At 43.6% G+C, this 110387-nt stretch overlaps 2 protein-coding genes, 1 long non-coding RNA gene and 4 other non-coding genes across 9 annotated transcripts; 3 read left to right on the top strand and 4 right to left on the bottom strand.

The window, feature by feature from the left end:
* Positions 1–30634: 30634 nt before the first annotated feature.
* Positions 30635–31991, bottom strand: LOC123075956 (uncharacterized). Its single transcript, XM_044498445.1, has 2 exons — positions 31660–31991; positions 30635–30828 (listed from the first exon to the last, which is right to left on the bottom strand). Exon 1 carries the CDS (start codon positions 31844–31846, stop codon positions 31679–31681), a length of 168 nt encoding a protein of 55 aa, XP_044354380.1. The 5' UTR covers positions 31847–31991; the 3' UTR covers positions 30635–30828; positions 31660–31678.
* A 1612-nt stretch (positions 31992–33603) lies between these two features.
* On the top strand, positions 33604–45434 carry LOC123081022 (uncharacterized). Its single transcript, XM_044503987.1, has 18 exons — positions 33604–34014; positions 35705–35784; positions 36110–36160; positions 36252–36779; positions 36985–37236; positions 37572–37637; positions 38262–38438; positions 39090–39141; positions 39214–39501; positions 39699–39809; positions 40839–41027; positions 41800–42075; positions 42624–43232; positions 43565–44073; positions 44173–44233; positions 44312–44380; positions 44634–44833; positions 44943–45434. The coding sequence occupies exons 1-17, from the start codon at positions 33778–33780 to the stop codon at positions 44715–44717; spliced, it is 3639 nt and encodes a 1212-aa protein (XP_044359922.1). The 5' UTR covers positions 33604–33777; the 3' UTR covers positions 44718–44833; positions 44943–45434.
* Positions 45435–46780: 1346 nt separating this feature from the next.
* Positions 46781–46854, top strand: TRNAI-AAU (transfer RNA isoleucine (anticodon AAU)). Its single transcript has one exon. It is a non-coding gene; the product is annotated as a tRNA-Ile (tRNA).
* Positions 46855–46918: 64 nt separating this feature from the next.
* Positions 46919–46992, bottom strand: TRNAV-AAC (transfer RNA valine (anticodon AAC)). Its single transcript has one exon. It is a non-coding gene; the product is annotated as a tRNA-Val (tRNA).
* Positions 46993–49610: 2618 nt separating this feature from the next.
* LOC123075955 (uncharacterized) lies at positions 49611–52188 on the bottom strand. Of its 3 annotated transcripts, XR_006436242.1 has the most exons (4): positions 52159–52188; positions 51986–52062; positions 51375–51663; positions 49611–49980 (listed from the first exon to the last, which is right to left on the bottom strand). It is a non-coding gene; the product is annotated as an uncharacterized lncRNA (long non-coding RNA). The 3 variants fall into 3 exon arrangements; XR_006436241.1 differs by having other exon boundaries at positions 49611–49983; positions 51986–52182; XR_006436240.1 differs by having other exon boundaries at positions 51986–52182.
* Positions 52189–53443: 1255 nt separating this feature from the next.
* On the top strand, positions 53444–53517 carry TRNAI-AAU (transfer RNA isoleucine (anticodon AAU)). Its single transcript has one exon. It is a non-coding gene; the product is annotated as a tRNA-Ile (tRNA).
* A 67-nt stretch (positions 53518–53584) lies between these two features.
* TRNAV-AAC (transfer RNA valine (anticodon AAC)) lies at positions 53585–53658 on the bottom strand. Its single transcript has one exon. It is a non-coding gene; the product is annotated as a tRNA-Val (tRNA).
* Positions 53659–110387: the final 56729 nt, after the last annotated feature.

Raw genomic sequence — 110387 nt, 5'->3', positions numbered from 1 at the left:
CGACAACGCTTGACATCATCTGCACATTTTTTTCGAACTTCCACTTTGATTCATGTGTTCGCCTCTTGTTATTACCTAAATATAGATTGCCAGCTCTGCAGAATGTGAAGTTAGTTGCGCAGTTTTGTTACTTAAGTTTGGATCCTAGACCTTCTCAGAAATTCATGAAAAAAACCGGCAGCAACACGCGGGGCATCATCTATTTAGACAAAAGAATGATGGCATCCAGTAAAGAGAGAGAAAAATAAATTTTTAAGATCACACTAACCATACATTGTAACAACGCTAGTAATTAGACAACACGCTCCGGGGGAAAGAGCCAAGTTGACTCTCTGAAATACAGATTCCTCTGTGGCTGGCTTATGATCTTGGATCTCATGTTAAGCACTTCACCAGTGTCGACAAAATAGACCGCGTCTTTGTCCACCTCTCCACATGCATGAACGGACTTGCAGCAGTATCTACTAATGAAGAGTGCTTGGCCATGTAGTCCATCCTTTACCTGGCACCCATGCCCCCAGGGCTATGTCAGCCTCGAACACGTCCGCGCTAAGGGTGTAGTTGCCACCACGCTCAAGCCAATGCAATTTCCGTCTCACCATGAGCAACTTCCCAAGAGACTCGACGATCTGCCAGGTAGTGATGAAGAGGCCATGAGATATTTCATAGTGGATGCCTTCCCCAATCCCGAGGTCGCCGATGTTCTTCATTATTTCGCATTGTGCATGGCCATTGTCACGCTCTTCGTTTAGAGTCTCGAGGTCATGCTCGCCCTTGCCCTTGGCATCATATTTGTGGTATTTCTCGTCAACATCGCTCCACAAGTCATAACCATCGTCACACTTTTTGGCGCGGAACAAATCGATGTTGCTCCATACGTCCGAACAGTCACTGGCCTTCGGTGGATGCCTTATGATGCGCTGGGCTATAGTAACGGTGGGCTTGTCATCGACACCGAAAGCAATATCGAAAGAGATGAGGTCCTCCGCCTTGGTGATCCCGTACAACCTATCTCCAATAAAGGTGATGTCGATGATGTAGATGAAGGGAGCCGACCGTGGCCTGGGCAGCCACACACCCTTCCCTGGCCGGACTAGGATGATAGGGTAATTGTTTTTGTTGGTCATAAGAGCGACAACATCACGTGGAGATGAGCGCATGAGCACCTTGCGGACCTCGAAAAGCACGGACATATTATTGCCGATAAGAGCGTCTAGCTCGGGGAGCGGTACAGTCGCGTTGGTGAAAGGATTATGCAAGAGGTAGCTATGCGATTTGCAGGCATTGGCATCATTGCCAACGATGCAACAGAGGGCGACCCAGTCGTCGGCGGAACCAATGCACGTCGTGTTCTTGGGCAAGTAGGGGAGACGGCGACGCCAGGTGTCCGAGCTTGTCATGAAATACCCGCACTCTAGGATCCATGGAAGGCGTCGGGGTGGACAGGGGAGGTGCTCGCGCGCGGCGACACGCCAGGAGTGACACACCGCTTCGACCGTGCGGTGGGCATGGCACGTCGTCCGGAAGCGGGCGCGGTCGACGGAGTCCGCGGTGCACCAGGAACGATACGCCGCATGGAAGTGAGCGTGATCAACTGAGTCCGCCGTGTGGTGGCGGGAACGACACGCCGCCCGGAAGCGACCCAGGCTGCCGAGGAGCGCCTGTAGCAGCCAAGAGCACGCCGAGCAGATGAGCAGCCATGACCATGCCGCCGGCCAGAAGAGCAGCCGTGACGACGACGCCGACCAGCGGCGGTGGCGGCGGCCAGAGGCAGACGGCAGGCGGACGATGTTGGAGCCGAGAGCTCCGGCGAGGCCTAGATCGCTATCACCGCAGAGGAAGAGAGGTAAACAAAGACGCCAGAGGTTTTTTGTGCTGCGCACCGTTTAGCAGCTTTTCTCATTAATCTTCAGCTTATTTGTACATCAACTAGGAAAGCGAAAAACCCTCCACGCCGCCGAGCCTACCGGATGTGCCATCCCACATCGCCCGTCGTGCGTGAGGTGGGTGCAGGCCGAGTCCTACGTTGCATGCCATCCCATGAGCTCACAACGGCCGCACTAATCTAGCTAGCTACTAACTGAAAACGAAAACAACTTCTGCGTGTACATGCACACGAGTCAGAGCCGGTTATTCAGCTAACTGAAAAAAAAAACAAAAAAAACTATCCTAACAGGCAAAGGATTACAGGCTCAACAGTCGATGACGAGGCCTACGATGTCACGTGGGAGGTCAGACCACGGCGGACTCGACGACGCCATGGATCGGTCGAGCTACCTACTCGACGATGGATGGTACGTACCGGATTGGGCTATATATACGCTATCTCGAAACAAACAAAAAATTCTTTGATCTTCCGACAGCCATGTTGATGATTGGGCTATATATACGTTTCGTTTTTATTTGTTTGCTGATAACCGCTTCCAAGAAGAATGCCATGTTGTTAGCAAAAAAGAGGAAAAAAAGAAGGATCTCCTTGGAAATTATTCTTGATCTTTTTTATTTGTTTCCCACAAATGAATGTTTCTAGTGACATGAACGTATTTTCCGTGTGATTAAGCATTTCTGTGACAAATAGAAACATGTTTACACCGCTGAGCTTTAAGTGCTTCGAATATAATTCTTTAGTACTACTAGTATAATAGAACAAAGTTTTGTCCTCGCTACGATTTCCGTCTTGTGTTTTTTATTTCTGGCACCGATTTCGGCCATCTCGGCCTGGGGTGAAATCTATCTTTGGGATGAAATTGGTCAAATTTGAGCCAAATTTTGGCCGAAATTTTTGAAAATGTCTGAATTTCGGCCATCTCAGCCTGGGCCGAAAAACAATATCAAACTGAGAATCAAAACGCAGTTTCCGTCTCATTAGATTATTATTAAACCCTGTGTTATGTGAAAGTGTTTGCTACTGAATTTATATTTGGTTGCTATGTAGTACGAATGAAACTCTTATCAGAAGTCTGATAGGAAACTTCCATCAGACCGGTCCAGCGCCATTGGTTCTTCTTTAATATCACATTTTCTAGTTTACAGGAGTGAGTCTATATGAAAAAAATCTATATGCATACCTAATAATAAAGGAGTTATTGCTTCTTGCGGCATGTCACCGAAATTAAAACAAAAATTGCAAAATATTACCCATCAATGTCACCTATAAATGATAAAAAAAGGTTACACCCAGGGGGATCCCCGCCTGGGCCGGCCCATGCAGAAGGGACCTCCTATGCACGCTCAGAAAAGACGCAGCCTGATTTTAAATTTCATTTTTTTATTTTCCTTTTTCCGTTTTCGTTGTTTTCTACTTTAAATAGTTTGTGACTTCATTAAAGTTTTGAAAATTTAAAAAATGAAAATTTTGAAATAAAATGTTTGTGGATTCAAAAAATGTTCGTGATTTTACAGAAAAATCTTTGCTTATTAAAAATGTTTAAATTCTGAAAACAAATATTTGGAAAATTAAAAAATGTTAATGATTTTTTCCAAATTTTCGTGTGGAAAATGTTCTTCAAATTGAATAAAATTTTGCCAATTCACAATATGTTCATGAATCTAAAAATGTCGTAAAAATTCAGAAATAATTTGTGACTTACAAAATAGTTTATTCATTCATAAATATTCGTTGATTCAAAAAAGATCATGCATTTCAAAAAAGTTCGTTAAATCTAAAAGATGTTCGTGAATTTCCAAAATTGTTCCGCCAATTTCCAAAACAAGGTTCGTCCATTCTAGAAATGTTCGCCGAGCAAGAAAATTGTTTAAAAAATGTTCACAAATAAATCCTCGATAATCTTGTCGTACTAACACTCAGCAGATCGTTATTACATGAACGGAACTCATTTGTTCAATGACCGATAGCGAAACCGTGGATGTCCATATCGATCCCTATGATTACAGGAATGATATTTGAGTGAACCTCCGGTTATCATGTGATGTTCCTTTTGCTTCGCGATACTTTACAAAACCTGAGATGCATCGGTATCCTCTCGAGTCACCCGTATGCTCCCTATACCGTTGTCCTCGTTGCCGGTTTTGTTCTTCTTTCTCGTTGAAGTGTTCTGGCATCCCCGTCACCCCGTGACATAGTCTCCTGTGTCTGGCTAGACGATGATGGATGCCGTTGCACCTAGAGGGCTCTAAGAATATCTCCCCATCGTCAAAGGAGCAAATCCCACTCTCGAGCTATCTAGTCTCTTATCAAACTTTCCAATGAACCTGCAAGTTGTCGTTATGATCACCATGTTACAGATGTCGTTTGAGCAACCCCAAAGTCTATCGTATGGTACGAAGTGACTACGATACTCTCATGGTCTAAGGAACTAAAAAACACATGCTAACACTCCATGTTTTAACAATTAATTTTACACGATATTATCGCAATGTATAATAAACAAGTTTGGGTCGACTCAATATGATCGTTCTTCTAACGTCATACTATCAATGTTGTTTTAGGACTGTTGTTACACTTAACGATATTATAAGATCTGGAAAACATGATCACCAACAACACTTGAGCCAGTCTTAGAGGCAAGACTAGGAACTTGTTCTTTACCGTTTATCGCTTCACATGTGCATATGAGTTTTCCACTAAATCGCATATTCCAGAATCATATCAGTTATAGCATGAAATATAAACTCTTAATTATTAACACAGAAATATAATACTACCTTCATTTTTATATACAAGGCCACAAACTCGGATTACAAATACCAATGTAAAATTTAATCCTGGTTTGCAAGTCAACTTTTTATCATTTATTGGGATCATTAATACGCCGCATGCTTGTAAGGAAACTGAGTGGAGGAAGTATCTGTTTGTCATTATGACTGCACGCATGCAAATATTAAACATGTTGCTAGTATGAGAAAATATCATTAATTTTGTCTTGATTACTATTGGTGGCCTTGTATAGATGTAAAATGTATATTTCATAGTGACCTTGTATAAATAAATGGAGGGAGTAATACAATATTATTGCCTCTATGTCATATCTCCAACATTAGGATGCCCTTGAAGAGAGCCAACATCGCTTGGAATCTGAATCCACCTGCGGCCAGCCGGAGGAATCTAGTGAGATCCCCTTCCCTAAGGGAGGGAAGATTAAGAGAACGATGTCAGAAGACGTCGAAGAGCTGGCTCCTCCTCAGACCTTCAAGCATATGAGGAAGGCGCACGCTGCTCCCACGGGTCAGCCTTCGGTGTCCGTGAAGCCAGTCAGTTCGGCTCATCCAAAGACTCTCATCGTCCTCGTGAGCATCCGGATGCTGAAAGGTAAGTGATTTAACACACACATCCTTGATCAATGAAGCGACTCAAGTCTTGAGCCTCACATCTTATTGTTCTTATCTTTTACAAGGAGTAACGCGATTTGCCAGGCGAGGACGATTTTGACGAGGGTGTTCCCTAGGCTTCGCTTGTCGCTGAGTTCTTTCGGGATGGCACATCATATATATTCTCCTCCTCCAGCATCCAGTGCGAGGGCAGGGATCGATACCTCCACGCACGAGGTTCAGGACTCGACCATGGAGAAGACTGCCAAGGATCAAGGGGGGAAACTTCCCTCAGGTCCCGGAGACCTGGTGCTTAGCCGCCCGGTTTCCCCAATCCACGTGGTTCGAGAGCCACATGATTCCTAGAGGGGGGCTCCATCCATCATGAACCGTGGATGGGGAGTTGAAGACCATGCCTCCAGTGTTCGACCTTGAAGGGGTCGAGCTGTCGGAGCGCCTGTGGATGGTGGAGGAGCTTCTCCATCCTTCCAGATCAATGTGCCATCCTCGACACAGCTTTCACCCAGTATCAGTCCACCAAGGCTGGGATTGTGGAGGCATCCTCGACCCAGCTAAAGGCTTTGAGGTAACATTCTTTCTGTTTGTTCAACTACTTTTATTGTTACTTAGGTGGTTTGAATAACACACTAAGTATAACATGTAGCCCTCAAGGAGGACGCCGAGGCATCGTTTGAAGATACCTTGAAACTGCTAAGAATTTCGAATACTTAGCATTTTTAGCTCTAAAGCGCTTATACAGTAGCCCCCGAGCCTTAAGTCAGTTTACCAAACTAGCTTGAGGGTCGATGAATGCCTTAACCATTGTAACTGTATAGAAGCGTGAATATGCAATAGCCCCCGAGACTCTTGTTGGCTCTGAAAGAGCCACCTAGAGGATCATATCTTGATTGTAATCGGGGTTCTTATCCACCTTTGCTTATAATTTTTGTAGGCTTCCTCTTCCTACACTACCTCCAACTTTTCAGAGTTTGAGGAATTGAAGCGCCGTTTGGCACAATACGAGGAGGAGGCTCTTCGTCTTGAGAAAGACGCGGAGAAAGTGCAGGGTAATGAAGAATACACACTTTATCAAAAAAAATTAACCAAGAAAGATTTATGCCTAATAGCATGTATTTAAATTTGAGCGGCCGAGGAAGATCTGGCCAACCTACGGGCTGAGCTTGAAAAGGCTCAGGCTCAGGCTGAGCAGCAAAAGGTTGCGGCACAAAAGAGTGTTGAAGCGCTTGCAGAGGAATAGAGGACTCGGCAAGCTTCCCAACACTAGTGCAGAACCGGGCTTTAGCGCCGGTTCGTAAGGGCCTTTAGTGCCGGTTCTGCAACCGGCACTAAAGATTGGAGACTAAAGCCCCCCCCCCCTTAGTACCGGTTCGGCACGAATCGGCGCTAACGTGCCACCACGTGGCACGAGCCAGGCCCGGGTGCGTGTAGGACAGTAGTACCGGTTGATAACACCAACCGGTACTAAATGTTTGGGTGTGTTTTGGTTTTAATTTTTATTTTTCTTTTAGTTTTGTGTTTTTAATTTAATTTAGTGATTGTTTTACATTATAATGAGTTGTTAAATCATTAGGTGAAAGTACCGCAGATTAGTTTTGACTGGATGCATGTGGATCCTAGCTAAGTGATCAAGTATATGACATATCCATATTACTTGATCACTGGCATATACTTGATAACTTAGCATATACTTGATCACTTAGCTAGGATCCATCCAGTTGAAACTAATATGCGGTTTCTCTCATAAATGATATAATAACTCCTCATCATCATCATCATCATATTAATATAAAAACTCTTGCATCATATCATCACCAACAACAGTATATACTAGCTAGCAAAGATATCATCGAGTTCAACATGGTCATGATATTATAAGCGTTCATAACACCACAAAAGCAAATCACTCTTTGAGATTAAGTTCAGGACGAAGAACACGGACACGCATGAGAGGACAACAAGTACTAAGAGCATGATAACTAGCTAAATCACTCCTGCCGTTCTCTCTCAGGTAAAATAGTATAGAACATGTATAGCTCTCCTGATTCATCATATTGGAGCATGCAGATGAACCTGTCTCCTAATCGTGGGCTGCGCTTCTGATTGCTGCCCCCTAGTACTTCTCTGCGATCGTTAACAATTTTGCTCCAATCTTTCACTATTAAGCATTCATCGCTTTCAGAAATCCTGAATGCACTCATGTGCACTGTAGGATATCTTGGCCGTAAGCTAACAATTGACATGCGACCTTTAGTCTCGATCCACTGAGGCACAACTGTCATCGGGAGTCCCTGTTGAAGAACATCGTATAGTAATTAATATACTTAGCAATGAAAGTTTAGCTTGAAAAATAATGTATGCAAAAGATGCACTGAGGACTAATAGTAAAAATCTTACCATCTTTCCTAAATACATGTGACCGTAGTTCAATACGATCACTATTGGTCGCACGTTTTGAGTACTAAGATTTTCAAATTCAGGAAAATGATTTCTCTTAACAGCATCAAGATCCTCAAGCCATGAAACATAATGACTTATCTCCTCGCAGTTTAGTTCAGCTCCGGGACAGTAGTAGGTCCTGTCTACCAAGCGCCGGACATGTTTGCTTGAATGGAAATAAGCTGTCAATAGAAATTAGTTGTCAACTATTTTTGAATAAACAATATCAAAGACATAAATATGGTTGAGAAACTCACATAATGGTAGAACTGGAGGCGTCTGCACATCGACCCAGATGTCTCTATTACCTTCAATATCATCTTCCGGACGAATATCAAAGGTGATAACCATATCAGGCTCAAATGCATAAGCCTTGCATAGTGCTTGCCAAGTTTTGCATTCAAAATAGGTGTACGTGTCTGCATTGTATAATTTGACGTTGAAAGTATAACCATGCTCGGTCTTCAGGTAAACTCTCTTTACCTCCATAGTTTCCATAGCACTGAAACCTATCTTATCCAAGACAAAAATTCTTGCATGGCAGGGGATGCGCTAGTAGAATAGTGAAAATTTAAAATTATAAGTTGAAGCAAATGAAGCATATATAAGTCATGCTTAATTACGAAAAAAGACTTGTCGTTGTGACTTACTGTATCCACTTCGAAGGTCTCATCCAGCTTGATGCTGAAGCGCCTATCATCAACAAGGAAATTTCTGTCGCACAGGCCGCGCTGGTCTTCACAGAATTCGCACTTAATGAAATCTTTTTCGTCGTCAGACGACATTTCCTATGTTCATATAGGTGAAACATTAAACACTTACTAGTTCTATTAATTCAACTAATTCAACTACTTCTATTAGTTCAACTAGTTCTATTATTCAACTAATTCAACTAAGCATTTAATAAAAATAAACTTGTTCTATTAATTTTCTTACTAAAATAAAGTAGCTAGTTCTATATAGTAATATTTTAATTAGATCATCAAATCTCAGATATCTAAATTTTCTTACTAAAAATAAACTAGTTCTATTAATTCAACTAATTCAACTAAGAATTTACTAAAAATAAACTAGTTCTATTAATTTTCTTACTAAAATATATAAAGTAGCTATATATATAGTAATATTTTAATTAGATCATCAAATCTCATATACCTAAATTTTCTTACTAAAAATAAACTAGTTCTACTAATTCAACTAGTTCAACTAAGCATTTACTAAAAATAAACTAGTTATATTAATTCAACTAGTTCAAATAATCTCATATACCTAAATTTTCTTACTAAAAATAAACTTGTTCTATTAATTTTCATACTAAAAATAAACTAGTTATATTAATTCAACTAGTTCAAATCTCATATATATACCTAATTAATATCTAGCTAATTCATCTAAAATTGACATTAATATTTAACATCTTTTCCATATAATTCATCTAACATTAACATTCTAACATTCTTATCTACGTAATTTATCTAACATTAATCTAAACAACAGAAAACAGAAAATAAGTAAAAACAATGTGTGTGTGTGTGTATGTGTGTGTATGTGTGTGTGTACGAGCGGGGGGCGGCGGCGTACGGGCGGCGGCGCGAGACGGCGATGCGACGGGGACGGCGCGACGACGAGCGGCGGGCCGGGGGCGACGGCGCGATCGAGACGGCGACGTAGTACGGGGCGGCGGCGACGGGCGGCGGGGGCGACGGCGGTGACGGCACGACGGGCGGCGGGGGCACGGCGACGAGGGGCGGCGGGGCCTGCGAGGGCGGCGCGCGATGGGCGACGGCGCGGCGGCGGCGGCAGCGATGTCGAGCGAAGTAGTTGGAGAAGAAGTGGTGGTCGATGAAACTGAATTTTTCGTAAGTGCCATATATATAGGAGGGGCCTTTAGTACCGGTTGGAGCCACCAACCGGTACTAAAGGCCAATTTTCGCCAGGCCAAGGGGCGGGAAACTGCCCCTTTAGTACCGGTTCGTGGCTCCAACCGGTACTAAAGGCCCCCCCTTTAGTACCGGTTGGAGCCACGACCCGGTACTAAAGGGGTGCGCTGGCGCAGGAGCGGTGCGGGCAAGTTTAGTCCCCCCTCGCTAGCCGAGGGGCGCCCGCACCAGTTTAAAAGCCCCGGCGCGGCTGCTGTCTCGAACTCCTCTCTATAGCAGGCTTCTGGGCCTAACTTCGGCGCGCTGCCCTGTGAGCCTGCTGGCCCTTCTGGACCTGTATTTGCAAACCCTAGGTCTGGCAGGCCCACTGGACAGCGCCCCAACAATTTTTTATATAATTTTCTTCTATTTATTTCTGAGTAGTTTTTTTGCTGTATTTAGTTTCTTTGTGAATATAAAAAAATTATATATTTTTTTCTGCATTATTTATTTTTGTGTAATTTTTTATATAGTTTTTGTCTTTTTTGTTTTATTTATTTTCTGTTTTGTCTTTTGCACATCATATGTGGGTGAAATGATGATACCATGCCAAGTTTCGACATTTTCAGAGTTCATTTTGTAGTGATTTTCAATTTCACGGTCATTTAGCTCTCTAAACAAATCGGTAAATGACCAAAAAATAGCAAATGATGTCAGAAAGTTTTGAAAATTGATGACGTCGCTTTGAATGGTGTGTACGGAACGCAAAAAAGTCTGAAATTGTTATAAGTTTAAACAAATGAAGTGCCCATGTAACAGATGAGTTCTCGTCAGAAACCCTGATACTTCGAAAGAGATTGTCCAGTTTGTACATGAAGTGCGTCCAGTTTTTGCCGTAACCCTCTCTACTCTTTTGCACATCATATGTGGGTGAAATGATGATACCATGCCAAGTTTCGACATTTTCAGAGTTCATTTTGTAGTGATTTTCAATTTCACGGTCATTTAGCTCTCTAAACAAATCGGTAAATGACTGAAAAATAGCAAATGATATCAGAAAGTGTTGAAAATTGATGACGTTGCTTTGAATGGTGCGTACGGAACGCAAAAAAAGTGTGGAGTTATAATAAGTTTAAGAAAATGAAGTGCCAGTGTAACAGATGAGTTCTCGTCCGAAACCCTGATACTCCGAAAGAGATTGTCCAGCTTGTACACGAAGTGCGTCCAGTGTTTGCCGTAACCCTCTCTACTCTTTTGCACATCATATGTGGGTGAAATGATGATACCATGCCAAGTTTCGACATTTTCAGAGTTCATTTTGTAGTGATTTTCAATTTCACGGTCATTTAGCTCTCTAAACAAATCGGTAAATGACTAAAAAATAGCAAATGATGTCAGAAAGTTTTGAAAATTGATGACGTTGCTTTGAATGGTGTGTACGGAACGCAAAAAAGTCTGGAGTTGTAATAAGTTTAAACAAATGAAGTGCCCATGTAACAGATGAGTTCTCGTCAGAAACCTTGATACTTCGAAAGAGATTGTCCAGTTTGTACACGAAGTGCGTCCAGTTTTTGCCGTAACCCTCTCTACTCTTTTGCACTTGCTATGTGGGTGAAATAATGATACCATGCCAAGTTTTGACATTTTCAGAGTTTATTTTGTAGTGATTTTCAATTTCACGGTCATTTAGCTCTCTAAACAAATCGGTAAATGACTGAAAAATAGCAAATGATATCAAAAAGTGTTGAAAATTGATGACGTCATTTTAAATGGTGCGTACGGAACACAAAAAAAGTCTGGAGTTGTAATAAGTTAAAAAAAATGAAGTGTCAGTGTAACAGATGAGTTCTCGTCCGAAACCCTGATACTCCGAAAGAGATTGTCCAGTTTGTACACGAAGTGCGTCCAGTTTTTGCCGTAACCCTCTCTACTCCTTTGCACATGCTATGTGGGTGAAATGATGATATCATGCCAAGTTTCGACATTTTCAGAGTTCATTTTGTAGTGATTTTCAATTTCACGGTCATTTAGCTCTCTAGACAAATCGGTAAATGACTAAAAAATAGCAAATGATGTCAGAAAGTTTTGAAAATTGATGATGTCGCTTTGAATGGTGTGTACGGAACACAAAAAAGTTTCGAGTTGTAATAAGTTTAAAAAAAATGAAGTGTCCATATAACAGATGAGTTCTCGTCAGAAACCCTGATACTTCGAAAGAGATTGTTCAGTTTGTACACGAAGTGCGTCCAGTTTTTGCCGTAACACAAGAAGTCCGGAGTTGTAATAAGTTATTAAAGATAAAAAAGAGGCACAATACTCGTTAATTAGCTTCAAGCCTTTCGGAATAGTGCAAACTGCACTGCACATAGCTCCGTGCAGTCTACACTATTCCTCAAGGCTTAAAGCTAAGCAACGTGCAGATGAGCATTGCGCCTCTCCTTCATCGTCTCTGCACTCAGGGCTTATAAACCGCTCCCAGTGCCTCTCTCTTCGCGAGGTGGGACTAAAAAACATCTTACTAAGAAACTATAGTGCCGGTTCATGTCACGAACCGGTACTAAAGGTGCCCGTGGGGCCCCAGCCTGACCACAGCCTAACGCAGCCTCATTAGTACCTGTTCATGACACGAACCGGTACTAAAGGTTGCTCACGAACCGGTACTAATGATCTCTACCCGCCTAGCCGTTGAAACCAGCACTAATGGACACATTAGTGCCGGCTCAAAATCAAACCGGCACTAATGTGCTTCACATTTAACCCTTTTTCTACTAGTGCAATCTCGGATTTCCGATGTTGAGAAGGATCTTAAGAGCATTGAAACTGAACGTGGCGCCGCTGAGCTCAAAAAGCTTGAGGCCGACCGCAAAGAAGCCGCTTCCCGGGTGAATGCTACGAGGAAGAACTGGGCGGGCGATTGAGATAGCCGCCAGTAAGCCATACTTAATGCAGTGTATCTTCGGCCATCAGGGTTTCTCTGAGCTGACACAAGTTTGGCGACTGTCAGGCGCCTTCTAGGAACTCCCACATAGCATGGAGGATGCGTGCCAATACTTCGGCTCGCACGCAGATGAGGCTGAGCAGAAGGCTTTCTGGCTGCAATTCAAGGAGTTAGCGGGTGTTCCCATCCGGCGACCAACCGAAATAGTTGGCGGAGCTTCAACGAGCACCAAACCAGCCACAAAGGACCTCTAGAAGGCCTTATGGCCCAACAATCCTCTGCCGAGCAACTTCTTCGGGTTGGTGCACCGCTTTCAAGGAGCCGGCACCCAAATTGATTTATCGAAGCTCTTGTCATGTCTTGAAGGTGCACGACAAGCTTTTGCTGCCGTACAGGCGCACTACCGAAAGCTCGATCTGGAGCCCCTAGCCGCGGAGGGTCCTGAGAAGCGCAATAGGAGGGTGTTTAGGAGGAATTATTTGACCAGGTTATGCCTCTTACTTGGATATCTGTGAGGAAATGTCGTCGAGAGTCAATTATAGTGAATCTCGATTAGACTCCGCATTTTATGGCCTCGGTATGCCGAGCTGTAATTGTAAAAGACAAGTCCTCCTTTACTTATGATCAAATGTTTTTGCCACTTTATGCTTTTATTCTTTTATTTTGACTCGACCATGACCGTGAAATTGTGCAGTTGGTCAGTCATCGACTTCTGCCCAGTAGTAGAAACGACTTATGGTGTTTTTCTTCTCTGGTTACAATCCTCAGCCGATGTCTCGGTGCCCTGGCGCGATTATATTAATGAAGAACAAGGCAATCAGAACTTTAGGGCTAAAACGCACACTTAGTCGTAGGAGTTTCCTAGGTGGGTGGCAACTTAATAGCCCCTGGTATATGTCGAATCCTCGGGTGTGCTGAGGTCGAGATACCCTTCGGCTTTTTTGAAAAAGAAAGCCATTCGTTTATACGGTTAGCCGCTATCAGCTACTTTAGTTGAACACCACCTAAGGTTCGCGGACCTATTTACACATGTTGTGACAGTCAACTTTTGGCTTCTCCATCTGAGGTATTTCAACGATTAAACCAGAAACAGCAAACGCAGTGGTGCTCCATTTAAACCCTTAACCGAACGAAGCGGAAACGTAGTGGTAACTCATGAGCCAGGAAACCCAACTATTGACGAAAGACACAAGTCAAAATTGATGTATATAAACTAGAAACCCCGATGACATTTAGCCGAGAACTCCATGTAGCACCTTGGCTGTTGGTGGGTTCAGCTCTAGTTGCAGTCCCCCGTTTATGGAAAAGGCCTCGGCTCTGTATAATAAAAGGTATGTTCAAAATTATTTAAAAGACACAAAGATGCACATAGCGTTGAGGATCGATGGCGGGGTGACGCATTCGTCCCCCGCATTTTTGCATGCGATAGAGGTGGGGTGGCGAATTGTCAATGTAACAAGTAAGTGGTGTAATATAATCAAAATTCTCTACTTATATTGACCTTTTTTACATCATGATAATTCATCTTGATGTTAAAGATATATGTTGTTCCTATTGATATTAATTATTGGACATAACAGCAAAAATATTATTATATATAATAATAAGAATGAACAATTTAGAAATCCACGTGTATGTTAAGTACATATCTTTCATTACCTTCCAATATTTATTAATGGGTAAACATTCTCTTGCACTAAAAATAAATTATAAAAAAATCTATTTTCCACAAAAAATTGGTTTTCATTTTGTTTCGAATGTTTAAGATATATACTACTATGTTGTTACAATGGATTGCATTGTAAATCTCAGCAAGTCAATATATAATATGTATGTTTGTAGGGTTACTAGATGTCTACAAAACTTGTTAGTTCTGTATGCATCTTATTATAGATAAATATCTAGAGGGTTATGAGAGTACATGATTATCAAAATAGGCATGAATAAATAGATAATTCTAAACCGTATGAAAGGACGACTACTAGTAGTATATTCTCGAATCCCATCCCGAATCTTGCTTGGTGAGTTCGGACAATAGTTTGCCACAACCGCATCGTAATCTCTATTACCTCCATCTTCATTTATTGGTTCCCTTGGTATTTTGTGTCAAACTTTGATCATAGATTTAACTAAAAAAATAACAATGCATGTCACTAAAAAGTATACCCTTGAATTCGTATTTGAACATAGTTTTCAATAATATTATTTTTGGTTACATGCATTAACATTTTGTTAGTTAAATCTAAAGACAACATTTTGTACAAAATGCGAAGGGGGGCAATAAATCAGGACGGAGGTACTAGTTTATAAATCCCATGCCATACAGTTTTCTTGACAAGGGGAAGGGACAAAGAGGTCCAATAATTACACTGGCTTTTATAAAACCAAAAGTGATACAACGCTTCCTGCCGGGCTATAAAGTAAATTCAAAGTACAAACAGGTCTTTGCAATTTGCAAAGAAGTCCTGAAAAGAAATAACAAAAAGTAACTGACCCCTGAAGCGATCGTGTGGTGGCTGGTGTTGGCCACGCTGCCGCAGATCCTCTGGAGCTTCCTCCAGGTGCAGTGTTGTTCACCATCGCGTATATATCTTTGATCCTCTGTTTCCTCTGTTTTCTTCTTGGCTCTGCAGACCAGGACACACATTCTTGTGAGCTCCTTGGTCATCAGCTGGTCCATCACCCAGGTATGTGTCTACCACTGACTTCACTGAGATGTACTGTAGTACAGTATGTAGCATCACTCCTTAGGCAGGGATCACAATTCTTCAGATTAACTGTTTTGTCGAGTCACGAGATGCCACTGTTACTGGTAGCTGACTGAAAATGTGCTCCTGAAATAATGTAAGGATGATTACATAGTTGAATTTCAGGATACTTGTAATAGGAAATTGACACAGAACTTTCTCAGCTTAATTAACTATACTAATATCATAACCTCTTTATGATTAATTGCGAACGAGACAGATCAGGCAATAATGCCCATGTTATGTCAACAGAAGACTAGCAGCCTGTAAGGAAAGAATCACTTTAAATCAGGAGGAAACAAGGAAATTATGCTGCATATGAAGTCCTATAGCTATATGTTGCCAAAGTCATGGCATAGGCACATTCTTTGTTCGCAATTAATCATAAAGAGGTTATGATATTAGTATAGTTATGACCCGATCACTTCATTGATAGAAAAATGGTAAATTCTGAATCTTTCAGACGCCTAGTTAATTATTCAAGTGTTGGGTGTTGCAATGTAGGTACTCCTTCTTTGGCATGAAAGAGCTGTTCGGATCTACCCCGTCGTCGCTTCTATGACTTAGGTGAGGCTGCTACCAGGCTTAACTCTGCATAAGACTGCATTGCAGATCGTAAGCCAACATGGCATCATCTATGTATGAATTGGATCTTTACATGGAATTGAACCTGGATGTGTGCAGGTATAGCTCATTCCTAGTCATGTACCCAGCCGGCACAACAGCGAGGTTGGCTCGATATACATTGCCTTGCAGTTCATCAAGGTATTTTCTTTCCTAATTAAATCCATTAGAGCAATTGGTCAACACACTGATAAACTGTACAAATGTTGCTAATTTTCATGTATTCACATTTTAATTGATAATGGCAGGCATCAGAGATGTACTGCATCAGAATGCCCAACAAATCGAACTATTCATTTGATTACTTCTACGAATCAATCCTGGTACTCCTAGTCTACGTTCCAGGTACCTTTTCTTGTCCTCGCCGTCCATTCATGGCTCATTCATTTGTGCCTAGTGTGTGTATGCAGTACACTTACCGTGCATAAATTAATTTCCGATACAGGAAGCCCACATATGTACACCTACATGCTTGGGCAGCGCAAGAAGGCGCTTGCAAAATCAAAGATCGCGTAAACCTTATTGATACCTCTTACAAGATTCGGTGACATATCATTGTGTTATCGTTTGCATCAGAAAATCAAGAGTATATTCTTGTCGGGCACTAGCTACAATAGATGATCAATAAACTCTGTGCCATGTGAATGCGGTTGTTGCTGAATATGCATTTGGTTGCTAGATACAATGTCAAACAGTAAGGACCGGCATTTTATTTGTCCTAAACCTTGGTGGATACAAGCTTTACCTACTAGATGTCCACACGATGTTCTGAACATTATTTTTCAGGTGCAGAAGGAATACCACAAACATACCATTACTCAAATTCTCATGAATAATATTGCTAGCAATAACACATTTATGGAATTGCTGGCAATAACTGGTATCTTTAGTATTATTAAGCATCCAAGAGAATGACGCCTGCATTCCGCTAGAGAGAAGCAATTAAAATTTCTAAGTTCATATCCAATCCTGTATTGTAACACTAGTAATCAGACAACTGTGGCTCCGGGGGAAAGAGCCATGTTGAGTACTTCGCCAGTGTCAGCAAAACGTCCCTCTGTGGCTTGCTTATAATCCTGGATCTCATGTTGAGCACTTCGCCAGTGTCAGCAAAATAGACAGCATCCTTCTCTATCTCTCCAGAAGCATGAATTGACTTGCTGTAGTATCTACTGATGAAGAGTGCCTGGCCATGTAGTCCATCCTTTACTGGCACCCATGTCCCAGTGGTGATGTTGGCCTCGAACACGTCTGCGCTGCTAGTGTAGTCGTCACAATGCGGAGGACGATGCAATTTCCGTCTCAACATGAGCAACTTCCCGCGAGACTCGACGATTTGTCAGGTAGTGATGAACAGTCCAACAAGTTTTTCGTAGTTGATGCCTTCCCAAATCGTGTTGTTGCCGGTGTTCTTTACCATCTTATATTGCGCACGGTCTTCATCATGCCCTCCGTTTAGAGTCTCACCATCTTGCCCGTCCTTGTCCTTGGCAACATATTTGTGGTACTTCTCATCAACGTCACTCCACAAGTCATAACCATCGTCAAGCTTATATGGATATGACCAGACACGGAAGAGATCAGTGTTGCTCCACACTTTAGAATGATCGCCGACCTTGAACGGGTGCCTTATGACACGCTTGGCTCTAGTAATGGTGGGCGTGCCGACGTCATCAAACCAATATCGAGGCATAAGAGGTCCTCCCCATTGGTGATTCCATAGAGCGTATCTCCAATGAAAGCAATGTCAATGATGTAAATGAAGGGCGCCGCTCGTGGCCTCGGCAGCCACATGCCCTTCCCTGGCCGGACCAGGATGATCGGGTAATTGTAGTTGTTGGTCATAATAGCGACCACGTCGTGAGGGGTTGATCGCATGAGCACCTTGCGGATCTCGAAAAGCACAGAGACATTATTACCAATAAGAGCGTCTAGCTCAGGGATTGGCATGGTTGTCTCAGAGAAAGGATTGTGCAAGAGGTAGCTATGCGTTTTGTGCGCATTGTCGCCGAAGACACAACAGACGGCGATCCAGTCGTCAGTGCAACCAATGCACATCGCATTCTCGGGCAAGGAGGGGAGTCTGCGGCCCCAAGTGTCAGAGCTTTTCACGTAATAGTAGTGGCCCTCTAGGATCCACGGCAGGCGTCGGGGTGGGCAGGGGAGGTGCTCAAGAACAACGGCGCACCAGGACCGGCATACCGCCTTGACAATGTGGTGGGCACGGTTTGCCACCCGGAAGCGGGCGCAGTTGACAGAATCCATTTTGCACCAGGAACGGTACGCCGCACGGAAGCGAGCCCAGTCGGTGGAGTCCGTGGTGTGGTCGACAGAATCCGCCATGTGGTGGTGAGAAGGGCACGCCAAGCTGCTAGCCAGGGAGGAAGCAGATGCGGTCGATGACGAGGCCAAGGATATCAGGTGGGAGCTCGGACCACATCGGCCAAACTCGACGATGGCATGGATCGGCTGGCCCCATGAGCACTTTGAGGACCTTGAGAATCCTCGAGGTATCGCCAGTAAGAGCGCCCAGCTCGGCCATGTCAGAGAAATGATTGTGCAAGAGGTAGCTATGCACATCACCAACGACAACACGGTGGAGGGTGATCCAGTCGTTGGTGGAACCAATCCGCGCCGTATTCTTCCACAAGCACGAGCTGCTGTCGCCGGAGCTCCTTATGAAATAAGGGTAGGAGAGAACAATCCACGGCCGGCGTCGGGGCAGGCAGGGGATGTGCTCATTCGCGGCGGCGGGCCACAAACGGCACACCGCCTCAACCATGCAGTGGGCACGGTACGCCGCCCGGAAGCGAGCGCGGTTGACGGAGTCCGCCATGCGCCAGGAACGGTACATCGCACCGAAGGTCGCCGTGTGATCGACGGGGTCCGCCGTGTGGTGGTGGAAAGAGCACGCCGCCCGGAAGCGAGCCAGGCTGCCTAGGAGCGCCCGTAGCAGCCAATAGCACGCAGACCAGAAGAGCAGCCAAGAGCAGGCCGCCGACCAGAAGTCGCAGCGGCGACCGGCGGCGGATTGGAGGCGGTCGATGCTGAGGTCTGGGATGTCATGCGGGAGCTCGGACCATCGACACCATGGCGGACTCGACGACGCCATTGATCGACTGGTCCAGCTGCTCGGTGATCGATCGGACCGGATTAATCTATAGATGCTCTCGCCAATATCCTTCTCATGGTCTTCTTCTAGGTATAAACCTAAAAGATAAGGTGATCTACCAGATTCGTTTTTCTCTCCTTGGTTGTTGGCTTTGATTTGTTTCCCAATATCTCACGTCCGATCCCATGTTTCTTGGAAATAGTTTTGCATTTTTGTTGGATTTGTTAGGAACAAATACGTGTAGAAATGTTTTCTTGTCCAGTTTGGTTTTTTCGTGTTGGTAACTTTTCTTTGTGCCACGGAAACATTCTAGGTTTGTTTGGATAAACGAAATTAACGCCTAGTTTTAACAAAACACGTTTTAGCTAGTAGGACTTTTTGGAAAATTAGTTTTTTCTAATAATTCGGTTAGGAATAAGCATGCACAAAACCTTGTTTGGATGGTAAAACATGTTTAAGCACGGGCGACTGGCGGACTGCACCGTCGCCGCCGCGTCCACACATAGGCATAAGAGATGGTCGTGTCCAGCAAACGTGACTCTTAGGCCTTATACAATGCCAGGTGCTTAGGGAGGTGCTTAGACAAATAAACCGGCTTTTTCTGAAGCACCGGTGCCTATTTCTACATGAGAGATGCTTAATTAAGCATCTGTCATGTACAAATAAGCATTGGTGCTTAAGGAAAGCATGGTTTATTTCTTCAAGCACCTCTCCTAGGCATCTTGCATTGTATAAGGCCTTAGGAGAAGAAATAACACTCGTGTGACAGACATGCGAATGACCAATCTTTGAAGAACAAGAATTAGCATACAAGGAATCTGCTGCGGCTGCACAACTAAGATCAAATTGTTGAGACAAGCATTTAGGACTCGGAACCAAGCCCTGAAGACGTTGGTGATGTAGTGGCGCCCTGCTCGGGAAGGACCAGTGGTTGACTGTGATGCGACGGCCACCGCGGGATGAGTGCTCGCCTGGGAAGGATCAATGGTCAACAGTGATGACGACGGCCCGGCGATGGCAACGGCCATGAGCGCTGCGAGATGAATTGTCGATGGGAAGGAGAAGAACAGTTGTCGCTGGGGGAGGAGAAGACCAGTGGTCGACGTGGCGACGGCGCGGGAGGGCTGGTTACGGTGATGGCCATGGGCGATGCGAGATGAGTTGTTGCTGGAGGAGGAGAAACATGCATGCCAGCTGCGCCATACGCCTGATCGTGGCGGCAGATGAAGAACTGGTTTATAGAAAAAAAAAAACGTCAAATAGTCGTTTTTCTATGAACCCAGTTTTTCAGTTTTACTAAAACTAAGATCTCCTTATCGAGGGATTTGTTGCGTTAACCAAATAGAGTTTTAGTTTGTTATAACCGAAAACATGTGTAGGCCAAACTGGTTTAGTAAAATCCCAGTATCCAAACAACCCCTAAGGGACGAATAGAGGCACCATTTTCAACTGCAACGAGCATATTTTTCATAAACTGATTAATTTTTACTAATATAAAATTTTTTACTGTCCTCAGCTTTTTGCTTGCGAAAATACTTTTTCTGAACACAGTGCAAACGTAGATGATCACATACATGCACATACACCATGAACACACGCATGCATACGCTATAATTGCGAGCACCTTCGAGCCGACATCGCCAAAATTTTAAAAAATGCGAGCACCAGTGCCATGTCTAGGACTTGAAACTTGGTGGGTTGATTGCAACACAAAAAATAACCTAACCATCTGAAAATAGATCTCGCCGAAGCGCCTAAGAGGTAAAAATCATTGTAACATTTTTCGACAAGGGGGATATATTAATATCGCAAGAATACTAGATACAGATTTGCTAAATCACATCTAGATGAGAAATAAGTATGTCACATCTAAGTTTAAAACCATAGGATATGTCCTTCCAAGATTCGTGCTTTTTATTACTGCGGGCTCACGAAACGTGATTGTGCTGACCCTCTTGCACCGGGCGTGTGCACCGGACATATGCGCATGTCTGTGCGCCTGTGCCTTTTTTTCTTAAAGTTTTCCATTTTTCTTTTCTATTTTATTAGGGTACTTTTCTATTATCGAGAAACAAGGAAGATGGGAGAGCCCAGGCCTCCTCAAAGTTCAGGCTATTTTGGCCGTTAGATTCGTTTGCTTGATGCGATTCTGACCGTTGGATCAAGCTCCCGAACGATCTCAGTCGCCGGATCAAAAACTTTCACTATATCAATGAATAGTGCCCGTCCACCGCGGTTTTTCCTCACTGCGCGCTTTTGACCGTGTCTCGCTGACGTGTGGGGCCCCTCGTGGGTGGGTCGCGTTTGTCAATCACTGTGTCTGGGGAGGCGCCCGGTGATGTCTGATGCGATCAAAATATCGTGCCACCGCCTGTAGTTTTCACACCCCGCCAGGGCATTTGCAGGAATTCACGTGTGTGGCCGTGCGTGGCGTCTTGTGGGTGGTGGCATTTCACGTATGGGTGAGGAGGGTGCCCAATTGGTGAGAACCCTAGCTGATTCTCCCTGCCGTGCCCTCCCATTCTCTACTGTAGCCGCCGTCGTGATGCAGCCCACTTCTTCGCTCCACCGCCACCGCCGCGCTCATGTTCCCCTCCTCCCGGTTCATCTCCCGTCACCGAGCGGGTTGCCGCTGCGCTGCTCTCCCCATCTAGCTCACCCCTCGTCACCTGGAGGGGCAACAGGCAGCGGTGGAAGAGGAGATCCACGACCACCCGCCGCCGCCGGTCCACCTACTTTGCCATCAACAGGAGGAGCACCAGAGTCGTTCGTGCTCCTCTAGGAAGAGGACAAACCGAGGTGAGTTGCCTCTGATCCGTCGCGTCCCACCGCCCTCTCCTTCCCTTTTTCTCCCGTCTCCGGGCCCACCGGCGCCGCTGCTCTCCCCGTCGGGCTTGGCCCTTGCCATCGCCGGGAAGACTGCAGGCCCCTGCTCGCATCGCTGCTCCGCAAAGACGAGCACGCGGTGCGTTCCTCTTCTGGTGGGTTTCTGACGATTTGACTCTTTGATGCAGGCAAGTGTGGGAACGAGGAGATGAGTCTCGTGGAGACGGTGAGCGGAACGGAGACAAGGATGGCGACTTGATGCTCCTCGGAGATGCCCTCTGGAGGTGATTTTTCTGGGCCTTTTGTTTACTACTTCACAGAGTTGGATCTGCATGTAGCTGCTACTCTTGTTGTTCTTCAGCTATGTCCTATTGTTTAGGTTCATATATACACTACTTAATTAGGTTCATGAGATGGTTCGCTGTTGGACTGGGTGCCATGGGATCTCAGGGTGCCTTTGTTTGCAAAGTATTTTCGTGGTTTTTTTGAAATACCATGGTTTCTGAAAAAACTTTGGTGTTAAATACTTTGAGATGTTTTGATGAAGCAAAAATATAGGTTTTGTAAACTACAGTATTCCAAAAACTATGGTCTTTTTGTTGTTTCTGAAAAAGAGGTCCGGACCTTTTTTTTCCTAAACGGAACGGGGAGAAATCATCCAAGAGACGGGTTGATGTCTACATCAGATAGGGTCAGATGCATGCGGTTGATTTAATGAACATAAGTTGTGACACTATCTTGATCAATCGTGTGCCTTCTGGTTAAACTAATCGAGCCATTTAAGGCCGGCTGTTAGATCTGTTAATAGTTGCAAGATTAGGTGATGTTCAGGAGGCACCGAGGTAGGGATAGACAGGCACGATAAGTCAGTCTGCTACAGATCCTATCATTTAGGTGAGGATTGGTAGGCGCTAATTAGTCCTGCCGTGTAGCTGAGTTAGTTTCAGCTTTCATCCAGCGTAACTATGTCAAAACTATCGTAAAATTACACCGGCCAAACACAGGGACAGTTTTCGTAAAACTGAGAAAAAACATGGTTTTAAGAAACTGCACTATTCCTTGCCCACACATCAGAATACTATGGTTTTCAATTACCACGATTTTTTGAAAACTGTGTGTCCAAACTATTCTGGAATTTGGGGTGTTTTTGTGGTCTGATGCTTTTAGTTTCAGCTTAACCATGTTCGATCTATGCCAGCCAACCTCGTCTTCGATTCGTCCAAGAATCTGCAGGTCGGCCCTTTTTCTTCCACTCCTCTCTCCTCCCCTTCCTTTACAGACCTAGGCTTGTGTTCGTAGGGCGTTGTGTTTTCCTCATCTTGCATCCGGAGCTGCTGTTAGATTTAGTCTATCTGTGCTCGATAATGTCATGCATCAATATCAATTATCCTTCCTGGTAATTCAAGTCTGAGCTCGCTCTCATTTACACTCGGCGAACAGTAAATTCAAAATAAATAATAACAAAATTTTAAAAATTATGATTTTTTCTGTATCAAAGATGCTTGAGTGCGCAAGGAGCGTGCAAAATTTCGTGGTGTTTGGACATTCGCAGAGCTCTAGGCAAAAAAAATACAAAATGAGCCCCAAACAGTGTACTTTTTCAAAGTTTCTTTCACTATCAATTCTTCTTTTGCCACGACCACCTCAAATGACCAAACACTTCGAACTTTTGTGATCACACATTCAAGCATCTTGGATGCCAAAAAGAAAACATATTTTAAATTTTGTTTTGCTATTTTAAATGAATTTACTGTTCTGCACCTGGGCACCGAATCGCCGCACTCTTGTCCTTCCATTCATCAGCGCTACTGCATCTTAATGTGGATAAAGTGTTTTTCACCACTGGTACCTTTGGGCAGCACAAGAAGGCGCTTGCAAATGCAAAGACCGTGTAAATCTTATTTGATACATCTCTTTAAAGATTCCATGACATATTGCGGTGTTTGTGCCAAATCTTATTTGATCATCAAACACCGCAATATGTTATTAGGTACATTAATCTGTGGATTGTGGTCGTTGCTGAATCTGCCTTCGTCTGTTGACGGGCGGCAATTTCTTCTGTTGTCATGTGATGAGTTGCGGTCGTTGCTGAATCTGCATTTCGTCTTTTGTTAGGTACAGTGTCCAACCTGCAAGCGTCTGCACAGACGTACCTGCAGTATTTTGTTTGTGTTGAAGACCTTGTTGAACGCGTGTCTACCAGATGTCTTGAAACCTTTTAGAGACGGTTGCTGACTAGCGGTACACAATTTGCTCTTGGATGAACAGTCTGAAACTACAAACTCCTGCTGTTTATGTACATGGCTCCTTCATGAAAGACAGCACACACACACCAGATGCAGCACGCACACAATATTGTTGATCCAGTAGCCAGTAACCAGTGCCCAACAACAAGAAGTACAACACGGAAACAACAGTACAAGGCTTTATCGGCTGCGCATGGAAAACAAAACGGGACGCCAGTGTCAGAACGCCAGCAGCAAAACAAGATTCAAGCTGCAGCAAACAACATGGCAGTCGCATGGCTGATACGGTACCAATAGTTCCATTTATCCCGTTGTGCAAAAATAAACAACTGCACCCAGCCCCTGCTCGAGATACATAAGACAACAAATCAGATGCCAGATGCACGCGCCACTTCCAATGACACATAGGATCCAATCCAAAAGTAATAAACATGAAAACAACAGTAAAAAGCTTTCGATGCGATTTACGTGCCGTGCAGCAGATAATAGAACAGGATGCAGTACAGAGGGTGAATCAGGCAATCAGCTAAACAAAGCAAAACTGGTTGTATAGATAAACCGATCACCAGTCACAGACCTTATGAATGTTATCCCCACCGCCAATATAACCGCATAAGAACCAAGATACCTCATCTTGAGAAGCTGGAATTAAATTTATAAGCATTTAGAAACCTCTTATTACAAAAAAGACAATAGAAACTTGGGTATACTATGGCTTGCACTCAGCGAGTTCATTCGACTAATAACGTACTCCCTCCGTCCCAAAATAAGTGTCTCAACTTTGTACTAACTGAAGTACAAAGTTGAGACACTTATTTTGTGACGGAGAGAGTAAAAGAGAAAAAAGATCTGCCAACCACGTTGATGGGATTAATTCAGTGAGAATTGCAGGAGCCATTCCATCGTCCCAGCCTGGAGGAAAACAAAATAATAAACACATCAGGGCTTGATTACAGCATATGGACTATTATATACTGTATTATGGTGGCATAAACTCATAGTTAGCTCAATAACCAGCCAAAACAAAGATCTATCAAAAGATGCAGTGTTAATAGCGATATCACACAGGAACAGTGATGACAACAAAACAGATTTCTGGAGCGTCTTGGTAATGTTATATATTGGAAAGAAAAGCTCAACACTACAGCCACTGGAACATGGGGTTACTAGTAATTTATCTGACCGAGAACAACTGGACAATTAGGAAAGTAAACCCTGGCCATGGCCAGATACAAAGAGCCAAAACAAAGATATCTTATTCATGGCAATATCAATACAGGATTGTTGATGAAAACGAAACAGATCGTATTGATAATGGTAAAGAGCTCAACACCATTGCCGCTGTTGATAGCATAAAATGATTCAAGTCTTGCCTCGTAAACACCGATCAAGCGATTGAATCATTGAATGGTCTAAAAAGGACGGCCATTTCTACAGTAGCAACCCATGATTCGGAGGTACCGTTACATATCCAGGCAAGCAACCACTGTAAACCGAGCATGCTTGGCGTGTACCAAGAACCGGATGAAATGGTGTCAATGGCAAGAGGTGCATATGTAAATCTGTTTCATTGGCGGTTCCTCGACGGAGCCTGGGCGGTGGAGGGTCAGGATGTGGCTCCGTCGCCACACAACAACAAGGTTTTTCTTCCACCAAAAGCCCGAGTAGAAAATCAGCTGGAAACTAAGAAATAGAAGATGGTATCCAGTTTTTTCCTATATATGCTAGGAAAAAAAGTCATTTCATTCATCTATTGAATTAGAAAATGAATTAGCGGGCAAAGATAATGGGAAAAATGAATTAGCGGGGAGTAACCAACTAAAAATGGGAAAATAGCGAAAATCCAATTTGGCTCCCGGGTGCACGTGCTCCCGCGTGCGGAAATTATTTTTGAAATGTCGAAAAATCCCACCAAAAATTATATGTGTTGATTGTCATCCAAGCTAATAAATCACCTTTAGTTTTGGCATTTGATTAGTACCATTACAGTGTAAGGATATAGTACCACACTAGCTCATTATATGAAAATTGCAGATGGGGCATCATGCCAGATATGTTTTTTGGGCTCTCTAGATCCAAGATGTTATTTCCCTAGTAATTCTGCAAAATAAATGAGCAATGGCATTGTTTTATTGCAGCTACATTCCATGTGTGGATGATTGCTTCGATGCGGTGAGTTTGTGAATCATTACATTTTTTAGTAACCATATGACTTTGCATCTTAAGGTACTACAAATAAAGTTGTTCATCGCATGGCCTCGTTGATACTTTCAAAAGCAAAGGTAGAGCCTAAAACACCATATGCTTTATAAGGAGTATAGTTCATAAGGAGAAATTTGTTTCTTGCTTTGAGTTGTGCAACTGTTAGCACATATGCCTTCTTTACTGAAAAATCAAATATTTCTCTATTACTCTCTGATGTGGGAATTCTTGCAATGCAAATATTAATCAACTTGTGTCATTGAGATAACAAAGTGTATCTACTCTTTGGTTGGTAAAACAAGATAATAGATTGATGTTTTAAAACTGTGCAAATTAATTAGCTTCAATGTACTAAAGAGTTCTTCTTGTGTTGTATAGGTCTTTGAGGGTGGCCTTAACAACCTGAATTGTAGGAGATCGTTGCAGAAATTTTAAAAAAATTCTACGCATCACCAAGAACAATCTATGGAGTCTTCTAGCAACGAGAGAAAAAGAGTGCATCTACATACCCTTGTAGATCGCGAGCGGAAGCGTTCAAGTGAACGGGGTTGATGGAGTCGTACTCGTCGTGATCCAAATCACCGATGACCGAGCGCCGAACGGACGGCACCTCCGCGTTCAACACACGTACGGTTGGGGAAGACGTCTCCTCCTTCTTGATCCAGCAAGGGGGAGGGAGAGGTTGATGGAGATCCAGCAGCACGACGGCGTGGTGGTGGAAGCAGCGGGGATCTCGGCAGGGCTTCGCCAAGCTCAGCGAGAGGGAGAGGTGTCACGGGAGGGAGAGGGAGGCGCCAGGGGCTTGGGTGTGGCTGCCCTCCCTCCCCCCTCTTTATATAGGGCCCCTGGGGGGGCGCCGGCCCTAGGAGATCCAATCTCCAAGGGGGGCGGCGGCCAAGGGGGTGGCTTGCCCCCAAGCCAAGTGGGGCGCCCCCCACCCCTAGGGTTTCCAACCCTAGGCGCAGGGGGAGGCCCAAGGGGGGCGCACCAGCCCACCAGGGGCTGGTTCCCTTCCCACTTCAGCCCATGGGGCCCTCCGGGATAGGTGGCCCCACCCGGTGGACCCCCCGGGACCCTTCCGGTGGTCCCGGTACAATACCGGTGACCCCCGAAACTTTCCCGGTGGCCGAAACTGGACTTCCTATATACAATTCTTCACCTCCGGACCATTCCGGAACTCCTCGTGACGTCCGGGATCTCATCCGGGACTCCGAACAAATTTCGGATTTCCGCATACTAATCTCTCTACAACCCTAGCGTCACCGAACCTTAAGTGTGTAGACCCTACGGGTTCGGGAGACATGCAGACATGACCGAGACGACTCTCCGGTCAATAACCAACAGCGGGATCTGGATACCCATGTTGGCTCTCACATGTTCCACGATGATCTCATCGGATGAACCACGATGTCGAGGATTCAATCAATCCTGTATACGATTCCCTTTGTCAATCGGTACGTTACTTGCCCGAGATTCGACCGTCGGTATCCCAATACCTTGTTCAATCTCGTTACCGGCAAGTCACTTTACTCGTACCGTAATGCATGATCCCATGACCAAACACTTGGTCACATTGAGCTCATTATGATGATGCATTACCGAGTGGGCCCAGAGATACCTCTCCGTCATACGGAATGACAAATCCCAGTCTCGATTCGTGCCAACCCAACAGACACTTTCGGAGATACCCGTAGTGCACCTTTATAGCCACCCAGTTACGTTGCGACGTTTGGCACACCCAAAGCACTCCTATGGTATCCGGGAGTTGCACAATCTCATGGTCTAAGGAAATGATACTTGACATTTGGAAAAGCTCTAGCAAACGAACTACACGATCTTGTGCTATGCTTAGGATTGGGTCTTGTCCATCACATCATTCTCCTAATGATGTGATCCCGTTATCAATGACATCAAATGTCCACAGTCAGGAAACCATGACTATCTGTTGATCAACGAGCTAGTCAACTAGAGGCTCACTAGGGACATGTTGTGGTCTATGTATTCACACATGTATTACGATTTCCGGATAACACAATTATAGCATGAACAATAGACAATTATCATGAACAAGGAAATAATAATAACCATTTTATTATTGCCTCTAGGGCATATTTCCAACATGAATAACATTTTATTGATGCACGAGGAGTTTAATTTGGGTAACAGTGTGGGCAATTTACATGTTCAGAAGCGGCCATCAAGTGTCCGGCCAGGATATCGTTTGAGCACAAACTGTGGATCGAACTACTGACCAACCACACCAGAGACATATTGAGGGGATGGACAATGGATGAAAGCAACCTTGTTTTATGTTGTAGTTTGTCAAGTTTGTTGACTATGCCGGTTATTTCAACTTTGATATCATCTGGCTATTCTCAGTATACAAGTTATAACCAATATTTCCATGTCCATACATATTGACGATGTATTGGCTTTCTCGTGTTGCTTTGGAGCTAGTAAGTGTTCTTATTATCAGGTATCCCATGTCCACTTAAAATTTCATATATGGAAAAACTAAGAATCTAAACGCCAAGAGAAAAACGGCGCAGCAAAGCGTGCGACCGCTTCTAGTTAGTTTTCTAAGATGATGGAACTGCGAGTTCCGCAAAAAAGGAAATGGCCCGGCTACAAAGATGCAAACTTATTTCTCCCTTCGATCCAAAATAAGCGTTGCAATTTTGAACTAAACTTAATCGGATGGAGTAATTTATTGTCTTATTCGTCCATCTTTCCAATTCGGTACAAGAATATAATTTTATGGTAGTACAGAGGAGGAAGAGGGGGGAGGATGGCAAGCAGGCCCGCATTCAGCAAACGACTTGTAGCAAGTCCAATTGTATAAACAACAATAGCATTTATTTTTATTAGGATTGCAGGGTGGAAAAGTGCTACTCCTGTAGCACCCAGGATGATCCTTCTCCATGCCTAAGCGTCCACCTATAGATATATTCATACATATTGCACAATTAATATTCAAGACAAATCGACAAAGTGAGGAAACGCACATGAAGAACCAAAGGAAGGACACGAGAAGAACAATGTGTTGCATCCCGTAGAGTCACTTACACTCCCCATGAATAGCAAAGCATAGGAGAAGAACAAGAAGCAACAGCGTGTGGACGCGCTTCGTGGACTCCCCCATTTCGATTGCAAGTTGTATACTTTTATGGGTGCTTTGCTGCATGTCCATATATATAGAGGGAGAAGTGATCACGTCCAAGCTAATTATGGACTTCCTTCCAATGTTGCACGTATATTTATGTTTACAATTAATAATATCCTTTTTAAGGGACTAATAATATCCTTCTTTGTAATGTATACAGATCAAAACATACTAGTATTTATAGCATGCCTATAATTAAGTCAGAGTATCTGGGCTTCAACAGGTGCCTATGTCGCGATATATGGGCCATATGTTTACCCTGGTCTTCTAGTCGCACTACAGCACTCCCGCAAATGGGCTGGCCCGGCTATTGATCTCAAAAAATAAAGCTACCGATTATTTTCTTTGTGCACGCCCGCCTAGTGCTAAAATAGCCCGGTTTTCTGGGTTTTTTCGTGTGGGACTTCCTGCGATCTCTACCAGACCAGCAGGCGGGTTTTACCTTTTTCTTTATTTCTTTTTTGCCTTTCTTTCTTATTTGTTTATTTTGCTCTGATCTTATGCCTAGAGACTCTGACATACCACGGTGTTGGTGGCAAATCTGCTGTTTTATTGATTGATGAATTACCTACCAGATCTCTTAAACTCTTTACACAGAGAGAGACGGTAGCCGACTGGCGGTACACAGTTTGCTCTTGGACGAACAGTATGAAACTACAAAGTCCTGCCGTTTATGTACATGGATCCTTCATGAAAAATTGAGTGCCAGGTGAACCGGACTGTGTAGCAAAGTGAACCGGGCAAAGGCGGGTTCGCCACACTATCCTGCCAGAGCCAAAGCCAGAGCAACACGCAGGCACTCGCCAGCTCGTCCACCACCGGCATCGAAACTGCGGCCAACAAATCAACCCGGTCCACCATCAGCCTTCAGTTCCTCTGATCCCCTCAACCATTTCTTCGCTCTTTCAATGATGACAAACGTTGTTGAATCAAACAAATACACCAACATCTGTTCCAGATATACCTCAAAACAGAAGTAATAAACATGAAAACAACAGCAACAAGCTTTCATTGTGATTTACAGGGCGTGCAGCAAATAATAGAACAGGATGCAGTACAGAGGGTGAATCAGGCAATCAGCAAAACAAAACAAAACAAAACTGGTTGTATAGATAAATCGATCACCAGCCACACCGCCTTATGAATGTTATCCCCACCGCCAATATAACCGCATAAGAACCAAGATACCTCATCTTGAGAAGCTGGAATTTAATTTCTTGGTTTAGGCATTTAGAAACCTCTTATTACAAAAAATTACAACAGAAACTTGGGTATGCTATGGCTTGCATTCAGCGAGTTCATTCGAATGACATACAAAAAAAGCTGTCAAACACGTCGATGGGACTAATTCAGTGAAAATTGCGGGAGCCATTCCTTCGTCCCAGCCTGGAGGAAACAAAATGATCAACACGTCAGGGTTTTATTACAGCATATGGACTAAATTATGTTGGCATAAACTCGTAGTTAGCTCAGCAATCAGCCATAACAAAGATCGCCGCAAAAGATGTAGTGTTCACAGAAGTATCGCACATGATTACTGCTGACAACAAAACAGATTTCTGAAGCATCTTGGTAATGCTATATAGTACTCCCTCTGTAAACTAATATAAGAGCATTTAGAACACTAAAGTAGTGATCTAAACACTCTTAATTATATTAGTTTACAGAGGGAGTATATTGGAAAGAAAAGCTCAACACCACAACCGCTGCTTGTAGTAACAACATAGGGTTACTAGTAATTTATCTGAAGGAAAACAGCTAGGCCAATCAGGAAAGCAAACCCTGTCCATGACCAGTTACAAAAAGCCAAAACAAATAGCTATGCGCAGAGGGGAAGGCGAAAACAACCGCTGAACCCGAGCACACATGCGCAGAGGGGGAGGCGAAATGGCATGTAGCATGTGACTACGATGAAGGGAAATGGAATGATTCGGCCGTCCATGATGATTTTCTTTCCCATGTTAAAATGCACGGCATTTCAATGACACGAGCTGCAGGTCCACCGAATTGCTATGCGCATCCACGCGAGGACGCAGGCATCTAAATCCGCACGGTAAATTCGACGCAGGCGCAGGCATCTAAATTCACACAGCCTTGCCGGGCAGGGCTGAATCCGATCCAATCCAATCCAATGGGATGAACGAACGCGCAGACCTACTAGACGCCGAATCAGGGCTGATCATACGATGAGACGGGGAGGGGTGGGGGTGACGTGACCTGAGCTGAGGTGAGGGGCTCAGCGCCTGTGCGCCTGGACGAACTTGGAGGCCCTGAGGTCCTCCTCGGTGAACCCAGCGGTGAGCTTGGTGACGAGGGCGCCGGTGACGGCGAAGCCCGCCAGGAAGGGCCAGGTGCGGGCCCACTCCCTCCGGAAGAACACCGGCCACGGGTCGAACCGCGCCATATCCGACTGCTCCTCCGCCGCTCGTCGGGGTCGTCGATCCGGTCGAGGTCGCTGCTCCGGTGGCTGCGGCGAGGCGGAGAGAATGAGAGTGTTCGGTCGTTGTGGCGAGGGTAGGGGGCTGCTCACCTATTCTTCTGTCGTCTGCTCGGGCCCGGTTCTCTCGCGGAAAAATGGAGGGTTTCTGGTTAAACACTTCTTTTCTTCCCAAAAAAAGCTTCAGGAAGGAGATGTTTTTGAATTGCACATGAAGATTTTTATTTTTATACTCCCTCCGTTCCTAAATATAAGTCTTTTTAGGCATTTCAAATGGACTACAATGTATGTAGACATATTTTAGAGTGTAGATTCACTCATTTTGCTCCGTATGTAGTCACTTGTTGAAATCTCTACAAAGACTTATATTTGGGAACAGAGGGAGTACAATATATAAACACCGAGGAAGAGGGGGGGAGAGAGAGAGAAGGAGTCCTCGCTCAAGCTTGTTTCAAATTGCTTACCATATATGTCTAGGCGTATGCATATGCCGCATGAGAGGAGTCACCATGATTTTGCATCGCAAACCGTACGTCGTTTTTCATGATTCCTTTTCATTATGCGAGCAGATGGATGTCTCTTGTATTTATTTTATTTTCTCTTTCTTCTCGATTGTCTCTTGGCCGATCAATCGGTATGAAGGGAAGATATCCCCTTTGGCCAAAGACATATAACCACGGCTAGTTTGACGTTCAAACCAAGTTTTTTTTTGTGACCGATGCGTCTCGTGTGACCAGGATCCCAAAGATCTTCAACACTTACTTGCCGACTGCTCTTTCTCTCAGCAAGTTTGCCATGAGATGCTATCTTGGTGTCGATCCATGACATCGTTATCAGGCTCGCGGCGTTGCGCTTCTCCGATTAGTGGGCGGATTCATGCTCCAGTGCCCCCAACATCCATCGACGGGCCCTCCTCCACAATTTATGCTCACAACATGGTCCTTCTTGTGCCACCACAACGCTTTGCATTTTTCGATGGTAAGCCACCATCCATCTTGTGGTTGCTGCAGGAAATCCAAGACGAAGCGCGTTGTGGGCCAAAGCAGCGCCAGAGGAATGCTCTATCTATTGCCTGAGATGTAGATCTCTATCTCTTGGGGAGTTGCGCTGAGAACCCCCTCTAGCCTCATGCTCTGTCGCCGTGTTTAGGCCTTCTAGCGCACCCTTTTGTACTTGTTCAAACTCCTTTTATCAATGGAATGATACACACAAGCTTTACATATTTATGAAAAAAAATATAACTACAACTAATTTTCCTCTAATCTCTGATGATGATTTACCAACTAATATGGTGTTTCGATCTTTTCGCAACCCTTGCGCTATTTGGTGGATCAACATAAGCTAAATTAGGTTGTTTCTGGTTTTGGGACGAATAGTATGTTGGCATTCTAGACCCGATCAACATCGAAGAAGAAAAAAAAGTTGGTTGCACGAAACCCCAAAACTTAGCCATGAGACGCCCCGTATGCTAGTGTCCCATGCTCCAAGATGATGTCTTAGCAAAGGTGGAATGAAGCCGACCACATGCGAAAACTATAGCAGATAACATTGTCCCATGCTCCAAGATGATGAATTTCCTTCATTCATTGATGGTACAGTACAAGCGAGTCTTGTGTTGGTGCCAGCTAGCCTAGCCTAGCCAGGGGTCGTCGTCTTCTCCTTCATCCTCCTCCTCAGACCAGACGGCGGGCCAGCCAGACCCCAGAGTCGACTCGAGACCGAACCAACCCGAACCCCAACCCCCCAACCAGACCACGCGATTCGAATCCCCTCACCGCCGGGCCCGGATGCTGCCGCCGCGCGGGCCGCCGACGACGACGAGCGCCTAGGGTTAGCCCGCCGCCCCAGCCCCCCTCCCCCGCGCGCCCGCGCATCGGGGAGATCTCGCGCCCGCCGGGATGCGGCCCCACGACGCGCCGTCCAAGCGGGCGGGCGGGAGCGGGCGCGTGGCGGCCGTGGGGATGCCCCCGCCGCGGGCCATGTCCGCCGCGCCCTCCTTCTCCGCCGCCGCCGCGTCCGCGCGGAAGCCGCCCGAGCCGCTCCGCCGCGCCGTCGCCGACTGCCTCTCCCCGCCGGCGCCGCACACCCACGGCCCCGCCGCCTCCGCCGCCGCCGAGGCCTCCCGCACGCTCCGGGTCAGTCCCTCCACCCATCTCCCTTCCATAAATCTCGGCCCCTCCTCGGCTGGTTGCCCTACATGCGCAGCACTACTCCTTCGCGTGCTTGCCTATACCTAGGAATCACGTCGATTTGCCGCCCACGCGCCAAGCGACTCGCCGGTGGCTAGGTTTGGTAACGGCGGCGCGCGGCTCTAGCTGCTGCTCTGCACCCCCAGTCCAGTTGCAGAGGAAGCAGCAGCTTGCATTTGGTTCAGTTGTCATCTTGTACCTCATGATACGACTAGGGTTGCGCAGTGCATTGAATGGTGCACATAATTGGTGCCTACAGTTCTTATTGGAACACGCCAGACGCCGAGGAACGACTCCATGCCCGTGAATGATATGAGTCTAGCCGGGAACCACGGCGATGTGCCACTCGCGCTAAGCGACTTGCGAACGGCTAGATTTGGCAATGGCGCGCTCACTCGGCGCTGGCTGCTTTTCTGAACCCCAGGTTGCGGAGTTGCCAGCAGCTTTTCGATTGTCGTCTTGTATGTGACGGCACCAGTGGCGTTGCGCAATGCATTGAATGATGCATAAAACTGGTGCTTATAGTATTAACTGGAACGCGCCACCCACTTATTTCCAGTGACGCTGAAAAACGGTTCATGTCCACGAGTGATGTCACTGGGTAGTTTGTCATGCCATTATTTGATCATATTTTGGTTATCTACCCTTTCACGATTAATGAATAGAACACGTGTCACTTAAGACCACCGACCACCGTTTGGAATCAAAGGGCGCTTCCGCCTTGCCTTTTGCTCATAAAGCACAAACACGTTGACTATGACTGTTTACAGGCACCCCTCTATGACACACATTCAAGGTGTTTGCCAAAGAAGCAATACCTAATTACTGTTTTGGCAAATTATGACTTGCAATCTAATGTGAAGTTCTTTCTCCTTTTGACCATTTGTTGCATTTTCTGTTTGGTTGCTCGATTTGTTAATTGTTTCATATATCCGTCATGATTCATCACTGCCCAGCATATTTAGCTTCTCTGCTTTCTCTCTTGCGAATGGGATTCGGTAATGACGCATTCAGCACTACCTGCTGTTCTAAGACGCAGTTGGAGAGAAACCAGCAGCTTATATTTGGTTTGCTTGTCGCCTTGTATGTCATGATAATACTGCACGGCGCAATGCACTGAATGACATACAAAATTGGTGCCTGTAGTGTTGATTGGAATTGGAATGTGCCGCCCACTTATTTCCAATGACGCCGAGAAACGATTCATGCCCACGAATGACATAACCGCGTAGTTTGTAATTTATTTGATCATACTCTGGTTTTGTATTGTTTCATGATTAATGAATGGAACATGTGTCGCCTAAGACCACCGACCACCGTTTGAAATGAAAGCGCGCCGGTGTTGCCTTTTGCACATGAAACATGGACACACTGGCTTGGTCTGTTTACAAGCTCCCTATATGACATACATTCAAGGTGTTTGCCAAAGAAACAAAACCTGACTACTGTTCTTTTGCTCATTATGACTTGCAAGATACATGAATGTTATATTCGGACATGTTATCTGCTTTCTTGTTACCGCTGTTGGTATTTTGGGCTATTGCTGGCAAACAAAGTTTTGTAATGCAGCAAGATTCTTTTAACTCAACTTCTGCACATATATGCCATTTCCTGATGAGTGATCTTATGCTGGCAGGATTATATAGCTAACCTATCAACCATCGATATGGCTTATAATGTCCTGATTGACCATGCTCTTGCAGAAAGAGATCGGAGGTATGCTTTTCCCTTTCATTTCGCCTTTTCAAGCTCTTTCCCCATTTCACATTACAAGGGGTAAAGATTCAGCATAATGTGCTCATGTATCTCGTGTTTTTCTTGACAAACTTATCTAGCTCCTGTGTCATAAGCTACAACTCCTTAGCTTGTTTCTGTACGGCATACAATGATTAATCAAGTAACGATAAGGATCTGTAATACTTGAAATTATTCACAATTTCCTTGCCGCATTTTGATTTTTTGAGGTGCCGTATCTATAAGAATATAATGCCCCTCAAAATTGAATATTATATTTCCTAACGTGGACAATCTTTTCAACCAGCCCAGCAGTTGTCCCAAGATGCGTGGCATTGTTAAAGAGATATCTTATCCGGTAAGCTGAGTGTCAATTGTCAGCGTCTCATGCTTATTCTTGAAACTTGCTTGCACTTACACTAATACACTGTACAACTTTGCGTGGTAAGGTATATTCCAAGGGTGCAAACGCTACGTCAAATCGACATCTTTTGTGCAAATACCATGGCAAAGTATGACCCATTGGCAGGTCACAGAGCATCATCATTTGGCCAGAACATTGGATCATCTGCAGCTTTGCCAAATTCCTCTCTTGTTGCCCCACCAATATCGAACTTTGCTTCAGCATCTCTTGTGAAATCTTTAAACTATGTCCGCTCACTAGTTGCCAGGCATATTCCAAAGTTATCATTCCAACCAATTCCTCAGTCTCTGGCAACAGCCTCTACAAAACAGTCGCTTCCTTCACTTTCATCATTTTTGAATAGGTCCTTACAGTTGAATCCAGAAGCTGTTACCAACAGAGAACATCTTGAATCAAAGGAATTGCAAACTGCACCCGATTTAACATCATCAGCAAGTGAAAAGGTCGATGGTGGAGAGCATGGATATGATACCAAGTATATATCCTTCGACATTCTAAATTGGCGATGGCATGTATATGGTGAACGTCAAACATCAAGATCTGCCAAGGAAAGGTATTTCTCTTGTGCTTATTTTTTACTGTCAGTTTGCTTTGGTAGACCAGACTGTCATGTCAGTACAAGACGCAATGTGTTCTCTACCTGTTTTTTGTCACACTGGAGCATTCCAGTCATTCTAGCTGTAATGAATGGAATTTAAAAGTATAATGCTGATAGTCGTGCAAACACTAACTGCATTGTTTGTTTCATTTATCACCAGCAATGATCTTGCAGGCCTTCAAGATTTTCATACACATGGTTTTCTTGAAGTTGGTGCTGCGGCTCTTCTAGTAGGGGATATGGAGGCAAAGATTAATGATCAACAATGGAAATATTCTGTTATCCAGGAATTTCCTGATATTGATTTATTGCAACCTTCAACTTCGACAGCTAGCACTTTTGCGTCATCGCAGGGTCATCTGAAAGCAATAACAGCCTCAAAACGCATGAAATCGGGCCCGAGCCAAGTTTGGTAGGTTTTTTCTTCTTCTTTAGGTTATCATGTATATCAGTGCCACATTGTGGCGAAACCATATATTTCCTTTCATGCATCATTTTAGTATTTCACGTAGAACACATTCTCCTTCTCTCCCCTGCCCTATTCCCTTTCCAGTTTCGCTGAGATGGGTATTTTGAGAAACAGCTTTCTGTATCTGTGCTGACATTTCATACTCCATTAAGAACCAACTCCTTATCGCTAAGCCAGTAATTGGAGCATATTAACTTGTAGATTTTTTTGTTTATATTATTGATATCAATAATTAGTCTAAGTGGTATTAAGTGTGGCAACACTTACTTTTTCTGCAGGGTGAACGTACCTGCAAATACATTCCAGCCTCGAGCACGTCCCCTTTTTCAGTATAGGCACTACAGGTATTCCCTTCTGCTTTTATTTAGCATAGCATTTTGTATAGGAATGTATATGTTGAAGTCTGCGTACTTTTATAAGGTCAGTATTGCATCAATGTAATTGAAATACCCTGAGTTGATTGCGTCTGAAATTTTTCTGCCACCATATGCACATGCATGCTGTAGAAAAACAAGATGGAAATAGTGAGACATGCAATTTTGGGATTCTGAGTAAAATCTTTACTTAATTAACAAAGCCATGGAGAGATTCCAAGTTGTATTTTGTCAGATAACTCTCATTTGCCTCTATATTAAACATTTTCTTATTTATAGTACTCCCTCCGTTCCTAAATATTTGTCTTTCTAGAGATTTCAACAAGTGACTACATACGGAGCAAAATGAGTGAATCGACACTCTAAAATATGTCTATATAAATCCGTTTGTGGTAGTCCATTTGAAATCTCTAAAAAGACAAATATTTAGGAATGGAGGGAGTATATCATAGATATAATACTCCTGTGTAAACCATATAGCTAAATAATACTGTGTTTCAGTTTGAATTTTACTTGTCTTTTGATTGTGTTGCATCATGCCTAACAATGTGCTCACATGCATCTGTTGCTCTTTGTGGTACCCTGTTTCAACAGTGAGCAGCAACCGTTGCGATTGAATCCTACTGAAATTTCTGAAGTCATAGCTGAAGTTTGTTCAGAAACAACTTCAAATGCAAATCAGTTTAACGCTCCATCAAGATTGACCACCCAGAGTCGGCAACCTTCAGCGGATGTGGCATTTAGTGTCCTCATTAAACTTGTTATTGACATGTATATGACCTTACACGCTTATCTTTTCATTCTTTTTACCTCCAGTTCACACATCGTGTTTGCATATCTAGTTTTTTCTACTTCTGTCTCCATTATTGGTATTATAGTGATAGCATGATTCTTCTACTTTTATACCTAATATTACTGCTGATATCAGACCTGAACAACTTACTGTTAATAGACAGTATATTTTCTTTACTATGGATGCATTTCAATTGCAAAACATATGCTCTTATCTAATGCAAAGTTTTTTTATTACATGAATATCTATGTGATATGACCTGCCACATTGTCATCATTGATCTGAACTGCCTATTGTTCTGCTACTTTTTTCTTGTATAAGCATGTCTCTGTTTTACTTGGGTTGTCAGCAGGCTGTATGCTTTGCTTCTATGAAATGTACTTCTAGGCTGATGCATGCTGCACGCATACTAAAGATTTCCATGTTTGCCATATTTCTGTTATCAAATTAGTAGTTTGAGTAATGAATGCATGCATCAAAAAACAACCGTTGCAAGATGTGAGCAAATATTTATCTCAAAATGTCATAGAACTGCACTTATTTAGGCTTGGTGTTAAAGCAACCTTTGCAACCATAGAAGTACACTTATTAAGGGTTTTGATAATATTTGTTTCTCTTCTTTGGTTCAGGTATATGATGGACTCTGAGGCTGCTGCTCCTCTGACACTTTATATGCTTGAGGTGTTATACTCTGCACAGCTGTATCCCAAAACAGATCATGTGAAATATTTCTAACATTTTTTAATGTTTCAGGGCATGTTAAGCTCTCAGAAATCACCTGCCAGAACAAAGGCTTTCGATCTGATTCTGAACCTTGGGATTCATGCACACCTGCTGGAGCCTATGATAGTTGAAGATGCACCACTTATTGAAAAAGGTGATACTACAAGCAACTCTTATCTGAACAATGAGTACGGACCCAATATGGATGAACAGAGGGAAGCGGAACCTGAAGAAGAGCAAAGGATTAGTCCTGCTATTGATCAGTTTGAGTCATGGCTTCTCAAAATACTATTTGAAGTTCTCCTTCTCTTGGTTCAGGTGATTGTTACTTTTAGAATATTGACCTTGTATGCATTTTGGTAGTCATATTGACCCCTCCTCTTAAGCACAAGGAATGTGTACTATATTCATCTATGTGCACGTGCAAGCATGTTTACACCATAACATGTAGATTGCTCCATTTTATGCTAGGCTGGTACATACAATACCTTTATTTGTTACTTCTGGTTTTGTAGATGGAGGAGCGCCAGGAGATCGTGTGGGCATCAGCTTTAAGTTGTCTAATTTACTTTGTTTGTGATGGAGGGAAAATCATCAGGAGCAGACTTGGAGGTTTGGACATAAGGGTAAGGAAGCACAGGTTTTTTCATGTATTCATTCTTTGAGTCGTGTGCTTGGACCCTATTTGTAACATTTTGTCAGTCTTGTTATTCGCGTGCCTTTGGACTAACAGTGTTCGATACTTCTTCTAGATGATACCCGGCACTTTGTTGCGGCAATGTTTTGCATCAGTGGTATTTGATTATACGGAACATGAATATTTGGAGTAATAATATGAGAACTAAAACTGTAAATACATATGACTTATTGTGTTTGATTGTTGTATATTTGTAAAATATAAATAGCATAATAGAATGAACATTCGCATGCATATTTGCATGTTGAGGTGGGCTTTTTTCTATGCATGATTGCATCTTGTGGCGGGTCTTTACAATGCATGGTGCATTTTGAGGTGGCATGCTTGCATGCTGAGAGAAATAGGTAATTGAGGGCTAGCCATTTATATATAGAAAATTGGAGTTGTAGTTGAAACTATAAACCTTTATGTCTCGTTAATGCTAAACATATTTCAGTTGAGCATGTAGTATGGATTTCTGCGTACACGGCAAGATGTGCATATTTTTATTGTTATTTTATACTCACAAATGAAAGATGGAAAATAAAAATAACCAATAGCAGCGGTACTGAAAATAATTGAATCTACAGGTTTGTGTATATTATTACTGGTGTTGATGTCTTCCGAATGTATGGGTTGGGTGTAGAATGCTATTCCAGCACAAGATTTTTCTTTGATAGCAGGCTGTGAAATGCACTTGGACATCTTCTTTTATATATGTGGTCATGCAATTTTTCTCATATATTTGGCGTATGAGCCTGTTTGACCTTCATCTGGCATAGGTTTCTAAAAATGTGTCTGTTTACTACACCCTCTGTTCCTAAATATAAGACGTTTTGGCAGTTCAATTCAAACTGCCAAAACGTCTTATATTTTGAAACGGAGGCAGTAGTTTACAGCAATTTCTGTAAATTGTGCTATTTCTTGCTGTCAAAGAAGGGTTTGAGAACCACATGTGCATTTTTTAAATCCTGAACAGGTTGTTAAGACTCTTCTTGAGATTAGTGTGGAACATTCATGGGCAAAAGTAGTGCACAGCAAGCTCATTTGCATGCTGACAAATATGCTGTACCAAGTACCAGATGGGACTCAGAGTGGTGCACTTGATACACATTTTGTTCCCGAACGGATAGATCTTCTTGGTGGAGTTGACTATATCTGTCTTGAGGTTAGTGTTACTCTTATGTTTAGATAATACTATGCTGTTTCATGTCTGTTTACAACTGAGCTGTATGTCTATTTGACTGCAATATATTATTATGTTATTATCTCAGTACTGCACAAATTACAAACAAACAATAATAGGCCAGAAGATAATCCACACCTGCTCCGTAGGCAAGTAAACCCACCAGCGCTTCACTGCCATGTAGTTATGTTGGTTCTTTCCATCTGCAGTTAATCTTAGCTATTGCATTCTGGTACTAGCTGGAATATCCCATTCCATTCAATAACTTTGGATATCAAAGTCTCCAATTCATTTTGTCTCAAAATACTGGTCAATATCGTCTGGAATGAAGGGGATCGGCTAGTTGGTACTGAGTGGCGAATGGCAACTGCAATCATATGCGGAATTTTCTTTCCTCGTAGGTTCGCACTGAACCCCAGGAATATATCTGAACATAAATAGGACTTCTTATGCTTAAAACAATTTTTACTGCACCTAGTGTCCCACGTGTGGTTGGCAAGATGGGTATCCCAGAAAAACTGGTGATGTGCTGTATTATTTACTTGAGAGAAAAGTTCGGTCAATCATAGATCCATAAAATCTGCGCCAATGGTCACTACTATACTATCTCAAACCAACAAATTCCATGAGATAACTGATGGTCCTTAAAATCAGAATTATTATCATGCAATGCTAATCCATTTCAGTATCCGTTTCTACTATTCATGATTGTAATTTTTCTTCGTCTTAATCTAAGTTACCTTTTCATTTACAGTATTCACGAGCCAACTCAAAGGAAGAGAAGCGGGATTTGTTTTTTGTTCTTTTTGACTATGTAGTGCATCAAATAAACGAAACATGCTTGGCTGCTGGTCTTTCAACATATACTTACGATGATGCTCAACCCCTCGCTTCCCTTCTTGCATCCGCTGATGCTCCGGAGGCCTTCTATATATCTGTGAAGCATGGTGTTGAAGGTGTTGGGGATATGCTGACAAAAGCTATATCTGCGGCATTATCACAGTCAGCAGAATACGAGCAATTAAACGCGGTAAGGTCTTTTTCCCCTAGTCTTCCCCAACAAGGACTGCTATCTTTTCTTACAATGCTAAAGAGTCGACGGTGTTTTTTACATGAGAGTAGACTGTGTTAGAGACTAAGCTAGTAGTTAGTACTTAGTACAGCTGTTGAGCCTTTGTTAAATTGCTCTACATACGTAAAACGTCATGTTCGAAGTTGCGCAAAGTAAGTTGTATCCACAACATTGAGAGTCCCTACAATCAACTCTAGTGTGTATGGTATGTGATGGTTTGCACACGTTCACATAAATAGGCAGTAGTCATGACCACGAATCCACATTCTTGTCTTAATTAACCGTTAGGTCCTGCAACATGGTCTTATTCATGTTTATTTGTCTGACTTTGTTTCATGGTAAAACAATATGAATATATGTCAAGATTCTCCCTTATAAAGAAGTGCTCCCTCCATCCAAATTAAGTGCGTCAATTAATTTGGATCGGAGGGAGTACATAATTCGGAATTTTATTTTTGAAATACCATTTACTGTATTGGTCATGATCAAAATTTCAATATTTGTAGCTTCTGGACAAGGTTATCAGGAAACTTGATGGAACTGTGAGCACATTTTCAAGGATTGACAATGAGTTTGCTTATATGATCCAAGTAACAAAATCCTTCAAGTGTTTCAGCAGCATTAAAGATGGATCTGAAGATGGTGACGTTGCATCTAGGGCGAGGCTTTGCTGGGCTACTTTGCACTCACTTCTTCACTCACAAATTTCATCATACAGGCACCATGGATATATTTGGTTAGTTGAATTGCTCCTCTCGGAAATAAGTGAAGAAACAGATGGCTCTGTTTGGTCTAAAATCCAAAACCTCCAGGAGGAAATTAAAGATGCTGGAAGCCACGACACCTCGTGTCCAGAAGTTTCGCTGCCCGTTTGTCTGCTGTGTGGGCTTCTGAAATCAAAACACAACTACATCAGATGGGGATTTCTATATGTTTTAGAGAAATTTCTGATGCGCTGCAAATTATTATTGGATGACAGTGACATGCAGGAGCATTCAGTTGCTTATCATAGCAAAAACCGTCTGGACAAAGCTTTTGCGGTTATAGATGTTATGAGTACTGCTTTGCTACTCGTGGTTCAAAATAATGAGACAGACCATATCAACATCTTAAAGGTGACTTTCTTTTACCCAAAATGCAGGCAGTTCGCCTTTGCACTGCAAGCTAGCACTATCTTCGAATATTAAAGTTGCTTTCTTAAAAGTTAATACCGACAATGAACTATTTACAAAATGTAATTTCTCAAAGGTAATAGGTAATTTCTAAATGCAGATTATAGTGCTCTCTACATCCAGTTAACTGCTAATAGTTAGTTGATCTGTAGCCAATTTAATTTCTATGCATAGTTGTTTACCTCTTAGATCTCCTGTTTAATACTGGTCTAAATCAACCATTAGTATTCTTAAGTTATATGATCGATCCTCTAATTCGAAGTTTCCTCATATAGATGTGTGACATGTTGTTTTCACAATTATGTTTGAGGCTTCCGTCCACAAATGTGATGCAACTGGGCGGCCTTCAATCCCTTGGTCAACTTTTTGGTTGCACAACTAAGAACATCGAGTGCACTTTGGAAACCCTTGCATCACACAAAACCATAGGAACGAAGAGCCTTTCCAGGAATGAGACATTGCAAGATACAGGGATGAATCAATCTACTCAATCCGCTCTGCTCTGCGAAACATCAATGGCAGCACTACTTCTAAAAGGTCTTGCGATAGCTCCGATGCAGCTCGTAGCCCTTGTGCCAACTTCATTATTTTATGGGCCATTGATGCAACTTGAAGGCGCTGCCAGTGATGATATTGCATTGGGTATTGCTGTTGGTAGCACAGGAAGAGGCAATATCCCTGGTGCTACATCAGATATTAGAGCAGCGCTTCTTTTGCTTTTGATTGGTAAATGCACAGCTGATCCAGAAGCACTTTCGGAAGTAGAAGGCAATGAGTTCTTCAGGTAATCTTTTGTAAGCTGCATATCTTTGTTTGAAGTTGGTGTATATACTTGATGTTTGTAATACTTGATGTTTGTCCCTTCTCCACTCGACACCAACAGGGGGCTTCTAGATGATACAGACTCAAGGGTGGCGTATTATTCTGCTGCCTTTCTCTTGAAGGTATGCTTGTCAGCAGTTGTTGACTGCTCACTGACATTCTTGTTGCACTTGGCCCTAATAAAGTTTTTGGTTGTACAGCGGATGATGACAGAGGAACCAGATGTCTACCAACGGATGCTTCAAAGTCTCATTTCAAAAGCTCAACAGGTTGATGCACTTTTCCTATCTCATCTTGTTGGGCTGAAATTTGAAATATCACAGGATTATTGTTCGCATGTACTCCCTCTGTCCCATAATAGTCAAAAAACGTCTTATATTATGGGACAGAGGGAGTACCTGTTATCAGATTAGTTCCTGCTAACACATTCAGGCGGTATATTTCTCACAATAAATTTCGTTCCACACATGCATATGGTCTCTAGATTAAGTTGGCACTGACATTTATTTGCGCTGACTCCAGTGTAACAATGAAAAACTTCTGGAAAACCCATACCTTCAAATGCGCGGAATATTGCAGTTGTCAAATGATCTAGGAGTTCAATGATCACCCTGGTTTGACATTTCAATGTACAAAGCTTTCAGTGAGAACTGGTGCCATCGAGATCATTTTTGTTGCAGAAGAATCCGTATCTGAATTCCTCTGCTCCAAACTATGAAAAGGTGTGTGCTGTTGAATTTCATCGTATCCCCAATCTTCACTCGCCTGCTCTGCACCCCGTTCTCTCTTTCTCTACTTCGGGGTCCTTAACAGATTTTGTCAATTTTGCAGATGTTTGAGTGGACCATGTAAATTACCCGCTTCTGCCGTGCTTCTGAATTTCTTTATTCTTTATTAGATCTGAATCAATATTCCATCTGGGGGTTGGGTCACTGTCATTCGCAAGACGAGATGGAGCTGAGTTAGGATGAGATGGTGTTGATAAGCATGACAGCTGCAATTTTCTAATGCAGCGTTGAGATTGAGCCGGCCGGCGCAACTTTTTTTGCGAGAATGCTCGGTTCAATAATGGTAGTTTGTATGTGTGTTTTGATTCATGCTCGCCTTTCCCGTCGTAAGTAACAGAGGGATAGATGTTTGTGTTGCTAGTGTAATTGCCATCTTGAAGTAAACTTGGCGGTGAACTTCTTGACTGACAGCTCTTCTGATCCTTAGATCTTTGTACCCTGGGCTAAGTGTACATGTGTAGGGTGAACAAAAACAGTTTTGTTTGTCCTTGTTCAAATATACCTTTCTGCAACATATTCCTGAACTTTTAACTTATTTTATATTTCCTCTGTTTCAAAATATTTGAAGTTCTTGGTTTATTGTAAGGCAAACTTAAGTTTGACCAAGTTTATAAAAAAATACATATATATGAAGGTAAAAAAAGTACATATATATGTTAAGGCATGCTAAGCTTTCAACGGTTTAAAAGTTATCAAAAAGTATGAAATAAATAGTGGAGCACCACTTTAATATCATGAGATGATCCAACTGAGCGATTGTGAAAATATGCATTTATGTGTCCTTGGCAAAGAAACAATCATTTCAGCTCACTGTGGTAAAAATTTATATTGTACTATTTCTTTTGTCTAGGACACATACAATTGTATTTTTTCAATCGCCTTGTTGAATCATGTTATATTACAAGTGTGTTGCTTCAGTATTTATTTTTCAGGATTTTTGGAACTTTTACATTGTCAGAAACCTTAACTAGTTATGTGGTAAGTTATGATAGAAAATCCTACTCTCTATTATCAGAATATACATTATTCTATAGACTTGGTCAAACCTAATGAAGTTTGCTTACAACAAACATATAACTTAAAATTATCGGCCTACACCCGAGCTCATATGCTCTTGCTATGAACAGTAAAATCTAAACAAATATAACCAAAATAAAGTCAATAAAATCTGATATTTTTTTTGTCAACAAATATGGCTTAGTGGTCTACCTACACGCAAATTTATTGGCATTGGTGTTGGCCTGGACGAAAAAAAAACAGGGCTCCAAAAATGCTTTGAAAAAGAAGCCTTTTTGAAGCTTCGATTTTTGTTTTGCCTAGAGCATCATGATTTTTTTTCTTCATGACATTTTGCACGTATGTCAAACAATCAAAATTGTTTGTTGCATCCCTCGAAAAAATGTTTGTTGCAAAAAGAAAAGAAAAAACTACTCTAGATTGTTTTGATTTTCTTTTTGATGTTTCTCGTTTTATTGTTCGGGTGGCGCATTTGCACTTGGGACAGATATCATATCACCCCTGGAATGTTCGAACAATTTTGCGGCTTGGGACATAATTGTTATGAAATGGTTCATCCCTGACACCTAGGAGACGAGCCAGTCCTTGCGCATCGTGATGTTTTTGAACCTCACCATCGTTGGTGCGGCCGTCGTCACCGCCGTCTCTTCCTGCTGTAACTTTAAAAACAATAAGAGCGACGCCAACCTTTGGGTAATTGCGGGTGCTAAGCACTTGGGTCAAATCATGCCGGGAGAGTAGTGCCTTTGTAATATTTTCTTTTGCTTTTCTTGTAAAAGCAACTCTAAACTCCTTCTTAATTAATGAATGAGGCAAAGCTTTTGCCTCCATTTTAAAAAATAAAAACAATAGATGTCAACAAAAGGCCTATTAGCTCAGCTGGTTAGAGCGTCGTGCTAATAACGCGAAGGTCACAGGTTCGAGACCTGTATGGGCCAAATATTTCTTTTCTTTTTTTTACTCATTGGAAAATGCGAGAAAAAAAAAGAAAAATAAATTAGATGGCTTCGCCCGGGTTCGAACCGGAGACCTTCAGTGTGTTAGACTGACGTGATAACCAACTACACCACGAAACCTTTTTGTGTCTTAAATTATAAGACCGTTATGTTCAGCAATGTTCGAAGACATACTACATACCATCATGTGCTGTTGATCCACTATTTTTACAACACAATAGGTCACAACATTATATTCCAAGATTTGTGGAGATAAACCCACAATAAATAATAGATCAGTGCCGACAAAAGCACATGGAAAAGACACCGGAACACACTTGTCCAACTGAATACGTGATGCTCTAGGAATCCCCAAATCTAGCATGGCCACTGAAAAAATAGCTGATCGACACTAGAGCCCATCGCTAAGGCCAACTCCAATGTGGAGCACCAAAGTCCACCGCAAAATGTCCGGACAATTTTGGCCATCCAACGGCTCTATCTATGGCTACACAGTTCATGTCTTGATTGTTTTCCATACGCAATTGGACACATATGATGATGACTATTTGCACGTAGTGGAAATAAATCTACTATTCTTAAATAGTTGATCCCCACTAACTCTAGTTCGACTTTCCATCTCTAATAGTTGACCCCCCTTGTAGAAAGCTCTATCTATGGCTACACATTGCAAGTATGAAATATTTCTATAATAAAAAATAATAACTTATGTTTTAGATCATTTTCCTCATACATAATTTATCTAAAATTAATATTTAAATTCCTGCTGCAACGTGCGGGGAAATCACCTAGTATCTCCAATATTTCACTTGGTGTCTTGGGTGCTCGACACAAGCCGTTATTTTTTCCACCCAGGTATATATAGGGAACGAAGGGATATCATGAAAACTTTTGCTTTTTCAGAGGTATATATGGCGTCCTTGCTGAAAATGGAGTTTGGCTGTGTGCAACCTATGATACAGTGACCGAAACTGATTCTTTTCAGCTCATGCACTTAGATACAACTGTAAACACGACATGTCAATTTGGATCGAGATGCACTTTGAGCAGGGTATGCACTTGCCATTATTCGCACGCTTATATGTATGCCTTCATTATAATGTAACTGATGCATGATGATTTGTGCACACATCACATCACATAAAGTCAGAAAACAGTGTTAAAAAAAGATTCCAACAAAGATAAATACTCACAAGCATGGAATGTGTAATGAGAAACTAGGCGAGGACTAACATTTTTATTGCTGCATTTTTCTGGTGACTCCTAGGAGCAAAGATCTTTTTATTATCTCTATGCTTATGTTTTTCCTTTCTTTCTTTTTTGAAAAGGAAGGTTAAACCTCCTGGCCTCTGCATCCTCAGATGTACACAACCATATCTTTCAAAGTTGATGCAAAGCAACAAGGCCAAAGTCATCAACAAGCCCAGTAAAATACATATACAACTATTGCCGAACCATTACATGATATGAAGAGAACCCTATGATTATGTCGGACTTCTTCCGCAGCAACGCCTTAAGGAAACGCTCCCGCGCAACCATCATCGTGTCCATACAAGACAAGGATTTTCATATCCTAGATACCAAGACAAACCAATCAAGGCAAGAATATGGGCATAGAGACAACACCTTCAACAGTGTAATGGCACAATTTTGTTGTTGCTGAGTTCAACCAATAAAGCCCAAACAAAAGTTTTCACCTTGAACATGAAGTGTTTTTCCAAGCACTATCTTTGCAGAGGGATCTTCCATAAGTCGCACCCCGTACTCTGCCAGAACCATTGTGGTGTCCACCGATGGAGGTCGCACGCCTCTCCTGGCACTCCACATTACCATGAACCAAAGAAGCACATGCCCGGTGGAGCTACCTAGCCGACTGCCTCCCGAGGAGTGTCTCACCCCCTCTGCCAGTGGCAAGAGTGGGATGTCTTCCAGCATATCACCGCCATGACCATTGAAGAGTAGCCAGACTCATGCCACAGATTTGGCCTCTGCCATTGAAGCACCAGCTGTCCATGTCTGTACCACCCATCCGCCTCCAGACCAAACTGCACCGAGCACCCGGCTCGCCGTAGCCAACATACTGATGTCGAGCTCTCGATCAAGTGCGTCCTTGTGTATATGTACATTGACATAAACAGCGCATATCAAAGATCGATGCTATGGTGATCAATTAAGTGAGGTGGCCATGTAACCCAGTGGTGACCGATATTTCATATGTTGTCTTGAACGCTAGACACTATATTTCAATCTAGGTATAGAGAAGGGAGGGATATTGTGAAAACATAGTTCTTCTTCCACGAGACAGTGTCCTTGCTCATAACTAAGAATGAAATTTGGTCGTGTCCATCTTTCGATGCATAAGTCTCTTTTTCTCTTTGAGTGCTTAGACCGATGCACTATCGACATTACGGGTCTGGCTTCTTTGGTGGACATTACTTGCTCACTTGCACATATGCCTTTGGCAAAATGGTTTGCGTGTCCATCAAATCAGAGAAACATGACAAGAAGGCCCCAACAGCTACGAATACTTGAGACGTGGACAGTGAATGCGAATCTATATTGCAAGGACCAAGATTTGTTGCTGTGTTTTGGAGATCGCTCCAACGAGCAAAGGCGGCCTTTCTTGTGAATCTATATTGCAAGGACCAAAAGAGGCTCCCGTGATCTTCTTACTATTACTAGTAAGCTTGCACGTGCAACGCACGTCTTGGCTAAAGCTCTTTTTGAAGATACATCCATTCCCAATCAAAAACACCGTGTTTCTAGTTATATTTCTTCATGGCAGAAGTTTGCCCGTGCAACACTGTTATAAGCTTAGCAAGAAATTTTCTCGGTCCCCTCTTAAACATATGTGAACAAAATAAGCTACTAATCTCCTCTTAAATCAGACCAATGCTCCCTTGATCAATAATCGGAGCACTCCTGCACAAGAACATCAACGGCAATCTTACTTCTTTTTATTGGTTGCTCACCATTTGTGTCGCCACAATTGACGACATCTTCGCCACACTACACCAGCTCTGGCAGCCATGAAGGGTGGTAGATTCCGTGGGATTGTTGCGCATGGTACCTGGCCAAGCTGCTCACTCCAACCATGAAAGCGACCACCTGCTGCAAACATTGAATGGTCATTATGTGTTGCAAAGCAACTCGAGCACATATGTATTGGTTGAAGTTTCATGGCTGTAGTGGCGAAAAATAGTCTTAGTTGTTGCATAGAACAAGAAGGATCTGATGCTTCAATATCGAGCAAAATAGTGCACTATCCTCACCAGTATCGAGCAACATATTTTCTCTCACATTCTCTATTGGTTTGAAAGCATGGTTGGCTGAATACTCCTAGACCAGGGTTTGAAATATTCTACAAAGGTAGTTTTAAAGAATCTTGTAATGATGCGTGAACACATCAGATTGTCAAAAATAATTACAGTACACATAAGCAGGCAAGGAACCATGCCATGATTTCTGATCTTCTGTATATACTTCCAATTTTGGACAAATGGAAGGCAATAATTACGTTCAGAAACCAATTTATAAAAAGGGGAAGACAATGTGGAATTCACGCTTCAGTCGTTACAGGTGAAGAATGATGACCTATATATCTACATCTGAGGCCTATAATCAGAAACAATGAAACTGCCGCTACATCGGAAACATGTTGTAGATAATGAATCTAACCTAGGAATACATAATATAACAAATATCCTATATGCTTTTGTTTGCATATTTCTCATTTCTATTGAGTCGGATTTTAAAATCATTTCTTAAAGTGGAAACCCGCATAAAAGAGGACTGGTAGGTATAAAAGTTTTGAATTACATAGGTGGTGGGGCATATTTATAACAAGTCATAACTAATACATCTGTATAAATGTTTTCTCTACATTCGCTCTATATTACAAGTGTAGCATCTTTTACTGTTGCACATAATTGAAATCTAAATGGAAGGTCACATCACCAAGCATTCAACTTTTGATTGATAAGCACTAAGTCGAGAGCCAAGCAATATGCAAAAATGGGAACCATAATCTCAAAAATTGTTTATCACCCTCGTCCATCTCGATGAAAGATTAAAATAACTATAGAAAATATAGATGGTACTAAATCTCTTACCATGACATCACAAGCTCAACGATGGCACACATGAGCGACTAAGCTGATGATTACTGTATACCATGCAGATTGTAGACTTTCGGAATTAACTCCATGAGCCGGTAACAAAACATAACATGTGTGTCCTAATTCCTAAATTGGCGTTGAAGGCCTATAATGATTAGAGGACCAGTCCTCTTCTTATAGTTCTACCTATAGGGATCCAATATGCTTTTGTTTCTTCTATAATAAAAATCCTATATGCGTACATACATGTACATACATCCGATTCACAAAAAAGTTAGAACATCTTATATTTGTGAACGGAGGGAGTACTTCAGATCTAGCCAACAGCAGGATAAATCATGGCAATATTTTGTATGGACAGGTTTGATAGCGATCAAAACATACCCAATATGCATAACCTTAGGCCTGCGATCCAAACGCATCCAAACGCCCGAGCTCCCGCAGCTCCAAGCCGCCGCCGCTCCGTAGGCTCGCGCCGCCACCCCACGCCGCCTCTCGCCGGAGACCGTCGCAACCCGAGGTTCACCGTCAAGGCCGCCACGCCCCTGCCCTTCCTCCTCTCCCTTCTGTTCTTCTATATCTCCTCACCTTCGAAGCTCTCTCTCCTAGGAACTGCAGCGGGCCATGAAGAAGCTCAGCCGCCGCCGTTGTCCATCCGACTCGCCGAAGCCGCCTGTCGTACAAACATCATTTAATGGAAACTGAGTCTGCATATAACCCTGCATGATTTACTACCTCAGCTATGCTCTATTATAATAGTTGATTAGAGTGATTAAACCCCCAAGAGTATATGAAATGGGCATGGCTGTACAAAATGTATACATAAGCTATACCCTGTCCCGGAGTTGCAATCATTAGGTTGAGAAGGAACAAAACCAAATGCGATGCCCGGTGCATAATTTTCTAGTTGAGAGCCAATTAGTATGGCATCTATGGCATCTACGTCTATGTTATAGGAGGTACAATCTGCAGTTTTATGTATGATTTGGACATACCATTTGCAGTGGTGCTGGCTGCTGAAGCTTTCCTGTCAGATTTCACAATTAGCCTCACCAATCAGGTTTCCATATCACTGAAGACAAAAGAAGGCCAGACACAATGTTGAATTGATAGATAGCCATTCAGTATCAACCAACTGACAGGAAAAATACGTGAAGATGGTACTAACATCCGGCATTCAACGCTGCTCCTATCATTGTAGAATGGGCAGGAAAAGACCATATCGAGCTTGTCCATCCGCTTCCTAGTGGGCGGCTTAGCGGCTGCCTTCCTCTTCCCCCTTCCCCATGGTTCAACCTCTCTTCTCCCTTTCAAAACCTACGAAGAGCAGCAGTTAGAATCTACCTATCAAATGATGAGAAGATTTTTAACACACTAATGGAGTTGCTAGCCGCGAAGAAATCAATACTTTATACAGTACGATCTAAACAAATACTGAAATTCGTAAAAGGCACCAAGCTATGACGCATCATTCTTTGTAAAAGCAACCAAAATTTGTAACGACGCAAGATGAAGATAGCAAATCATACACAAATCATTCTCAAGATGGAATCCAGGAACACAACAGCATGTATGATCGTGCCATGGACACTACACCCAGGGCGGATCTGGCCCAGAAATTACGAAGGTTCCATCACCACCCTTGTGGGATTGACCGATTGAATTAGCAAGGAGGAGAATTGATGTTGTGAAGAAGCAATCACACAACCTAGCTGCTCGTGCATACCTTAGAGAGAGGGTCAGAGGGAGGAGACCCGGTGGCCGGGCCAAGACTGGGACGGCGTGGAGACCGCAGCAGCAGGACGTCAAGGGGGTCTAAGAAGAGGAACGATGACGGGATCGGTGCTCAAGAGGCCAGAAGAAGGGGCTCTGAATCGAAAAGCTGGGCCTTCGAAGCTCTATCTCCCTGGAACTGCAGCAGTCCATGGAGGAGCTCAGCCGCCGGCGCCGCCCTTCCGACTCGCCGGAGCCGCACGTCGTCGATCCGATCCGGCTGCCATCCGCCAGATCCACGCCAGTCCCGCCGGAGCCCACACCTCCCTGCATTGAGCTGTCGCCGCCGCCCCGCATCGCTCGCATCGCTACCATGCAATCAGGTAGTATCTGTTTGCAAATCAGGTTGTGTTTTTTTCCTTGGATTAGCGAAGCGATGTATTGGTGTGGAGCGCGGAACGTTGGTTCGGCAGAGTTTTCGTCCGCTTACGCAAATTGCTAAACGCAATTCTCGTTGAGGGTTAGTATAATTTAATGGTTAGATAAAATTAAATGGTTCTGATCATGAGGCTGTAATCGCTTATTTTGTTATGTATACGTTAGGCTGGGTGTACTTAGCGATGAATATGTTTGCTTGTTTAATAGTAGTATATTCTCGTCGTCAAGGGATAATGTTTACAAGCCCTGTTCCCTGTTCTATATTCTGAACTAAAATATTGAGAAAGCAAAATGGAACAAGAGGCCTATTAGCTCAGCTGGTTAGAGCGTCGTGCTAATAACGCGAAGGTCACAGGTTCGAGACCTGTATGGGCCAAATATTTTTTTTTTCTTTTTTTTACTCATTGGAAAATGCGAGAATAAAAAAAGAAAAATAAATTAGATGGCTTCGCCCGGGTTCGAACCGGAGACCTTCAGTGTGTTAGACTGACGTGATAACCAACTACACCACGAAACCTTTGGTGACATGTTTGGATGAGCAGTCAAAAATTTGTATATTCAGTAGTTGTGATTTACTCCTGGTAGTGCTGGATCGTAGGACTAGCTGTCGTAACATCAAAACTATACCACGAAACCAATTTGATGCAATAATAGGGTAGATTTCATATAAAATTGATAATCATCAACAATATGATATATTTCATACATCGGTGAGTCAAATTTATTGATGGTATAAATATACATTGTATGATGAAATTATAGCAGTTTGTAGCATGAACCATATTCTTAGTAGGATCTATTTGATTTTGTTTTTGTGTGTTTTCTTTGTTTAGTGTGACCTTGATATATAATGTCCCATTTCCTTTCATCCTCTACAATGTATCCAACAGTGTGTTGAGGCGCGAACCCGTGTTTGAATGTAGAAAACACCGGTTCTTATTTCTTTGTGAAAAACAATGGTTCTTTTGTGTTCTTCGTTGTTGCAATTGCATCTACGAATTTCTTCTGAGCTTCTCTAATTGAAACGGTGGAAGAACATGAAATATCGTTGTTTTAAGTATTTGGTGGAATCCTGCAAAAAGACATGTATAAGTTTTCAATCATGGTAGATGCACTAAGGTAAAAGGTGAAACAACAAATATATAACAAACAATTTATGTTACAAAAAAGTTTGTTTTCACATGAGAAAGGGAGAGCTCCGTAAAATTGACTTTCCTAGAAGTCTGAAAACATTCATAAAATAGCAACTAGCACTGGACACTAGGTTAATAGGTTAGTCTAGAAAACTGATTAAAAAAATGTGCCAAAACTATGCCAAAATGATATACATGACATGAAACAATCAAAAATTATAGATACGTTTGAGACGTATCAAGTAGCCCCCAAGATTGACGTCAGTTTGAAGAGCTGACATCAGGATCGAATCTCCCTCGAAAGCTTGTCTGTCTGTCTTTAATGTTTTCAAACTTGCCATGTACAGTACGCAGCCCTGAAGAATGCCCGCCTCTCGAAAGAGGTGGAGAAGCTGAAGAAGATGCTGGCTAACTCTGAGCTCAAGGTGCAGAACCTTGAGAAAAATGTTGGTGATGCAGTCGGTAAGTCATCACTTCTCCCCTTTTGAGTTGTGCATAATATGTATATATATCTTGTGTTGATAACTTCAAAAATTGTCTGCAGCAGCCGAGAAGCACATCACCCAATTGCAGGCCAGCTCGACGCCAGTAATCAGCAGATCAAATTTACCTGGGAAGAGGCCAAGAAAACCAATGCCCAACTTATGCAAGAACAAGGGGCGAGTCAGGCCGCCCGTACTTCTGGCCTGCTACAGCAGGATCTTGACAAAAGTCACCCAATTGACGGCTGGGAAGACCAGCCTGGCCGAGGAGGTGAAGCTGATGCAAAACACCCTCTGGGAGGCCTAGATGTACTGATAAAGCGCGGAAAAGAGATTAGGTAGGCCGGCGAGATAGCAGTCGGTAAGCCCTATCTCCTTCAATGCATATTTGGTTCTCGAGGCTATGCGGAGCTAGCACTGACACATATATTTTTGCAGATCTCCCCTGAGCTCGGCCCGTGCCCACCAGTTCTACCAGTGAGTTTATGATCCTGAGCAAGGGGAACTTCATGCTTTCAAGCCATAATTCCAAGATACCACAATAAGCTGAAGCCATCGCGGAGCTGGTGGCGCTTGCAAGGCCGGCAAGGGAGGCCATGTTCGTGACGTTGTGGCCCAGGGAAGCCACCCTGGACAACTTCTTTGGTCTCACCATGCGCCTGCAAGGAGCTGCTCCCCGGATCGCAGGGTGGAAGTCCTCAACTACTCGGGGAGGAGCCCACCAAGCATAGGCACGTTGAAAGCCCACTTCCCAACCCATGACTTCCACCCCATTGTTGCTGTGAATCCATATAGGATGCCAATGGGAACAAGGTGAAGACGGAGGTATTCTTCGACACCATCTTGCAGTACACGTAGATCATCGAGGTAGATTGCGACCTGAGGCAATTTATTCAATATATTAGAATTGCATGAAAGTCGTAACGTTGAGGTAGCAATGTAAAAAACATTAGCTGAATTAAATCAAGTCTTTTAGGTGCCAACCAAGTTGGTCTTAAAATTAATTTGTTCTTCTGTTGTGCCTTAACATTTTTTGTTTTCTGAATTTATGTATTGTGTCTGCTAGACTGTGGTTTTAGCTCCTTGTAAGCAATCAGGAGAACCGCAACTGCGATGGAGGAGTGCTCCTGTTGCCAACGTATCTGACCAAGTGGACTAAGGACAAATGGTGCAGTAGGGTGACTGAACTTGGCTAAGACACAAGTAAAAAAAATCTCATGATAGAATAGCCCGGCAGACAACGAAGGAAGAAAACACTTAAGCCGGCTAGCGGCACAAATTGAATGATGGCTGTAACAGCCCCAGAGTGCGGACTGAAGGAACAAAACCAAACAACTAGGCAAGCCGCGAACAGGGTAAATTATTGATCACGGTCAAAATTAAAATAAAGGGACAATAGCATTGATACGTCTCCAACGTATCTACAATTTTTGATTATTCCATGCTATATTATATTCTGTTTTGGATGTTTAATGAGCTTTATTATACACTTTTATATTATTTTTAGGACTAACCTATTAACCGGAGGCCCAGCCCAAATTGTTGTTTTTTGCCTATTTCAGTGTTTCGCAGAAAAAGAATATCAAACGGAGTCCAAACGGAATGAAACCTTCGAGAACGTGATTTTCGGAACAAACGTGAACTAGAGGACTTGGAGTCTACGTCAAGAAAGCAACGAGGAGAGCACAAGGCAGGGGGCGCGCCTACCCCCCCACCCCCAGGCGCGCCCTCCACCCTCGTGGGGCCCACGTTGCTCCATGATACGTCTCCAACGTATCTATAATTTTTATTGCTTCATGCTATATTATATTCTGTTTTGGATGATTAATGGGCTTTGTTATACACTTTTATATTATTTTTGGGACTAACCTATTAACCGGAGGTCCAGCCCAAATTGCTGTTTTTTGCCTATTTCAGAGTTTCGCAGAAAAAGAATATCAAACGGAGTCCAAACGGAATGAAACCTTCGGGAACGTGATTTTCGGAACAAACGTGATCCAGAGGACTTGGACCCTACGTCAAGAAAGCAACCAGGAGGACACGACGTAGGGGGCGCGCCTACCCCCCTGGGCGCGCCCTCCACTCTCGTGGGGCCCACGTTGCTCCACCGACGTACTTCTTCCTCCTATATATACCTACGTACCCCCAAACCAACAGAAGCATCCACGAAAACCTAATTCCACCACCGCAGCCTTCTGTAACCATGAGATCCCATCTTGGGGCCTTTTCCGGCGTCCTGCCGGAGGGGGCATTGATCACGGAGGGCTTCTACATCAACACTATAGCCTCTCCGATGATGTGTGAGTAGTATACCTCAGACCTTCGGGTCCATAGTTATTAGCTAGATGGCTTCTTGTCTCTCTTTGGATCTCAATACAAAGTTCTCCACGATTCTCGTGGAGATCTATTCGATGTAATCTTCTTTTGCGGTGTGTTTGTTGAGACCGATGAATTGTGGGTTTATGATCAAGTTTATCTATGAAAAATATTTGAATCTCCTCTGAATTCTTTTATGTATGATTGGTTATCTTTGCAAGTCTCTTTGAATTATCAGTTTGGTTTGGCCTACTAGATTGATCTTTCTTGCAATGGGAGAAGTGCTTAGCTTTGGGTTCAATCTTGCGGTGTCATTTCCCAGTGACAGTAGGGGCAGCAAGACACGTATTGTATTGTTGCCATCGAGGATAACAAGATGGGGTTTATATCATATTGCATGAGTTTATCCCTTTACATCATGGCATCTTACTTAAAGCGTTACTCTGTTCTTTTGAACTTAATACTCTAGATGCATGCTGGATAGCGGTCGATGTGTGGAGTAATAGTAGTAGATGCAGGCAGGAGTCGGTCTACTTGTCACGGACGTGATGCCTATATACATAATCATGCCTAGATATTCTCATAACTATGCTCAATTCTATCAATTGCTCAATAGTAATTTGTTCACCCACCGTAATACTTATGCTCTTGAGAGAAGCCACTAGTGAAACCTATGGTCCCCGGGTCTATTTTCCATCATATTAATCTTCCGACAACAAGTTATTTCTGGCATCGTTTATTTTGCAATCTTTACTTTTAATCTTTATCATAAAAATACAAAAAATATTATCTTATCATATCTATCAGATCTCACTTTCGTAAGTGACCGTGAAGGGATTGACAACCCCTTCATTGTGTTGGTTGCGAGGTTTTTATTTGTTTGTGTAGGTGCGAGGGACTTGAGCGTGGCCTCCTACTGGATTGATACCTTGGTTCTCAAAAACTGAGGGAAATACTTACGCTACTTTACTACATCACCCTTTCCTCTTCAAGGGAAAACCAACGCAGTGCTCAAGAGGTAGCACTCCACCGACGTACTTCTTCCTCCTATATATACCTATGTACCCCCAAACCATCAGAGGCATCCACGAAAACCTAATTCCACCGCCGCAACCTTCTGTACCCGTGAGATCCCATCTTGGGGCCTTTTTCCGGCGTCCTGCCAGAGGGGGCATTGATCACGGAGGGCTTCTACATCAACACTATAGCCTCTCCGATGATGTGTGAGTAGTTTACCTCAGACCTTCGGGTCGATAGTTATTAGCTAGATTCCTTCTTCTCTCTCTTTGGATCTCAATACAAAGTTCTCCACGATTCTCGTGGAGATCTATTCGATGTAATCTTCTTTTGCGGTGTGTTTGTCGAGATCCGATGAATTATGGGTTTATGATCAAGATTATCTATGAACAATATTTGAATTTTCTCTGAATTCTTTTATGTATGATTGGTTATCTTTGCAAGTCTCTTCGAATTATTAGTTTGGTTTGGCCTACTAGATTGATCTTTCTTGCAATGGGAGAAGTGCTTAGCTTTGGGTTCAATCTTGCGGTGTCTTTTCCCAGTGACAGCAGGGGCAGCAAGGCACATATTGTATTGTTGCCATCGAGGATAACAAGATGGGGTTTATATCGTATTGCATGAGTTTATCCCTCTACATCATGTCATCTTGCTTAAAGCGTTACTCCGTTCTTATGAACTTAATACTCTAGATGCATGCTGGATAGCGGTCGATGTGTGGAGTAATAGTAGTAGATGCAGGCAGGAGTCGGTCTACTTGTCACGGACGTGATGCCTATATACATGATCATACCTAGATATTCTCATAACTATGCTCAATTCTATCAATTGCTCGACAGTAATTTGTTCACCCACCGTAATACTTATGCTCTTGAGAGAAGCCACTAGTGAAACCTATGGCCCCCGGGTCTATTCTCCATCATATTAATCTTCCAACACTTAGCTATTTCCATTGCCTTTTATTTTACTTTGCATCTTTATTTCTCTTTAGCATAAAAATACCAAAAATATTATCTTATCATATCTATCAGATCTCACTCTCGTAAGTGACCGTGAAGGGATTGACAACCCCTTTATCGCATTGGTTGCGAGGTTCTTATTTGTTTGTGTAGGTGCGAGGGACTTGAGCGTGGTCTCCTACTGGATTGATATCTTGGTTCTCAAAACTGAGGGAAATACTTACGCTACTTTACTGCATCACCCTTTCCTCTTCAAGGGAAAAAACCAACGCAGTGCTCAAGAGGTAGCAAGAAGGATTTCTGGCGCCGTTGCCGGGGAGTCTACGCAAAAGTCAACATACCAAGTACCCATCACAAACCCTTATCCCTCGCATTACATTGTTTGCCATTTGCCTCTCGTTTTCCTGTCCCCCACTTCACCCTTGCCGTTTTATTTGCCCTCTCCATTCCGTTCGCCTATTTCTCACTCGCTTCTCATTTGCTCGTGTGTTGGATTGCTTGCTTGTCACTATGGCTCAAGACAATACTAAATTGTGTGACTTTACCAATACCAACAACAATGATTTTCTTAGCATTCCGATACTGAATCTTGTGAAATTAATGCTGCTTTGTCGAATCTTTTCATGAAAGATCAATTCGCCGGCCTTCCTAGTGAAGACGCCGCTACCCATCTAAATAGCTTTGTTGATTTGTGTGATATGCAAAAGAAGAAATATGTGGACAATGATATTGTTAAATTGAAGCTATTTCCTTTTTTGCTTAGAGATCGTGCTAAAGCTTGGTTTTCGTCTTTGCCTAAAAATAGTATTGACTCATGGAATAAATGCAAGGATGCTTTTATCTCTAAGTATTTTCCTCCCGCTAAAATCATCTCTCTTAGAAACGATATCATGAATTTTAAGCAACTTGATCATGAACATGCTGCACAATCTTGGAAGAGGATGAAATTAATGATACGTAATTGCCCTACACATGGTCTGAATCTTTGGATGATTATACAAAACTTTTATGCCGGATTGAATTTTTCTTCTAGAAATCTTTTAGATTCGGCCGCGGGAGGCACTTTTATGGAAATCACTTTAGGAGAAGCTACTAAACTCCTAGATAATATTATGGTTAATTATTCTCAATGGCACACCGAAATATCCACTAATAAAAAAGTGCATGCGATAGAAGAAATTAATGTTTTGAGTGGAAAGATGGATGAAATTATGAAATTATTTGCTACTAAGAGTGTTTCTTCTGATCCTAATGATATGCCTTTGTCTACTTTGATTGAGAATAATAATGAATCTATGGATATGAATTTTATTGGTAGGAATAATTTTGGTAACAACGCGTATAGAGGAAACTTTAATCCTAGGCCGTATCCTAGTAATTCCTCTAATAATTATGGTAATTCCTACAACAACTCTTATGGAAATTTAAATAAGATGCCCTCTGAATTTGAGACTAGTGTTAAGGAGTTTATGAATTCACAAAAGAATTTTAATGCTTTGCTTGAAGAAAAATTGCCTAAGATTGATGAATTGGTTAGGAACATTGATAGAATTTCTCTTGATGTTGGTTCTTTGAAACTTAGATATATCCCACCTAAGCATGATATCAATGAGTCTCTTAAAGCCATGAGAATTTCCATTGATGAGTGCAAAGAAAGAACCGCTAGGATGCGTGCTAAGAAAGATATTTTGTGAAAGCGTGTTCTTCTAATTTTTATTAGAATAAAGACGAAGATCTAAAAGTTATTGATGTGTATCCTATTAAATCTTTGTTTTGCAATATGAATCTTGATAATGATGGGACTGAATATGATCCACCTTTACCTAAAAGGCGTTCCAAAAATTCGGAGTTTATAGATCTTGATGCTAAAATTGATAAAAGTGGGATTGAAGAAGTTAAAACTTTAGATATTAATGAACCCACTATTTTGGATTTCAAGGAATTTAATTATGGTAATTGCTCTTTGATAGATTGTATTTCCTTTTTACAATCCGTGCTAAATTCTCCTCATGCTTATAGTCAACATAAAGCTTTTACCAAACATATCGTTGATGCTTTAATGCAATCTTATGAAGAAAAATTTGAGTTGGAAGTTTCTATCCCTAGAAAACTTTATGATGAGTGGGAACCTACTATTAAAATGAAAATTAAAGATCATGAATGCCATGCTTTGTGTGATTTGGGCGCTAGATTCCAAAAACTTTGTGTGATTTGTTAGGTTTCAGCGAATTTGATGATTGCTCTTTAAATTTACACCTTGCGGATTCCACTATTAAAAAACCTATGGGAAGAATTAATGATGTTCTTATTGTTGCAAATAGGAATTATGTGCCCGTAGATTTTATTGTTCTTGATATAGATTGCAATCCTTCATGTCCTATTATTCTTGGTAGACCTTTCCTTAGAACGATTGGTGCAATTATTGATATGAAGGAAGGGAATATTAGATTCCAATTTCTGTTAAGGAAAGGCATGGAACACTTCCCTAGAAAGAAAATTAAATTACCTTATAAATCTATTATGAGAGCCACTTATGGATTGCCAACCAAAGATGGCAATACCTAGATCTATCGTTGCTTTTATGCCTAGCTAGGGGCGTTAAACGATAGCGCTTGTTGGGCGGCAACCCAATTTTATTTTTAGTTTTTTGATTTTTGATTCTGTTTAGGAATAAATATTTGATCTAGCCTCTGGTTAGATTTGTTTTTGTGTTTTAATTAGTGTTTGTGCCAAGTTAAACCTATAGGGTCTTCTTGGATGATAGTTATTTGATCTTGCTGAAAATTCCAGAAACTTTCTGTTCACGAAAACAATTGTTAAAAATTACCAGAACGTGATAAAATATTGATTCCAATTGAAGCAGATCAATAAACAAATTTTCTAGGTCGTCCTATTTTGGTAGAATTTATTGAGTTCCAGAAGTTTGCGTTAGTTACAGATTACTACAGACTGTTCTGTTTTTGACAGATTCTGTTTTTCGTGTGTTCTTTGCTTATTTTGATGAATCTATGGCTAGTAAAATAGTTTATAAACCATAGAGAAGTTGGAATACAGTAGGTTTAACACCAATATAAATAAATAATGAGTTCATTACAGTACCTTGAAGTGGTGTTTTGTTTTTTTTCGCTAACGGAGCTCACGAGATTTTCTGTTAAGTTTAGTGTTGTGAAGTTTTCAAGTTTTGGGTAAAGATTTGATGGAGTATGGAACAAGGAGTGGAAAGAGCCTAAGCTTGGGGATGCCCATGGCACCCCAAGATAATCTAAGGACACCAAAAAGCCAAAGATTGGGGATGCCCCGGAAGGCATCCCCTCTTTCGTCCTCATCCATCGGTAAATTTACTTGGAGCTATATTTTTATTCACCACATGGTATGTGTTTTGCTTGGAGCGTCTTGTATGATTTGAGTCTTTATTTGTTAGTTTGCCACAATCATCCTTGCTGTACACACCTTTTGAGAGAGACACCCTTGATTTGGAATTTGTTAGAATACTCTATGTGCTTCACTTATATCCTTTGAGCTATATAGTTTTTGCTCTAGTGCTTCACTTATATCTTTTAGAGCACGGCGGTGGTTATGTTTTATAGAAACTATTGTTCGCTCATGCTTCACTTATATTATTTTGAGAGTCCTACAAAACAGCGTGGTAATTTGCTTTAATTATGATAGGCATTCAAGATTAGTAAAAAAAAAATCTTATGAGTGTGTTGAATACTATGAGAAGTTTGATACTTGATAATTGTTTTGAGATATGAAGATGGTAATATTAGAGTCATGCTAGTTGAGTAGTTTTGAATTTGAGAAATACTTGTGTTAAAGTTTGTGATTCCCGTAGCATGCACGTATGGTGAACCGTTATGTGATGAAGTCGGAGCATGATTTGTTTATTGATTGTCTTCCTTATGAGTGGCGGTCGGGGACGAGCGATGGTCTTTTCCTACCAATCCATCCCCCTAGGAGCATGCGCATAATACTTTGCTTTGATAACTTGTAGATTTTTGCAACAAGTATATGAGTTCTTTATGACTAATGTTGAGTCCATGGATTATACTCACCCTCATCCTTCCACCATTGCTAGCCTCTCTAATACCGCGCACTTTTCGCCGGTATCATAAACCCACTATATACCTTCCTCAAAACAGCCACCATACCTACCTATCATGGCATTTCCATAGCCATTCCGAGATATATTGCCATGCAACTTACCACCGTTCCGTTTGCTATGACACGCTTCATCATTGTCATATTGCTTTGCATGATCATGTAGTTGACATCGTATTTGTGGCAAAGCCACCGTTCATAATTCTTTCATACATGTCACTCTTGATTCATTGCATATCCCGGTACTCCGCCAGAGGCATTCACATAGAGTCATATTATTGTTCTAAGTATTGAGTTGTAAATCTTGAGTTGTAAGTAAATAAAAGTGTGATGATCATCATTATTAGAGCATTGTCCCAAGTGAGGAAAGGATGATGGAGACTATGATTCCCCCATAAGTCGGGATGAGACTCCGGACTAAATAAAAAAAGAAAGAAAGGCCATAAAGAAAGGAGAAAAGGCCAATGAAAAAAAAAGAAAAAAAATAGAGAAAAAGAGAGAAGGGACAATGCTACTATCCTTTTACCACACTTGTGCTTCAAAGTAGCACCATGATCTTCATGATAGAGAGTCCCCTATGTTGTCACTTTCATATACTAGTGGGAAATTTTAATTATAGAACTTGGCTTGTATATTCCAATGATGGTGAAAGTGCGTTTTATCGACTAGAGGGGGGGGGGTGAATAGGCGATTTTTATGAATTCTTCACTGAGGAATTTGCTGGTGAGGAAATTCCTTAGTGAAGAACTACTTGCAGCGGAATAAGTACTCAAAAGTAAACATAACAGAACACAAGCATGGTCATCATGATGAAATGAAGACAAGCACAGAGTACAAAAAGCGTAAACACAGGATGACACATGATGAAGACAAACAAACTGAAGAAATTGAACTGAGGAAATTGAGAAAGTCTTTAGTCAAAGTCTTCAAACATAGATATGAACAAGTGCACAACACAGTTATGAGGAAATGAAAGAGTTGAGGAAATAGAACCAGTAAGCTTGGTGAAGACAATGATTTGGTAGACCAGTTCCAACTGCTGTCTCAGTTGTACGTCTGGTTGGAGCGGCTAGGTATTTAAACCTGAGGACACACAGTCCCGGACACACAGTCCTCACCGTATTCTCCTTGAGCTAAGGTCACACAGACCTCACCCAATCACTCGTGGTAAGTCTTCAGGTGACTTCCAAACCTTCACAGACTCGGTCACTCGGCGATCCACAATTCCTCTTGGATGCTCTAGACCATGACGCCTAACCGTCTAGAAGAAGCACAGTCTTCAAAGGTAACAAGCATCGAATCCACGCAGGATCAATCTCTTCAGTGATGCTCAATCACTTTGGGTTTGTAGGTGTTTGGGTTTGGTTTCCTCACTTGATGATTTTCGCTCAAAGTCCTCGGAGGATGGGATGCTCTCAAATGACAAGTGTCAGTTTCTCTCGGAGAAGCCAACCAGCTAGTGGTTGTAGGGGGCGGCTATTTATAGCCTAGGGAGCAGCTCGACATGATAAGACATAAATGCCCTTCAATGCTATGAACGTTAGGTGGGTAGATATTTTGGGACAGCTGGCGCGTAGCACAGCAACGGTCGGAAATTTGACTATCAAATTCCTCAGGGCTATCATGTTCCTCACTGTGTAGGCAATCCGCATTGACGAATTCCTAACTCCTCAGTTAGAACAAATTCCTCAGAGACCAGAAGAACTTCATCTCTGTCACTGAAAAAATTGACTGAACTGCATGAGATTTCCAATGGCTTCACTCGAAGGGATTGGTAGGTGTAGGATTTTGAGTTGAGCATCACATGGAAATTTTTCCTTAGTATTTCCTCGACCCCTTTAACAGTACAGTGTTTCCTATGACTCAAGAAAAAGAAAAAGAAACAACGAAAACAAAAGTCTTCACGCTTCATGTTCCTCGAATGAATACCAAGTCTTCAAGGTCACACCAATTTCTTCATTTTCAAAGTCTTCAGAAAGTCTTCAGAAATCCAAAGTCTTCAATCGAAGAACTTCATTTTAGGGGTCGACTTTCTCTGTAAATATCAAACTCCTCATAGACTTATAGACCTGTGTACACTCACAAACGCATCAGTCCCTTAACCTATAAGTCTTCAATACACCAAAATCACTTAGGGGCACTAGATGCACTTACAATCTCCCCCTTTTTGGTGATTGATGACAATATAGGTTAAGTTTTCAACGGGGATAAACATATGAAGTGTAAATACTGATGCTGAGGAATTTGATTGCAAGATATAGAAGAACTCCCCCTGAAGATGTGCATAGTGAGGAATTTGCTTGTGAAGCAATGCACACTTGAAGAGTAGAATCATGGAGATCTCCCCCAATATCTTGTAATTCATACACGCATTTGACATATCATATGAAGAATTTGAAATGCATGATGAAATATGGTGACTGATGTAATTCAACATGCGTGCATTACCATTAATGAGGAATAAGCATGCAGAAGAACACAACAAAGGTATCAGACCACCATAGGGTTTAAGATTACAACTCGATCCAGCAAAGTCTTCAAAACGAACGAGAGTTGTAACTTAGCAAAAAAAACGCCCATATAAGATAGAACCGCTTGAAGACTAACTCAAATTTCTCCCCCTTTGTCATCGAATGACCAAAAGGGTTGAACATGAGGACTAACGCCCCTGAAGAATATCATGTTGATGGAGGAGCGCCATGATATGTCCATTTTGCATCATGCTTTTATATCGATATTTATTGCATTATGGGCTATTATTACACGTTATTTCACAATACTTATGCCTATTCTCTCCTATTTTACAAGGCTTACATAAAGAGGGAGAATGCCGGCAGCTGGAATTCTGGGCTGAAAAAGGAGCAAATATTAGAGACCTATTGTGCACAACTCCAAAAGTCCTGAAACTCCACGGAAGCTGTTTTTGGAAATAATAAAAAATATTAAGCGAAGAAAATACCAGAGGGGGTCCACACCCTGGCCACGAGGGGTGGGGGGGGGCGCCCTACCCCCCTGGGCGCGCCCCCTGCCTTCTGGGCCCCATGGTGGCCCTCCGGTGGCCATCTTCTGCTATATGAAGTCTTTCGTCCGAGAAAAAAAAAATCATAAGCAAGCTTTCGGGACGAGACTCCGCCACCACGAGGCGGAACCAATCTAGGGCTCCGGCGGAGCTGTTCTGCCGGGGAAACTTCCCTCCGGGAGGGGGAAATCATCGCCATCGTCATCACCAATGCTCCTCTCATCGGGAGGGGGCCAATCTCCATCAACATCTTCACCAGCACCATCTCCTCTCAAACCCTAGTTCATCTCTTGTATCCAATTCTTGTCTCTAAGTCTGAGATTGGTACCTGTAGGTTGCTAGTAGTGTTGATTACTCCTTGTAGTTGATGCTAGATGGTTTATTTGGTGGAAGATCATATGTTCAGATCCAATATGCATATTAATACTCCTCTGATTATGAACATGAATATGCTTTGTGAGTAGTTACATTTGTTCCTGAGGACATGGGAGAAGTCTTGCTATTAGTAGTCATGTGAATTTGGTATTCGTTCGATATTTTGATGAGATGTATGTTGTCTCTTCTCTAGTGGTGTTATGTGAATGTCGACTACATGACACTTCACCATTGTTTGGGCCTAGAGGAAGGCATTGGGAAGTAATAAGTAGATGATGGGTTGCTAGAGTGACAGAAGCTTAAACCCTAGTTTATGCGTTGCTTCGTAAGGGGCTGATTTGGATCCATATGTTTCATGCTATGGTTAGGTTTACCTTAATACTTCTTTTGTAGTTGCGGATTCTTGCAATAGGAGTTAATCATAAGTGGGATGTTTGTCCAAGTAAAGACAGAACCCAAGCACCGGTCCACCCACATATCAAATTATCAAAGTACCGAACGCGAATCATATGAGTGTGATGAAAACTAGCTTGACGATAATTCCCATGTGTCCTCGGGAGCGCTTTCCTTTATATAAGAGTTTGTCCAGGCTTGTCCTTTGCTACAAAAAGGATTGGGCCACCTTTCTGCAATTTATTTACTTTTGTTACTTGTTGCTCGTTACAAATTGTCTTATCACAAAACTATCTGTTACCTATAATTTCAGTGCTTGCAGAGAATACCTTGCTGAAAACCGCTTATCATTTCCTTCTGCTCCTCGTTGGGTTCGACACTCTTACTTATCAAAAGGACTATGATAGATCCCCTATACTTGTGGGTCATCAAGAATCTTTTCTGGCACCGTTGCCGGGGAGTGAAGCGCCTTTGGTAGGTGGAATTTGGTAAGGAAAAATTTATATAGTGTGCTGAAATTTACTGTCACTTGTTACTATGGAAAGTAACCCTCTGAGGGGCTTGTTCGGGGTATCTTCACCCCGACCAGTAGAGCAAAGAGTTGCTCCTCAACCTACTGAACCTACTAAAGATGAAAATGTCTACTTTGAAATTCCTTCGGGTATGATAGAAAAACTGCTAGATAATCCTTTTGCAGGAGATGGAACATTACATCCTGATGAGCACCTAATATATGTGGATGAAGTTTGTGGATTATTTAAGCTTGCAGGTATGCCCGATGATGTTATCAAGAAGAAGGTCTTCCCTTTATCTTTGAAGGGAGATGCATTGACATGGTATAGGCTATGTGATGATATGGGATCATGGAACTACAAACGATTGAAATTGGAATTTCATCAGAAGTTTTATCCTATGCATCTTGTTCATCGTGATCGTAATCATATATATAATTTATGGCCTCGCAAAGGAGAAAGCATCGCTCAAGCTTGGGGGAGGCTTAAGTCAATGTTATATTCATGCCCCAATCATGAGCTCTCAAGAGAAATGATTATTCAAAATTTTTATGCTCGGCTTTCTGACAACAATCGCACCATGCTCGATACTTCTTCTACTGGTTATTTTATGATGAAGACTATTGAGTTCAAATGGGATTTATTGGAAAGAATTAAACGCAACTCTGAAGATTGGGACCTCGACGAAGGTAAGGAGTCAGGTATAACACCTAAGTTTGATTATGTTAAATCTTTTATGGAGACTGATGTTTTCCGTAAATTCAGCACTAAATATGGACTTGACTCTGAGATAGTAGCTTCTTTTTACGAATCTTTTGCTGCTCACGTTGATCTCCCTAAGGAGAAGTGGTTTAAATATCATCCTCCCATAAAAGTAAAAGTAGTTGAACCTATTAAAGTTGAAGAAAAGACTATTACTTATAATGATCCTATTGTTCCTACTGCTTATGTTGAGAAACCACCTTTCCCTGTTAGAATAAAGGATCATGCTAAAGCTTCAAATGTGGTTCGTAAAAGCAATATCAGAACCTATACACCTCCTGAGCAAGTTAAAGTTGAACCTAATATTTCTATTGTTAAAGATCTCTTGGCTGATAATATTGATGGGCATGTTATTTATTTCTGTGATAAAACTGCTAGAATTGCTAAACCTTGTGCTAAAGATAAACATAGACCTGTGGTAGGCATGCCTGTTATTTCTGCTAAAATAGGAGATCATTGCTATCATGGCTTATGTGACATGGGTGCTAGTGCTAGTGCAATACCTATTGACTTATACAAAGAAATTATGCATGATATTGCACCTGCTGAGTTAGAATTAATTGATGTTACAATTAAACTTGCCAATAAGGATACTATTTCACCAATTGGGATTGTTAGAGATGTTGAAGGCTTGTGTGGGAAAACTAAATATCCTGCTGATTTTCTTATTCTTGGTTCCCCACAAGATAGCTTTTGTCCCATTATATTTGGTAGACCCTTCTTGAACACTGTTAATGCTAAGGTAGACTGCAAAAAGGATGTTGTTACTGTTGGTTTGGATGATATGTCTCATGAGTTCAACTTTTCTAAATTTCGTAGACAACACCGTGAAGAGGAATTGCCTAGTAAAGATGAAATTATTGGTCTTGCTTCTATTGCCGTGCCTCCTAGTGATCCTTTAGAACAATATTTGCTAGACCATGAAAATGATATGTTCATGAATGAAAGAAGGGAAATAGATGAAGTATTCTTTAAACAGGGACCTATTCTGAAACAGAACTTGCCTGTTGAAATCCTAGGGGATCCTCCTCCACCCAAGGGTGATCCCGTGTTTGAGCTTAAACCATTGCCTGATACTCTTAAATATGCTTATCTTGATGAAAAGAAGATATATCCTGTTATTATTAGTGCTAACCTTTCAGAGAAGGAGGAAGAAAAATTATTGAAAACTCTGAAGAAGCACCGTGCTGCTATTGGATATACTCTTGATGATCTTAAGGGCATTAGTCCCACTCTATGTCAACATAAAATAAATTTGGAGAAAGATGCCAAACCAGTTATTGATCACCAATGACGCCTAAATCCTAAGATGAAAGAAGTGGTAAGAAAGGAAATACTAAAGCTCCTTGAGGCAGGTATAATTTACCCCGTTGCTGATAGTCAGTGGGTAAGTCCTGTCCATTGTGTCCCTAAGAAGGGAGGTATTACTGTCGTTCCTAATGATAAAGATGAATTGATTCCGCAAAGAATTATTACAGGTTATAGGATGGTACTTGATTTTCGCAAATTGAATAAAGCTACTAAAAAGATCATTACCCCTTACCTTTTATTGATCAAATGCTAGAAAGATTATCCAAACATACACATTTTTGCTTTCTAGATGGTTATTTTGGTTTCTCTCAAATACCCGTGTCAGCTGATGATCAAGCTAAGACCACATTTACTTGCCCTTTTGGTACTTTTTCTTATAGACGTATGCCTTTTGGTTTATGTAATGCACCTGCTACCTTTCAAAGATGCATGATGGCTATATTCTCTGATTTTTGTGAAAAGATTTGTGAGGTTTTCATGGACGATTTCTCCGTCTATGGATCCTCTTTTGATGATTGCTTGAGCAACCTTGATCGAGTTTTGCAGAGATGTGAAGAAACTAATCTTGTCTTTAACTGGGAAAAGTGCCTCTTTATGGTTAATGAAGGCATTGTCTTGGGGCATAAAATTTCTGAAAGAGGTATTGAAGTTGATAAAGCTAAAGTTGATGCTATTGAAAAGATGCCATGTCCCAAGGACATCAAAGGTATAAGAAGTTTCCTTGGTCATGCCGGATTTTATAGGAGGTTCATTAAGGACTTCTCAAAAATTTCTCGGCCTCTGACTAATCTATTACAAAAAGATATACCTTTCGTTTTTGATGATGATTGTGTAGAAGCATTTGAAATACTTAAGAAAGCATTGATTTCTGCACCTATTGTTCAGCCACCTGATTGGAATTTACCCTTTGAAATTATGTGTGATGCTAGTGATTATGCTGTAGGTGCTGTCCTAGGGCAAAGAGTTGATAAGAAATTAAATGTTATTCAATATGCTGTAAAACTCTAGACAGTGCTCAGAGAAATTATGCCACTACTGAAAAAGAATTTTAGCAGTTGTATTTGCTTGTGATAAGTTCAGACCTTATATTGTTGATTCTAAAGTAACTATTCACACTGATCATGCTGCTATTAAATATCTTATGGAAAAGAAAGATGCTAAACCTAGACTTATTAGATGGGTTCTCTTGCTACAAGAATTTGATTTGCATATTATTGATAGAAAGGGAGCTGAGAACCCGTTGCAGACAACTTGTCTAGGTTAGAAAATGTTCTTGAAGACCCGCTACCTATTGATGATAGCTTTCCTGATGAACAACTAAATGTCATAAATGCTTCTCGTACTACTCCATGGTATGCTGATTATGCTAATTACATTGTTGCTAAATTTATACCACCTAGTTTCACATACCAACAAAAGAAAAAGTTTTTCTATGATTTGAGACATTACTTTTGGGATGACCCGCATCTTTATAAAGAAGGAGTAGATGGTGTTATTAGGCGTTGTGTACCTGAGCATGAACATGAACAGATCCTACGCAAGTGTCACTCCGAGGCTTATGGAGGACACCACGCTGGAGACAGAACTGCACATAAGGTATTGCAATCCGGTTTTTATTGGCCTACTCTCTTCAAGGATGCTCGTAAGTTTGTCTTATCTTGTGATGAATGTCAAAGAATTGGTAATATTAGTAGACGTCAAGAAATGCCTATGAATTATTCACTTGTTATTGAACCATTTGATGTTTGGGGCTTTGATTATATGGGACCGTTTCCTGCCTCTAATGGATATACACATATTTTAGTTGCTGTTGATTACGTTACTAAGTGGGTAGAAGCTATTCCAACTAGTAGTGCTGATCATAACACCTCTATTAAGATGCTTAAAGAAGTTATTTTTCCAAGGTTTGGGGTCCCTAGATATTTAATGACTGATGGTGGTTCACATTTTATTCATGGTGCTTTTAGTAAAATGCTTGCTAAATACGACGTTAATCATAGAATTGCATCTCCATATCACTCACAGTCTAGTAGTCATGTAGAATTGAGTAATAGAGAGCTCAAATTAATTTTGCAAAAGACTGTTAATAGATCTAGAAAGAATTGGTCCAAGAAACTTGATGATGCATTATGGGCCTATAGAACTGCATATAAAAATCCTATGGGTATGTCTCCGTATAAAATGGTTTATGGAAAAGCATGCCACTTACCTCTCGAACTAGAACATAAGGCATATTGGGCCATTAAAGAGCTCAACTATGATTTCAAACTTGCCGGTGAGAAGAGGTTATTTGACATTAGCTCACTTGATGAATGGAGAACCCAAGCCTATGAGAATGCCAAGTTGTTTAAAGAAAAAGTTAAAAGATGGCATGCCAAAAGAATACAAAAGCGATTATGTATTGCTCTACAACTCTCGTTTAAGATTTTTTGCAGGAAAACTTCCCTCAAAATGGGAAGGTCCTTACGTTATCGAGGAGGTCTATCGTTCCGGTGCCATAAAAATCAACAACTTCGAAGGCACAAACCCGAAGGTGGTGAACGGTCAAAGAATCAAACATTATATCTCAGGTAATCCTATAAATGTTGAAACCAATGTTATTGAAACCGTAACCCCGGAGGAATACATAAGAGACACTTTCCAGAATGTTTCAGACTCCGAAAAGGAATAGGTATGTGGTACGGTAAGTAAACCGACTCCAAAACAGTTCTAATGGCAATTTTTCTCCATTTTGGAATATTTAGAAAAATAGAATAATAAGATGCGGTCCGGGAAGGACACGAGGCCTCCACGAGGGTGGAGGGCACGCCCCCCTGACTCGTGGGCACCTCGTGCGCTTTCCGGACTCCGTTTCTTGCACGACACGTATTTTGGTCGGTAAAAATTCATTATATATTCTCCCGAAGGTTTTGACCACCGTATCACGCAATTGTCCTCTGTTTGTGTTTCGAGCTGTTGCTGCTGCAGATTTGAGCAAGCTGTCGTCTCAAGAGTCAGTCGGGGAGAGCCGGGTGTCTCATCCGGCATCGAGATCAAGGACAAACAGCGATGCTGACCACTTTGGGCCAGCAACGGAGGAAGAGATGGAGGCTGATTTGAAGAGGATAGATGCCATGGAGGAGGATCAAGAAGTCACTTCTCGCTTCCGAGCTGGATTCACGATGGGGGAACTTCAGAGCTCGGCTATTCCAAACTCAGTTATCCCTTCCAATGTTAGATTTCTTTCTTACGAGAATATGAAAAAGAGTGTTGTTTGTTCCCCCGCAGCTATGCAACATCCATGGGTGCAAGGAGCTTTAACCGTCACGGGTAAGCTCCGTAAGGAGATAATGGATCTCAAACAGCAACTCAATAAGCTCGAGGAAGAGGATCGTATCCTGAGGAGTATCATCGCCAAGAATATCACACCACCACCACCGAAGAAAGAGATATAATCACATGGGTATGGGCACTCCCCTTGGCAACTGCCAAGCTTGGGGGAGGTGCCCCGGTATCGTATCACCATCACATCTCTATCTTTACCATTTTTCTTAGTTTGATCCTTTTTAGTATTATCTTGATCTAGTAGAATAAAAGTTTTAGTATGATCTAGTTTTGAGGTTTGATTTATGATCCCTCTATGTAATCGAGTCCATGAGCTATATAATAAAGATTAGTGTTGAGTCAAGGGCTTGATTATTTTGCTATGATCTTGAGGGAATAAAAGAAAAGAGAAAGAATAAAAAGAAACAAAGAGATCATATTGATCTTATTGAGAGTAATGACTCCACAATAGAAAGAGTATGATGATTAAAAATTGTTGAGAGTTGACAAACATAGCTTTGGTCATCGTTGCAATTAATAGGAAGTAATAAATAAAGAGAGGTTTCACATATAAATATACTATCTTGGACATCTTTTATGATTGTGAGCACTCATTAAAATATGACATGCTAAAGAGTTGATGTTGGACAAGGAAGACAACGTAATGGGTTATGTTTTCTTATATCTGAGATAAAGTATATTGTCATGGATCATCCAACATGTTGAACTTGCCTTCCTTCCTCATGCTAGCCAAATTCTTTGCACCAAGTAGAGATACTACTTTTGCTTCCAAATACTCTTAAACCCAGTTTTGCCATGAGAGTCCACCATATCTACCTATGGATTGAGTAAGATCCTTCAAGTAAGTTGTCATCGGTGCAAGCAATAAAAATTGCTCTCTAAATATGTATGATTGATTAGTGTGGAGGAAATAAACTTTATACGATCTTGTGATGTGGAAGAAATAAAAGCGACGGACTGCATAATAAAGGTTCATATCACAAGTGGCAATATAAAGTGACGTTCTTTCGCATTAAGATTTTGTACATCCAACCCTGAAAGCGCATGACAACCTCTGCTTCCCTCTGCGAAGGGCCTATCTTTTACTTTTATCTCCTACTTCATGCAAGAGTCATGGTGATCTTCACCTTTCCTTTTTCATTTTATCCTTTGGCAAGCACAGTGTGTTGGAAAGATCTTGATATATATATCCAATTGGATGTAAGTTAGCACGAACTATTATTGTTGACATTACCCTTGAGGTAAAAGGTTGGGAGGCGAAACTATAAGCCCCTATCTTTCTCTCTGTCCGATTAAAACTCCATAACCACAAGTATTGCGTGAGTGTTAGCGATTGTGAAAGACGAAATGATAGTTGAGTATGTGGGCTTGCTGAAAAGCTCTGACATAGACTCTTTCTGATGTTATGATAAATTGCAATTGCTTCAATGACTGAGATTATAGTTTGTTGGTTCTCAATGAAGTTTCTGATTCATACTTTGCATTGTGAATAGATTATTACTTGAGCATAAGAAATCATATGACAATATCCATATATGTTGTTGTTATAAGAAAGATCATGATGCCCTCATGTCCGTATTTTATTTTATCGACACCTCTAACTCTAAACATGTGGACATATTTATCGTTATCGGCTTTCGCTTGAGGACAAGAGAGGTCTAAGCTTGGGGGAGTTGATACGTCCATTTTGCATCATGCTTTTGTATCGATATTTATTGCATTATGGGCTGTTATTACACGTTATGTCACAATACTTATGCCTATTCTCTCTTATTTTACAAGGTTTACATAAAGAGGGAGAATGCCGGCAGCTGGAATTCTGGGCTGGAAAAGGAGCAAATATTAGAGACCTATTCTGCACAACTCCAAAAGTCCTGAAACTCCACGGAAGTTGTTTTTGGAAATAATAAAAAATACTGAGCGAAGAAAATACCAGAGGGGGTCCACACCCTGGCCACGAGGGTGGGGGGCGCGCCCTACCCCCCTGGGCGCGCCCCCTGTCTCGTGGGCCCGATGGTGGCCCTCCGGTGGCCATCTTCTGCTATATGAAGTCTTTCGTCCGAGAAAAAAAATCATAAGGAAGCTTTCGGGACGAGACTCCGCCGCCACGAGGCGGAACCTTGGCGGAACCAATCTAGGGCTCCAGTGGAGCTATTCTGTCGGGGAAACTTCCCTCCGGGAGGGGGAAATCATCGCCATCGTCATCACCAACGCTCCTCTCATCGGGAGGGGGCCAATCTCCATCAACATCTTCACCAGCACCATCTCCTCTCAAACCCTAGTTCATCTCTTGTATCCAATTCTTGTCTCTAAGTCTGGGATTGGTACCTTTAGGTTGCTAGTAGTGTTGATTACTCCTTGTAGTTGATGCTAGTTGATGCTAGTTGGTTTATTTGGTGGAAGATCATATGTTCAGATCCTATATGCATATTAATACTCCTTTGATTATGAACATGGATATGCTTTGTGAGTAGTTACGTTTGTTCCTGAGGACATGGGAGAAGTCTTCACTAAAAAAAAGACACACCCGTGACATTTTGGGCTGAACGAATTTTTTTTCTGTCATACATATGACACTTCTATGACGATAATTGTGACAAAACCCGGTATCATCATAGATGTGGTGGGCTCCTACTTCTATGAAAAAAAATCATGACAGAAAATGGGCTTTTCGTCCTGGGCGGGCCGGAGACGCAGCTGCATGACATTCTTTGGGCCGTCCATGACGGAAAAAACCGTGGTAGAAGCGAGGGGGAGGAAAATTTCGGGGAATTCCCGGTTACGGTGGGAGGTCGGGGGCCGAGCGATGCGCGTTTCTCTCATACACGTACGCGCGTGTGTGCGAGGCGTTGGCTCTAACTGAACCCGAGCGAGGCGTTGGGCTCTAACTGAACCCGAGCGATTGCACTACAGGCTACGCGTTACTGAACCCGAGCGATCGATCGATGGCTGTTAACTGAACCCGATTGAGCGATTCCTTCGCTACTGCTGCTAACTGAAGCCGATCGATTGGATGAACAGTGAGCGTTGTGCGCGCGGGGGGGGGGGGGGTGGATGAACAGTGAGCGGTGGCGTTGCCTCTGGATGAACAGGACCCCGTGGTGTGGAGGGCTGGATGAACAGTAGACGCTGGAGGGGTGCCCGTGGAGGGGTGGTTGAACAGGACCCCGTGGTGTGGAGGGCTGGATGAACAGTAGACGGTGGAGGGGTGCCCGTGGAGGGGTGGTTGAACAATAGCCGGTGGAGTAGCGCGCGGTGGAGGTTGGATGAACAGGAGCCCGTGGAGGCTGGAGGAGGTCGACGGTAGCCCGTGGAGGCTGGACGAGGTCGACGGTGGAGATGAATAGTATCCCGTGGAGTCCCGTTTTGCGGTACGCCACACCCCTCCCGATGAACAGGACCCCCGTTTCGACCGTAGGTAATCCGTTCCGTCCGTTTTGCGGTACGCCACACCCCTCCCGATCAACAGGACCCCCGTTTCGACCGTAGGAGGTCCGTTTCGTCCGTTTTGCGGTACGCCACACCCCTCCCGATCAATAGGACCCCCGTTTCGACCGTAAGAGGTCTGTTTCCTCCGTTTTGCGGTACGCCACACCCCTCCCGATCAACAGGACCCCCGTTTCGACCGTAGGAGGTCCGTTTCCTCCGTTTTGCGGTACGCCACACCCCTCCCGATCAACAGGACCCCGTTCCGAACGTAGGAGGTCTGTTTCCTCCGTTTTGCGGTACGCCAGGCCTCGTTTCCATCGCCTGTTCCGTCCAAGCCCTCCCGATGAACACGACCACGCATTCCGTTCCGACCCAGCCGGTTGGCTCCCACGCGTTCCGTTGCCTCCCGATGAACACGACGCATTCCGTTGCCTCCCCATGAACACGACGCATTCCGTTGCCTCCCCATGAACGCGGCGCATTCCGTTGCCTCCCCATGAACACGACGACGACGCTGTTTCTCCGTTCCGACCCAGCCATGTACACGAGCCCTGGCCATACGTATGCGCGAGTAGGCGTTCGAGACCCCGCCCGTATGTACACATACATGGCCGTATTTTCTTTCTTGCACCCTGGCCACTGTACGTACGTGTACATGCTACATGCGCGCCTCTACTACGACACGTACGCGCCTCTACTACGACACGTGCGCGCCTCTACATCCACCAGTATATATGTACGTACACGTTCGCGACCAGAATGACAACGCTACGTACGCTTCGACCAGGTGGGTCCCGACTGTCAGGCACTTCCTTGCGTGCGAATATGTAGCTGGTGGGTCCCAGCAGTCAGGGGGCGAATCCTTTTTTTTGCCTGGACGCACTTCCTTGCGTGCGAAGATGTAGCTGGTGGGTCCCAGTAGTCAGGGGGCGAATCGTTTTTTTTGCCCGGACGCACTTCCTTGCGTGCGAAGATGTAGCTAGTGGGTCCCAGCAGTCAGGGGGAAATGTTTTTTTTCGCGAAATATGGTGGCCCGTCCGGTGGGTCCCCGCTGTCAGGTGGAGGAATCATTATTTTGCGCGTAATAAGGAGGCACTTCCTTGCTGCGTACGTGGACCAAGCTGTCAGGCTCTCCACGTACAGTCCACGTCCGATGGAAGTCGTTCCTTGACCATGTTGACCACGCCGCGCCGAGAGCACCACGGCGGTGGACGACGGTGAGGACTAGGAAGGGGGCGACTCGGAGCCGGGGAAGACGCAGGAGTGGATGCCCACGCGAAGAGGAGTACGAGGGTTCACTGGTTCAGCTGCGGTGTGAGGCTGCTGTCGCCGCAGAATAACAGGGGGTGTGGGTGAGTAGAGGGATGGCCTGGCCAGTGATGGGAGTAGTAGGGGGCGGTGAGGCCTCCGCGGCATCACAGCCGGCCACAGGAGGCAGGAGCACGCGGCATGACCGGCGCTGGTTTGGGCGGCTGGAGCAAGAAGACCAGAGGTTGAAGAAGCACTACGGCCGTTGGATGAACATCGTACGGTAACAGGATCTAGAATCGTTCATATTGACTAAGTTGACAAAGCCCTCCGTCCCCGTCAACTTGGTAGGCCCACAAGTCAGCCTCCCACTATGCTGGGTTCCAGCTGGCAGGGGGAGTATTCATTTTTTTGTGCGTAATAAGGAGGCACTTCCTTGCGTGCGAAGATAGCTGGTGGGTCCGACATGTCAGCGGGGGGCACGTTATTTTCGCGAAATACAGAGGCCCTTCCGGTGGGTCCCAGATGTCAGGTGGAGGAATCATTATTTTGCGCGTAATAAGGAGGCATTTCCTTGTGTGCGGCCATGGACCCAGCCGTCAGCCTCTCCACGCACAGTCTACTTCCGATGGTGTCGTTTGTTGACCACGTTGACCATGCCGCGCCGAGAGCATCCAAGGTGGTGGACGACGGCGAGGCCCCGGACAGCAACGAGCCGGAGATGGGAAGACGCGGGAGTAGAGTCGCAGATGGAGAGGTGTACGAGGGTTAACTGGTTCTAGTGCGGTGTGGTTTGGCAGTCGGTGGAGAAGAACAGGAGGTGTGGAGGGGTGGAGGGATGGCCTGGCCATTGGTGGAGTAGCGCTTCATAGCGAAGCGTGCTAAGCAGAGCTGCTAGCAGTAGGAGGCGGGAGGTGGTCCCGGCGGCGCTGGAGGAAGAAGACGAGAGATTGAAGATGGATGCCGGTTGTTGGATGTAAATCCAACGGCTAACATGTCAGAATCATTTGTTGACTAAATTGACAACGACTTGCGTTGGCTTCGACCTATTGGCCCACATTTCAGCCTTAAAAAATGTGGCACGTATTCAACCCATTTTTTCAGAATTTACAGTCTTTTTTTGCGCGGTAGAATTTACAGTCAATTTGATCTTTTTTTTGAATTACAGCCATTAGCTGGGCTGGGTGAACAAATAATGTAGCGTCCATGCGGCCCATTTATTTTATTTCTTAAAAAATTACAGGCCATTTGCACTTTCTCGAAATACACGATTTTGCTGGGCCGATTTCTTAAAAAATTACAGGCCATTTACAGGCCGTTGCCTCTCGAAATACATAATGTTGGGTTGGGCCGGCAATGTTATCAAAAAATAAAAAGGGGCTGAGCATTTTGTTATAAATATATTTAAATAATAAGTGATATTATTACATTCATCCTTAAATCTTACCAAGCTTTTGTACACAATCACTAGGATTTTCGTGCCAAAACAATCCAGGATTTTATTTGTTAAGAAATTATTTTTATAAGTTAATAAGATGTGGGATATTGTTTTCTTACATATGTAAGTATATGTTAAATATATGATGACAATAAAAATAATATATAATAACATATAAAATAATTTAAATATATATAATATAGTTAGAAGGGAAACATAAGTTGGACCTGGCGTTCCTATTATTATATAGAAAAATAGAACAGACCTCTGCGTTTTCTTCAAAAAAATACATAAATTGGGCTGCCAAAAATAAAACCTCGGATGGGAGGTCCATAGGCCGGTCGATACATGACGGCCCTAAGAAAATACAAACAGGCCTATGGACCTCCCATCCGAGGTCGTCGGCTGCGCATGTTAAAAATGAAAGCCTAGACGGGGCAGCCCAAAACCACGTCCAACACTTGCCAAAACTTCGTCCCTCGTTTTCTCTGTGTTTTGCACACTCGACATTGTGTGGGCATCTTGACTGTGCATCATATGAAGATGTGCTATGCATGAATGTTGATCAGCATGATGTTAACTGGCTGGTAGTTCCATTTTCGACCATGAATAAAACTTCCAACATGATGTTAACCCTGTTTGAAAAGGCCGTGTTAATATAAATGCTCTGCCTCTAAAGTTGCAGTTTCTTATCTGAAACTGAAACTTGCAGTTTCTTCTGTGAGAATCACATTGTCTGCACTTTTATACTCCTATGAAACTACATTTTTTAAGTGCTAAAAATAGATCTCTAGAATTCATAAAATACTTCATATGCTCAATACTGCAAATCTGAAATTCAAAAGACATTCATATCTGAAAGTACTCTCAAAATACACAACACAAAACACAATTCACAACCTGCAAATACTGACAACCCTAAGCTCCTCCTGACAATTCACAACCTGCCTGACTATTGGGCTGGGGGGAGGGGGCAGCCCCTCCTATTCCTCGGCGGCAGACAGCCGCCCCGTGAGACGATGTGAACGGCGAGGGAGACGATGGCGGGGAAGCGTCGTCGGGCCAACTGCTTTACTCCTCTTGCAGTTGGGTTCGGTCGACGAAGACTCCACCGGCTCGCTCTGGCAGGACACCCTCACAAACGGCACCCTGTAGATGCTCGATCCTTCAATCTCTGGTGGATACTCCATCTGGGATCGATACTCCCACCACCGCTCCCTCACGATCGGATTCGGTGAATCTGTTTGCTCCATGGCCCAAAGGAGCAGCTCTATGTACTCCGGTGCGACTCCCTCCGGGAGTATCGCCGCCTTTTCGCTCTGTTGCAGATATTTGGCCATGGATGTCGCCGTCGCCGCTAGTTGGTCCTTGTTGTCAAACCAAGACTGTATCTCCAACATCCTAGCTAGATTCACAGGGTCGCCGTCTGCGATCCTCACGTATCGGTTGTACTCCTCCATCGATCTACTTCTCCACAACACCTTCACTTGCCGGCGGTGGTTTTTGAATGGAAGAGGAGAGGAGCAGCGCTGGTTTTGGATTAGAACGGGAGAGGAGTGACGCTGGTTTTGGACTGGAACAGGAGATGAGGGGCGGTGGTTTTGAAATGGAAGAGGAGAGGAGCGGCGCTGCATTTAGATTGGAATAGGAGAGGAGCGGCGGTGGTTTAAGAGGAGAAGAGTGGAAGAGCGGCGCTGGTCTTGGAAGTATTTTTTTGTTGTTTTGCGTATTTTGGGTCAAAGTTTGACCACGTACTGTATTTGACAAGCAAAATGTGAATGCATGTCACCAAAAATTGTATCGTTTGGTTCGTATCTGAATGTACTTTCAAATTATATTATTTTTGCAACGTATAACATATATTTTATGTGCGAAAATCATGGTCAATTATGACCCAGAATAAAAGGGAGACTAGTTAATGTGGGGTCGCTTTCTTAATTGAAGGGTAAATTGATTTTGATTTTGATCCAGTCACAGCGCGCCGGCCCTCTCGTCCAATCCTAAATCGCTGCCGCACGCTCCTCTCCCTCTTATCCATTGCAAAACCACCTCCTCTCCTCTCCATCATCTCCATTCCAAAACCACCGTCTCGCCTCTCCCTCTTCTGATCTTCTCCATTGCAAAACCACCTCCTCTCCTCTCCATCATCTCCATTCCAAAACCACCGTCTCGCCTCTCCCTCTTCTGATCTTCTCCATTGCAAAACCACCTCCTCTCCTCTCCATCATCTCCATTCCAAAACCAACGTCTCGCCTCCCCCTCTTCTCTATTGCAAGACCACCGTCTCTCCTCCCATCGTCCAAAGCTAGCACCGGACCACTCAGAAGGACATCCATGGAGAGGATGCAGCAGCGAATCAGGTAGATCGCCGGCGGCGACCAGGCAAAGTTAGCCAGGTTGAAGGAGATCCTTAGTTGGTTTGACTATGAGTGGGAGATTTTGAGGACGGTGCGGGCCATGTGGCAATGTATGCGAAAGAGCGAGACGGCGGCGATGAGGGCGGCGATGTACATGTACTCCTCGGCGGCAGTCACGCCGCAATCCTCCGAGTTCATCGAGTATCTCCTCTGGGCGATGGAGCAGACAGATTCGCCCGAGGCGACAGTCAGGCGGAGGTGGTGGGCGTACAGGTCGAAGGTCGAGCACCTAGAGGATAACGAATCGATCGAGTATGGTGTGCCGTTCGTGAGGGTGCAGAGCCAGCCGGAGCCACAGGAGTATTCGTTCTCCCACCGCAAGAGGAGGCCGGATGGCGCGACGTCGCTTCCCCGCCGTTCTCCACGGTTCCCTCGACGCTCGCCTCGTTTCAACGGCGGTGGTAGGGTTTAAGGTAAGCTTCGCACTAACCTAATCTTCCACCTGCTCATGCTTACAATCAGTGTGACAGCTAATGAAAATCATGCTTACAATCAGTCTCCGAGTACTACGCCAATCACCCTAAAATAGCTCTGGACCTTTGGGTCAAAGTTGTGACACAGTGTACAAATAAAGAAAAATAGATTGGTGCTTCTTTCAGAAAAGAGTACTCCCTAGAAAACTGCCAATATAAGCTACTAGTATTTGGTTAGATGATTTGCTGCCGAGAAAGATCCGTCCACAGAGAGCGCCACACATCCCACTGGTGGTGGTGAATGCCAATGCATGCATGCAGCATGGTTGGTGTCGGTAATTTTTACTTGGCACACCTCGCACTCTGCATATATGCCGGTTCCATACGTACATTTGTGCAGTTCCACCAAAATGCAGCTAAATAACCCTGTTTGCACAGATAATGAAAAAGCATGATTACATTATAGTGGCACTAGTTGATGAAACACACAAAATAAATAGAAGAAAATATTGCGATAGTATCATAGTATGCCATGCTGCGAGGGCGAGATGGGCCCTGCGACGCCTCATACGGTACGCCTCATACTGGACATCGTCCCAAGTCTCCCAGATACACCTTCTGCCAGTGATGAACATCAGTGTACAGCGGTAGTACAAGGAGGTGCCTTGAGACATTCAAATCTCTATTTTTGTACATATCAACTAAAATTAAGCACCCCAGTTTGCAGAAACGCTTAAACATTAACAATGGGACTAGTTGATGAAACATACATTAACAAAGAGAAACACTTTCTTTATCTACATTGGAAATGAAATGATAGAGATGACACTCGCTCTATTTTAACTGTATTATTACTTCATTTTATCAGTGACACTAGGGTCGAGCAGGTGGCAAACGAGGTGTACCGTGTGTCGCAAGGATGGAGGCCGGGGGTGCTTAGACTGGGATGCTGAAGCTGGCTCTTTCAGTCACCAACATGGATGATTCAATTCATGGGACCTTTTGGTGTAGTTCACCTAAAATGAAGCAATGTCCCGTGAGCTAGCAGCTTCTTCTTCAAATTGTTTTAAGAAAAGGGCTCCAGCCCCGGTTCCATTTCCATCAGAAAACGAAACCCACAGAGCTTCTTCTTCATTAGTTGCAATAAAATTGAGCAACATCAAGGTTGGTTGTGAAGCTCCTGGAATGCTCAACTATAATTTGGATATCATTTGTGCAGTTCAACTAAGATCGAGCGTGAAATGTATATCTCTGTTTGCACAAAAAAGGTGGAAAGGAGGGTGACTAACAAGTGATGAAACATGCATCAAATGAAAAGAAGCATGTTCCTTATCTGAACGGCAATCCTACAAGGACAGTAGCAATTTCTAAAGCACTGGCATTGCTAGATATTAGTGTGGGCATTAGGATTAACTATGACAACCGTTAAATACGACATTACTTTGGGCACGGGAGAGTAGGCGGACCAGGACAGTTGCATTTCTAACGAAAAGAACCAACTTATCTTAATGGGAAATTTTAGCAGGACATGTAAAGAAGTGCCATTGATTCATATTACTGGAGGCATTACATTGAAAACAACATTGGTTTAACGTGTCCTTACTTTTAACAGTGCGACTACTGCATTTTACCAGTGGCATTACATAAGAGTGGCTCGGGGCAACAAACATCAGAACAGGATATCTGGGTTGGTCCCATTTTTGTTCGGTATAGCCACCTTATACTGTGTGAGGCTAGCAAATCTAATGCTGGACTTACTCTGTTGACTTGTCCCCCAGTCCCCACTTTCTTTCCTTTTTCAACCAATAGATCGGGTTTATATTGAGTTTGTACTGCATTTCCCTTTATTTCCCTATTAGACCTAGAGACCAGTTGGATAGCCAGTCTCTGCTACTTTTCGCCCCCATTATTTCCTCTTTCGACCAAGTCCTAGATTCAGGTAACAAATCCTCCCCCACCCCCACCCCCTTTCTTCCTTGTTTGAACCAAGTAGTACTAGATTCGAGTGCATGAACTAGTTTTACCTCTTAAACGTAAAAAAATTAGGTGGTTTTCGAATAGCCGATCGATCCTATCTACGAGAGGCCTGAGAAATAGCAAAAGATAAAAATGCAGCGACGTCAGGAGCTCGGGAAGTAGAGCAAGGCCGGTTTTGAAGGAAGTTATACCTGATGGTCGCCGGGATGTCGTTAGGTGGGCGGTGGGAGGCCGGATCTGCCCACACATACGGCAGCGAGGAAGACGGGGTCGAAGGCCCTCCCTCGCCAGTGGTGCTTGGGAGAGAACGGCAAGGCAGGCTGATCGGGATGCGCCCAGCAGTGGGTAAGAGCCGTCGCGAAGGACGACCGCGTGAACGTTGCACCTTCTCACCTTTCCCGGCGGAGAGGATCCGGCCGGATCTGTGACCAGTGGTGAGCAGAGAGAGAGAGAGAGAGAGTGTGGCCACCGCTGTCGTGTTTAGATCTGGAGAGGCCGAGACAGTGTGAAGAGAGCAACACTAGCAAGCAAGCGCGGAGGCTCCTGCCTATATAGTGGAGTAGTACTAGTTTTCTTTTGTCTACCGGAGCCGGCTTGACCTCGTCAATGACTGTCGAGAAGTCTTCATGCACGTGGCCCGGAGGCGCAGTTGTCGTCATTTTGATCTGAAGCGCCGGATTATAACATATAACACGAAAAAATGCCACATGACAAGAAATCATAACCTCACTGCCCAAAGGAGACAACATGAATCCCGACGGACAAACTAGACGAGGAACAAAGCTCAAATTAAAGATAAACTCGTAGAAAAGGGGTCCGTCGATAGATGTCCTAATTAACATAGCCGGCTTGACCTAGATGGCAGCCGAGTAGTCACTGTTCGTGCATGTGCCCCCAATGACTAGCCCAACTCAGTTGTCGCTGTTTAACCCTCGCAGTGATCCGAAGCACATGACACCTAATTTTGCGAGATGACAATAAACCTTTTTTAGATTTCTCACCACAACTACAGCCATGTACAACACAGCCTGCACGATATGTACACGATAGCCAATCCAGGCGTGTCTGCTGGAGTCTGGTCACATGCATGGACGAACTGATCTTCCGTGTCTTGCAGGGATCGTCCAGGCACCAACGTAGTACAACACTTCTCTAGTACTATCGCTCGTCTCCCTCTTCTATTAAGTCACCCGACTTGCGGGGCCGGGGAGTGTGCCTATGGTCGGTTCTCAATTGCCGTCCCACATGTGTGTGCAAACGCAATATGACGCGTGTTCCATTCGGAGAGCAGCGTGCCAGACCGACCGACCGTCTGGGGTGCGACGCGAACGCGACGGGCGTGCTGTATACTCCATACATGTGTACCGCCGTTTTCTAGACGCTTTGCTCCATGGCGCGGGCGCAATCCATGGATACAAAATTAGTATACTGTATACTATTTAAAAGTCGAGGGCGGGGCTTTTCCTGCGCGGTAGGCGGCGGGGCAGTTCCGCCTAGTCGGTTCGACAGAGACGCGAGAAGACGAGGGAGTAGGCTGCTGCAAACGTAGGGCTGTGTGATTTGACAACGAGTTACTGCTGGACAGGTGGGGCCCCGTGATTTGACTTGCCATTATTATTTTAACTGCGGCGCTACGACCGGCGTGAGTCTCCCGATTCCTGACCACCTCCATACAGGTGCCTCTCCCAATGCTCCACCATGTAGTAGAGGCTGGCTCTTGCATGAGAGCCCACTTCTCCACTTTTTCCTTGCCTCTCTTTCCTCCACATATGCAAAAATGCCATGTAAAGCGCACTATTGTACTTACTTTTACTTGCTCCTACAGGTGCTTAAGCTTGCCACATAGGCATAAAGTCTGATGTGGCAAGTTAATCAAGAAGAGAGAGACTAGTTTGGTGACCCAAGGAAGAAACGGTGCTAAGCGCGTGTACCTAGGTGAAAAGACAATTTTGAGTCTATAGCTAATTAAATGAAGCAAACTTAGCAACACCATTTCATTGGAAGAGGTCACTCCTTGGCAAATGCAATAAATACTAGTACTCCCTGTGTCCCATAATATAAGAACGTTTTTGGCACTACACTAGTGTCAAAAACGTTCTTATATTATGGGACGGAGGGAGTACGAAGAAAGAGATAGAGAGGAGTAAAAAAATACACTTATAGCCAACCTTGTTGTAGTATGAGTGACTAAGTGATGACTATGTATGACATGCCAACATCAGATAGCCTAACGCACCGTGTTAAATCTCCAAGGGCGCGACCGCGCGAGCGACGCGACGGTCGTGGTAGGCGCGACCATGATACGGGCTGCTGGCAGCCCTTGGATCTGAGATCAAACGGTCGCATGCTAAGTTGCTGAAAATTTGCAGAATAACCCTCCAGGATAGGATATTCACCCATAGGTCTAGAATCACGCCATGCAACCGTTCGATCTCAGATCCAAGGGCTCTCGGAAGCCCGTATCATGGGAGAATGGAAAGCCACTACCCTGCCGTTCGCACGCTGGCAGTTCGCTCCTACTCGTCCCCGCACGTCCTTCAATACTACGGCGGTTCGCTCCTAGTCGTCCCGTCCATTCACATTACGGCAGTTCCACTAATCCTAACCCTCCTCCCAAATCCATGGCGTCCCAAATCTCCACGATCGGCGGTGAGTACAAGGTTAGAACCATCACCGGCGATGAGTTCGACGTCATCTACACCCGTTCTTCCGCGACGGTGAAAGGATGCCTTTCTCGCTTCAGACGCATGTTCGAAGACTCAGATGATGAGTGGGTCGCTGGGCTAGATGTTGAGTACACCACAGTCCTGGGACGAGAGAAGGATCTAAAGGACGAAGAGAGGAAGAAGCCCGCCGTGATCCAGGTTTGCGTGCATGACTTATGCTTGGTCTACCACATATGCCATGCCGACGTTGAGTGCCAGGATTTTAAGGACTTCCTCGAGAGCAACCTAGTCAAATTCGTTACTGTAGACTTTGGTAACGACAAAGAAGTCCTGCGTCGGATAGGCCTCGTTGTAGGCAACACCTTCGACCTCCAGAAGAATCGGCTGGTGTCCTCTCGTCAGCCTTCAATGCTGACCCTGGCAGGAGCCATGGTTCATCCTTCGTACGGTAAACTGGAGAAACCTCCATACACGTTTCATCGTCATGCATGGCAGCGGAATGTACTAGATATAGACCACATCCACTACGCTGCAATGGATGGCTACCTTTGCTTCAATATCTACAAGGGTTGGATGAAGAGCAACAGCCAAGTGTGCGGTTCAAGCAAAGAAGTATCGGCCAAGAGGAAGAGGGACAAGGACGAAGTCGAGGACGTGGACGAGGACTCCGAGTAAGGTGGCAGTGTCGTTGCTCATGGTGGTTCTAATGCAGTGTCTACCGGAATAGTTGCAAAGTTTAATTTCAGGTGTGCTTAATTTAATTTGAGGGGTGTGTTGTGCTGAGCCCCCAGCAGAACTATGTTATGTTTCTTCTCGTTACTTTAACTCTTCAGTACGTACATACTAGTATTTCTTACATTTCATCTTTTAGTTGGTATAGTACTACCACTCGTTTCTTCACATTATATACGTACAATATATATGGCCAACATCATATAGCCAGCAGTTTAGTTGTCAAAGAATTTCAGGGTGCTTAGTTTTGTCAAAGAATTCCAGGATGCTTAGAGGGTGCTTGGATCCAAGGGACTTATTTTAGTCTGACTAAAAATAGTCTCTTTAAGAGGCTAAAGTTCCAAGCACCCCTGACTAAAGAGGGGCTAAAACTAGTCTTGAGACTAAATTTTTTTAGTCAGGGGTACCCCTACTAAAATGTGGATTAGTCCTCTCTCTACGCATTTAACTCCTCTCCTTTAACACAGGCGAGTTCTGGATTGGAGGGTTTGGAGGATAATAAATGCTCATTAACTTGATTTTAGCCTTTTTAGTATTTGGATCCAAGCATGGGTGAGGCTAGCATGTTTTAGTCCCACTACTTTTAGTCATGGGACTAAAACGTATCCAAGCACCCTCTTAGTTTTATTTGAGGGGTGGGTTGTGCTGGACACCATTATTGTGACTAGCCTTTTTAATAGTACTATATGCATAATTTGGCGACGAGCGCTCTCTATATGTACCACCTTTTTTTTAATTTCAAGTTTTGCTCCATGGCGCAATCCATCGATACTACTGCTGTACAAAAGTATACATTTTTTAAAAGGCTAGAGGGCGGGGCAGTCTAGCTTGGTCGGTTTCACGAGAGGCGAGGGCCTTTGTGATTTGACGGCTCATTACTGCTGGAAGGCGGGGCCTTGTGATTTGACTGCTCGTATAAATGCGCCGACGACCTGATCGAGGAGGAGCAAAGAACCGTGCGGTATACTCAAGTTTTCCACTGGAGTAGTACTGCGACGGAGGAGCACGAAACACGGCAGCCCAGTGCCATATGGCGATAAAAAATGATCTAATTTGCTAGTCATCTCATTGTTAGCATTGTTCTATTCATTCCCTCAAAAAAACCATTGTTCTATTCATGCCTCGCAGAGAACGTGACACGTGCGGCGAAACACCCGAAGCAAAAGATGAAACACAGGAGCAAAAGAAGAAGGAAGATTATCACCCCAAATGATCTAATTCGCCGCGGAGTCGTAACTGCTTCTTCATCGCCTCCACGACCTCCATCTCCTTGCGCGTCTCCTCCGCCATCTTCTTCATTCTGTCCATGACGCGGGATTTCTCGACGCGAGCCTTCATCATCTGTTCCACGGCCGCATTACGTACCTTGACAGCAGCCGGGTGCTCGATGCGGAGCTTCGCCAACTCCTCCTTCTGTTCCATGACGAGGGCCTGCAGCATCTTCATCGAGGAACTACTATTCTCATGCAGCTTCTTCCAGCCGGCGTTCTTCTCCTTCAACAGGTCGATCTCGTGGCAGAGCTTCGCCTTGTCCTCCTGAAGTCGCAGGATTTCGCCGGTCGCCTTCTTCTCCGAGGCAATGCTCTTCTTCAGCAGCATCACCAAGCCGGCGGTCAACTCCCCCTGCTGATTGAGCTCAGCGGGCATGTCGTCGAGGCTCTCCTTCAGCAACTCCATCAAGCCTTGGATGAACTCCTTCTGCTTATTGAGCTGATCGGGCATGCCGTCGAGGGATAACGACTCCAGCTCCGCCGGCTCGGCATGTTCGCCTCCGCGGCTAGGGCGCTCCTGGGAGCCATCGCCTGCCCGTGAGAGATCTTTCGAGGTCTCTGCGTGGCGGCGAGCCCTCTCTTTTTTTCCGCAGCCTTGGTTGCCGCTCCCTTGTTACGAGTAGTTCTCGACCTAGAGCTCTGCTCACCGGCCATGGCAACGACGGACGAAGAAGAAGCACTTATGAGGAGGAAAGGTAGAGTAATTTTCGGTTAGGTAGTTCCCCTTTTTATAACCTAAGTACTAGCACTAGTACTAATACCTGCATAGTGGGAACACGTTCAGGTTTGGTACGTACTAGTAGGTGTGAGCAGGCTTTCGAATGTGATGGGAACAAGGTAAAGATTAATTGATGGTTTTGGTTTCGAGGCCCGAAACGGCTCCCGATGAGTTTAGCGGAACATAAATTTCAAGTACTACACTGCTCAAATGCGTAAATATTATGTTACTGTCAAAAATTGGCACAAAATACGAAGGAGACCAATGGAAGTACTACTAGCAACCCACGATTTAACTACTCGCATGCGCGCAGTGGAGTAATAATGTCTTTCTTCCGCCCTCACGTCCACTCAATTTGCATGCGCTGTATTAATTGACCATCAATGAAGTGAACGACTTTACACGCGTCAAATTATCACATGGGGTGGATCTTGGTACAAAATTGCGTCCGCCCGTGTACCCGCGTGTGCGTGCGAGGGAATGAGTGCGTGCGTGGCGTGCGTGCACATCTTCGCTTCGTGCATGTACCGCCAGTATGGCTCAGGGAGGACGAGTACATTCTTCTGGAACCAGCAGCACGTCACTGTGATCAATCCACGCAAGGAGGTCGCGACAACGCCTCCACATGTGCCACGTGGCTTCATGAACTGTAAGAGAGACACTGTGTAGCGTGCCATTGGTATTCTAATTTACGTGTTTTGCACATACTCGAAGTACTAGTAAGGTACACGTGCATTGCACGCATCAGATTTTGCAACCAAATTATGAATAAATACCACACTATAGCATGTAAGCTCTGAGTCATATATGCCTGATGTAGCCCTTCGTTTAATTCTTATAGTTCATCTCATTCAAAATCAATTAGTTTTTATAAAAAAGCTAAGAACGCGGGAATAGGAAAAACATGGGATTATAGTGGAATGTCGTCTTGAATCCTACAGGATTGTACGAGTGTTTGATTGTGCATAGAAAAAACGCAGAATTCTTTCAAAGAGGTTTGAGTGGATGGGATGTTTCCTATGAAATCTAGTGCAAATGAATCATATGGAAAAATTCCTATGGTTTACAATCCTACGAATCAAACAACCAAGATAGGAAAAATTCCTAATGATTAGAATCCTCCAAAATTCCTTTGAGAATCCTTTGAATCAAAGAAGCCCTTAATCTATTTTATGATTCATGGAATTGTGCGTTGTAAAGCATAAAGTAAAAACAAATAATGGCAATTCAACTAGAAAAAAAGTTTGGGCAGTTATGATACGGAAGATTCTAGAACAAAAGAGAACCACTGTTGTTTTGAGGTTTGTGCATTATGCTTAAGTTCAACCATGGAGTCTGCTAGATTGTACATGTGGCAAAATCCGGTGGGGGCTAGAAGATGGTGCGAGGGGCCGAGTGGAGGGAGACTATGAAGGAATGCACAAGTGCGAGATCGATATTTAGAGAGAGGGGGCGAACACGTGCGCTGTTGCGCGCAGTGGCGGAGCCATGAAAAATAAATGAGCTAGGGGGCCAAGCATTGCTAATCCTTTACGAGGAGGGTCAATTCATGAACTTAAACCATTTTTAGCAGCAATTGTCTAATGATCACATTCATATTAGCCTCGATATATAGTGATGTTAGGGGGGAGGGGGCAGGGCCCTTACTGCCCCCTGTCTTCGCCATTGTGCACGCGTCTGAGAGATGAAGCGGAAGGCATGGATGATGAGAGGGGGACGTTGGATATATAATTAATGTGGGTGTATTAGCTATATATGTTAATCCTATATAGAGAGGTATAGATTGATCGATGTGGACGTGGGAAAGAGGGTGAGACCTCACTGGATATATCGATTGATCGGTTTGTGTGGAAAACTATGAAAGACCTAGCTATATACACACATACATAGAGGAACATCGATCGTTGCGCATGCACGCGTGAGAGATAAAGAATGCCCGATATGATGGAGAGGGGGATGTGTGTGGGTGTGTGCCTTCATGGGAGACCGACCTGAAGAAAAAGATTGCATGCGTGCGATGGATAATGCCGACTGGTAGTGTGTGTGCATGCATGCACGAGAGAAAGTTAGTGGTACAATTATAAAGAGAAGACTACTGTGTGGGTGTAAAAGAATAGGTGAGGTCATAATCAATGTAAAGTTGAATTCAAATATTTGAATAAGAGATCCTGATGTTTGAAACCCATGCATGCATGAATATAACGGAGATCTGCGCGGTGTGGTTTGGAAACGAGCATGTTGTAATGTATACACATTGAACAAGGTCAGACTGATTTGAATTTGAGATACCGATGGCAGACATCATTTGGCCACGTCGCATCCGTGCATGGACACACTATTCTAATTGGAGATGATGGGCGGCTTTCGCATCACATATCTATATCTATACCCCTATATATATTATATTTTATATTTTTTTATATTGTGTGCGGGTAACTTTAACTTTGAAAGATGGTCGTTGGATGAGGCGAATCCGATGGTCCAAAGATGGCAAATTTGAGCACTACTGGCCGTTGGATATCATCTAGATTCCACCAGATTTCGCCACATGTATAATCTAGAAGACTCCATGGTTGAACTTAAGCATAATGCACAAACATCAAAACACAAGCACTTCTTATTTGTTCTAGAATCTTCCGTATCAGAATTGCCCAAATGTTTTTCTACATGATTTGCCATTATTTGTTTTTACTTTATGTCTTACGACGCACAATTCCATGAATCTTAAAATAGATTAGCTTTCTTATAAAAACTAGATGATTTTGAATGAAATGAACTATAAGAATTAAACGAACATCTACATCATGCATATATGACTCAAAGCTTGCATGCTATAATGTGGTATTTATTCATAATTTGGTTGCCAAATCTCATGCGTGCAATGCACGTGTACCTTACTCTAGTCTAAATGGTGTTTGTGTGTGTGTTGTGCGTGTTGAGGTGCAAATTGTCTTTTTTTGGGTACACGTTAAGCTTGTTCTTCCGAAATTTCAAGCCGCGCCTTGTTATGCCGAAAATTCAAGCTAGCGTCTCTGTCTATCGTGCTGCGAAACTCCCGCCTCTTCAACCCGCGCCTTGTTAGCCCGAAATATTTAAGATATATCTTTGTCTCGTTGTGCTCCGACAACTCCCTCCATCTCAACCCGCGCCTTGCTATTCCGAAATTACAACGCGCGCGAAAACTCCCACCTCCTGTGAAATCCCGACACGCGAAATGCCCGTGGTACCCCTGAACCGAAAGAACCGCCTCAAATCGGTGGGGGTACTTTCGTAACTTACCCCACATTTCGGACAAGCGCGTCTCTAAGCCATGGTTCCCCACTGCCATCCCATCCGCCCACCCATTCGTACACCGAGGCCGCGAAAACCCGCGACGAAACCCCACACCCTGCTCCGTCCGCCACCCAGCCGGAGCCTCTTCCCCGACGACGTCGTCCACAGCAACACCTCGACGTCCCTCATCCACCGTACCGGATGAGGATCCGTCGTCGATCTCATCGTCCCGCCGGTTCAGCCACCCCGTCCTCCACCTCCAAGGAGCTGCCCCGACGTTCCCCTCGTCTTTCGCGCCACCTCCATTCCCACACCGCCGTCTTCACCTGCACCACCGGAAGAGCATCATCATCACCGTTTCCTCGGATGAAGCTGCGGCCTAATCGGCGCCACCAAAGAGGTTGTACACTAATCGCCGCATTTTCTTCTTGATTCGATCTCACGGTGCTGCCGGCGCTCGGTCCCGAGCCGACACGGCGCGGCTCCATCCACGGCGGCGTCGCCGGCCACTTCCTCCACGGCGTCGCTCCCTCGGCGGCGACGTCCACATCAGTAGGAGCTGCTGCTGCTTTAGCTCTCGCTCGCGCTGCTGCTCTGCTCTTGCTCTCGGTCCCCTGCCTGGTCTGCTCTTGCTATTGCTCTTGCTCGCGCTGCTGCTCTCGCTCTTGCTCTTGCTTGCGATGCTGCTCCGATTTAGCTACACTTCAGTCGACTGAATCGACTTTTGGGTCAGTCGATTTTCAGGGGGTGGGGGGGGGGCTCGCCGGGGTGAAGGAAGAACCAGCCACAGCGGGGAGGGGGGCTCGCCGGAGAGGTACCCCACTATCTATCTTAGGGTTCAGGATGGGGGCGGTGGTCGCCGGTGGTGGCGGGGCGGTGGCGTGGGGATCGCCGGAGAAAAAGCTTGGCATGGGGGGGGGCCTAGAGGGATGGCCGGGGCGGCGGCGGACCGGCGGTGGGGAGTGTTTTCGGGGCGGGCGGGGCGGCGCACCGCCGGCCACGGGCGGCGGGGGGCTGCTGTTTGGCCGGTGGTGGCTGGCGGCTCAGGGGGGTGGAGGTTGAAGATGAACCGCAGGCCCTTGATTTCGTATCCAACGGCTGCAAAATCGACTGACCAGAGATGAAAAAGTCAGTCAACCGACGTGTAGCCTCACCTTGCTAGTGCGTTCAGTTTCGACAGCAAAATTCAGTTTCGACAGCAAAATTCAGTTTCGACAGTTAAGTTCAGTTTGGACAATTAAGTTTAGTTTCGACAGTTAAATTCAGTTTCGACAGTTAAGTTCAGAGATGAGCGGCTGATGTATTTTACATCTAGCACTTTGTGGTTATGTATTTTACGTCATGTATTGGAGATGCTATTAGAATTCCACTCAAGTTAACGTTGTTCGTTGTCTCTCTTGTCCTGCTTCAGCCTCGGCGTCGTACAACTCACCGGAGCTGCTCCAACGACGAAACCCTCCATCACAGCGGAGTAGTACCTCGGGCTCCATCTCCAGACGCCAAAGATCTTCTTCCCCTCCTCCGACAGCCAAGTCAGCCGGAGCATCCTCACCGGCCAACCCAATCACGCTGAGATCGACATGGCTTTGCCCAAGAGGTTGTACACTTGTTGCATGTCTTTTTTACTCTTCATGTTATATATATTGTCCACTGAGCACTCGTAGTAACGGGAAATACGATTATTTTATCCTACTATATGACAAGCAGTGAGGTACCGCAACTTAGCTATCCGTGATGGACTCTCTTGAACGCCATCATTATTTATCTCTGCGCATTTGAGCTGTGCATTTGTCGATGGGCCTGGGAGTTGAGCTAGTATGGGAGTGGCCTAGGTCCAAAGTAATAGAAGTAGCACAAAAACATTTTTTTAGTGTAGGATTTTCCTTGCACAAGCCTGCCTACTAGAATCGCCAGTGCTTGAAAGGAAAAGTGAATGAAAAACATCGGAATTGGAAAGTTTCCTATGGTACTACTTTTCATAAATTTGGTGCAAAGGAATGGAGCAAAGGAAAACTGTAGGATTTGTTCCTTTAGTGTCTCCTTGAAAGAAAAACCGTAGGAATTCTAATTTCCTATCCTATTCTTGTCTATTTCCTATCCCTGCATTGTTAGAATCCTCAAATTCAAACAAGCCCTTACTCAATTACTTCTGTTACAGACATGTGTCAAAGAAAACCTTGTGTGGTTTGTCCTGCTCCTGCGGCGCTGTGTTCCGTCCCAGCTCAGCTGCTCCAACGACGGAAGGGTTCACCACAGCAGGGATCCGCTCTCCAGACTGTCTTTCGCCGCCTCAGAACTTCTTCCCCGCCGCCGGCAGCCACGGCAACTGCATTACCATCATCAACTGAGCAGATGACCTTGAGGACTACACGGGTCCGCAAGAGAGGTCACACTCTTCCGTGTCTGCTTACATTATGCGTCGCTTAATATGATGACATGCTACATTATCGTCGTGTTCACCTATTAGACTCCGAGTCAGGTCCAAACTAATGCTGAAACTTGAGTTTTTAAATGGTTGTGGGGTACATATTGGGGCAGCAATCAGTACTATCTGTCTACTATCTGGTTAATCTCCGGTGTCTACTATGAGTTTCATGTTGGGTGCAAACAAACATTAAAGGAGACATTATCTGTATTTTTTAACTAAAGCTATTATCTGCCTGCTATCATTGGTTTTGGGTCTATCCACAGTTTGCTAGCATCACTCTGGATTTGTGCATGCACTCCTTACATAATCTCACTATGTTTTATTCCTATGCATGCCAGTTATTGTACACAATGGAACTAATCATGTAGAGCAAAAGAGACGAGCCTTGCGTGGCAATAAAATTTCATGCAGACGTCGTTCCATGGTGGGCGCAAAGGTAGCGCCCCTCCACCCATTTCGGATCGTAATCAAGAGGAAGATAACTATTCTGAGGGGGATTCAGAAGGAGAAGACCACTCCTATTTACCCCATGAGGTCTTCGCTCTAACTTGGCATGCTGATGTTGGTAATATCATGCATATGGTGCCTTGCATTGCTTACTGTATACATTAAAGATGTCATCTGCTTAGTTTAGACATGCTTTTTGTCAATGCCGTCTGTTTAGTTTCTTTATCGTATATGTGAATCATGCAATGCCATCTTGTCTAGCCAGGCATCATATATGTGAATTTTGCAATGCCACCCTGGTTAGCTAGTCATCTTATATGTGAATTATATCATGCCATCATTTTTTATTACGTGTTAAATTTGTCAACAATTTTAGTACATTCAATTACTCTTCCTGTGCATCAGCCATTCGGTACGGTCATGGAAAAATCTGGAGTGGAAACAAGGTCTTCAGAGCAGACAATGCTATCTGACGAAGCGCATGTCTTGCTGGTTACCAATAGCTCCTCAGAGGAGGATTCAGAGACAGATGACCAGTCATATTTCCCCCCGAGGTGCATGCCCTAACTTGGCAGGGTTATGTTGCTCATATCATGCGTATGGTATCTTGCATTGCTATGTCATTTGCTTAGTTTAGACATGCTTTGTGTGAATGCCACCTATTTAGTGTCTAATTACCATATATGTGAATTATGCAATGCCATCTTGTTGCAAGACATTATATATGTGAATTATGCAATGTTATCTTGTTGCAAGGCATTATGTATGTGAATTATGCAATGCCATGCTGTTTAGGCAAGCGTCATATATGTGAATTATATCATGCCGTCCTTTTTTTGTATTTCTCATTGCTTTTGTCGACAATGTTTGTATATTCAACTGCTCTTCCTGTGCATCAGCCATTTGAATTGGTGATGGAGAAATCTGGAGTGAAAACAAGGGCTCCAGAGCAGACAATGCTACCTGCTAAAGCAAATATCTTGCTGGTTATAGATAGCTCTTCAGAGGAGGATTCAGAGGCAGATGACCAGTCCTTTTATCCCCCTGAGGTGTATGCTCAAACTTGGCAGGGTTATATTACTCATATAATGCATATGTTGTATTGCAATGCTTAGTTTTTACATCATATACACAATATTGAATGCCATCTCCTTAGTTGACACATCATATATGCGATTGCCCTCTGCTCACTTCCTTAGTATATAAATCATATATTTGAATTATGTCATGCCATGATGTTTACATAGACAGCATGTATCTGAATTATGGCATGCCAACCCATTTTCTAAAGACATAATATAGTTATATCATCTCATCCTGTTTACATAGTCATCATATTTTAAATTATGTCATTCTATCCGTGAATTATATCATGCCATCATGTTTCCATCGACGGCATGTTTGTGATTTATGGCATGCCAACCACTTTAATAGACACATCGTATAGTTATATCATGTCATCCTGTTTACATAGTCATCATATTTTGAAGTATGCCATTCTATCCTGTTTAGTTAGCCATCATACATGTGAAATTGTGTCATGCTATCCTGTTTAATTAGCCATCATATATGTGAAATTATGTCCTGCTATTCTGTTTGGTTAGACAACATAAATGTGAATTATTTCATGCCCTGTTTTCTTCCCTACTATCCATTGCACCTGTCTATCTTACAATGTCTGTACATTCAATTACTTTTCTTGTTTATCAGCCATTTCAATTGGAGGGAGTGATGGCAGTATCTGTGGGAGTAAAAACACGGTCTTCAGAAAAGATCGTGCTACCTGTCGATGCAGATAGAACCACGGTTGTACTTGCCCAAGAACCAGCCCTACCACACATAACCCACACTCATGCAGATTGTACCCCTACCCAGTTGGACAGAGAACCAGCTACACCCCTTCTAACCCCAACCCCAGCAGATAGACACCCAGTTCCCGTTGACACAGCACCGTCTCCACCACAGAGCACCCAAACACGAGCAGTTAGTAAGGCAACTGCACTGCCCAAATCACGAGGACCACCACTCCGAACCCGAAGTCAACGCTTAACGCAGAAGAAGAATTGTTCTCAGGTCAGGTTCCGTAGCTATGGTTCATACTACTTTGCTCTTGCATCACTGTATTTACTGATACCAACTAATTTCAAATTTGAAGGATGCAACTGAAACTCCAATGGCGCAACAGGTATGTTTTAAACCTGTTTCTTCCACGTGTTTGGCTGTTTGCTGTTGTAACTTGCTCTATGTTGATTTCAGTTTCAATTGAATAAACAGTTATGTTCTCATGCCATGCACATTACAAGTGTTGTTATTGCTGTGTATTTTGCCACACTTATATTCTGTCTATGCTGCTTTGTCTTAAATAGATATGATTCGAACTGTATCTATCTTGATTTGGCAACATAAACTAGAATGATATAGACCATACAGTGACCATACTACATAGATATATGTTTGTTTCATGTTGTTATCCTGTCCACCTTACTACTGAACTGGTTTACCAAAATGAGTTTCATATACTACATTGTAAACCTGAGATGTGTTTGTTTGTTTCTCTTTTAGAACGCGGATAAAATATTGGAGAAGAGTACCCTGTTATGCAATGGTAAAGGAAGTAATGCAGATAAGGTTCAAGATAGTGAGACATCCCTGTTGGTCTCCAAGAAAGCTGATAAAAACTATATTGAAGACACTGAGACAACCCCAAAGTCCTGTCTTGATGTAGTGTTCGAGTTACTGGCTACCACTGCTGGCACCACCTCTTCGAACTCGTTGCCTGAATCAGTTCGGCTTCTTGAGTCTCAACTTCAAGTTGAAAGACATCGATCAGATGTTATGTGACAGGAAGTCGAAGGACCGAGGAAGTCCCTGCAGAATTCAGATGCATACTTTCTGGTGCAACAGCAAGCGCTGGAGGACTTAAGCGCCTAACAAGAGAAATTTAATAAGCTTGCTAAGCATCTTGCCAGCATTATGGGTACCTAGGATATTGTTTCTTGAGCTCTTCTGAAGTGGTTTCAGTTCTGGACTTGTTTGCTGCGGCGTTTATATGCTGTTGTGTTCCCTATATTTGCATTGGTGGCGAACTTTGATGCCCAGTGGATGTAATATGTGTAATAGCCGTGATAGCCTAGTGTAAGTTGCTTGCTTATTTATTTCCTTGTTGTCTTGTTTATTTGTTTGCTTGTAGTCAGTGCAGTTCTTTTTCTGCGGTTTGCTAGTGGCTGCAATAACCTATTTTTTAAAACTAGGCCACAATAACCATGGGCTAATATTTACTGTAGTGACACTGGGCCTCCTACGGGCCGTAGAAACAGTGGGCCTTCTACGGGCCGTATAAATAGTGGGCCTCCTACGGGCCGTAGAAACAGTGGGCCTTCTACGGGACGTAGAAACAATGGGCCTTCTACGGGCCGTAGAAACAATGGGCCTTCTACGGGCCGTATCATCAATGGGCCTTATACGGGCCGTATGATCGATTGGCCAAACATGGGCCAAACAGACCGCATTCTGGCCGTAAACGGGCTATAGTTGGAATCATCCGTTCATGGGCCGACCAGAATGGGCCATCGTTAATAGGCCGTATTTGATGACGCTATGAAAACGGCCCAACGTATTAACGGACCACAAACGGGCCGACTGTAACGACGGGCTGAATTTGGCCCACAAGCAGAAAATGACAGTAACGGGCCGTAAGTAAACGAATGCTGGAAAATAGCCCAAGAATAAATGGGCTCTGAGAAGGCCGAAAGATAACATGGGCTTGAAACGGCCCAACGGAATAACGGGCGGTTAATGGGTATAAAGTGATACACTGTTCATTACGGGCCAGTTTCACCATGGGCCGTTAATGGGTGTAAAGTAATACACTGTTCATTATGGGCCAGTTTCAGCACGGGCCATACATGGGCCAGAAGTGAAAACGGGCTGGAATCATATTGGATGGCCCAGATGATGCTACTGGGCCTAATTCGAATAGGGCGTAATGGGCCTTGGGTTAGTGGGCTGTAAATGGGCTATATGCGAACATGCCGTTAACAGGCTTTCCATGGGCCGGCCCGCCAGCTTTTGGCCAAGTCAAAGGGGCCGGCCTTTTCACAGGAATGGGCCACTGTTGGGCCGTGCCACGTGTCGACGTATCATAGGCGCCTTCTGTCCAATGAGTGGATGACATCTGTCCCAGCGATGAGCCGACACGTGTTTCCTCCAGCCAATGATGATTTTACACGTGGAAAATCCCCATTGGTCGGGGCTGTTAACGGGTTATTGGATCCAAAACCCCACCCGGTAGCTTAACGGCGTTCCGTTACGGTGGATGCCACGTGTCGGTCACCCTTGACGAAAGCACTTCTGTGACGCGCTATTTATCGTCATGGAAGTGGACACTTCCGTGATGATAATTTTGGTAATGTCATGGAACACTTCTACGACAGCACAGGTATGACTATCTTGATTCTGTCATAATTTTTTCATGGATGTACATGCATGACAAAAAACGCGACCTACTGTGACAAACATGTATCATCACGGAAGTGTATTTTTTTGTAGTGCTTGCTATTAGTAGTCATGTGAATTTGGTATTCGTTCGATATTTTGATGAGATGTATGTTGTCTCTCCTCTAGTGGTGTTATGTGAACGTCGACTACATGACACTTCACCATTGTTTGGGCCTAGAGGAAGGCATTGGGAAGCAATAAGTAGATGATGGGTTGCTAGAGTGACAGAAGCTTAAACCCTAGTTTATGCGTTGCTTCGTAAGGGGCTGATTTGGATCCATATGTTTCATGCTATGGTTAGGTTTACCTTAATACTTCTCTTGTAGTTGCGGATGCTTGCAATAGGAGTTAATCATAAGTGGGATGTTTGTCCAAGTAAGGACAACACCCAAGCACCGGTCCACCCACATATCAAATTATCAAAGTACCGAACGCGAATCATATGAGCGTGATGAAAACTAGCTTGACGATAATGCCCATGTGTCCTCGGGAGCGCTTTCCTTTATATAAGAGTTTGTCCAGGCTTGTCCTTTGATACAAAAAGGATTGGGCCACCTTGCTGCACTTTATTTACTTTTGTTACTTGTTGCTCGTTACAAACTATCTTATCACAAAACTATCTGGTACCTATAATTTCAGTGCTTGCAGAGAATACCTTGCTGAAAACCGCTTATCATTTCCTTCTGCTCCTCATTGGGTTCGACACTCTTACTTATCGAAAGGACTAAGATAGATCCCCTATACTTGTGGGTCATCACGCTAGCATTGTTGGGGTTGTTTGTTGTTGTAGGACCTGCCGCAGTGTCGTCCAAGTCTTCATGCTCGTCGGTTTCGCGTGATGAAGAATATGAGCTGGCCACCAAGGAAGGAACCTTGACCTTCTTGTATTTCTTCGGTGGAGGAGCAGACCAGTCAAAATCTTCCTTGAGACCCATTTTCTTCAGATCTTCTTCACCATATACATGTGATAGAATAGCCCAGGTGCGACCAAAGACTTCACGGAGGTAGTAATGTTTTTTCTTCACTACATTATGTGTAGCAGTCATGTTGTGAAGAATAGAACCAAACTGACGCTTAACCCATTTATGGTTTCGATCCACCTTCTGGTGAAGACTAAGAAGCAGCTCACGGCCAGTCATCACTCGTGGAGCTGTGGCTTGAGGATTTGGTTTGGATGCATTAGCAGCAGAATCATGAGTGACAGAGTCATCATTGGCGGAATAAGATGCAGCTTTGTGAAACTGACCATCCAATGGACGAATGCCTTCATCAATAACAGCAGGTGCCTTGCCCTTTTCATCAGCTGAGGAATAGGTCCGCTTGAGGACTTCGATTGGGGGCAAGTAGCTGAGGTGATTCTGAAAATCAGCCTTGTAGTTGAGTGAAGACCTTGTTCGGAGGAATCTCATAATCCAAGGAGCATAAGGCTTCAGCTCAAACGGAGAGAGGGTGACATTGGCCAGAGTCCTCAAGAAGAAATCATGATAGTTGACAGGAATGCCATGCATGATATTGAACAGCAGATTCTTCATGATGCCAACAACTTCTTCATCATTCGAGTCGTGACCTTTGATTGGACTCATAGTCTTCGTCAGAATGCGATAGACTGTTCTTGGCACATAGAGCAATTCTCTCACGAGGAATTTGGTCCTTGGGGCTTGACCAGGCTTCAGAGGCTTCATAAGAACTTGCATATAATGGGCAGTCAGTTCATGCTCTTGGTACAGGCAACGAGCTCCTTCAGGTGGAGGACTGATGGGCAGGGCGCGAAGTAATTTAGAGGCCGGTGCCTTATAGTGAGTGTTTTCGGTCATCCAGTCCAAAACCCAGGAGTTCACATCGTCAGCATCTCCTGTGATGTGCAGTGTTGCGTAGAATTGAAGAATGAGCTCTTCATTCCAATCAACTATGTCTGTGCAAAAGTTGAGGAGGCCTGCGTCATGAAGCACACTGAGGATAGGTGAGAAGCATGGCAGTGATTCCATGTCCACATGAGGAATATGCTCATGGTCGAAGACTTTGTCCTTGTTGAAGAGCAGTGAAGAATAGAAGTTGGCCTGGCTGGCGGTCCAGAAGCACTTCCTTCTAAGACGAGCAGAATCATAGGGATTATAGTCAGTGAAGAACACGTTCTCGCCAAAGAAGTCATCAGCCTTGAATTTCTGCTTCTTTGAGAATGGATCCTTTGGCTTGGGCTGAGGAGTGTCAGTCAATTGCATTATCACCTTAGGAATCGCAATCTCAGGTTCCACAGGCTGAGGAATTTCAGCTTCTTCTTCAGTGACAGCCTGGGTCTTAAATTCTTCATTTACATTTTCATCAGCACTAGTGGCTGGAATTTCTTCATGGACAGATGGAGTCTCACGAGGTTCTTCAGATCCCATTTGTACTTCAGTAGCAACAGGGGACTGAGGAATTTGTTGGAGTGGTGTGAACAGAGGAGAGTTGGGGTGCTGACTTTCCCGAAAGTCATCATTCATCACTGGAGTAGTGCTTCCAATGTCCACATCTTCTTCTTCCATTTCTTCAATGCCGGCCTCTTCAGCAGTGAACTGAGGCATGGGCGAGGAGACAATTGGAGTTGAAGGGATTGCATCCACTTCAATTTCTTCATCCAACTACTCTGACGAAGCAGCAGAAGGACTCTCTTTATCGGATTCACTTGGAATCACATAATCTTCATCAAAAGGAACAAGGTCCTTTGATGGCATGGTTGAGATAGGAACAACATCAATTGGGTTGTCAAATGAGCTAGTCAATGGCTTCATCTTCTTCGGAGCTGAAGAATCTGATGAAGTTGATGCCTTCCTTTTCTTCACTGTTGCACGCTCTGCAGCCTTGGTCTTCTTCACATCTGATGCAGATGGAAGGATCGGAGTTGGTGTAGGCACAGGAGGAGCAGAGGAATTTGGTTGAAATTCTTCAGGCACAACTGATGCAGTTGCCCTGACTTCTTCATTTTCTTCAGGCGCACCACTAGTGGATGCCCTGGCAATTTCTTCAGCGGCTGGAATGCAGTCATCAGCCCTGGTGCTTTGAGTTTCTTCAGCAACCTGATTGTCATCAGCGGTGCTGGCATTTTCTTCAGTCGGCTGAGCAGATGCTTCAGCCTAAGGATTTTCTTGTTGCGTTGGAGCTGCAACTTTGGACGTGAACTTCTCAGTCAAGTTCACAAACCTGACTTTGGCTCCAAGCCAGTCAGCGTAGTAACGATCAAATTCATCACTCAGTTGCTTGATCTCAGCTTGCAAGGCAACGAGTTCTTCGGGGGAAAGCTTCAGAACATTTTGCTTCAGAAAACGCTGTTTCTTGTACTGCGCTTTCTTCACTCTTCTTCCTTGTTCAAAATTCCATTTCTCTTCTTCAATGAAGGCAGTCAAAACATGACTTTGACCAGGAGTGAGATTCATCTCCGGCAAAGGTGTGTTGGGATCCTTGTGCCATAGATCAATGAAGTCTAGGATCAGCTTCGGATCCAGAAGAAGAGGCACATTACTGCCTTTGGCTCTAGCAGCCTTGACCTGCCTATCTCTGATGATTTCTGCAAGTTCATCATCAGCTTCGTCTCCATCAGACGGCACTTGGAAGGTGACCTGCTTCTTGTGAGGACTTGGGCGAGAACCTCGACCAGCAATGGCCTTTGTCTTCAGTAGAGAGGGGCCAGTTGAGGAAATTGGTGCAGCTGAGGAACTAGCAGAAGCTCCTGAGGCAATAGAGATGCCTGTTGTCCTTTGGCACGTGGCAAGGTGCACAGGTGCTGAGGACTTTGGAGCGGGAGCAGCATGAGGAGTTGGCCGTGAGGGCTTTGAAGATTCTGGCCGTGAGGGCATTGAGGGTGAAGCACTTGGCTTATGAGCAGGCTTCTTTGCCATGGCCTTCTTCGGCTTGCTAGTAGGGGCCTCAGTAGTCGCAGCAGCAGCAACAGAGTCTTCGTTAAATTTCCTCACTGCCTCTCTTGCTTGTCTGGCCAATTTGGCCTGGCGCTTGGCCCATTCATCAGGATAATCCTCACCACGCTTGAGGCTGGTGGGATCTGCTTCTTGGCCAGGTGCCAATGGAGGTCTTGGGCATGGAGGATTTAGAGCGAATTTCTTCATGTATTTGGGAGTAACATATATGTACTCCCTCCATTCCCGTGCCCATCTCCTCTCTATTCTTTGAATGCGCACCTTGCGCTGATTTTTGTCCTCTTTGCCAAACTTGGCCTCATCTGGAGTGCAATAATCTTTGTATATGTCATCAGGGATTTCAAAAGCAGTGTTGACCTCAGGCCTCTTTCCTCCTTTCTGTGGCTTCTTTCCATCAGCAATTTTCTTCAACTGAGGAATTTGGACAATCGAATTCTCTAAAGATGTATGCAACTTTTCTTCGAGGAACGCTGCAAATGAGTTAAATTGATAAGAACCTAGTGATTCAGCAGCTGACATGAGTACCTGTGAACAGAGTATAGTTGCGAGGAATTTGGAGAGGTCATATGCGTTCTCAGAGGTTTTTCAAAAAGAACAAGTTTGAGGAATTTGACCATATGAGTCTTGAAGAAGTTCACTAAGCGTTCTTTGTCTTAGGTTCCAGAGTTGTACAGATCAGAAATCCACACAATTGAGGAATCTTGAAGAAAAATATAGCTTAGAGAAATGAATCAAGAACAAATGATATGTGAGGTGTTTAGTGTGTGAAGAATTCAAAGAATAAACACCTTTGAAGATTTGGTAGAAATTAGTTGAATCAAAGAGGGTAGTAAAAGTAACTTTTAATTACCCTGGAGAAGAACACGACGAACTGAGAGGTGTATATGTGAAGTTCGTCAGCTCAGATCTTCCATGCCCTAACTCGGCTGAGGAAGACAACTACGGCGGCGGCGGAGTGAAGAAATCCGCAGCCGGCGCGAGGACGACGGCGACGAGGTCGAGGCAGTGAAGCTCTTCCTCACCGGCGACGATGAAGTAGCGGCGGCGCTAGGGTTTGAGAAGCTCGAGCGGGAGAGAGATAGAGCAGAGTAAAAGAGAAGTGAGGAAGGGGAGGGGTATATATAGCCGCGGTGAAAAACTGTTCGCCCGAAGAATTTGGATGAACGTGCCCCTGACCCTTTTCATTCGCTTGACATGTGTCACCCACGTACTGAGAAGTGGAGATCGTGTGAGATCGTGGGTGAATAGATAAGTGTTTTCGTGGGATGCGGAACGGTTTGAGCGGTAAAGCCGAAAATTTAGATAAGATAAGTTAAAAGTTCCGTTCGCAAATTCTTTAGCTGACAAGGACACAGTGAAGATTTTGAACGAGTTTCAAATAGAATGCACATGAAGAATTTGTGAATAGATTGGGTTGAGTTTAGCATAGAGGGGGAAGGGTCCGATCACATTCACTTAGCAGAAAAAGCAACTTGAAGAAATAGCAATAAGTGAATGCTGTAGAGGACATAAACTCATATATATATATATATAATGAAGAAAAACGACGGAAATGGGGAGGACAATGCAAAGTTGAAGAACATGAACAACTGAGGAATTTCAAAACTGAGGAAAAACTCAAATTGAAGATATTCAACTTTTGGTGGTGGCGTGACCCACCGTATAAGAATGATGATTTCAGACACCGCGTACAATTGTTGTATGGCTCTGAGAATCAAATTCTTCGTTAATTTCTTCACACTTAGATTGTTAGTCTTCATTGATTGAAGAAAAACTTTTCTTCATGTGTTGCACATCTAAGTCATCAATTTTGCATAAGTGTTAGGATGAGTGTCCTTCTCAAAGAACATTCGAAGATTCTAGGATATTTAGCTCACACTGCAACTTGCTAAATCTCTTCTCATCCAAGGGCTTTGTGAAGATATCGGCTAGCTGTTCTTCAGTCTTCACATGCTCAATAGAAATGTCGCCCTTCAACACATGATCACGAAGAAAATGATGACGAATCTGAATGTGCTTGGTCTTCGAGTGCTGAACTGGGTTATGAGCAATCTTGATGGCACTCTCATTGTCAAAGTAGAGAGGCACATTCTTCACGTTGACGCCGTAGTCCTTGAGAGTTTGCTTCATCCACAGCAATTGAGCACAGCAAGAACCAGCAGCAATGTACTCAGCTTCAGCAGTAGACAGTGATACGCAGTTCTGTTTCTTCGAGGACCAACAGACCAAAGATCGTCCGAGGAAATGGCATGTGCCTGATGTTGACTTGTGGTCCACACGATCACCAGCATAGTCAGAGTCTGAATATCCAATGAGATCAAAAGCCGAGCCCTTGGGGTACCATAATCCAAGTGTTGGTGTGTGAGCTAGATATCGAAGAATATGCTTCACAGCCTTATGGTGTGATTCCTTCGGTGTAGCTTGAAATCGGGCACACCTGCAAACACTAAGCATAATACCTGGCCTAGATGCACATAAATACAATAGAGAACCAATCATGGAGCGGTATACCTTTTGATCAAAGTCAATACCATTTTCATGAGTGCATAGATCGCCATTTGTGGGCATTGGAATTTTGACCCCTTTGCAATCTTGCATGCCGAATTTCCTCAGTACCTCCTTGAGGTACTTCTCCTGAGATATGAATATGCCATTGCGCTGTTGACAAATTTGAAGACCTAAGAAGAATTTCAATTCTCCCATCATAGACATTTCATATTCCTCTCTCATCATATAACCAAATTCGTCAGTGTAATGTTGGTCAGTACAACCAAAGATAATATCATCAACATATATTTGGCACACAAACAATTCACCATCGTAAGATTTAGTGAAAAGAGTAGGGTCAAGTGAACCGGGTTTGAAGCCTTTCTTCATCAGGAATTCCTTCAAAGTACCATACCACACCCGAGGGGCCTGCTTGAGGCCATAGAGGGCCTTCTTGAGTCTGAAGACTTTGTCAGGATGCTTTGGATCTTCAAAACCTGGGGGTTGAGCAACATATACTTCTTCCTCAAGCTTACCATTGAGGAATGCACTTTTCACATCCATTTGATATAAAGTGATATCATGATGGTTAGCATAAGCAAGTAATATGCGAATAGCCTCAAGTCTAGCAACAGGTGCAAAAGTTTCATCGAAATCAATTCCTTCAACCTGTGTGTAGCCTTGAGCTACAAGCCGTGCCTTATTCCTCACCACAAGGCCATTTTCATCTTGCTTGTTGCGGTAGATCCACTTTGTGCCAATGATATTGTGCTTGCGAGGATCTAGACGTTTGACCAGCTCCCAGACGTTGTTGAGCTCGAACTGATGTAGTTCTTCTTGCATAGCTTGAATGCACTCAGGCTCCAGAAATGCTTCATCTACCTTAGTGGGCTCTGTGATAGAGACAAAAGCAAAGTGCCCACAAAAGTTAGACTAATGGGAAGCTTTTGAGCGTGTGAGAGGACCTGGTGCTTCAATGTCATCGATGATTCTCTCAATTTGCACTTCGTTTGCAACGCGAGGATGAGCGGGTTGTCGTCGAGGAATTTATCAGCATTTTCTTCAGGACCATTTTCCTCAGCACCATTTTCTTCAGGTGCATCAGCTCGACGTTCTTCACGTTCTGGAATGAATTCTTCAGCAGATTCTTCGGTAGGAATGACATCCTCAGTAGCCTTGAACTCGATAGATTCCTCAGGTGCTGGTTCATCTATCACAGAAGGTAGGTGCTCTCTTTGCGAGCCATTAGTTTCATCGAACCGCACATCTACAGTTTTAACAACCTTGTGAAGAACCTTGTTGAAGACTCTGTAGGTGTGAGAGTCCTTTCTGTAACCAAGCATGAAACCTTCATGTGCTTTTGGTGCAAATTTAGAGTTGTGATGAGGATCTCTAATCCAACATTTAGCACCAAAGACTTTGAAATAACTCACATTGGGTTTCTTGTCAGTGAGGAGTTCATATGCAGTCTTCTTGAAGAATTTGTGAAGATATACTCTGTTGATGATGTGGCACGCAGTATCAATTGCCTCAATCCAGAAACGACGAGGCGTCTTGTATTCATCAAGCATAGTGCGAGCCATCTCAGCAAGAGTCCTGTTCTTGAGCTCCAGATGCCATTCTGCTGAGGAGTATAAGGAGCAGATAACTCATGAGTAATACCAAGTTCATCAAGATAGTCATCAAGACCAGAGTTCTTGAACTCAGTTCCATTGTCACTTCTGATGTGCTTTATCTTCACACCAAAGTTGGTTGAAGCCCTCGAAGAAAATCGTTTGAAGACTTCCTACACTTCATGTTTGTAAGTAACAATGTGTACCCATGTGTAACGAGAGTAATCATCAACAATAACAAAGCCATATTGAGATGCATCATTTGAAACTGCAGAATAATGATTAGGACCAAAAAGATCCATGTGAAGCAATTCAAATGGTCGAGTAGTGGTCATGATAGTCTTAGCTGGATGCTTGGCCTTGGTCATCTTTCCAGCTTCACAGGCTCCGCATAAGTGATCCTTGAGGAATTTGACATTCTCAATGCCAATGACATGCTTCTTCTTCACAAGCGTGTGCAAATTCCTCATGCCTGCATGACCAAGTCATCGATGCCATAGCCAGCCTTCTGAAGCTTTTACAAGTAGACATACGGCTGGTTGTGGTCCTGTAGAGAAATCAACAATATACAAGTCTCCTCTCCTAAAGCCTTCGAAGACTTTGGAATTGTCAGCTTCCATGATCACAACACAATGATACTTGCCAAAGACAACAACCATATCAAGATCACAAAGCATTGAGACAGACATGAGGTTGTATCCTAAGGACTCGACGAGCATGACTTTGTCCATGTGCCGATCCTTTGAGATTGCAACCTTACCTAGGCCCAATACCTGACTTTTTCCTTTGTCAGCGAAGATGATATGCTTCAGATGCGATGCAGATAAGGGAGCATCCATCAATTGATTCTTGTCATCAGTCATGTGGTTTGTACATCCACTATCGAGGACCCACTCAGTGGCTTTGGGTTGATCATCCTGCAGATGAATTAGTGCAGCTTACGAACTCATATACTTCATCAAGTGAAGAATATGACATCACAATTCATCAGATCAATTTCATCAAGCAATAGAACAGATAAAGTAGTATGAGGACGCGAGAAATGAAAGTTCATTTCTTCATGATTAGCCTACGTCCTTTCAGGCAATTTCAGGTCTCTAGAAAATTCTTCAGACGTTTAAGCACGTCTGGAGACCTGACCCTGCATAAGAGATTAGTTCTTTTTCTTCACCACCCACATCTGAAGGGGTGGCAAAGAGTTCATCACTCTGCGAGCTCCATACGAGAAAGGTGGCATAGAAGCCAGTCCATTTCGTTCCACATAAGAGGAGTTAGGGTAAGCATATGAGTAAGCAGAGAAATTCTTCGAGGACTTATGAACATAATGGTTAGAAGAGTAATGCTCATATTCATAGCCCTTAGCTCTTCCCCGCTGAAAGTGCGTTATATCGACTAGAGGGGGGGTGAATAGGCGATTTTTATGAATTCTTCACTGAGGAATTTGCGGGTGAGGAAATTCCTTAGCGAAGAACTACTTGCAGCGGAATAAGTTCTCAAGAGTAAACATAGCAGAAAACAAGCCTGGTCATCATGATGAAATGAAGACAAGCACAGAGTACAGAAAGCGTAAACACAGGATAACACAGGATGAAGACAAATAGACTGAAGAAATTGAACTGAGGAAATTGAGAAAGTCTTTAGTCAAAGTCTTCAAACAGAGATATGAACAGGTGAACAACACAGTTATGAGGAAACGGAAGTGTTGAGGAAATAGAACCAGTAAGCTTGGTGAAGACAATGATTTGGTAGACCAGTTCCAACTGCTGTCTCAGTTGTATGTCTGGTTGGAGCGGCTAGGTATTTAAACCCGAGGACACACAGCCCCGGACACACAGTCCTCACCGTATTCTCCTTGAGCTAAGGTCACACAGACCTCGCCCAATCACTCGTGGTAAGTCTTCAGGTGACTTCCAAACCTTCACAAACTCGGTCACTCGGCAATCCACAATTCCTCTTGGATGCTCTAGACCATGACGCCTAACCGTATGGAAGAAGCACAGTCTTGAAAGGTAACAAGTGTCGGATCCACGCATGATCAATCTCTTCAGTGATGCTCAATCACTTTGGGTTTGTAGGTGTTTGGGTTTGGGTTTTCCTCACTCGATGATTTTCGCTCAAAGTCCTCGGAGGATGGGATGCTCTCAAATGACAAGTGTCAGTTTCTCTCGGAGCAGCCAACCAGCAAGTGGTTGAAGAGGGCGGCTATTTATAGCCTAGGGAGCAGCCCGACATGATAAGACATAAATGCCCTTCAATGATATGACCGTTAGGTGGGTAGATATTTTGGGACAGTTGGCGCGTAGCTCAGCAACGGTCGGAAATTTGAGTAACTAATTCCTCAGGGCTATCATGTTCCTCACTGTGTAGGCAATCCGCACGGGCGAATTCCTAACTCCTCAGTCAGAACAAATTCCTCAGAGTCCAGAAGAACTTCGTCTCTGTCACTGAAGAATATGACTGAACTGTATGAGATTTCCAATGGCTTCACTCGAAGGGATCGGTAGGTGTAGGATTTTGAGTTGAGCATCACATGGAAATTTTTCCTTAGAATTTCCTCGACCCCCTTTAATAGTACGGTGT

The sequence above is a fragment of the Triticum aestivum genome, chromosome 3D, assembly GCF_018294505.1.
Source record: "Triticum aestivum cultivar Chinese Spring chromosome 3D, IWGSC CS RefSeq v2.1, whole genome shotgun sequence".
Classification (NCBI taxonomy): domain Eukaryota; kingdom Viridiplantae; phylum Streptophyta; class Magnoliopsida; order Poales; family Poaceae; genus Triticum; species Triticum aestivum.
Note: the sequence above shows the minus strand (reverse complement) of the source record. Positions and strands in the feature narration are given on the sequence as shown.

Coding starts and splice junctions, on each gene's coding strand:
- LOC123081022 (XM_044503987.1), top strand. CDS start 33,778: ATGCGGCCCCACGACGCGCCGTCCAAGCGGGCGGGCGGGAGCGGGCGC. Junction 35,785..36,109: donor CTTGCAGAAAGAGATCGGAG/GTATGCTTTTCC, acceptor CTTTTCAACCAG/CCCAGCAGTTGTCCCAAGAT. Junction 38,439..39,089: donor ATTAAACTTGTTATTGACAT/GTATATGACCTT, acceptor TCTTTGGTTCAG/GTATATGATGGACTCTGAGG.
- LOC123075956 (XM_044498445.1), bottom strand. CDS start 31,846: ATGGCGCGGTTCGACCCGTGGCCGGTGTTCTTCCGGAGGGAGTGGGCC.